The following is a 139,820-nucleotide window of genomic DNA, read 5'->3' as shown; positions in this document are numbered from 1 at the left end:
ACATCCAGGCTAAAGGGTAGAGACGGACAGAGATGCGGTCTCCTTTCTCCATAGACAGAGTCACACTGTTGGAGGAGCTGTACATACCAGATGGTTGTTCGGCATAGGTGGACATGATGTGATGATCATTTTTAAACAAACCCAATGTCAGAGAGCTTCCAGATTTTCCTTCTGCTTTGGAAGACACCCGGAAAACATAGACGCCCTTCAGAGGAGCCGTGAAAACCCCTGCAACAACAAACATCGGATAAATTTAGGGTAAATATTAAAGGGGACATATTCTACCTCTTTTTCAACAAGTTAGAATTGGTCTATGGCAGATACAAAACGTGTTTATGAAGTTCTTTGCACAAAATAACTCAGATATCACCAACTCTATTCTCACCAGTTTCAGTCCCTTTCCGAACAAGCCGTTTAAGGGCTGTCACGTTTATGCAAATAAGTTGTTGCTGGCCACACCCCACCCATGCATTTGTCTGATTCAGTAACAACTGCAGTCCTTAAGGTGGAATAGAACAAAAAGGAGCGAAGAGCTGTTTATTCTCCAGCTTTCAGCTTTGTGTCGCCTTAAATGATGCAGTAGTCTTGTCCAGGCACTGGTAACTGCTTCACGGTTTAAAGGTGTTTAACGAAAACATCAAATATGCGGGTTTTACTGCGATTGTGTGAAAATATTTAAGGTGGAACTGAAATTACCAAGAACTTAACACTTAGAAATAACTCATTTTTAAGGTGGAATGGAATAGTAAGGATCTAAGGCTGTACTGGTGAGTTTTGGGGAAGTTTAAGTGAGCTTCAAAGTTTGATTCATGACACTAAGGCTTTTAAGGTTGTGGAGAGCAGCTGCACACCACCTCATTCCCACAGCTTTGTATGTGGACTATTAACTAACCAACCTGGAGAAGAACAGTCACAGGTTTACCTCACTGCTGTTCTGCAGCTCAGTCTCGTGGAGTGTTTCTCCCCCTCTTTTCATTTCCTGAAGGACAGTTTCTCTTCATCTTCTGATGATACACAAACTCTCCCCAACCTGCCATCCCTGCTGCTCAGGTGTGAGTGAAATGCTCAAGGGCACCTCAGATGTGGATTGAGGGAGGAAGACCATGCTGTTCATTCACTCCCACCACCCCCAATTTTCTTGCCAAATGTGGGAATTGAACCAATGACATTTCAGGCCTAAACCCTCTTCTCTAACCATTAAACCAATGCTATCAGGTTATTACCTGTGCTATTATTGTAAGCCTCTCCGATGTTTGTAAACACATGTTTGTAGACAACTGTGGTTAATGTCTGAAAGGGTCCGAAGTTGGCGTGTCCTTGGGAGGAATCCAGCAGGAAGGTAGAGAACACCACCTTGTGGTCTGGAAGGGAAGAAACCAATTTGCTTTGGTCGGAACAAGTTAGTGTGTGAACAGAGAGAAGACTAACATGGGTGTGGGTTTACCCCCTTTACCCAGGAGGGGCAGAGGGCAAGGCAGTAGCTGAGTGAGCTGCAGCTTTGCCATGTGTATGGAGCTAAATCACTGTCAAGTATTTTAATATGTCAATTACATCATATATAAATTTTGTATATTTTATAGTTATCAGAAATTACATTTCATTAGTTAAAAATTGTGAGGTTTACCTTATCGCCATCATTTTCCCACTCAAATCTGCTAATATCTCTGCCTGCTCTAAAAAAACACAAACAGCATCTTCATAACAGTAATAATAATAATAATAATAATAATAATAAATCATTCCTTCACTGATTGTAAGTGCTTAATTATTTTTCAATGTCACAATAGGCCCAGGGCTAACAAAGGATACAGATGTTCAGTTTGTAACTGCAAAACTACAGAGTGACCTGTAATCTAGGTGTAGTGTTAAACAAGGGGGTGTTTTTAATGTTTGGGCTGATGGGTGTGTGTAATATGAGCTGGACATAAGGGAGAATTGTGTCATATCTCCAATCTCTGCACTACTTTAGATCAGAGCAATGGCTGCGACGAGAATTCTGGCTGGAAAAGCTGCTATTCTTTATTCCTAAGTAACCTAGTCTAAGGCTACGTTCACACAGTAGGCAAGTGGCCCAAATCTGGTCTGTTTCATCAGATGTGACATGTTTGTGTTAAAAAACAAAAGTGCTTTTTATGAAACAGATATTTGCTTTTCTCAGCGCCCGAATCCTCATCCTTTGCACATGCGGATCTGTTTAGGAGTGTGACCTGTTCAGACTGATGCCAGATATAGGTGACATTGTATAGAGAGCGTGAACCGCAGAACAAAAAACGGATTTGGGCCACTTTTACCTGCTGTGTGAATGTAGCCTAATTTCCTTCCAACTTTGATAGTATGGTAAAGGATAGGCATGGTAATACTTGCTGATGACAATACCAGCATGCAAAACAAAGATATGCTAATCTATACCCTTTTTGTTATATCTTTGAAGCCACTAAAACCCTCCTTTTAACCAAATACCTGTCTTGACTTTATTCATCTCCTTCATTTCCTTTTCCATGATTTCCATTTTCTTCTCCAGAGTTCTGATCTTGCTCAGTTCTTGGAGATTTTCCAAGCTTTCATGATCAGGATCCTGGACATTTGTGCCCAATACCAGCAGAAAAACAAGCAGCTTCAAATATGGAAAAAACAAACATCTTCACTTTTAAAACACCACTGAGGTGGTCTGGTTTATCTGCTCCACAGTGGTCATCTGTTTACAACCTAATAGATTTGAACTGTTTGGGTGACTGACAGAAGCTTTAAAGTCAGTGTTGTATTTTTGTAGGATCAATAAATTAACAATCATTAATGCAGAAACATTAAACATTGAATACTTGCTAAAGTATTCAAAGGGGGTTGCTAAATGACTGTTAAATTGTAACTAGGTTATTGCCATGGTACCCAGTGCTAAGATGTTGCTAAGTAGTTGATATTTTAATCATAAGTGGTTGCTAGGCTGTTGATATGGTATCCCAGGTAGTTGTTAAAGTGTGGCTAGGCAGTTGCTATTCCACTCCAGGTGGTTACTAAGGTGTTGCCATGTGGCTTTTAGGCTGTTACTATGGTGTTGATAATTGGTTTCAAGTTGGATGCTAGGCTGCAACTAAGCTGTTGCTATGGGATTTCAGATGGTTACTATTGTGCTGCTAGGCAGTTGCTATGGTATCCCATGTGGTTACTAAGCTGTGTTTATATCCCAGGTGGTTGCTAAGGTGTTTCTACATTGTTGCTATTGTGCAATTCTCTCTGGTTTGTTATCTTTCAGAAGATCCATGTCCTTTAAGGTGGAACAGTGTGTTTGAGAAGGGAAAAAAATGACTGTTGTTTGTACACGGCTAAAGTTTTTTATATGAATGTTTTATTCACTTTATTCCAGCACAAAATGCCAGGAATGCAGCAAATGGTGAGGAAACACGCTCAGAATTTTATAAAAGTGTTTTTTGAACGCTGCCTTTAAGGACTAAAGGAGAAAGAGAAAGGACAAAGAAGGCTGTGCTGTTTAGATTCAGGGGACGTTACCTGAGCCGAGGAGCTGGAGGGGTTCCTCCTGAAAATCCGCACTCCGCTCTGACAAAGAACATGGACGTGACTTACACATCATTTATAACTCAACACATCTGCATATTTACACTAACAGATAAAGAAAAGCATAGTGGATAAAGTCTTGACTTCAACTGGGCACATATCTATCACCATAGCAACCTTTACATGACAACACACGTCCTTTAATCACACAGTGTCACTGTTTACAACTACTCTGCTCTGAATCATCTGTCTCTTACTGAGTCACTGTCTGAGGGAAGCAGCAGGGGGCGCTGCACACTGTGAAAGCACTGTTATCTGCCCTAGCTTTGTTGAAGCTGTAGTGCTAGCACTGAATTGGATTGGAGATATTGTTTCTGATGAGAGGCTAATACCCTAATTGTTTCCCTCATCTTTCACCCTCGGTTTGCCCAGAATTCCTTTCCTTTCTGCTATAACCAGATCCACTTGACTGTTTTATGTTTTATCCTTGATGGAGTCTCCTCTCTGGCTGATGGTTCAGAGAGAACATGAGCATTTTCCTGCAGCAAAAACATGGCAAAGTTATAATAGTGTAATGCTTTATTAATCCCACAATGTGGAAATGTGCAGTATTGAACACATTCTCTGAAATTTATTTACTACTTTGTATAGAAGTCTTTGCTGGTGATGACAGCTGAAAGACACCTCCTGTTTGGAGAAATTAGTCACATGCATTGCTCAGGTGTGATTTTGGCCCATTCTTACACACGCTGAAGGTTCTGTGGGTTTCTTCTATGAACAGAGCTTTAGTTCCTTCCATCGATTTTCAGTTGGATTCAGGCCTGTGATTGGCTGGGAGATTCTAGAAGCTTTGCTTTCTTTCTCTGTAACCAGTTGAGCATCTCTGTGGCTGTGTTTGGGATCATCGTGGATCTGGCAACCCGTTTGGCTCTTCCTGTACCCGTTTAGAAGAAGCTGTTTTGATCACTCTGGTTTTCCTGTCACTCGTTTCTACTGTTATTTCTGTACTTATTTCTGTTTTTATAACCTACTAACCATCCATAGATCTATCTTATAGATTGTCTCCGCAGGAATATTTATTACAGAGGCACTAAAACTGCCACCGGACCCTGGAGTAATGTTTTTGGTGTAAGTTACTAAAATCAACTAAAAGCGGTAAGTACCTGCAATTCCATGGTTATTACTGGCTGTTTTGCCTGCTCAGAGTGTGGTATGTTTAGTTTAACCCCCTTTTCCACCTCTAGCAACAATGACAGTGGTTGTGTTTGTGCTAAGTGTCAGCTAGTTAGCTCTCTGGAGTGGACCAGCTAGAAGTGCGCATCCGGAGCTTATTATTGTCAAGGGATAAACAGCGAGATTCAGTGCTAGCAACTCCGGGTGCCTTAGGGAGAGTTAGCACCCCCTCGACTCCGGCGTTAGAGCCCTCACAGCGGGGTGAATGGGTGACGTCTCGGCGTCATAGCCGGAAAGCTAAGGCTGATGCTATCGCTGAGGCCAAAGCTAGCCCACCGGGACACCACGCTCCTCCGATTCGCGTGTCAAACAGGTTTGCCCCGCTCAGCGAAGCACCCGCCGAGGAGCCTGTTAAAAGTGCTCTGGTTATAGGAGACTATTGTTCGACACGTGAAATTAGCTACTCCTTTAGGGGCGCCGGCAGTAACAGTTAGCTGTTTATCGGGAGCCAGAGCGATATTCATTCATGTAGGGGCCAATGATATTCGTCTGCGGCAGTATGAGGTAACTAAGGGTAATATTGGAGAGGTGATTAAACTGGCCCAGACGATGTCTGATGCCGTAATCTGCCCTGGTCCCATACTAATTCGGCGTGGCGCTGAAGCCTACAGCAGACTTTCGGCGTTAAACTGCTGGATGTCCAAGTGGTGTTCCAAAAAATCAAGTGGGCTTTATAGACAATTGGTTACGAGGGCAAGCCTGGTCTTATAGGTAGGGATGGTATCCACCCCACGCGGGAGGGTGCTGCCTTACTTTCTTGCAGCATAGCACATAGTCTTTTAGTTAGTCAGCAGAGTAGTGTAGACAGCTGCTGACAATACAGAGCCGGGACCAGGCTGCAGACAGACAGGCTAAACCGACCATCTGTGAACTGTCTTGAGGCGTCACCTAGGTTCAATTGTATTGAGACTGTGTCTTTCCCCCGATCTAAATGTAAAACTAGAACTAAACTAACTAGAACTAACTAACTAGAACTAAAAGTAGAAAAACAAAATCAGCCTGTTTCAGCAACCTAATCAATATTAAATCATACACAACACCTAGCAGCAACACCTCAGAACTAAAATTTGGGTTACTCAACATTAGATCACTAAACTCAAAAGCACTCATAGTAAATGATATCATAAGTGATCATAAATTCAATGTTTTCTGTCTCACGGACATGTGGGTTAGACCAAATGAATATTCAGCACTAATGAAGCCACCCCCCTAGGCTATAATTATGCACATAGCCCAAGAATATCAGGCAAAGGAGGTGGAGTATGTGTAATTTACCAAAATACCCTAGAAATTAGTCTTAAACAATGTGACACCTTCTCTTCTTTCGAGGTTCTCTCCACTATTATTACAAATCCGGTCACAAAAAAGGACGCATTTTTATTATGCAACATTTACAGACCACCAGGGCCTTACTTAGAATTTCTGAAAGAATTCAGCGATTATGCTGCAAACCTAGCGGTTTGCAATCATAAAGTTGTAATTGTAGGAGATTTCAATATCCATTTTGAGAAGGAAAGTGACCCACTAAAAAAGGCATACACCTCAATCTTAGACTCTATTGGTATTACTCAAATTGTAACAGGGCCTACACACTACTGCAGTCACACTTTAGACTTAGTTCTGACACTAGGTCTTAACATTGACAAAATTAATATATTACTGCAATCCTCAGCAATCTCCGACCATTACCTAATTTCATATGAGCTATATCTTAGCCATAATATATGTAAGACCCCTCGCTATTCTACAAAGCGTATAATAAAACCATCTACCGCCCTACAATTTATAGAAAATCTCCCAGAAATACCAACACCAGTTCCCACTCTCAGACCCAATGGACCTAGATGTACTAACTGACTACTTAGAAAATACCTGTCGATCTACTTTAGAAAAGGTAGCACCACTTAAACATAAATGTATAAGACAGAAAAAGCTCGCACCTTGGTATAATGATAAAACCCGTACTTTAAAACAAACATCACGGAAACTAGGAAATGGCGATCAACCAAGCTGGAAGTGTTCCATTCTGCCTGGAAGGACAGCCTTAAAGAGTATAGAAATGCCCTCACTAAAGCTCGCTCAGCATATCTGGCCTCGCTGATCTCCAATAATAAAAATAATCCGAGAGCACTGTTTAGTGTGTTTTCCAGAACTACAAAAATCAAGCAGGTTCCGAACAACTAATTCCAGCAACTCTCACCAGTAAAGATTTTATGGACTTTTTAATAATAAAATTGAGAATATTAGACAACAAACTCAATGTATGTCTATCAGTGAGCCGCTGGCATCGTATGTCCTGCACTTTTCTTCTGTTGTCCTGCACTTGTCTTCTGTTTGTTCACTTTCATATATTTATATACTTTGCTTAGTTGAATTTAGTCTATTTTTTGTTAAATGTTACTGCATCTTGGAGAGGAGAGTAACGTAATTTCAATCCTTTGTATGTCCTGTACATATGCAGAATTGACAATAAAACTCTCTTGACTTGACTCTTGAAAATTATACTGTTTAATTTACAAATGTTGCAAAATTGTGAGAGCTATTAAAGGGTACCTTTCTCAGGTACTCAGAGTATAATATTCATTAATTTTTACTGTAAGATTTGGAGTAAAAGCATTGCAAACTTAAAATTAACAATTCCCTTCCTAAATCGGGGGCCCTGTCATGGCGGAAGGGCTTGTGTGGTCTAATGACTTTCAGGGCTATGTATTTGGGAGCTGCTAGCTCCCAGTAGGGTATTCAACAGGTCTGGATGAAGATCTAAAACACCTTCCGAAACACATACCTACGAGTACAACATTTAAAACTAAGTGTACCCTGCCTGGGAGAGGGTTACCGGGACCTAAAACTGGTGTCCTACAGCAGGTGCCTGGTGGCCGGGCAGCCCACGTGACCCGTTCGGGTTCAGCCTGAATAGGCAACATTGGAGGATCATGTGGGCTCACCACCCACAAGATCCAGAGTAGGTGTGTGGTGCAGTGCCCACTGGGCACAGAGCGGGGGCGAAGGGGCTTCTGGCATCATGGAGCTTGACAGCAGAAACTGATTTTTGGCACATGGAACATAACCTCATTGCTGGATAAGGAGCCAGAGCTGGGAGGTTGAGAGATACCAGCTAGATATAGTTGGGCTCACCTCTACACACAGTGTGGGCTCCAGAACCGAACTCCTCGATAGGGGTTGGTCTCTCTCCTACTCAGGAGTTACCTAGGATGAGAGGCACTGTGCACGTGTCGGAATACTCACAAGCCCCTGTTGCCTGTGCAGGGTATTCAGCCTTCTTGAAGCTAGTGAGTGGAGTTCTAGTTCCATCCACAGACTCTATTGTTATACGGGCGGCGACTAAAATGTTGTCATCATCTTTTCCGATTATCCATTTCAGGTTTGTGGTGACAACAGGACGAAAATTCCCTGCAACTTCCACCAGTTCCTCCTGGGGGATCCCCAGGTGTTCCCAGGCCAGCCGGGTGATATAATCAACCCATTGTGTCCTTGGTCTATCCTGGGGCCTCCTTCCAGTTTGACGTGCCTGGTATACCTCCAGAGGGAGGCGTCCAAGAGGCATCTTTATCTAATGAGACGCTGCACCTTACCCATGGTCAACCTCACGATCCCTCTTCCCATCACCCGTGAACAAGAACCCGAGATACTTAAACTCCTTCCCTTGTTGTAGGTTCTCACCTCCTACCTGAAAGGAGAATGATATCTGTTTCTGGGAGATAACATCGGCCTCAGACTTGGAGGAGCTGACCTGCACACCGACAGCTTCACACTTGGCTGCAAACTGCTCAAGTGAACACAGGAGGCCTATGTGCGATGAAGCCAGAAGAACGGCATCGTCCATAATCAGCAGAGATGCCACCTCCCGAACCCTTTCGACAGAAGCCTTCCTGTCCCAGGCTATGCCTCGCCACCCTGTCCATGAACATCAAGAACAGGAGTGGAGACCAGGCACAGCCCTGATGGAGTCCAATACCCACACTGAACAAGCTTGACCTTCTGCCAAGGATGCGAACACAACTCAAACTCAGAGTACTAGGACCGAAGGAGCGATCCTGACAACCCATACTCACAAAGCACCTCCCACAGGATCTCTCAGGGAGCACGGTCATATGCCTTCCCCAAATCCACAAAGCATGTATAGAGTAGCAAATTCCCACGCCCCCTCAATCAACTGTGAAAAAGTAGAGTTGGTTCATAGTTCCACAGCCAGGATGAAATCTGCATTCTTCCTCCAATATCCTAGGTTCGACTATCGGATGGATTCTCCTTTCAAGCAGCTTGGCATAGACGTTCCCAGGGAGGCTGAGAAGTGTGATGCCATGATAATTGGCATACTTTCTTTGGTCTCCTTTTTGAAAAATGGGAACCACCAGCCCTGTTTACCAATCTAAAGGCACAGTTCCCCTGGTCCATGCAATATTGTAGAGGCGAGTCATCCAAGACAGCCCCACAGTATAGAGGGCCTTAAGTAACTCTGGGTGAATCTCATCCGCTCTTGGGGCTTTGCCACTGCGAAGTTTTCACCACCTCAGTGATTTCAGCCTAGGAAATATAAATGACACCCCAGACACTTCTGGTCCTACCCCCTGTCTAGGAGGCATTTCTCTTGGGTTTAGGAGCTCCTTAAAGTGATACTTCCAATGCCCAACAATATGCTCAGTTGAGTTCAGAGTTTCACCATCCTTACTGAGCACAGCTTGTACAGTGTCCCCGCTCCCCCTCCTGAGCTGTCTGAGTGTTTTCCAGAACCTCTTTGAGGCTGCCTGGAAGTCATTCTCCATGGCCTCTCCAAACTCTTCCCATGCTCTGAATTTTGCTTCTGCCTTCAGCCTTTTTCGCCTGCCAGTACCCATCTGCGGCATCGGCAGTACCCTGAGCCAGCCAAGTTTGAAATGCCTCCTTCTTCTGCTTGACAGCTTCCCTCACTCCTGGTGTCCACCAACAGGTTCTTGGGTTGCCACCATAACAGGCACCGTCAAGTTTTTGACCACAGCTATATGCAACCGCTTTCATAATGGAAGTCCGGAACAGGGTCCATTCAGTCTCTATTCCGTCTACCTCCTCCGGAACATGTGAGAAGTTCTCTCTGAGGTGAGAGCTGAAATACATCTGAACAGAGACCTCTGCCAGCTTTTCCCAGCACACAATCACTATACATTTGGGCCTACCAGGTCTGTCCAGCTACTTTCCCTGCTATCAGATCCAACTCAACACCAAACGGTGATCAGTTGACAGCTCAGCCCCTCTCTTTACCCGGGTGTCGAAAACATATGGCCTCAGATCAAAGGACATGGCCTCAAGTTCGATCATTGACCTTTGGCCCAAGGTGCTCTATACACTTCTAGAGTGAGCCACCTTGTGTTCAAACATGATGTGTCATTTAATGTGGCCCACAAGAGCTTAAAAGATCTGACTGACTGCAATCTAGTGGCTTAATGCCGTCGCTTCACGGGTAACAATCAGCATGAATTGTGGGAAATGGAGTTTAAGGTCAATGCATGTTTTTAGACTTAATTATTAAGTATTCCGCCACTAATTCTAAACCTTAAACTACATTTCCCTCAATGCATGCCGATTATGTTGCCCACCAAGTGACGGCATTCCACCACTAGACTACTCTTCGTTGTGATTTTTTTCAACAAGTGGAATTAAGAAATAGCTACAAATATTGATCCCAAAATGTCCAGGAAAATAAAAATTGATGCCGATGGAAATTTCAAGAGAGATGGGAAGGCGATTACATGTTTGTGCTTCAAGGAGAAAAACCGGTATGTCTTTTGTGTTATGAGGCGGTGGCAGTTGTCAAGGAGTACAATTTACGTCAGCACTTTGATACCAAACATGGAGCTAAGTATGCCAAAGTTAGCCTTCAAGAAAACAAATTGTACAAGAATTAAAAGGCAAACTGTGATTGCAGCAGAATATGTTCACAAGAGCTACGGCCCAAAAAGAAGCAGCTGTGAAAGCTTTTTCGGAGGGTGCATTTTTTTTTTTTTGAAGCAGTGTATGCTGAACGCTAACTTGTGTTTGATATTTTTCTTTATTCACTTGGATAGTTTGATCGTTGATTGATGGGGTAATGAGTTTCTTAACCTCACAAATTATCAGGATTTAGATTTATTCTACATTACACTTGGTTACATTTAGTTAAATTTATACTGTCTTACAGTTACATCTGGCCCTTTAAGGGCAACCATTGTGCTGATGTGGCCCTCTGTGAAAATGAGTTTGACACCCCTGGTTTAGATCTTCGTCCAGACCTGTTCGCCATTAAAAACCTTATTGGGAGCTAACAGGGAGAACACACTAAACTCCTCACAGACAGTCACCCAGAGCGGGAACCGAACCCACAACCTCCAGGGGCCTGGAGCTGTGTGACTGCGACACTACCTGCTGCGCCACCGTGCCACCCTATTGTTAATATGAAGTTTGCAATGCTCTTACTCAAAATTCCTACAGTAAAAATGTATGAAAAGTATACCCTGAGTACCTGAGAACATGTTCTTCAAGGCTGCAGTGAAGTGGTCTTGTAACAGTTTGATTTAACCCTTTAATAGCTCTCACAAGTTTGCAATATTTTTTTAATTAAACAGCATATTTATGTATTTCATTCATTCATTCATTAGCCGCTTATCCAATTCAGGGTCGCGGTGGGTCCAGAGCCTACCTGGAATCATTGGGCGCAAGGCAGGAATACACCCTGGAGGGGGCACCAGTCCTTCACAGGGCAACACAGACACACAGATACACATTCACTCACACACACTGACACTTTTGGGTCACCAATCCACCTACCAACATGTGTTTTTGGACTGTGGGAGGAACACCCAGAGGAAACCCACACGGACACGGGGAGAACACACCAACTCCTCACAGACACCCGGAGCAGGAATCAAACCCACAACCTCCAGGCCCCTGGAGCTGTGTGACTGCGACACTACCAGCTGCGCCACTGTGCCGCCCAAACAGCATATTTATGAGTTTGAAATAATATTACTCCACATTCCTACAGTAAAAATGTATGCAAATTATACCCTGAATACCTGAGAACACAAGGCTGCAGTGGAATGGTTTGGTAACAGTTTGATTTAACCCTTTAATAGCTCTCAAAACTTTTGTAAATTACAATATTTGTAAATTAAACAGCATATTTATGAGTTTGAAATATTTCTCCAAACTCCTACAGAAAAAAATATATAAAAATTATTCTCTGGGTACCTGAGAAATGTTCTTCAAGGCTGAAGTGAGTATTTTGGTAACAGTATGATTTAACCCTTTAATAGCGCTCACAATTGTGTAATACATGTAAATTAAACAATTTTTATGAGTTTTGAAATAGCATTACTCCAAATTCCTAAAGTAAAAATGTATGCAAATTAGACCCTGGGTACCTGAGAACATGCTCTTCAAGGCTGCATTTAATATCTGAGTTTTTTCAAGCCTATTAATCCTAATTCTTACAGTAAATACACAAATATTATACCCTGTGCAGATGGCGTGACCGCGGTGGTATTTCACACCAAACCACTCAAGCCCTTGCTTTACATTTAAACCACATATGCACGGAGAATAATGTATCATTTTGCTAAATAATTAATAATAATCATAAGTAACTAACAGCCTTTGGATACTACTATGTTAAAACTCTAATAATTGCACACTATTAAAACAATTACCTGTTCAGATGAGCCCTCAGAGGGTTTTGGGGACGTTTTGGAAGCGCCACTCATTGTTTTCGGTGTAAAATGTAAAAAATCAAACAATTCGAAAAGGGAACATCTTAGGGACAAGTCCAGAAGTCATATATAAAGTCTAAGCCCCGCCTCCGGGTAAACTAATTTTTGCCTGAGAGGGTGAGCTACTAACACAATTATAATGTCAGCACATTACAGCACTGTACTACTGTTGCAATACTGTTGTAACACTGTTGCAACATATTTCCACCATCACATCTCTGTACGGTTAAGTATGTTTAAATTATTAGTCATGACATTGTTCTTTCTCCTTTTTTACAGGTTCTTCCGGCGGCAAACAGCCCCCCTTCTCGTTTGTCGTTGTGAATCCTCCCAATTGGGTAAGAGAAGCCACCCCCCCCTCCCCCCCTCCAACTGTTTGTAAGGTTAATGTCACACTGGGTCAGGAGGGAATTCACTATCATGTAGGACTCTACATACCCAAGTCATCACTTCTAATCAGTCTGGGATACCGCTCCAGCTGCTCACATGTCCAGCTACTTTCCCAGGTCAGTCATCCTCCTGAACACTGCATCATAAAACAGAGTGTCAATGTGAGTTTGCCATTCACCCTCTATGCCGTCGGCGGGATAAAATTGAAATTCCACATAAACACGTATATAACTCTGCGAGATTTTATCCTAAAAAAAAATACAACATACCTCGGAAACCTTGAAGGGTCTACTTTCCAACTATATATAGGATGAAACGATATATATATTTATATTCTTGTGAGAGAAGCGTAAACAACAACCGACATATTTTTGGGGCACAAGCTTTTTTGTTCCGCCCATAGACGCGTTCTGCCATTCATATGTTAACACTATGGTAATCCGGCAGCTGCTAGTGGAGGATCATTGGCTGATAATTTGCATGAAAACGCCCATTCGCTTGTTACAAATACAGAGCACATGTCGCGGAATTGTTTTTCGTGGAGCTTCGTCATGTCGCACTCACGGAAGCTGCGGAGGCACTGCTACACATCCAGTGTAGTGAAGAGGATTTCAGCTCGTCTGACGAAAGCGGGGAGGACAGTGACGAAGAAAAATTTATTTTGAGATGCGGATTGATCCGAAGAAGGATTTTTGTGATAGGTAAGTGAAATATTTCCTTTCAAATGAAACAAACCCACGCTTCGCGCTTACTGTGTACACTTCGCGAATTCCGGGTAAGTTAAAATAAAGAATAAATTAAATAAGTATTACTTTGTATATGAAAGCATAAATGAATGTAAAAAAAACATGTAAGATGTATAATTATGCAAGAACGAGTTCATTCATGCTTATGTAAATACACTGAATGCTGCTGTTGTGTAAACGGCACATTCAAGTGTAGCCTGTTGCTAATCTGAGTGTGCATGCTGAGAGTGCTAACATTAGCATGCTAGGCTCCAGTACCATAAGTGTGGCTTATGTGTAAATGGCTGTATATGTTTAGCCTAGTGTGGTAATTTAATGTGTAAATGGCCTGTGTGAATGTAATAGTGTCATCCTATGTAGCTTGTTATGCTATGTACTGCTATACATAGGTCATATGTAAGTACTGTATTTGAAATACAAGTAATTAGTTGTAGTGACTGTTGGCATGTATAGCTAATCTTTGTAACTGCTCAGAAGACAGTTGCTCACATTTCTTATTATTTTTCTTTCAGAAATGTGGAAAATACTCCACCTCCAAGCAAAAGACTTGCAAAAGACATGTAAACACATGGTCCTGCATCTGTATCTGCATCTGTGCAACATCACATTTGTTATTGCCCTAAGTATAAAATTACATACAATTTATGAAAAGTAGAATCAGCAGTGAGTTGCCAAGACCCGTGTTCACAAAGTTTTGACCTCAAAGGTCCCGGCGAGAAATGTTTAGAATGTGTTTTTTCACAATATATCAGCACTTCTGAAAATTTGGAAAGTTTTTGGAAAGTCTAAGTTTAGAGTAAATTTAATCAAAATATAGATGTTTGACACTCTTACTGATTCAACATTGTTGTTGCAGAGATAGTTCTGAAAAATGCATGTGTAACACTTTGAGAAAAAATCATTTCAGATGCGTACAATTTGTAAAACAATCAAGGCATGTCAGACTACACCAGAGTGTCTGAAAACCCCTCAGACTCCAGGGGGTTAAATGACTCCATGTCCAATTGCTGTATACAAGACATGCAGTTATTATCCTTTTAAGTGCTTTATGCTTAGACTTTTTGCATCTGTCATAATACACTGTAAAGCAGCATGTATTCATTTCACTTCACTTTAATTCACTTTCTTTTTCAGACTTTTAATTTGACTTAACTTTAATTCACTTCGCTTCACTTTACTTCATCTTAATTTCACTTCTTTTCAGTAACCACCCAGATCTGTACAGTGTGGTGGGGTCCCACCTGAGCCCCTCCCACTCTCTCCAGAGTGGGTATTTGTGGGTGGAGCTCCAGTGGAGTTGTTTGAGGACGGCAGGCGACTGGTGTGTGGAGACACAATTGGACAGATCAACTTCCTGTCCTGGACACAGTGATACACAAACACAAAGAAAACACACACACACACACACAAACACTATACATAAAAACACTACACAATACAATCGTTCTGACCTTTGTGTGTAATGTGGATTCAAGGCTTAACAAAGTATTTTTTTTGACGGAAGTGCACCTGTGCCTTAATTTGTCATTGTTATTCAGTATGAGCTTCCTCACACTTTGCTCTGCTCTGTTTGCACGTTGGAAAGTTCTGGAATTTGTACACAGTCCTGGTTCAGTAGTTGAGGAAACTAAGGGTCTCCGTCTGAATTGGCTCAATATTTCTCTCCATGCGTCGCAGTCTGAGTCACAGCCGAGATGATGTTGCTCTATTCCTGCTCCACAGGGGGGTAACACTGACTTATTTTTGCCATTTCAGTTACAACTGTAAGGAATTCACTTCAGTCACCAACAAGATACAGTACCATTCTTTATTGAAACATACCGCCTTAAAAAGTGAAAAACAAATGAACTGTTTTGATGAAGGGCGGCACGGTGGCGCAGCAGGTAGTGTCGCAGTCACACAGCTCCAGCGACCTGAAGGTTGTGGGTTTGATTCCCGCTCCGGGTGACTGTCTGTGAGGAGTTTGGTGTGTTCTCCCCGTGTCCGCGTGGGTTTCCTCCTGGTGCTCCGGGTTCCTCCCACAGTCCAAAAACACACATTGGTAGGTTGATTGGCGACTCAAAAGTGTCCGTAGGTGTGAGTGAATGTGTGTGTGTTTGTGTTGCCCTGTGAAGGACTGGCACCAGGGTGTATTCCTGCCTTGCGCCCAGTGGTTCCAGGTAGGCTCTGAACTGAACTGGATAAGCGGTTACAGATAATGAATGAATAAATATTTTGATAAAACATCTACCACAGGAAAATCACAGCTTGATAAAGACCAGTTTATGCTTGTGTCAAAGTGTGCAAGTGCCAAATCTCTGATAATTTTCTCCACCCTATGTAGTGCATAATGTAGGTCATAATATATGCCCTGTGTTGAATAGCTTCAGCTCTCTCTGGCTAATATTTAGTTCACTGTTTGTAGTTTTTATTTTATAATCTGAAGTGCACTATGTAGGGAGTAGGGCACTATTTGGGACAGCTTAAAATAACTGGGTTGGGGATGGTGTCATCAGTGCATTTGATTTACCAATAGCTAAAGAGAAGTAAAGAGTATTTCAAGAAATAAGTGTTTAAGACAGATCACCTTTTGCAGATTTAAATGAACTGTACATCAGTTTGAGCACCAGGTGTTGCTTTATTTACAAAGAGGTTATGTGTGAAACAAACCTATAGAAACTCTTATCTACTAATGTTAAACTGGACTACGAACATATATATAAGCTTATGTAAGAGCGTCTCTGAGACAGTGGCATCACCAACAACCCCACATCAGCCAGCGGTAGGCCTTGTCCTGCTGTTTTTTGGAGGATGTTTTCTACAGCGGGAAGAGCAGATGTCCACAGAAGGAGCTGTGGTGGTGGGCGCCGTTGTCAAAAATCCAGCAGAAAAGGTAGAGACGGACAGAGATGCGGTCTCCTTTCTCCAGAGTCAGAGTCACACTGTTGGAGGAGCTGTACATACCAGATGGTTGTTAGGCATAGGTGGACATGATGTGACGATCATTTTTAAACAAACCCAATGTCAGAGGGTTTTCCTTCCGCTTTGGAAGACACCCGGAAACCATAGACGCTCTTCAGAGGAGTTGTGAAAACCCCTGCAACAACAAACATCGAATAAATTTAGGGTAAATATTAAAGGGGACATATTCTACCTCTTTTTCATCATCATTTTTTTTTTTTTCATCATCATTTTCTTCTCCGCTTCTCCATTTCAGGGTTGCGGTGGCAACAGGGCGAGCAAAGAAGCCCAGACATCTCTGTCCCTTGCAACATCCACCAATTCCTCCTGGGGGATCCCAAGGCGTTCCCAGGACAGCCGGGAGATATAATCCCTCCAGCGTGTCCTGGGTCTACCCCGGGGCCTCTTTCCAGTTGGACGTGCCTGGTATACCTCCAGTGGGAGGCGTCCAGGAGGCATCCTGATCAAATGCCCAAACCACCTCAACTGACTTCTCTCAATGCGAAGGAGCAGCGACTCTACTCCGAGCTCCTCCATAGTCACTGAGCTCCTCACCCGATCACGGAGAGTACGCCCAGCGACCCGTCGGAGAAAGCTCATTTCGGCCGCTTGTATCCGCGATCTTGTTCTTTCGGTCATTACCCAGAGCTCATGACCATAGGTGAGAGTGGGAACGTAGACTGACCGGTAAATTGAGAGCTTTGCTTTATGGCTCAGCTCTCTCTTCACCACAACGGTGCGGTACAGTGACCGCATTACTGCAAACGCTGCACCTATCCTACGGTCAATCTCACCATCCCTCTTCCCATCACTCGTGAACAAGAACCCGAGATACTTGAACTCCTTCACTTGGGGCAGGTTCTCACCCCTTACCTGAAGGGAGCATGCCATCTGTTTCCGGGAGATAACCATGGCCTCAGACTTGGAGGTGCTGATCCGCATACCGACCGCTTCACACTCGGCTGCAAACTGCTCAAGTGAACGCTGGAGGCCTCCGTGCGAAGAAGCCAGAAGAACAACATCGTCCGCAAAAAGCAGAGATGCCACCTCCCGAGATCCTCGACGGAAGCCCTCCTGCCCCAGGCTACGCCGCGCCACCCTGTCCATGAATATCAGGAACAGGAGTGGAGATAAGGCACAGCCCTGACGGAGTCCAATGCCCACACTGAACAAGCCTGACTTACTACCAAGGATGCGGACACAACTCAAACTCTGAGAGTACAAGGACCGTACGGCTCGCCGGAGCGACCCTGGCACCCCATACTCCTGGAGCACCTCCCACAGAATCTCTCGGGGAACACGGTCATATGCCTTCTCCAAATCCACAAAGCATGTGTAAAGTGGAGTAGCAAATTCCCACGCCCCCTCAATCATCTGTGCAAAAGTAAAGAGTTGGTCCATAGTTCCACGGCCAGGACGAAATCCGCATTGTTCCTCCAATATCCTAGGTTTGACTATCGGACGGATTCTCCTTTCCAGCACCTTGGCATAGACTTTCCCCGGGAGGCTGAGAAGTGTAATGCCACGATAATTGGCACACTTTCTCCGGTCCCCTTTTTTGAAAATTGGAACCACCACCCCAGTTTGCCAATCCAAAGGCACCGTTCCTGAGGTCCATGCGATATTGTATAGGCGTGTCATCCAAGACAGCCCCACATTATCGAGTGCCTTCAGTAACTCTGGGCGAATCTCATCCACTCCTGGAGCTTTGCCACTGCAAAGCTTTTTCACCACCTCAGTGACTTCAGCCAAGGAAATGGAATCTGACCCCCCAGACACTTCTGGCCCTACCTCCTGTACAGGAGGCATGTCTCTCGGGTTAAGGAGTTCCTCAAAGTGCTCCTTCCAACGCCCAACAATACGCTCAGTCGAGTTCAGAGTTTCACCATCCTTGCTGAGCACAGCTTGGACAGTGTCCCCCCTCCACCTCCTGAGCTGTCGGAGTGTTTTCCAGAACCTCTTTGAGGCCGCCCGGAAGTCATTCTCCATGGCCTCTCCAAACTCCTCCCATGTTCTGGATTTTGCTTCAGCAACTGCCACAGCTGCAGCCTTTTTCGCCTGCCGGTACCCATCCGCAGAATCGGAAGTTCCCCGAGCTAGCCAATCTCGAAAAGCCTCCTTCTTCCGCTTGACAGCTTCCCTCACCCCTGGTGTCCACCAACGGGTTCTTGGGTTGCCGCCATAACAGGCACCGACAAGCTTTTGACCACAGCTCCATGCAGCCGCTTCCACGATGGAGGTCCGGAACAGTGTCCATTCAGACTCCATTCCCCCTACCTCCTCCGGAACATGTGAGAAGTTCTCTCGGAGGTGAGAGTTGAAATCCATCCGGACAGAGTCATCTGCCAGCTTTTCCCAGCACACCCTCACAATACGTTTGGGTTTACCAGGTCTGTCCGGCAGCTTTCCCCGCCATCGGATCCAACTCACCACCAGATGGTGATCAGTTGACAGCTCAGCCCCTCTCTTTACCCGAGTGTCCAAAACATACGGCCTCAGGTCAGAAGACACAACCACAAAGTCGATCATTGACCTTTGGCCCAGAGTGCTCTGGTACCAAGTACACTTATGAGCAATCTTATGTTCGAACATGGTGTTCATTATGGACAAACCATGGCTAGCACAGAAGTCCAACAACATCACACCACTCGGGTTTAGATCAGGCAGTCCGTTCCTCCCAATCACTCCTCTCCAGGTTTCCCAGTCATTGCCAACGTGAGCATTGAAGTCCCCCAGCAAAACAACAGAGTCAGTGCATGGAATCCCCTCTAGAACTCCAGTCACTGTCTCCAAGAAGGCCGAATACTCTGAGCTGCTGTTTGGTGCATACGCACACACAACAGTCAAAGTTTTCCTCTCTGCAAGCCGGAGCCGCATTGAGGCGACCCTCTCGTTTACTGGGACAAACTCCAGCTGTACAGGCGCCAGCCGGGGACTTGTGAGTATCCCCACACCCGCCCGGCGCCTCTCACCCTGTGCAACTCCTGAGTAAGAGAGAGACCAACCCCTATCGAGGAGTTTGGTTCCAGAGCCTACACTGTGTGTAGAGGTGAGCCCAACTATATCTAGCTGGTATCTCTCAACCTCACGCACCAGCTCTGGCTCTTTCCCCCCCAGTGAGGTTATGTTCCACGTACCAAGAACCAGTTTCCGCTGACAAGTTCCACGACGCCAGGGGCCCCCTTGCCCCCGCTCTGTGCCCGATGGGCATTGCACCGCACCCCTACTCTGGATCTTGCGGGTGGTGAGCCTACATGATCCTCCCACGTTGCCATTTCGGGCTGAACCCGGCCGGGTTACGTGGGCTGCCCAGCCACCAGGCGCTCGCCGTCGGACACTACCCCCAGGCCTGGCTCCAGGGGTAGGTCCCGGTAACCCTATCCCGGGCAGGGTACACTGAATTTTAATGTGTGTACTCATAGGAATGCTTTTGGATCATGTTTGTCTGGATCTTCACTCCAGACCTTTTCGCCATGGGAGACCCTACTGGGAGCTAACAGCTCCCGACGACATAGCCCTGGAGGTCATGAGACCACACAAGCCCTTCCGCCACGACAAGGCCCTGATCCAGGAAGGGACCTCTTTTTCAACAAGTTAGAATTGGTCTATGGCAGATACAAAACATGTTTATGAAGTTCTTTGCACAAAATAACTCAGATATCACCAACTCTATTCTCACCATTTAAGGGTTGTCACTTTTATGCAAATAAGTAGCTGCTGGCCACAGCTTGCAGCTTTGTGTCACCTTAAATGATGCAGTAGTTTTGTCCAGATGCTTGTAACTGCTTCACGGTTTAAAGGTGTTTAACGAAAACATCAAATATGCGAGTTTTACTGCGATTGTGTGAAAACATTTAAGGTGGAACTGAAATTACCAAGAACTCAACACTTAGAAATAACTAATTTTTAAGGTGGAATGGAATAGTAAGAATCTAAGGCTGTACTGGTGAGTTTTGGGGAAGTTTAAGTGAGCTTCAAAGTTTGATTCATGACACTGTGGCACTGTAAGGCTTTTAAGGTTGTGGAGAGCAGCTGCATACCACCTCATTCCCACAGCTTTGTATGTGGACTATTAACTAACCAACCTGGAGAAGAATAGTCACAGTCTCATGGAGTGTTTTTTGCCCTCTCTTTTCATTTCCTGAAGGACAGTTTCTCTTTATCTTCTGATGATACACAAACTCTCCCTAACCCAGGGGTCGGCAACCCGCGGCTCTTTGATCCCTCTGATGCGGCTCAGCTTTTGAAAATAATTAATGAGTATTTAATTAAAATGAATTTTATTTAGGTTCGTTCATTTTCAAAAATGTAATTCTATGAAGATTAGGGCGATCTTGTAACATGTAAAATATTTTAATATTTAAAATATGTTTGTCGCTCTTAATATACATCACAACTTCCAATGTGCGACACCTGCCAGTGTGCGGTTTCTTGAACTTTTTGACAGCTGACTGCACGGCACCAGTAAAATAATGACAGCACGCAGAGAGAGGACAGGATTTTTGTTTCCTGCCAGTGGATAATTTAAGTTCGGCGTTTTTTTTTCTTCCCATTACTACTAGGACTCAAATAGACATTGAGTATTTTACTTAACCGTCAACCCAACATCTTTTTTTCAAAGTTAATGTTTTGTTGCATGCAGAAATGTTATTTCATTTTCTCTGCAGTCGTTCATTGATTTCATAAATGTAACACAGTATAGTTTGTTTATACATAGCACAAAGGCAAAAAAAACCCTGTTATGCGCAGTGTTATTTCATTTAAAATTTCAAAAGGGTTTTGTGGCTCCCAGTGTTTTCTTTACTGTGTGAAACGGGTCCAAATGGCTCTTTGAGTGGTAAAGGTTGCCGACCACTGCCCTAACCTGCCATCCCTGCTGCTCAGGTGTGAGTGAATTGCTCAAGGGCACCTCAGATGTGGATTGAGGGAGGAAGACCATGCTGTTCATTCACTCCCACCTCCCCCAATTTTCTTGCCGAATGTGGGAATTGAACCAAAGACATTTCAGGCCTAAACCCTCTTCTCTAACCATTAAACCAATGCTATCAGGTTATTACCTGTGCTTTTATCGTAAGCCTTTCCGATGTTTGTAAACACAAGTTTATAGACAACTGTGGTTAATGTCTGAAAGGGTCCGAAGTTGGCGTGTCCTTGGGAGGAATCCAGCAGGAAGTTAGAGAACGCCACCTTGTGGTCTGGAAGGGAAGAAACCAATTTGCTTTGGTCAGAACAAGTTAGTGTGTGAACAGAGAGAAGACTAACATGGGTGTGGGTTTACCCCCTTTACCCAGGAGGGGCAGAGGGCAAGGCAGTAGCTGAGTGAGCTGCAGCTTTGCCATGTGTATGGAGCTAAATCACTGTCAAGTATTTTAATCTGAATTTTGATATACAAAATTTATATAGGATATAATTTACATTTTATAGTTATCAGAAATTACAATTCAATAGTTAGTAGATTACCTTTATTTATCTCTGTAATTTTCCCACTCAAATCTGCTAATATCTCTGCCTGCTCTGAAAAACACAAACAGCATCTTCATAACAGAAATAATAATAATAATAAATCATTCCTTCACTGATTGTAAGTGCTTAATTATTTTTCAGTGTCACAATAGGCCCAGGGCTAACAAAGGATACAGATGTTCAGTTTGTAACTGCAAAACTACAGAGTGACCTGTAATCTAGGTGTAGTGTTAAACAAGGGGGTGTTTTTAATGTTTGGGCCGATGGGTGTGCGCAATATAAGCTGGACATAAGGGAGAATCGTGTCATATCTCTAATCTCTGCACTACTTTAAATCAGAGCAACGGCTGCGACGAGAATTCTGGCTGGAAAAGCTGCTATTCTTTATTCCTAAGTAACCTAGTCTAAGGCTACGTTCACACAGCAGGCAAGTGGCCCAAATCTGGTCTGTTTCATCAGATGTGACACGCTTGTGTTAAAAAAATAAAATAAAAAAAATAAAATAAACAAAAGAGCTTTGTATGAAACAGATATTTCCTACTGCTCAGCACCTGAATCCTCAGCCTTTGCACATGCGGATCTGTTTAGGAGTGTGACCTGTTCAAATTGATGCCAGATATAGGTGACATTGTATAGAGAGTGAACAGCAGAACAAAACAGATTTGGGCCACTTTTACCTGCTGTGTGAATGTAGGCTAATTTCCTTCCGACTTTGATGATATGGTAATGGATAGGCATGGTAATACTTGCTGATGACAATACCAGCATCCAAAACAAAGAAATGCTAATCTATGCCCTTTTTGTTATATCTTCAAAGCCACTAAAACCCTCCTTTTAACTCAATACCTGTGTTGACTTTCTTCATCTCCATTTTCTCCTCCAGAGTTCTGATCTTGCTCAGTTCTTGGAAAATTTCCAAGCTTTCACAATCAGGATCCTGGGCATTTGTGCCCAATAACAACAGAAAATACAAACATCTTCATTTTAAAAAATACCACTGAGAGGGTCTGGTTTATCTGCTCCACAGTGGTCATCTGTTTACAAACTAATAGATTTGAACTGTTTGGGCAACTTACAAGTTTTAAAGTCAGTGTCCTATTTTTCTAGGATCAATAAATTAACAATCATTAATGCAGAAACATTTCAGGTATGTCTTGTAAATGGCATTGACTATAACTGGCTGTTTCTACACAATTTATATTTCTTTAAAGAAATACCAGTGCTTGCAATAAAACAAAACAACGATTGCTAGTGGTGGAAAACCGTTGCAAGCCAATTAGTGGTATCCCAAATGGTTGCTAAAATATTCAAAGGGGGTTGCTAAGTGGCTGTTAAGGTGTAACTAGGTTATTGCTACAATACCCAGTGCTAAGATGTTGCTAAGTAGTTGATAATTTAATCATAGGTGGTTGCTAGGCTGTTGATATAGTATCCCAGGTAGTTGTTAAAGTGTGGCTAGGCAGTTGCTATTCCACTCCAGGTGGTTGCTAAGGTGTTGCCATGTGGCTTTTAGGCCATTACAATTATGATGATAATTGGTTGCAAGTTGGATGCTAGGCTGCAACTAGGCTGTTGCTATGGTATCCCATGTGGTTACTATTGTGCTGCTAGGCAGTTGCTATGGTATCCTATGTGGTTGCTAAGCTGTGTTTGTATCCCAGGTAGTTGCTAAGGTGTTTCTACATTGTTGCTATTGTGCAGTTCTCTCTGGTTTGTTATCTTTCAGAAACTCCATGTCCTTTAAGGTGGAACAGTGTTTGAGAAGAGAAAAATGACTGTTGTTTGTACACAGCTTAAGTTTTTTTATATGATCATTTTATTTACTTTATTCCAGCACAAACTGCCAGGAAAGCAGCAAATGGTGAAGAAACGCCCTCAGAATTTTATAAAAGTGTTTTTTGATTAAAGTTGTGAACGCTGCCTTTAAGGACAAAAGGAGAAAGATAAAGGACAAAGGCTGTGCTGTTTAGACCCAGGGGGCGTTACCTGAGCCGAGGAGCTGAAGGGGTTCCTCCTGAATATCCACCCGAAGACTCCGCTCTGACAAAGAACATGGACGTGACTTACACATCATTTATAACTCAACACATCTGCATTTTTATACTAACAGATAAAGAAAAGCATAGTGGATAATGTCTTGGCTTCAACTGGGCACAAATCTAACATCATGGCAACCTTTACATGACAACACCTCCTGTCGCTGTTTACAACTACTCTGCTCTGAACCATCGGTCTCTTACTGAGTCACTGTCTGAGGGAAGCAGCAGGGGGCGCTGCACACTGTGAAAGCACTGTTATCTGCCCTAGCTTTGTTGAAGCTGTAGTGTTAGCACTGAATTGGATTGGAGATATTTTTTCTGATGAGAGGCTAATACCCATAGTTTCCCTCATCTTTCACCCTCGGTTTGCCCAGAATTCATTTCCTTTTTGCTATAACCAGATCCACTTGACTGTTTTATGTTTTATCCTTGATGGAGTCTCCTCTCTGGCTGATGGTTCAGAGAGAACATGAGCATTTTCCTGCAGCAAAAACATGGCAAAGTTATAATAGTGTAATATTGAACACATTCTCTGAAATTTATTTACTACTTTGTACAGAAGTCTTTGTTGGTGAAGACAGCTGAAAGACACCTCCTGTTCCGAGAAATTAGTCACATGCATTGCTCAGGTGTGATTTTGGCCCATTCTTACACACACTGAAGGTTCTGTGGGTTTCTTCTATGAACAGAGCTTTAGTTCCTTCCATCAATTTTCATTTGGATTCAGGCCTGTGATTGGCTGGGAGATTCTAGCAGCTTTGCTTTCTTTCTCTGAAACCAGTTGAGCATCTCTGTGGCTGGGATCATTGTCTTTCTGAAATGTCCAGCCTCACTTCATCCTGGTGGATGGCAGCAGATTTTTAAATCAAGAATGTCTCAGTAAATTTGTCCATTAATCCTTCCTTCAGTTATATGAAGTGTGCTAGTGCCGTACGCTTGTCTAAATGTTGAGCAAACTAATCGTGCTTCAGCATGCTTTTATTTCAGCAATGGAGTCTTGCTTATTAAGGCCATGGCTGAGTTCATTACTTATTGATTCCAGGTCTTTGTGTAGCCCTCTACAAGCAATCCTTGGCTCTTGGACAACTCTTCTGATCATTCTTTTCAGTCCTCTGTCTGAAATCTTGTGGGAAGCACCTGGTTGTGGCCGTTTTTGTGAAATGATGTTATGGCCCCAACAGTGCTCAATGGAACCTTCAGTAGTTTAGAAACTCTTGTATAACCAATGCCATCAGTGTGTTTTGCAACAATATTGCCTTGAGAGAGCTCACTGGTTTTACCATCATGAGCTGTTTGTGTGGCACCTTGGTAATGAGACCTTTTTAATAGGTCATCAGTTGAACCAGCTGATATTAATTTTCACTGAGTGGCAGGATTACTTTCTAATCACTGATGGATTTTAGCTGGTGTCATGACTTTCCATGACTTCTTGCACCTCCCTTTCGTCATGTGTTCAATATTATTTCCCTCTGTCATTTCCTATTATTATACAAAACAACGTACGGACTTGGTGGATTGTCACCAACCTCTAGTATAGCACCTTTAGAAATATATTTACTTACAAAATTGGTGATGTGTTCAACATTTATTTCACTACTATTATTTCACTATAAAGGCATAAAAAAAAACCCAACCATTACATTACTACCACCTTCAAGTTTCTATACACACTGTCCACTCCAGTCACTCTGTAACTCTACAGTTACACACTGTAGTCCATCTGTTGCTTTGCATACTTTCTTATCTCCCTTTCCCCCTGTTCTTCAGCACTCAGCAGGTGTGTTGTGGTGGTGGATCATTCTCAGCGCTGCAGTGACACTGACGTGGTGGTGGTGCGTTAGTGTGTGTTGTGCTGGTGCAAGTGGATCAGACACAGCAGTGCTGCTGGAGTTTTTAAACCCCTTAGCGTCACTGCTGGACTGAGAATAGCCCCCCGACCAAAAGAAATATCCAGCTGAAAGTGCACTTGTAAGTGTAATTTATTAAGTCTCAGCCCTCATCATTATGCACCTATCTGAGTAGCATTACTTGTGCTATATACAATGTATGCGATTGGTCTGAGTCTCCTGGACCACTAAACCTGCACCGTAATGGGTAGAAAATAAACACTCAGTTCAAAATTAAATAATTCTCAATAACATCAGGTAAAAGGTCCAGACCATGGTCAGCCAAACATTATTTTATGTTCCCTCTACAACCACCCATGTGCTCTACCGCTTAAATAAATGAAGATTAAGATGAAGAATAGTGGAAAATCTGAAGCAATTTAGTGCTAGTTTTAATACTGACTGAAGTGGACATATGGTTCCATTCACCACATTAACTTTCTCCAGCTGGGTGTTTCAACCGCGGTCACGCCATCTCCACTAGGATTGCCTGTGCGCGTCTACATCGCGGTTTACGGTAGAACATGAGAGCGAGAGGGGGGACTCGCAGTAAAGCGCAGATATGGAAAATCCATAATAAATGGAATTTAAAACATAATTCCACATGATTCACTACAGTTAATATTAAAAAAGGGCCTAATTGGCTAAAAGAACGGTTTGCAACCCTTAAAGACCAGAAAGGTCCACAAAATGTAGGGAATTCAGTTTCCCTGAAATTAAAAATCAAACTGTTACCAGAAAGTTCCACTGTTGTATTGAAAAACATGTCCTCAGGTACACGTATAATATTTATGTGCATTTACTGTAAGAATTAGGAGTAATAGGCTTGACAAAACTCATATTAAATTCCATAAAATGGTTAAATCAAACTTGTATTAATGACTGTAACTGGTTTGTATATATATTAACAATCACTTCAGGGGTCGGGTCAGGACAACAATTATATATGTTCAGGTGAGTTGAGATAAATGGAGATACTATTCAGGTCCAGGATTTATCTTGAAATTCTCTTTAATTTGACTTGTCCATTAATATTAATCAGGTACAGGTCTCCACATGTAAATAGAAGTGAGTGTGGTATTCTATACAGAGATAATAAACAAATACAATTAGAAATACTGATCTACAAATCTCCTTGTTACAAATACAACATAAAATGTCTATAATAAATAAACATCATTAAATGCTTGTCACGAGGCTAAGACCGAATTATAATGTACTGCGTCACATACAGGTTTACATATATCAATTAGGTAAAGCTAGTAGCTAGCAGCTACTTTCCCCAAATTACTTAAAACACTCGACAAAACCCAGTGAAAAAATATATATATATATCGGTCCTATACAACCTCGGTCTTTAACAACAAAAGATAAAGCGAAAATAATGTCACCCACGTTCAATGGACGCACACTACCAACGAGAACGACCAAATGAAGACCCTTTCATGCCTCTCTGAACCACGTTTTTAGCATACGTTTGTTAGTTATACATTGGTGCATTCGAGTAGCCACCTAGTGGCGGAAAAAATAACTACATACAAAACTTAACTACAGGCATACCAAACTTGAAACACGAGAACATGCAAACCAATAGTCTTTTGTACAAAACTGTTACTAGACCACTCCACTGCAGCCTTGAAGAGCATGTTCTCAGGTACTCAGAGAATCATTTTTATACATTTTTACTGTAGGAATTTGGAGAAATATCATTTCATATAATGGATGGATCTCATAAATAATTGTTTAATTTGCATATATGGCAAACACATAAATATGCTATTAAATTTACAAAGGTTGCAAAATTGTGAGCGCTATTAAAGGGTTAAATCAAACTGTTACCAAACCACTCTACTGTAGCCTTAAAGAACATGTTCTCAGGTACTCAGGGTATACTGTTCATACATTTTTAATGTAGGAATTTGGAGTAAGAGCATTGCAAATGTCAGTAAAAAATTTTTATTTGCACATATTGCAAAATTGTGAGTACTATTACAGGGTTGCCCTGTGAAGGACTGGTGCCCCCACCAGGGTGTATTCCCGCCTTGCGCCCAATGATTCCAGGTAGGCTCTGGACCCACCGCAACCCTGAATTGGATAAGCGGTTACAGATAATGATATTACAGAGTTACATCAAACTGTTACCAGACCACTCCACTGCAGTCTTGAAAAGCATGTTCTCAGGTACCCAGGGTAATATTCATACATTTTTGCTGTAGGAATGTGGAGTAATATTTCACATCTCAAAAATAATGTTTTATTTACATATATTACAAATTTGAGAGAGCTATTAAAGGTAATCAAACTGTTACCAAACTTTTCCACTGCAGCCTTGAAGAACATGTTCTCAGGTACTCAGGGTATACTTTTCATATATTTTTACTGTAGTAATTTTGAGTAAGAGCATTGCAAATTTCAGTAAAAATTATGTTTAATTTATATATATATATGGCAAATTTTGAGTGCTATTAAAGGGTTAAATCAAACTGTTAGCAAATCACTCCATGTTCTCAGAGTATAATATTCATTAATCTTTGCTGTAAGATTTGAAGTAAAAGCATTGCAAACTTCATAAAATTAACAATTCCCTTCCTAAATCGGGGCCATGTCATGGCGGAAGGGCTTGTGTTGTCTAATGACTTTCAGGGCTGTTAGCTCCCAGTAGGGTTTTCAACAGGTCTGGACGAAGATCTAAAACACCTTCCGAAACGCATACCTATGAGTACAACATTTAAAACTAAGTGTACCCTGCCTGGGAGAGGGTTACCGGGACCTAAACCTGGAGCCAGGCCTGGGAGTGGTGTCCGACAGCGGGCACCTTGTAGCCGGCCAGCCCACGTGACTAGTTCCATGCACGGACTCTATTGTTATGCGGGGGACTAAAAAGTTGTCATCATTTTTTCCGATTATCCATTTCAGGTTCGTGGTGGCAACAGGACATGCAAAGAAGCCCAGACATGTCTGTTCCCTGCAACTTCCACCAGCTCCTCCTGGGGGATCCCCAGGTGTACCCAGGCCAGTTGGATGATATAATCACTCCTGTGTGTCCTGGGTCTACCCTGGGGCTTCCTTCCAGTTTGACGTGCCTGGTATACCTCCAGTGGGAGGCGTCCAAGAGGCATCTTTATCTGATGCCCGAACCACCTCTATCGACTCCTCTCAACGTGAAGTGGCAGCAACTCTACTCTGAGCTCCTCCCTAATCACTGAGCTCCTCACATGGTCACGAAGTACGCCCAGCAATCCGCCTAAGAAAACTAATTTCGGCTGTGGCCACGATCTTATTCTTTCAGTGCTCATTACCATAGGTGAGGGTGGGTACGTAGACTGACCGGTAAATTGAGAGCTTTGTGCTTTGTGGCTCAACTCCCTCTTCACCACGATGGTCTGGTAAAGTGAACGCACTACTGCAGACACTGCACCTTACCCATCGTCAGCCTCACGATCCCTCTTCCCATCACCCGTGAACAAGAACCCTAGATACTTAAACTCCTTCCCTTGCGGTAGGTCCTCACCCCCTACCTGAAGGGAGAATGATATCTGTTTCTGGGAGATAACATTGGCCTCAGACTTGGAGGAGCTGACCTGCACACCGACAGCTTCACACTTGGCTGCAAACTGCTCAAGTGAACACAGGAGGCCTACGTGCGATGAAGCCAGAAGAACGGCATTGTCTATAAACAGCAGAGATACCACCTCCCGAACCCTTTCGACAGAAGCCTTCCTGTCCCAGGCTATGCCTCGCCACCCTGTCCATGAACATCAAGAACAAGGAGTGGAGACAAGGCACAGCCCTGATGGAGTCCAATACCCACACTGAACAAGCTTGACCTTCTGCCGAGAATGCGAACACAACTCAAACTCTGAGAGTACTAGGACCACAGGGGCGATCCTGACACCCCATACTCACAAAGCACCTCCCACAGGATCTCTCGGGGAACATGGTCATATGCCTTCCCCAAATCCACAAAGCATGTGTAGAGTAGAGTAGCAAATTCCCACGCCCCCTCAATCATCTGTGAAAAAGAGTTGGTTGATAGTTCCACGGCTAGGATGAAATCGCATTCTTTCTCCAAAATCCTAGGTTCGACTATCGGATGGATTCTCCTTTCCAGCAGCTTGGCATAGACGTTCCCAGGGAGGCTGAGAAGTGTGATGCCATGATAACTGGCACACTTTCTTTGGTCCCCTTTTTGAAAAATGGGAACCACCATCCCCGTTTGCCAATCCAAAGGCACATTTCCCCAGGTCCATGCAATATTGTAGAGGCGAGTCATCCAAGACAGCCCCACAGTATAGAGGGCCTTAAGTAACTCTGGGTGAATCTCATCCGCTCTTGGGGCTTTGCCACTGCGAAGTTTTCACCACCTCAGTGATTTCAGCCTAGGAAATATAAATGACACCCCAGACACTTCTGGCACCACCCCGTCTAGGAGGCATTTCTCTTGGGTTTAGGAGTTCCTCAAAGTGATACTTCCAATGCCCAACAATACGCTCAGTTGAGTTCAGAGTTTCACCATCCTTACTGAGCACAGCTTGTACAGTGTCCCAGCTCCCCCTCCTGAGCTGTCTGAGTGTTTTCCAGAACCTCTGAGGCCGTCTGCAAGTCATTCTCCATGGCCTCTCCAAACTCTTCCCATGCTCTGGATTTTGCTTCTGCAACTGCTACAGCTGCAGCCTTTTTCACCTGACAGTACCCATCTGCGGAATCGGCAGTACCCTGTCAACGACAACTTGTGTTTGATACTTTTCTTTATTCACTTGGATAGTTTGATTGTTGATTGATGGAGTAATGAGTTTCTTAACCTCACAAATGAACAGGATTTGTGTTATGTTAACAGAGCAACAAGCAAACATTTTTATATCTATGCAAATATTTATAAGTTGAAAAAGTAATAAATTCAGAGTTATTTAACATTAAGGAGTACTTAGATTTATTCTACATTACACCTGGTTACATTTAGTTACATTTATACTGTCTTCCAGTAACATCTGGCCCTTTAAGGGCAACCATTGTGCTGATGTGGCCCTCTGTGAAAATGAGTTTGACACCCCTGGTTTCGATCTTCGTCCAGACCTGTTCACCTAACAGCTCCCAAAGACATAGCCCTGAAAGTCATTAGACCACACAAGCCCTTCCGCCATGACAGGGCCCTGATTTAGGAAGGGAATTGTTAATTTTATGAAGTTTGCAATGCTTTTACTCCAAATCTTACAGCAAAGATTAATGAATATTATACTCTGAGTACCTGAGAACATGGAGTGGTTTGGTAACAGTTTGATTTAACCCTTTAATAGCACTCAAAATTTGCCATATATATATATATATATATATATAATTAAACATAGTTTTTACTGAAATTTGCAATGCTCTTACTCAACATTCCTACAGTAAAAATGTATGAAAAGTATACCCTGAGTACCTGAGAACATGTTCTTCAAGGCTGCAGTGAAGTGGTTTGGTAACCGTTTGAGTTAACTTGAATTGAATTATGTGAAATTATGTTTTAAACTCCATTTGTTATGGGTTTTCAATACCTGCGCTTCTCTGAGAGTCCCCCCCTCTCGCTCTCACACATTCTACCGTAAACCGTGATGTAGACGCGCACAAGAAATCCTAGTGTAGATGGCGTGACGGCGTTTTCGCGAAGTGCAGATGGCGTGACCGCGGTTTCACAAGTACCTGTTCAGATGAGCCCTTGGAGGATTTTGTGGATGTTTTGGTAGTGCCGCTCATTGTTTTCGGTGTAAAATGTAAAAAAGCAAACAATTCGAAAAGGGAACAGCTTAGGTACAAGTCCAGAAGTCATATATAAAGTCTAAGCCCCGCCTCCGGGTAAACTAATTTCTGGCAGAGCAGAGCTACTAACACAATTATAATGTCAACACATTACAGTACTGTACTACATACTGTTGCAACATATTTCCACCATCACATCACTGTACGGTTAAGTATGTTTAAATTATTAGTCATGACATTGTTCATTCTCCTTTTTTACAGGTTCTTCAGGCGGCAAACAGCCCCCCTTCTCGTCTGTCGTTGTTGAATCCTCCCAATTGGCTAAGAGAAGTCCCCCCCCCCCCAACTTAAGAACTGCTTGTGAGGTTAAGGGTGAATGGCAAACTCACATTGACATTCTGTTATATGGTGCAGTGTTCAGGAGGATGACCTGGGAAAGTAGCTGGACATGTGAGCAGCTGGAGCGGTATTCCAGACTGATTGGAAGTGACTACTGGGGTATGAGTCCTACATGATAGTGAATTCCCTCCTGACACAGTGTGAAATTAAATGACTCCATGTCCAATTGCTGTATACCACACATGCAGTTATTATCCTTTTAAGTGCTTTATGCTTAAGACTTTTTGCAACTGTTATAATAAACTGTAAAGCAGCATGTATTCGGTTCACTTCACTTTAATTCACTTCGCTTCGCTTTACTTCATCTTAATTTCACTTCATTTCAGTAACCACCCAGATCTGTACAGTGTGGTGGGGTCCCACCTGAGCCCCTCCCACTCTCTCCACAGGTGGGTGTGTTTGTGGGCGAAGCTCCAATAGAGGTGTTTGAGGACAGCAGGCGACTGGTGTGTGGAGACACAATTGGACAGATCTACTTCCTGTTCTGGACACAGTGATACACAAACACAAAGAAAACACACTATACATAAAAACACTACAAATACACTAACATTCACACACTACATATACATACACAATACATGAACACACACACTCCAGACTAATTGCACTATAATCTTGTCTCTTTTGTCCTGGTGGCACTTCACGAAGCACTTAATCAGATAACTCCTGATGCTGCATTAGCTCATTGACACACTTCAGGTTTGTGATGGTTTATGGTGTGAATTGTTCTGACTTTTGTGTGAAATGTAACAGGATTAAAGGCTTAACAAAAAGGTTTTTTTGACTGGAGTGCACCTGTGCCTTAATTTGTCATTGTTATTCAGTATGAGCTTCCTCACACTTTGCTCTGCTTGCACGTTGGAAAGTTCTGGAGTTTGTACACAGTCCTGGTTCAGTAATTGAGGAAATTAAGGGTCTCCATCTGAATTGGCACAATATTTCTCTCCATACATCGCAGTCTGAGCCACAGCCAAGAACCGAGATGTTGCTCTATTCCTGCTCCACAGGGGGGTAACACTGACATTTTTGCTGTTTCAGTTACAACGGTAAGGAATTTATTTCAGCCACCAGCAAGATACAGTACCATTCTTTATTGAAACATACCATTCCACCTTAAAAATGTGTGGTGATTCTGAATAAAAAAAAAAATTGACTATTTTGTTGAATCATCTCCCACAGGAAAATCACAGCTTGATAAAGACCAGTTTATGCTTCTGTGTCAAAGTGTGCAAGTGCCAAATCTGATATTTCTCCACCCTATGTAGTGCATAATGTAGGTCATAAAATACACAATATATGCCCTGTGTTGAATAGCTTCAGCTCTCTCTGGCTAATATTTAGTTCACTGTGAATAGTTTTCATTTTATAGTCTGAAGTGCACTACGTAGGGAGTAGGGCACTATTTGAGACAGCTTAGATTAACTGGGTTGGGGATGGTGTCATCAGTGCATATGATTTACCAATAGCTAAAGAGAAGTAAAGAGTATTTCAAGAAATAAGTGTTTAAGACAGATCACCTTTTGCAGATTTAAATGAACTGTACATCAGTTTGAGCACCAGGTGTTGCTTTATTTACAAAGTGGTTAAGTGTGAAATCTAGTATATAAACAAGAGTTTCTATGAAGTTAAACTCGACTAGTAACATATGAATAATAAGAGCTTCTGAGACAACAACCCCACATCAGCTGGCGGTAGGCCTTGTCCTGCTGTTTTTTGGAGGAGGTTTTCTACAGCGGGAAGAGCAGATGTCCACAGAAGGAGCTGTGGTGGTGTTCACCGTTGTCAAAAATCCAGCAGAAAGGGTAGAGACGGACAGACATGCGGTCTCCTTTCTCCAGAGACAGAGTCACACTGTTGGAGGAGCTGTACATACCAGTTGGTTGTTCGGCATAGGTGGACATGATGTGATGATCATTTTTAAACAAACCCAATGTCAGAGAGCTTCCAGATTTTCCTTCTGCTTTGGAAGACACCCAGAAAACATAGACGCCCTTCAGAGGAGCCGTGAAAACCCCTGCAACAACAAACATCGGATAAATTTAGGGTAAATATTAAAGGGGACATATTCTACCTCTTTTTCAACAAGTTAGAATTGGTCTTTGGCAGATACAAAACATGTTTATGAAGTTCTTTGCACAAAATAACTCAGATATCACCAACTCTATTCTCACCAGTTTCAGTCCCTTTCCGAACAAGCCGTTTAAGGGCTGTCACTTTAATGCAAATAAGTTGTTGCTGGCCACACCCCGCCCAACCCATGCATTTGTCTGATTCAGTAACAACTGCAGTCCTTAAGGTGGAATAGAACAAAAAGGAGCGAAGAGCTGTTTATTCTCCAGCTTTCAGCTTTGTGTCGCCTTAAATGATGCAGCAGAAAACATCAAATATGCGGGTTTTAGTGCGATTGTGTGAAAACATTTAAGGTGGTGAAATTACCAAGAACGCAACACTTAGAAATAACTCATTTTTAAGGTGGAATGGAATAGTAAGGATCTAAGGCTGTACTGGTGAGTTTTGGGGAAGTTTAAGTGAGCTTCAAAGTTTGATTCATGACACTAAGGCTTTTAAGGTTGTGGAGAGCAGTTGCACACCACCTCATTCCCACAGCTTTGTTATGTAGACTATTAACTAACCAACCTGGAGAAGAACAGTCACAGGTTTACCTCACTGCTGTTCTGCAGCTCAGTCTCGTGGAGTGTTTCCCCCCCTCTTTTCATTTCCTGAAGGACAGTTTCTCTTCATCTTCTGATGATACACAAACTCTCCCCAACCTGCCATCCCTGCTGCTCAGGTGTGAGTGAATTGCTCAAGGGCACCTCAGATGTGGATTGAGGGAGGAAGACCATGCTGTTCATTCACTCCCACCTCCCCCAATTTTCTTGCCGAATGTGGGAATTGAACCAATGACATTTCAGGCCTAAACCCTCTTCTCTAACCATTAAACCAATGCTATCAGGTTATTACCTGTGCTTTTATCGTAAGCCTCTCCGATGTTTGTAAACACATGTTTATAGACAACTGTGGTTAATGTCTGAAAGGGTCCAAAGTTGGCGTGTCCTTGGGAGGAATCCAGCAGGAAGGTAGAGAACGCCACCTTGTGGTCTGGAAGGGAAGAAACCAATTTGCTTTGGTCGGAACAAGTTAGAGTGTGAACAGAGAGAAGACTAACATGGGTGTGGGTTTACCCCCTTTACCCAGGAGGGGCAGAGGGCAAGGCAGTAGCTGAGTGAGCTGCAGCTTTGCCATGTGTATGGAGCTAAATCACTGTCAAGTATTTTAATCTGAATTTTGATATACAAAATTTATATATATAATTTACATTTTATAGTTATCAGAAATTACAATTCATTAGTTAGAAGTATACCTTTCTTTATCTCCATCATTTTCCCACTCAAATCTGTTAATATCTCTGCCTGCTCTGAAAAACACAAACAGCATCTTCATAACAGTAAACATAATTATAATAATAATAAATCATTCCTTCACTGATTGTAAGTGCTTAATTATTTTTCAGTGTCACAATAGGCCCAGGGCTAACAAAGGATACAGATGTTCAGTTTGTAACTGCAAAACTACAGAGTGACCTGTAATCTAGGTGTAGTGTTAAACAAGGGGGTGTTTTTAATGTTTGGGCCGATGGGTGTGCGCAATATAAGCTAGACATAAGGGAGAATCGTGTCATATCTCCAATCTCTGCACTACTTTAGATCAGAGCAATGGCTGCGACGAGAATTCTGGCTGGAAAAGCTGCTATTCTTTATTCCCAAGTAACCTAGTCTAAGGCTACGTTCACACAGCAGGCAAGTGGCCCAAATCTGGTCTGTTTCATCAGATGTGACAAGTTTGTGTTAAAAACAAAAGTGCTTTTTATGAAATAGATACTTCCTTCTGCTCAGCGCCTGAATCCTCATCCTTTGCACATGCGGATCTGTTTAGGAGTGTGACCTGTTCAGACTGATGCCAGATATAGGTGACATTGTATAGAGAGCGTGAACCGCAGAACAAAAAACAGATTTGGGCCACTTTTACCTGCTGTGTGAATGTAGCCTAATTTCCTTCCGACTTTGATAGTATGGTAAAGGATAGGCATGGTAATACTTGCTGATGACAATACCAGCATCCAAAACAAAGATATGCTAATCTATACCCTTTTTGTTATATCTCTGAAGCCTCTAAAACCCTCCTTTTTACTCAATACCTGTGTTGACTTTCTTCATCTCCTTCATTTCCTCCTCCATGGTTTTCATTTTCTCTTCCAGAGTTCTGATCTTGCTCAGTTCTTGGAGAATTTCTAAGCTTTCAGGATCAGGATCCTGGACATTTGTGCCCAATAACAGAAAAACAAGCAGCTTCAACATTTTAAAAAACAAACATCTTCACTTTAAAAACACCACTGAGAAGGTCTGTGGTTTGTTTATCTGCTCCACAGTGGTCATCTGTTTACAAACTAATAGATTTGAACTGATTGGGCAACTGAAAAGTTTTAAAGTCAGTGTTCTATTTTTCTAGGATCAATAAATTAACAATCATTAATGCAGACTCATTTCAGGTAGGTCTTTTAAAAGGCACTGACTAACTGGCTGTTTCTACATAATTTATATTTAAGAAATAAGAAATACCAGTGCTTGCAAAAAAAAAAAAAAAGATTGCTAGTGGTGGAAAACCATCGCTAGCCAATTTGTGGTATCCCAAATGGTTGCCAAAGTATTCAAAGTGGGTTGCTAAGTGGCTGTTAAGGTGTAACTAGGTTTTTGCTATGGCACCCGGTGCTAAGATGTTGCTAAGTAGTTGATATTTTAATCATAGGTGGTTGCTAGGCTGTTGATATGGTATCCCAGGTAGTTAAAGTGTGGCTAGGCAGTTGCTATTCCACTGCAGGTGGTTGCTAAGGTGTTGCCATGTGGCTTTTAGGTTGTTACTATGGTGTTGATAATTGGCTTCAAGTTGGATGCTAGGCTGCAACTAGACTGTTGCTATGGGATTTCAGATGGTTACTATTGTGCTGCTAGGCAGTTGCTATGGTATCCCATGAGGTTCCTAAGCTGTTTGTATCCCAGGTGGTTGCTAAGGTGTTTCTACATTGTTGCTATTGTGCAGTTTTCTCTGGTTTATCTTTCAGAAGCTCCATGTCCTTTAAGGTGGAAGGGTGTGCTTGACGAGAGGAAAAAGGACTGTTTGTACATGGCTTAAGTTTTTATATGAACGTTTTATTCAATTTATTCCAGCACAAACTGCCAAGAAGGCAGCAAATGGTGAGGAAACACCCTCAAATTTATATAAAGTGGTTTTTTTTTTTCATTAAAGTTGTGAACGCTACCTTTGCCAAAGAAGGCCGTGCTGTTTAGACGCTGGGGACGTTACCTGAGCCGAGGAGCTGAAGGGATTCCTCCTGAAAATCCACCCGAACACTCCGCTCTGAGAGAAAACATGGACATGACTTACACACAATGTATAACTCAACACATTTGCATTTTTACAGTGTTCAATATTATTTCCCTGTGTCATTTCCCATTATTATACAAAGCAATTTATGGACTTGGTGGATTGTCACCAACCTCTAGTATAGCACCTTTAGAAATATATTTACTTACAAAATTGGTGATGTGTTCAACACTTAATTCACTAAGTTTTAAAAAGGTAAAAAAAAACCCAACCATTATATTACTACCACCTTCATGTTTCTACACTCACTGTCCACTCCAGTCACTCTGTAGCTCTACAGTTACACACTGTAGTCCATCTGTTGCTTTGCATACTTTATCCCGCTTTCCCCCTGTTCTTCAGCACTCAGCAGGTGTGATGTGGTAATGGATCATTCTCAGCGCTGCAGTAACACTGACGTGGTGTTGGTGTGTTAGTGTGTGTTGTGCTGGTGTGGGTGGATCAGACAGCAGTGTTGCTGGAGTTATTAAACCCCTCAGTGTCACTGCTGGACTGAGAATAGTCCCCCAACCAAAAGAAATATCCAGCTGAAAGTGCACTTGCAGTCTGGAGCCCTGTCTTGTAAGTCTAATTTCTCAAGTCTCAGCCCTCATCACAATGCACCGATCTGATTGGCTGAGAGTATCACATGTGCTATATACAATGTATGAGATTGGTCTGAGAGTCTCCTGGACCACTAAATCAGCACCGTAATGGGTAGAAAATGTTACACCAGTGAAAACAAACACTCAGTTCAAAATTAAATAATTCTCAATAACATCAGGTAAAGCTCCAGACCATGGTCAGCTCAACACAAACATTTATGTTCCCTCTACAACCACCAGTGTACTCTACCGCTTAAAAAAATGAAGCTTAAGATGATGGTGATGAAGAATAGTGGAAAAGCTTAAGACATTTAGTGCTAGTTTTAATACTAACTGAAGTGGACATCTGGTTTCTGAACAACTTTCTCCAGCTGGGTTTATCACACCAAACCACTCGAGCCCTTTCTTTACATTTAAACCACATTTATGGAGAATAAAAATAATCATAAATAACTAACAGGCTTTGGATATTACCCATTGTTTCTGTACGACCAAAGTTATTCTTTTAATATTAGAGTTCTATGTTCATGTTCTATGTTAAAACTCTAATAATTGCACACCATTAAAACAATTACCTGTTCAGATGAGCCCTCGGAGGGTTTTGTGGATGTTTTGGAAGCGCCACTCATTATTTTCGATGTAAAAAAGCAAACAATTCAAAAACAGAAGAGCTTAGGGGACGAGTCCAGAAGTCATATATAAAGTCTAAGCCCCGCCTCCGGGTAAACTAATTTCTGCCTGAGAGGATGAGCTACTAACACAATTATAATGTCAACACATTACAGCACTGTACTACATACTGTTTCAGCATATTTCCACCATCACATCACTGTACGGTTAAGTTTGTTTACATAATTAGCCATGACATTGTTCTTTCTCCTTTTTTACAGGTTCTTCAGGCGGCAAACAGCCCCCCTTCTCGTCTGTCGTTGGTGAATCCTCCCAATTGGGTAAGAGAAGTTCCCAGTGCCACCACCGGAAGGATCTCTATGGAAGCAAATCTATCTCATCAGGCTTTGAAATATTACCACCCTTGAATTTGCAGCACTGATTTTTTTTCCACTGAAATTATGCATCTGAACTTTGTTACATTTGAATTTAAGTCTTCAGATTTCCACCTCTGAATATAATTGCTCCTGACGTTTTCACTGTTATTATTCACGGTTAATAAATTCAGATAAAAAAAATCAAGCTTAAAAAAATTTAAACAGTACATTTCGAAGTTGCTCAAATTCGACAGGCCAAACTGAGGTGCCAGTTAAAAAATTCACATCCAGGATACAAAGAATCCGCAATCGATTCATTTGGATTTTCTGTTTCACCTTAAATGGTGCAGTAGTTGCATTCTGTCGAACACAACTTCCAAACCGTGGAAAAACTACACGTTTAGCTTCTTTCCGCGGATATTATCTCTTTATTTTCAAATTGTCTCAAAGATCTGAAAAGCTCACTAAAGACACAATAAAACAGACTATTTATATCCTGAACATGAAGAAATTTTACTTCTTAGATTGTATCACTAATCTAACCAAATTTTAATATTTGAACTCTTGGGGTGAGATGGATCAAGCTGACCGTTAAATGTTCTTTAGAGCTGGTTTAGATTTAAAATTTAAATGAGCCCGCAAAATGAAGGACATACGACTTTGTGTAAGTAGGACTGTAATTTCAAGAATGAGACATCTCTCTCAATATACCTGTTTGGTAAAAGCTGGTTTAATGCATTGTTTATTAGAATATTGGTAAACATCCATGCTATATAATGTGTAGTGTAGGGGCTGTCAGATTCATAGCCATTCCACTTTTTTCTCAGTCCTAACTGCCCCACACGGTGATCCTGGACACAAAAATGGACCATCTGACCTTATGGAGGGGATCTCTACTTAAGAACTGCTTGTGAGGTTAAGGGTGAATGGCAAACTCACATTGACACTGTTTTATGGTGCAGTGTTCAGGAGGATGACTGGCCTGGGAAAGTAGCTGGACATGTGAGCAGCGAACGGTATTTCAGACTGATTGGAAGACACTGGAGAAGTGACTACTGGGGTATATAGAGTCCTACATGATAGTGAATTCCCTCCTGACACAGTGTGACATTAAATGACTCCATGTCCAATTGCTGTACACCAGACATGCAGTTATCCTTGTAATTGCTTTTTGCTTAGACTTTCTGTAACTGTCACAATACACTGTAAAGCAACATGTAATTAAATGACTAGCAACTGATGGGGTGTACAAACCGGATTCCAAAAAAGTTGGGACACTAAACAAATTGTGAATAAAAACTGAATGCAATGATGTGGAGGTGCCAACATCTAATATTATATTCAGAATAGAACACAAATCACAGATCAAAAGTTTAAACAGAGAATGTATCATTTTAAGGGAATAATGTTTCAAAATTTCATGGCGTCAACAAACCCCAAAAAAGTTGGGACAAGGCCATTTTTTACCACTGTGTGGCATCCCCCCTTCTTCTTACAACACTCAGACGTCTGGGGACAGAGGAGACCAGTTTCTCAAGATTAGAAATAGGAATGCTCTCCCATTCATGTCTAATACAGGCCTCTAACTGTTCAATCATCTTGGGCCTCACACCTTCCTCTTTATGATGCGCCAAATGTTCTCTATAGGTGAAAGATCTGGACTGCAGGCTGCCATTTCAGTACCCGGATCCTTCTCCTACGTAGCCATGATGTTGTGATTGCTACAGAATGTGGTCTGGCATTATCTTGTTGAAAAATGCAGAGTCTTCCCTGAAAGAGATGACGTCTAGATGGGAGCATTTGTTGTTCTAGAACCTGAACATAGTTCTCTGCATTAATGGTGCCTTTCCTGACATGCAAGCTGCCCATGCCACATGCACTCATGCAACCCCATACCATCAGTGATGCAGGCTTCTGAACGGAGCGTTGATAACATCTTGGGTTATCCTTGTCCTCTCTGGTCCAGACGACATGGCGTCCCAGTGTTTCATAAAGAACTTCAAATCGTGACTCATCTGACCACAGAACAGTCTTCCATTTTGCCACACTCCATTTTAAAAGATCCCTGGCCCAGTGCAAACATCTGAGCTTGTGGAGCTTGCTTAGAAATGGCTTCCTCTTTGCACTGTAGAGTTTCAGCTTACAACGGCGGATGGCACGGTGAATCATGTTCACTGACAATGCTTTCTGGAAGTATTGCTGAGCCCATTCTGTTATTTCCTTGAGAGTGGCATTCCTGTTTGAGGTTCAGTGACGTTTAAGGGCCCGGAGATCACGAGCATCCAGTAGAGTTTTACAGCCTTGACCCTTACGCACAGCAATTGTTCCAGATTCTCTGAATCTTTTGATGATGTTATGCACGTTTGATTATGATAACTTAAAAGTCTTTGCTATTTTACGCTGGGTAACACCATTCTGGTATTGCTGCACATCTTTCTGCGCAACAATGGTGGAATTGGTGATCCTCTTACCATCTTGGCTTCAGAGACACACACTCTGAGAAGCTCTTTTTTAAATCTATCATGTTGTCAATTGACCTAATTAGTGTTAATTGACACTGTGAAATTTTGAATCAACATATTTTTCCTTTAAAATGTTACATTTACTCAGATTAAACTTTTGATTTGTCATCTATGTTCTATTACAAATAAAATATTGACATTTTCCTCCTCCACATCATTTCATTCAGTTTTTATTCACAATTTGTTTAGTGTCCCAACTTTTTTGGAATCCGGTTTGTACTACTTTGTGTGTGTGTTTGTAGACTCATAGTGACCAGGTCAGTGTTCTTTGTCTCACCGATCAATTCATTACCTCTGCATCACACAATGGAGCCATTAAACTCTGGAACTGAATCACACTCAAACTGGTGACTTCAGTTTTGTTCACATCGCTTTTGTTTAATTCACTTCACTTTAATTACCTTCCTTCTAATTTCTTTCACTTCACTTAAAATTACTCTAATTTCTCTTCACTTTAATTAATTTTCACTTCAGTCCACATCACTTTAATTCAATTCAGTTAACTTTAATTCACTTCTCTTTCAGATGTTTAAATTGACTTAACTTTAATTAATTCATTTAAAATTCACATATTTAACTTTAATTCACTTCTCTTCACTTCATCTTAATTTCACTTCATTTCAGTAACACCCAGATCTGTACAGTGTGGTGGGGTCCCACTTGAGGCCCTCCCACTCTCTCCACAGGTGGGTGTGTTTGTGGGTGGAGCTCCAGTGGAGGTGTGAGGGGACAGCAGGCGACTGGTGTGTGGAGACACAATTGGACAGATCTACTTCCTGTCCTGGACACAGTGATACACAAACACAAAGAAAACACACTATACATAAAAACACTACACTAAACATTCACACACTACATATACATACATAATACAGGAACACATACTCCAGACTAATTTCACTATAATCTTGCTGTTGTCTCTTTTGTCCTGGTGGCACTTCATGAAGCACTTAATCAGATAACTCCTGATGCTGCATTAGCTCATCGCCATGCTTCAGGTTTGTGATGGTTTACAGTGTGAATTGTTCTGACTTTTGTGTGAAATGTAACAGGATTAAAGGCTTAATAAAGAGTTTTTTTGCTATTCAGTATGAGCTTCCTCACACTGCTCTGCTCTGTTTGCATGTTGGAAAGTTCTGGAGTTTGTACACAGTCCTGGTTCAGTAGTTGAGGAAACTAAGGGTCTCCATCTGACAGTCTACCATTCTTTATTGAAACATACCATTCCACCTTAAAGAGGTGTGGTGATTCTGAATAAAAAAACAACAACAAATGGACTGTTTTGATGAATCATCTACGGTGCCTTTAAAGCTGAGTGAGTGACTTTATAGAAACCAGTGATTTTTTTTAAACAAGTCCAACCACAAGTGCCTCCCCTTACTTCAACCGTCTATAACCCCTCCCCTAAAACACAGGAAAATCACAGCTTGATAAAGACCAGTTTATGCTTCTGTGTCGAAGTGTGCAAGTGCCAAATCTCTGATATTTTTCTCCACCCTATGTAGTGCATAATGTAGGTCATAAAATACACAATATATGCTCTGTGTTGAATAGCTTCAGCTCTCTCTGGCTAATATTTAGTTCACTGTGTGTAGTTTTTATTTTATAGTCTGAAGTGCACTATGTAGGGAGCAGGGCACTATTTGGGACAGCTTAGATTAACCAGGTTGGGGATGGTGTCATCAGTGCATATGATTTACCAATAGCTAAAGAGAAGTAAAGAGTATTTCAAGAAATAAGTGTTTAATACAGATCACCTTTTGAAGATTTAAATGAACTGTACATCAGTTAGAGCACCAGGTGTTGCTTTATTTACAAAAAGGTTATGTGTGAAACAAATCTATATAAACTCTTGTTTATCTACTAAAGTTAAACTGGACTAGGAACATATGAATAATAAGAGCTTCTCTGAGACAGTGGCATCACCAACAACCCCACATCAGCTGGCGGTAGGCCTTGTCCTGCTGTATTTTGGAGAACGTTTTCTACAGCGGGAAGAGCAGATGTCCATTGAAGGAGCTGTGGTGGTGGGCGCCGTTGTCGAACATCCAGGCTAAAGGGTAGAGACGGACAGAGATGCGGTCTCCTTTCTCCAGAGACAGAGTCACACTGTTGGAGGAGCTGTACATACCAGATGGTTGTTCGGCATAGGTGGACATGATGTGATGATCATTTTTAAACAAACCCAATGTCAGAGGGTTTCCAGACTTTCCTTCTGCTTTGGAAGACACCCGGAAAACATAGGCGCCCTTCAGAGGAGCCGTGAAAACCCCTGCAACAACAAAATTCGGATAAATTTAGGGTAAATATTAAAGGGGACATATTCTACCTCTTTTTCAACAAGTTAGAATTGGTCTATGGCAGATACAAAACATGTTTATGAAGTTCTTTGCACAAAATAACTCAGATATCACCAACTCTATTCTCACCAGTTGCAGTCCCTTTCCGAACAAGCCGTTTAAGGGCTGTCACGTTTATGCAAATAAGTTGTTGCTGGCCACACCCCACCCATGCATTTGTCTGATTCAGTAACAACTGCAGTCCTTAAGGTGGAATAGAACAAAAAGGAGCAAACAGCTGTTTATTCTCCAGCTTGTAGCTTTGTGTCACCTTAAATGATGCAGCAGTTTCGTCCAGGCACTGGTAACTGCTTCACGGTTTAAAGGTGTTTAACGAAAACATCAAATATGCGAGTTTTACTGCGATTGTGTGAAAACATTTAAGGTGGAACTGAAATTACCAAGAACGCAACACTTAGAAATAACTAATTTTTAAGGTGGAATGGAATAGTAAGGATCTAAGGCTGTACTGGTGAGTTTTGGGGAAGTTTAACTGAGCTTCAAAGTTTGATTCATGACACTGTGGCACTGCAAGGCTTTTAAGGCTGTGGAGAGCAGCTGCACACCACCTCATTCCCACAGCTTTGTTATGTAGACTATTAACTAACCAACCTGGAGAAGAACAGTCACAGGTTTACCTCACTGCTGTTCTGCAGCTCAGTCTCGTGGAGTGTTTCTCCCCCTCTTTTCATTTCCTGAAGGACAGTTTCTCTTCATCTTCTGATGATACACAAACTCTCCCCAACCTGCCATCCCTGCTGCTCAGGTGTGAGTGAATTGCTCAAGGGCACCTCAGATGTGGATTGAGGGAGGAGGACCGTGTTGTTCATTCACTCCCACCACCCCCAATTTTCTTGCCGAATGTGGGAATGGAACCAATAACCTGATAGCATTGGTTTAATGGTTAGAGAAGAAGCTTTAGGCCTAAAATTTCATTACCTGTGCTTTTATTGTAAGCCTCTCCGATGTTTGTAAACACATGTTTATAGACCACTGTGGTTAATGTCTGAAAGGGTCCGAAGTTGGCGTGTCCTTGGGAGGAATCCAGCAGGAAGGTAGAGAACGCCACCTTGTGGTCTGGAAGGGAAGAAACCAATTTGCTTTGGTCAGAACAAGTTAGAGTGTGAACAGAGAGAAGACTAACATGGGTGTGGGTTTACCCCCTTTACCCAGGAGGGGCAGAGGGCAAGGCAGTAGCTGAGTGAGCTGCAGCTTTGCCATGTGTATGGAGCTAAATCACTGTCAAGTATTTTAATCTGAATTTTGTTTTCCAACTTTATATATATAATTTACATGTTATAGTTATCAGAAATTACAATTCATTAGTTAGTAGTTTACCTTCCGTTATCTCCGTCATTTTCTCACTCAAATCTGCTAATATCTCTGCCTGCTCTGAAAAACGCAAACAGCATCTTCATAACAGAAATAATAATAATAATAAATCATTCCTTCACTGATTGTAAGTGCTTAATTATTTTTCAATGTCACAATAGGCCCAGGGCTAACAAAGGATACAGATGTTCAGTTTGTAACTGCAAAACTACAAAGTGACCTCTAATCTAGGTGTAGTGTTAAACAAGGGGGTGTTTTTAATGTTTGGGCTGATGGGTGTGTGTAATATGAGCTGGACATAAGGGAGAATCGTGTCATATCTCCAATCTCTGCACTACTTTAGATCAGAGCAATGGCTGCGACGAGAATTCTGGCTGGAAAAGCTGCTATTCTTTATTCCTAAGTAACCTAGTCTAAGGCTACGTTCACACAGCAGGCAAGTGGCCCAAATCTGGTCTGTTTCATCAGATGTGACATGTTTGTGTTAAAAAACAAAAGTGTTTTGTATGAAACATATTTCCTACTGCTCAACACCTGAATCCTCATCCTTTGCACATGCGGATCTCTTTAGGAGTGTGACCTGTTCAGACTGATGCCAGATATAGGTGACATTGTATAGAGAGCGTGAACAGCAGAACAAAAAACAGATTTGGGCCACTTTTACCTGCTGTGTGAATGTAGCCTAATTTCCTTCCGACTTTGATAGTATGGTAATGGATAGGCATGGTAATACTTGCTGATGACAATACCAGCATCCAAAACAAAGATATGCTAATCTATACCCTTTTTGTTATATCTCTGAAGCCACTAAAACCCTCCTTTTAACTCAATACCTGTGTTGACTTTCTTCATCTCCTTCATTTCCTTTTCCATGATTTTCATTTTCTCTTCCAGAGTTCTGATCTTGCTCAGTTCTTGGAGATTTTCCAAGCTTTCAGGATCAGGATCCTGGGCATTTGTGCCCAACACCAGCAGAAAAACAAGCAGCTTCACCTATGGAAAAAACAAACATCTTCACTTTAAACACACCACTGAGACGATCTGTGGTTTGTTTATCTGCTCCAGTGGTCATCTGTTTACAAACTAATAGATTTGAACTGTTTGGGCGACTGACAGAAATTTTAAAGTCAGTGTTCTATTTTTCTAGGATCAATAAATTAACAATCATTAATGCAGAAACATTTCGGGTAGGTCTTGTAAATGGCACAGTGACTATAACTGGCTGTTCCTACACAATTTATATTTCTTTAAAGAAATACTAGTGCTTGCAATAAAACAAAAAAAAACAACAACAATGATTGCTAGTGGTGGAAAACCGTTGCTAGCCAATTAGTGGTATCCCAAATGGTTACTAAAGTATTCAAAGTGGGTTGCTAAGTGGCTGTTAAGGTGTAACTAGGTTATTGCTATGGCACCCAGTGCTAAGATGTTGCTAAGTAGTTGATATTTTAATCATAGGGGGTTGCTAGGCTGTTGATACGGTATCCCAGGTAGTTGTTCAAGTGTGGCTAGGCAGTTGCTATTCCACTCCAGGTGGTTGCTAAGGTGTTGCCATGTGGCTTTTAGGTTGTTACTATGGTGTTGATAATTGGCTTCAAGTTGGATGCTAGGCTGCAGCTATGGGATTTCAGATGTTTACTATTGTGCTGCTAGGCAGTTGCTATGGTAACCAATGAGGTTGCTAAGCTGTTTTTGTATCCCAGGTGGTTGCTAAGGTGTTTCTACATTGTTGCTATTGTGCAGTTCTCTCTGGTTTATCTTTCAGAAACTCCATGTTCTTTAAGGTGGAACAGTGTGTGAGAAGAGAAAAAAGGACTGTTTGTACACGGCTTAAGTTTGTTTTATATGAACGTTTTATTCACTTTATTCCAGCACAAACTGCCAGGAAAGCAGCAAATGGTGAGGAAACACCCTCAATTTTATAAAAGTGTTTTTTGATTAAAGTTGTGAACGCTGCCTTTAAGAACTAAAGGAGAAAGAGAAAGGACAAAGAAGACTGTGCTGTTTAGACCCAGGGGACTTTACCTGAGCCGAGGAGCTGAAGGGGTTCCTCCTGAAAATCCACCCGAACACTCCGCTCTGAGAGAAAACATGGACGTGACTTACAATTCATAACTCAACACATCTGCATTTTTAAACTAACAAAGAAAAGCATAGTGGATAAAGTCTTGGCTTCAACTGGGCAGAGATTTATCACCATGGCAACCTTTACGTGACAAAACCGCCTTTAATCACACACTGTCGCTTTTTACAACTACTCTGAATCATCTGTCTCTTACTGAGTCACTGTGAGGGAAGCAGCAGGGGGCGCTGCACACTGTGAAAGCACTGTTATCGGCCCTAGCTTTGTTGAAGCTGTAGTGCTAGCACTGAATTGTATTGTAGATATTTTTTCTGATGAGAGCCTAATACCCATTGTTTCCCTCGTCTTTCACGCTGTTTGGAATTCCTCTCTGCTATAACCAGATCCACTTGACTGTTATGTTTTTTCCTTGTGATAAATATAATATGCATCTCATTACATAGGTGTTACACCTACACTGGGTTGATTTGATGGAGTCTCTCTGGCTGATGGTTCAAAAAACAGGAGCATTTTCCTGCAGCAAAAACATGGCAAAGTTATAATACTGTAATGCTTTATTAATCCCAAAATGTGGAAATGTGCAGTATTGAAAACATTCTCTGAAATGTACTTACTACTTTGTACAAAAGTCTTTGTTGGTGATGACAGCTAAAAGCATCCCTGTGGCTGTGTGTTTGGGATCACTGTCTTTCCAAAATGTCCAGCCTGACTTATCTTAATCATCTTGGTGGATAGCAGCAGATTTTAAAATCAAGAATCTCAGTAAATTTGTCCATTAATCCTTCCTTCAGTTATATGAAGTGTGCTAGTGCCGTACGCTGTCTAAATGTTGAGCAAACTAATCGTGCTTCAACATGCTTTTACTTCAACAATGGAGTCTTGCTTATTAAGGCCATGGCGGCTGAGTGCGTTACTTATTGATTCCAGGTCTTTTTGTAGCCTTGGCTCTTGGACAAGTCTTCTTCTGATCATTCTTTTCAGTCCTCTGTCTGAAATCTTGTGGGAAGCACCTGGTTGTGGCCGTTTTTGTGAAATGATGTTATGGCCCCAACAGTGCTCAATGAAACCTTCAGTAGTTTAGAAACTCTTGTGTAACCAATGCCATCAGTGTGTTTTGCAACAATATTGCCTTGAGAGAGCTCACTGGTTTTACCATCATGAGCTGTTTGTGTGGCACCTTGGTAATGAGACCTTTTTAATAGGTCATCAGTTGAACCAGCTGATATTAATTTTCACTGAGTGGCAGGATTGCTTTCTAATCACTGATGGATTTTAGCTGGTGTCATGACTTTCCATGACTTCTTGCACCTCCCTTTCGTCATGTGTTCAATATTATTTCCCTGTGTCATTTCCTATTATTATACAAAGCAATTTATGGACTTGGTGGATCGTCACCTACCTATATTTACTTACAAAATTGGTGATGTGTTCAACACTTAATTCACTACGTTTTAAAAAGGTAAAAAAAAAACAACAACCATTATATTACTACCACCTTCATGTTTCTACACTCACTGTCCACTCCAGTCACTCTGTAGCTCTACAGGTACACACTGTAGTCCATCTGTTGCTTTGCATACTTTCTTATCCCCCTGTTCTTCAGCACTTCAGCAGGTGTGATGTGGTGGTGGATTATTCTCAGTGCTGCAGTAACACTGACGTGGTGGTGGTGTGTTAGTGTGTGCCCTGTCTTGTAAGTCTAATTTCTCAAGTCTCAGCCCTCATCACAATGCACCGATCTGATTGGCTGAGTAGCATCACATGTGCGATATACAATGTATGAGATTGGTCTGAGAGTCTCCTGGACCACTAAACCAGCACCGTAATGGGTAGAAAATGTTACACCAGTGAAAACAAACACTCAGTTCAAAATTAAATAATTCTCAATAACATCAGGTAAAGCTCCAGACCATGGTCAGCTCAACACAAACATTTATGTTCCCTCTACAACCACCAGTGTACTCTACCGCTTAAAAAAATGAAGCTTAAGATGATGGTGATGAAGAATAGTGGAAAAGCTTAAGACATTTAGTGCTAGTTTTAATACTAACTGAAGTGGACATCTGGTTTCTGAACAACTTTCTCCAGCTGGGTTTATCACACCAAACCACTCGAGCCCTTTCTTTACATTTAAACCACATTTATGGAGAATAAAAATAATCATAAATAACTAACAGGCTTTGGATATTACCCATTGTTTCTGTACGACCAAAGTTATTCTTTTAATATTAGAGTTCTATGTTCATGTTCTATGTTAAAACTCTAATAATTGCACACCATTAAAACAATTACCTGTTCAGATGAGCCCTCGGAGGGTTTTGTGGATGTTTTGGAAGCGCCACTCATTATTTTCGATGTAAAAAAGCAAACAATTCGAAAAGAGAAGAGCTTAGGGGACGAGTCCAGAAGTCATATATAAAGTCTAAGCCCCGCCTCCGGGTAAACTAATTTCTGCCTGAGAGGGTGAGCTACTAACACAATTATAATGTCAACACATTACAGCACTGTACTACATACTGTTTCAGCATATTTCCACCATCACATCACTGTACGGTTAAGTTTGTTTACATAATTAGCCATGACATTGTTCTTTCTCCTTTTTTACAGGTTCTTCAGGCGGCAAACAGCCCCCCTTCTCGTCTGTCGTTGGTGAATCCTCCCAATTGGGTAAGAGAAGTTCCCAGTGCCACCACCGGAAGGATCTCTATGGAAGCAAATCTATCTCATCAGGCTTTGAAATATTACCACCCTTGAATTTGCAGCACTGATTTTTTTTCCACTGAAATTATGCATCTGAATTTTGTTACATTTGAATTTAAGTCTTCAGATTTCCACCTCTGAATATAATTGCTCCTGACGTTTTCACTGTTATTATTCACGGTTAATAAATTCAGATAAAAAAAATCAAGCTTAAAAAAATTTAAACAGTACATTTCGAAGTTGCTCAAATTCGACAGGCCAAACTGAGGTGCCAGTTAAAAAATTCACATCCAGGATACAAAGAATCCGCAATCGATTCATTTGGATTTTCTGTTTCACCTTAAATGGTGCAGTAGTTGCATTCTGTCGAACACAACTTCCAAACCGTGGAAAAACTACACGTTTAGCTTCATTCCGCGGATATTATCTCTTTATTTTCAAATTGTCTCAAAGATCTGAAAAGCTCACTAAAGACACAATAAAACAGACTATTTATATCCTGAACATGAAGAAATTTTACTTCTTAGATTGTATCACTAATCTAACCAAATTTTAATATTTGAACTCTTGGGGTGAGATGGATCAAGCTGACCGTTAAATGTTCTTTAGAGCTGGTTTAGATTTAAAATTTAAATGAGCCCGCAAAATGAAGGACATACGACTTTGTGTAAGTAGGACTGTAATTTCAAGAATGAGACATCTCTCTCAATATACCTGTTTGGTAAAAGCTGGTTTAATGCATTGTTTATTAGAATATTGGTAAACATCCATGCTATATAATGTGTAGTGTAGGGGCTGTCAGATTCATAGCCATTCCACTTTTTTCTCAGTCCTAACTGCCCCACATGGTGATTCTGGAGACAAAAATGGACCATCTGACCTCGTGGAGGGGATCTGTATTTAAGAACTGCTTGTGAGGTTAAGGGTGAATAGCAAACTCCCATTGACACTCTGTTTTATGGTGCAGTGTTCATGAGGATAACTGGCCTGGGAAAGTAGCTGGACATGTGAGCAGCGAACGGTATTTCAGACTGATTGGAAGACACTGGAGAAGTGACTACTGGGGTATGTAGAGTCCTACATGATAGTGAATTCCCTCCTGACACAGTGTGACATTAAATGACTCCATGTCCAATTGCTGTACACCAGACATGCAGTTATCCTTGTAATTGCTTTTTGCTTAGACTTTCTGTAACTGTCACAATACACTGTAAAGCAACATGTAATTAAATGACTAGCAACTGATGGGGTGTATAAACCAGATTCCAAAAAAGTTGGGACACTAAACAAATTGTGAATAAAAACTGAATGCAATGATGTGGAGGTGCCAACATCTATGTTTTTTATTCAGAATAGAACACAAATCACAGATCAAAAGTTTAAACAGAGAATGTATCATTTTAAGGGAAAAATGCTTCAAAATTTCATGGCGTCAACAAACCCCAAAAAAGTTGAGACAAGGCCATTTTTTTTACCACTGTGTGGCATCCCCCCTTCTTACAACACTCAGACGTCTGGGGACAGAGGAGACCAGTTTCTCAAGATTAGAAATAGGAATACTCTCCCATTCATGTCTAATACAGGCCTCTAACTGTTCAATCATCTTGGGCCTCACACCTTCCTCTTTATGATGCGCCAAATGTTCTCTATAGGTGAAAGATCTGGACTGCAGGCTGCCATTTCAGTACCCGGATCCTCCTCCTACCGAGCCATGATGTTGTGATTGCTGCAGAAATGTGGTCTGGCATTATCTTGTTGAAAAATGCAGGGTCTTCCCTGAAAGAGATGACGTCTAGATGGGAGCATATGTTGTTCTAGAACCTGAACATAGTTCTCTGCATTAATGGTGCCTTTCCTGACATGCAAGCTGCCCATGCCACAAGCACTCCCCATACCATCAGTGACCATCAGCACACAATGCAACCCCATACCATCAGTGATGCAGGCTTCTGAATGGAGCATGTTCCATAAAGAACTTCAAATCGTGACTCATCTGACCACAGAACAGTCTTCCATTTTGCCACACTCCATTTTAAAAGAACCCTGGCCCAGTGCAAACGTCTGAGCTTGTGGAGCTTGCTTAGAAATGGCTTCCTCTTTGCACTGTAGAGTTTCAGCTGGCAACGGCGGATGGCACAGTGGATTGTGTTCACTGACAATGCTTTCTGGAAGTATTCCTGAGCCCATTCTGTTATTTCCTTGACAGTGGCATTCCTGTTTGAGGTTCAGTGACGTTTAAGGGCTCAGAGATCACGAGCATCTAGTAGAGTTTTACGGCCTTGACCCTTACGCACAGCAATTGTTCCAGATTCTCTGAATCTTTCGATGATGTTATGCACGGTTGATGATGATAACTTAAAAGTCTTTGCTATTTTACGCTGGGTAACACCATTCTGGTATCGCTGCACTATCTTTCTGCGCAACAATGGTGGAATTGGTGATCCTCTCACCATCTTGGCTTCAGAGAGACAATGACACTCTGAGAAGCACTTGTTATACCCAGTCATGTTGTCAATTGACCTAATTAGTGTTAATTGATCTTCCAGCTGTTCGTTATATGCTCAATTTCCTTTTTCCAGCCACTTGTTGTTGTTGCTTGTCCCAACTTTTTTGGGATTTGTTGACACTGTGAAATTTTGAATCAACATATTTTTCCTTTAAAATGTTACATTTACTCAGATTAAACTTTTGATCTGTCGTCTATGTTCTATTACGAATAAAATATTGACATTTTCCTCCTCCACATCATTGCATTCAGTTTTTATTCACAATTTGTTTAGTGTCTCAGCTTTTTTGGAATCCGGTTTGTACTACTTTGCGTGTGTGTGAGTGTGTGTGTGTGTGTGTTTGTAGACTCATAGTGACCAGGTCAGTGTTCTTTGTCTCACCGATCAATTCATTATCTCTGCATCACACAATGGAGCCATTAAACTCTGGAACTGAATCACACTCAAACTGGTGACTTCAGTTTGGTTCACATCGCTTTTGTTTAATTCACTTCACTTTAATTACCTTTCCTCTAATTTCTTTCACTTCACTTAAAATTACTCTAATTAATTTCTCTTCACTTTAATTTTCACTTCAGTCCACATCACTTTAATTCAATTCAGTTAACTTTAATTCACTTCTCTTTCAGATGTTTAAATTGACTTAACTTTAATTAATTCATTTAACATTCACATATTTAACTTTAATTCACTTCGCTTCACTTTACTTCATCTTAATTTCACTTCATTTCAGTAACACCCAGATCTGTACAGTGTGGTGGGGTCCCACCTGAGCACCTCCCACTCTGTCCAAAGGTGTGTGTGTTTGTAGGTGGAGCTCCAGTGGAGGTGTGTGAGGACTGCGGGCAACTGGTGTGTGGAGACACGATTGGACAGATCTACTTCCTGTCCTGGACACAGTGATACACAAACACAAAGAAAACACACACACACAAACACACTATACATAAAAACACTACACATACACTAAACATTCACACACTACATATACACACAATACAGGAACACACACTCCAGACTAATTTCACTATAATCTCTTTTGTCCTGGTGGCACTTCATGAAGCACTTAATCAGATAACTCCTGATGCTGCATTAGCTCATCGCCATGCTTTGGGTTTGTGATCGTTTACGGTGTGAATTGTGCTGACTTTTGTGTGAAATGTAACAGGATTAAAGGCTTAATAAAGAATTTTGTTTGACCGCAGTGCACCTCTCTTAATTTGTCATTGTTATTCAGTATGAGCTTCCTCACACTTTGCTCTGCTCTGTTTGCACGTTGGAAAGTTCTGAAGTTTGTACACAGTCCTGGTTCAGTAGTTGAGGATACTAAGGGTCTCTGTCTGAATTGGCTCAAAATTTCTCACCATGTGTCGCAGTCTGAGCCACAGCCGAGAACCGAGATGATGTTGCTCTATTCCTGCTCCACAGGGGGGTAACACTGACTTATTTTTGCTGTTTCAGTTACAACTGTAAGGAATTCATTTCAGCCACCAACAAGATACAGTACCATTCTTTATTGAAACATACCATTCCACCTTAAAAAGGTGTGGTGATTCTGAATAAAAAACAAATGGACTGTTTTGATTAATCATCTACGGTGCCTTTAAAGCTGGAGTGAGTGGCTTTATAGAAACCAGTGATTTTTTTTAAACAAGTCCAACCACAAGTGCCTCCCCTTACTTCAACCGTCTATAACCCCTCCCCTAAAACACAGGAAAATCACAGCTTGATAAAGACCAGTTTATGCTTCTGTGTCGAAGTGCGCAAGTGCCAAATCTCTGATATTTTTCTCCACCCTATGTAGTGCATAATGTAGGTCATAAAATACACAATATATGCTCTGTGTTGAATAGCTTCAGCTCTCTCTGGCTAATATTTAGTTAACTGTGTGTAGTTTTTATTTTATAGTCTGAAGTGCACTATGTAGGGAGTAGGGCACTATTTGTGACAGCTTAGATTAACCGGGTTGGGGATGGTGTCATCAGTGCATATGATTTACCAATAGCTAAAGAGAAGTAAAGAGTATTTCAAGAAATAAGTGTTTAATACAGATCACCTTTTGAAGATTTAAATGAACTGTACATCAGTTAGAGCACCAGGTGTTGCTTTATTTACAAAGAGGTTATGTGTGAAACAAATCTATATAAACTCTTATTTGTTTATCTACTAAAGTTAAACTGGACTAGGAACATATGAATAATAAGAGCTTCTCTGAGACAGTGGCATCACCAACAACCCCACATCAGCCGGCGGTAGGCCTTGTCTTGCTGTTTTTTGGAGGAGGTTTTCTACAGCGGGAAGAGCAGATGTCCACTGAAGGAGCTGTGGTGGTGGGCGCCGTTGTCGAACATCCAGGCTAAAGGGTAGAGACGGACAGACATGCGGTCTCCTTTCTCCATAGACAGAGTCACACTGTTGGAGGAGCTGTACATACCAGATGGTTGTTCGGCATAGGTGGACATAATGTGATGATCATTTTTAAACAAACCTAATGTCAGAGGGTTTCCAGACTTTCCTTCTGCTTTGGAAGACACCCGGAAAACATAGACGCCCTTCAGAGGAGCCGTGAAAACCCCTGCAACAACAAAATTCGGATAAATTTAGGGTAAATATTAAAGGGGACATATTCTACCTCTTTTTCAACAAGTTAGAATTGGTCTATGGCAGATACAAAACATATTTATGAAGTTCTTCGCACAAAATAACTCAGATATCACCAACTCTATTCTCACCAGTTTCAGTCCCTTTCCAAACGAGCCGTTTAAGGGCTGTCACTTTTATGCAAATATGTTGTTGCTGGCCACACCCCACCCAGCCCATGCATTTGTCTGATTTAGTAACAACTGCAGTCCTTAATGTGGAATAGAACAAAAATGATGAAATGACTTAAATGATGCAGTAGTTTTGTCCAGGCACTGGTAACTGCTTCACGGTTTAACCCCATGAACCCTATGTATATAGCTATTAAAGATAAAAATACACAATAAAGAATTATTTACGCTTTTTAGTTTATATTTGTTGATCTACTGCATTATTATTTGATGTGAAACCTACAAAAACCTTGAAAACCTATAAATCAATAATAGGAATATGTTTTTGCTGATGACTCATAGTTTTCCCCCCAGAGACAGCGTGCGATGACGTCATTTGAGTCAAAACGAAACTGAAAGTAAACGCCGTCTTCTTGTTCCTTTGCAGCGTCTTCTTTTTTGATTATAGCGAGTATAATTACAACATTTCATGATGAACATGACACACAAATTTTGAAGGAGCACCTTGATTTTTAGGTGTTTTTTCACACTGGATTACTCCCAGAGGCTTCACAGCACCGCGATAAGAGCGCTATTTTTAGAAACGGTAGGATCTGCGCTTTCTAACGGTATACGGAGCTCACAGACGCATTCAGACATTCAAGACTTACAAAGCTGGTTATATAAGGTGTGTTTCTACCCCGCAAAATGCGGGGTTATGGTTGATTGTTAAAGGTGTTTAACGAAAACATCAAATATGCGGGTTTTACTGCGATTGTGTGAAAACATTTAAGGTGGAACTGAAATTACCAAGAACTCACCACTTAGAAATAACCAATTTTTAAGGTGGAATGGAATAGTAAGGATCTAAGGCTGTACTGGTGAGTTTTGGGGAAGTTTAAGTGAGCTTCAAAGTTTGATTCATGACACTGTGGCACTGCAAGGCTTTTAAGGTTGTGGGGAGCTGCTCACCACCTCATTCCCACAGCTTTGTATGTAGACTATTAACTAACCAACCTGGAGAAGAACAGTCACAGGTTTACCTCACTGCTGTTCTGCAGCTCGTGGAGTGTTTCCCCCCCTCTTTTCATTTCCTGAAGGACAGTTTCTCTTCATCTTCTGATTATACACAAACTCTCCCCAACCTGCCATCCCTGCTGCTCAGGTGTGAGTGAATTGCTCAAGGGCACCTCAGATGTGGATTGAGGGAGGAGGACCGTGCTGTTCATTCACTCCCACCACCCCCAATTTTCCTGCCGAATGTGGGAATGGAACCAATGACATTTTAGGCCTAAAGCCTCTTCTCTAACCATTAAACCAATGCTATCAGGTTATTACCTGTGCTTTTATCGTAAGCCTCTCCGATGTTTGTAAACACATGTTTATAGACAACTGTTGTTAATGTCTGAAAGGGTCCGAAGTTGGCGTCCTTGGGAGGAATCCAGCAGGAAGGTAGAGAACGCCACCTTGTGGTCTGGAAGAGAAGAAACCAATTTGCTTTGGTCGGAACAAGTTAGAGTGTGAACAGAGAGAAGACTAACATGGGTGTGGGTTTACCCCCTTTACCCAGGAGGGGCAGAGGGCAAGGCAGTAGCTGAGTGAGCTGCAGCTTTGCCATGTGTATGGAGCTAAATCACTGTCAAGTATTTTAATCTGAATTTTGATATACAAAATTTATATATATAATTTACATGTTATAGTTATCAGAAATTACAATTCATTAGTTAGTAGTTTACCTTCCGTTATCTCCATCATTTTCTCACTCAAATCTGCTAATATCTCTGCCTGCTCTGAAAAACACAAACAGCATCTTCATAACAGTAATAATAATAATAATAAATCATTGCTTCACTGATTGTAAGTGCTTAATTATTTTTCAGTGTCACAATAGGCCCAGGGCTAACAAAGTATTCGGATGTTCAGTTTGTAACTGCAAATCTACAGAGTGACCTCTAATCTAGGTGTAGTGTTAAACAAGGGGGTGTTTTTAATGTTTGGGCTGATGGGTGTGCGCAATATAAGCTGGACATAAGGGAGAATCATGTCATATCTGTAATCTCTGTAAAGCACCATTCTTACACACACTGAAGGTTCTGTGGGTTTCTTCTATGAACAGAGTTTTAGTTCCTTCCATCAATTTTCATTTGGATTCAGGCCTGTGATTGGCTGGGAGATTCTAGCAGCTTTGCCTTCTTTCTCTGAAAGCAGGTGAGAATCTCCATGGCTGTGTGTTTGGGATCACTGTCTTTCTGAAATGTCCATCCTGACTTATCTTAATCATCTTGGTGGATAGCAGCAGATTTTTAAATCAAGAATGTCTCAGTAAATTTGTCCATTAATCCTTCCTTCAGTTATATGAAGTGTGCTAGTGCCGTACGCTTGTCTAAATGTTGAGCAAACTAATCGTGCTTCAACATGCTTTTATTTCAGCAATGGAGTCTTGCTTATTAAGGCCATGGCTGAGTTCATTACTTATTGATTCCAGGTCTTTGTGTAGCCCTCTACAAGCAATCCTTGGCTCTTGGACAACTCTTCTGATCATTCTTTTCAGTCCTCTGTCTGAAATCTTGTGGGAAGCACCTGGTTGTGGCCGTTTTTGTGAAATGATGTTATGGCCCCAACAGTGCTCAATGAAACCTTCAGTAGTTTAGAAACTCTTGTGTAACCAATGCCATCAGTGTGTTTTGCAACAATATTGCCTTGAGAGAGCTCACTGGTTTTACCATCATGAGCTGTTTGTGTGGCACCTTGGTAATGAGACCTTTTTAATAGGTCATCAGTTGAACCAGCTGATATTAATTTTCACTGAGTGGCAGGATTACTTTCTAATCACTGATGGATTTTAGCTGGTGTCATGACTTTCCATGACTTCTTGCACCTCCCTTTCGTCATGTGTTCAATATTATTTCCCTGTGTCATTTCCCATTATTATACAAAACAATGTATGGACTTGGTGGATTGTCACCAACCTCTAGTATATCACCTTTAGAAATATATTTACTTACAAAATTGGTGATGTGTTCAACACTTAATTCACTACTTTTTAAAAAGGTTAAAAATAACCCCAACCATTACATTACTACCACCTTCATGTTTCTACACTCACTGTCCACTCCGGTCAGTTACACACTGTAGTCCATCTGTTGCTTTGCATACTTTCTTATTCCCCCTTCTCCCTGTTCTTCAGCACTCAGCAGGTGTGATGTGGTGGTGGATTATTCTCCGCGCTGCAGTAACACTGACGTGGTGGTGGTGTGTTAGTGTGTGTTGTGCTGGTGCGGGTGGATCAGACAGCTGTGCTGCTGAAGTTATTGAACCCCTCAGTGTCACTGCTGGACTGAGAATAGTCCCCCAACCAAAAGAAATATCCAGCTGAAAGTGCACTTGCAGTCTGGAGCCCTGTCTTGTAAGTCTAATTTCTCAAGTCTCAGCCCTCATCACAATGCACCGATCTGATTGGCTGAGAGTAACACATGTGCTATATACAATGTATGAGATTGGTCTGAGAGTCTCCTGGACCACTAAATCAGCACCGTAATGGGTAGAAAATGTTACACCAGTGAAAACAAACACTCAGTTCAAAATTAAATAATTCTCAATAACATCAGGTAAAGCTCCAGACCATGGTCAGCTCAACACAAACATTTATGTTCCCTCTACAACCACCAGTGTGCTCTACCGCTTAAAAAAAATGAAGCTTAAGATGAAGAAGAATAGTGGAAAATCTGAAGACATTTAGTGCTAGTTTTAATACTAACTGAAGTGGACATCTGGTTTCTGAACAACTTTCTCCAGCTGGGTTTATCACACCAAACCACTCGAGCCCTTTCTTTACATTTAAACCACATTTATGGAGAATAAAAATAATCATAAATAACTAACAGGCTTTGGATATTACCCATTGTTTCTGTATGACCAAAGTTATTGTTTTAATATTAGAGTTCTATGCTAATGTTCTATGTTAAAACTCTAATAATTCCACACTATTAAAACAATTACCTGTTCAGATGAGCCCTCGGAGGGTTTTGTGGATGTTTTGGAAGCACCACTCATTGTTTTCAGTGTAAAATATAAAACTCAAACAATTCAAAAAGAGAACATCCTGGGGACGAGTCCAGAAGTCATATATAAAGTCTAAGCCCCGCCTCCGGGTAAACTAATTTCTGCCTGAGAGGGTGAGCTACTAACACAATTATAATGTCAACACATTACAGCACTGTACTACATACTGTTTCAGCATATTTCCACCATCACATCACTGTACGGTTAAGTTTGTTTACATTATTAGCAATGTGTTAACATCCTCTCTCTATGCTTGTTTTTAATGACCAGGGGTAAGAGAGGACATAACATGAGCTGTGTGAGAAATCAGGTACTATTGATGACAGTTAAGATAACCCACACATCTGCTGCTCTTAATTAGATTTAATTTAACACAGGTAACAATACAAAGAAAAACAAACATGGAAAAAGAAAGAAAGAGCACAAGATAACTTGACAAGTGAAGCTACACTTAGAGTCCACAAAAAGGTACAAAGGTGAGTTAATTCACATAGCCAACACACTCAGGTGGACTATGGACAGCGCCAAAGAAAAGAAAAGAACAAAACAACTTGCCTGCGTAGCCTACTAACTTCCCTAAGAAGAAGAAAAAAATACATGAGTAGCACTTGCCCCTTATCTAGTGTATACAATAATTTACTATCAGTACTGTTGGGTGTTTTTCTAACCTGTCCACACTGAGGTAGTGAACAACTAAAGGTTAGCACATAATCACATTTGCTTACATAACTTTAACTCCACAAGGAAAAACAAGGAGCTTAGCCACAAGCAAGCAAGCAAGCAAGCAAGCAAGCAAGCAAGCCACAAACAAGCACACCATGGCCTCCTCTCCCCAGCTCTCTCTCTCCTTTCTTACATCATGGGCCACCTTTAAACCAGATTCCCCACCTTCACTCCAGAAACAGCTCCTTTCATTGGTCAGATACAGGGGTTGCTGTTGATCACCTGTAATAGGACAGGATTAAGAGAGCAAGGAAAAAGGGGTGTGGAGAGAAAAAACAAAACAGACAGCCTTTCTGGCATGTAACACCATGACAGTGTTCTTTCTCCTTTTTTACAGGTTCTTCTGGCAGCAAACAGCCCCCCCTTCTTGTCTGTCGTTGGTGAATCTTCCCAATTGGGTAAGAGAAGTTCCCATTAGTGATGGGAATTTCGGCTCTTTTTGGGGAGCCGGCTCGGCTCTTCATAAAGAGCCGGCTCTTATGGCTCCTAGATGGCTCTTTGTTTTACCACTTATTTCCACTACAGAACAAAATTACTAAATAAATATTAATTTAGTATTAAATAATCATCCATTTCTGGGTAATAAAATAAACAAATACTCTGCAAAGTGATGGAACAGATGTTGGCATGCTAGCCTGCCTTTCTTCCAGATGAACTGCTGGATGTATCGTTCTCAAATGTCTATGAAGATTGTTAGTGGAGCCTGCTCGAAAAGATATTTTGGTCTTGTAAATGAGACATTCTGCCGTTGCGTCATCATGATTTTTAAAATGCAGCCAAATACTGCTTCTTTTCCTTTCCGTCATTTTTCTCCCTCCGGCTCTCCATTTACACCTTCCTCCTGTTTGCCATGTGCGAGCACTGCACACACTAGTGATGTGTCGGTCGCGAACGAACCGGTTCAAAGAGCCGGTTCCCGTCTAAGACCGAGCCATTTTTTTCTAAGGCTTGTCATTCAACCAATCAGAACAACAAGCAAGCTCCAACCCTCCAAGCTGAGACACTTAGTTTTCCTGAATGCCAATCTGCCTTCCAAAAAATAGTTGAAGAAAATGTTAAATCAGTTAAATATTTGTTTACACTTGTGGTTGTTTTAATCACTACCGTTGAATGTTGCTGTTTTGCACTTTGCAGAGTATTTGTTTATTTTATTGCCCAGAAATGGATGATTATTTAATTTGATACGCTATTTTGTAATACCTACCATTTGGGCTCCATTGGCTATATTTCAGAGTTTACAAATGATTTTTTATTAAGGTGTTTAAATAAAAATCCAGTTATTAATACAATTGAATGTTGATTGAGTGCAATCAGTGAGTTATTACAAGACAGCCATAAAACAATTTGACATTTCAACACTATTTATTATTTTTAATATTGTACAATAATATTTCGTCCCTATAGTCATGCAAAATGTATGTAATTTTGCATGAGGGGTGGCAAAAGAGCTGGCTCCCCAAAAAGAGCCGAAATTCCCATCACTAGCACACACCACCAAGCAGATGCTACCCACCTCTCCCCTCCCCTCCCCTCCCTGCTTGGTGGTATAACCCTTCGCTGATTGGTACATTTGCTTGTTGTTCTCTGATTAGTTGAATGACAAGCCTTAGAAAAAATGGCTCGGCCTTAGACTGGAACCGGCTCTCATCGTTCACTTACAAGAGCCGGCTCTTTGAACCGGTTCGTTCGTTACTAGTTCCCATTGCCACCACCACCGGAAGAATCTCTATGGAAGCAAATCTCATCAGACTTTGAAATATTACCACCCTTGAATTTGCAGCACTGATATTTGTTTCGACAAAGTCGATAGGCCAAACTGAGATGCAAGTTAAAAAATTCAGAGTACACATCCAAGATACAAAGAATCCGTAATCGATTCATTTGGATTTTCTGTTTCACCCTAAATGGTGCAGTAGTTGCATTCTGTCGAAATACGAACACAACTTCCATACCGTGGAAAAACTAGACGTTTAGCTTCCTTCCGCGGATATTATCTCTTTATTTTCAAAGTCTCTCAAAGATCTGAAAAGCTCACTAAAGACAATATAACAGACTATTGATGTCCTGAAGATGAAGAATTCATCCATATTTTCTCTCTCTCTCTCTCTCTCTCTCTCTCTCTAAGGATTTAGATAAAACACAATGACTTGACGTGATATAAGACAGAGAGACTTTGACAGATAGAGAGGGAACAGGACAGAGAAACCTAGAGGGAGCTAAACAGACAGAGAAACAGACTCAACCTAGACATAGAACTAAATAGATAAACCTGGACACAGAGCTAAACAGAAACCTAAACAGAAAGAGCTAAACAGACTGAACGGTAATGACAAACAATGAGAGACACAAGGAAGAAAATAGACAGAGAACAAATCGAATCAAGGGACAGACAGACTGGACTCAGCAATGTGACAAAGGAAGCAAAACAACAAGACTGGGAACTGGAATGAAACAAGTACGAGAACGAATGACTGACAAGAGGAAGTGATACAAGGGGACTTAAATACTAAACACAGACGAGACGCACCTGAGACAGATAATGAGAGGGCAGGGTAACAAATGAGACACAGACGAGGAGGCGGAACAAAGGCGGGACTAGGGCGGAGACAATAACAGACAGAGCCATGTGCAGAGAGAGCACATGGCGGGGAAAACAGACCTGAGAGGACGAGGGCGTGACACCTAACTGCCCCACGCGGGACCATCTGACCTCGGGGAGATGATCTCTACTTAAGAACTGCTTGTGAGTTTAAGGGTGAATAGCAAACTCACATTGTTATTCTGTTATATGGTGCAGTGTTCAAGAGGATGACTGGCCTGGGAAAGTAGCTGGACATGTGAGCAGCTGGTGCGGTATTCCAGACTGATTAAAAGACACTGTAGAAGTGATGGCTGGGGTTCGCAGAGTCCTACATGATAGTGAATTCTCTCCTGACACAGTGTGACATTAAATGACTCCATGTCCAATTGCTGTATACCTGACATGCAGTTATTATCTTTTTAAGTGCTTTTTGCTTAGACATTTTGTAACTGTCATAATACACTGTAAAGCAGCATGTAATTAAATGACCAGCAACTGATGGGGTGTACTACACGGTCACTATAAGTCTACACACACACACACACACACACACAAAGTAGTACAACCCATCAGTTGCACTACTTTGTGTGTGTGTGTGTAGACTCATAGTGACCGGGTCAGTGTTCTGTGTCTCACTGATCAATTCATTATCTCTGCGTCACACAATGGAGCCGTTAAACTCTGGAACAGAATCACACTCAAACTGGTGATTTCAGTTCTATTCTCATCGCTTTTGTTCAATTCACTTCAATTATTCAGTCATTCATTCATTGTCTGTAACACCTTATCCAGTTCAGGGTCATGGTGGGTCCAGAGCCTACCTGGAATCATTGGGCACAAGGCAGGAATACACCCTGGAGGGGGCGCCAGTCCTTCACAGGGCAACACACACACTCATACATTCACTCACACCTACGGACACTTTTGAGTCGCCAATCCACCTACCAACGTGTGTTTTTTTGGACTGTGGGAGGAAACCGGAGCACCCGGAGGAAACCCACGCGGACACGGGGAGAACACACCACACTCCTCACAGACAGTCACCCGGAGTGGTAATCGAACCCACAACCTCCAGGTCCCTGGAGCTGTGTGACTGCAACACTACATGTCACGCCCTCGTCCTGTCATGTCTGTTTTCTCGGCCATGTGCTCTCTCAGCACATGGCTCTGTTTGTTGTTACTCTAGTCCCACCTTTGTTCCGCCTCATCGTCTGTGTCTCATTTGTTACCCTGCCCTCTCATTATCTGTTCCAGGTGCGTCTCGTCTGTGTTTTGTATTTAAGTCCCCTTCCTTCACTTCCTCTTGTCGGACATTTGTTCTCTTACTCGTTTCATTCCCCTAGTCAAGTTGTGTTGTTGTGTGTGTTTCCCTGTCCAAGTGTGCCTGTCTTTGTTTTGTTTTCCTGTCTTAAACATAACTTTACTGTGTGTTAGCGAGATCGTCCGCTTCCGTCAGTCCGCTCCGTGATCCCTGACACTACCTGCTGCGCCACCGTGCCACACTGTAGTGCATAATGTAGGTCATAATATACTCAGATGTGTCCTGTATTTTGAATAAAAAAAACATGTATATTCATCTCCCTGGCTAACATTTAGTACACCATCTGTGTGTAGTTTTAATTTTATCAACTGAAATGCACTATGCAGCTACACAGAGCTTAGTTTACCATGTGCTTGGTCCATGTGAAATGACTGAATGGTGTATTTTTTTACAGTCCTGTGGCTTCCATAGGGGTAATCTTTTTATTCATGTCATCAATAAATTAACTTTAGTAATTGCTAAAAACAGAGAGGTAAATATTATTTCAAGAAATAAATCAAAGTGTTTTTAAGACAAATCATATCCTCCAGATTTAATGAACTGTACATCAGTTTGGGCAGCAGGTGTTGCTTTATTTAGGAAGTGATTATGTTTGAAACCAATCTCGAGAAACTTAGTAGATAAACAAATATAAATAGAGAGTGGTGTCACTGCGGCAACACCAACATCCCCACAGCAGCCGGCGGTAGGCCTCATCCTGTTGTTTTTCGGAGGGGTTTTCTACAGTGGGAAGAGCAGGTGTCCGCTGAAGGAGCTGTGGTGGTGGGCGCCGTTGTCGAAAATCCAGGCGGAAGGGTAGAGACGGACAGAAATGCGGTCTCCTTTCTCCAGAGACAGAGTCACGCCGTTGGAGGAGCTGTACATACCAAACATTTGGTTGGCGTAAATGGATGTAACGTGAGCATCATTTTTAAACAAACCCGTTAATAGATATATTTCATTGTTTCCTTTCGCTTTGGAAGACACCTGGAAATCATAGACGCCCTTCAGAGGAGCCGTGAAATCCCCTGCAGCACAACAACAAAAAGAATATTAGGTAAATACATATAAGGAAATGTTAAGTAAACACATGGTAAATATCAGGCAAATAATAAGTATATTTTTGGAAAATATTGGATAAATATCAGAGTAATTTTAAGTAAACAAGGCGTAAATATTGTATTTTATCTGGTAATCATTAATTAATTATATTGTGATGATATTAATAAATAATAATTATGGTCAACGCTGGATAATAGTAAATGTTCAGCAAAAAAAACTAAATACATTGTAATTATCGGTTGATTATTGGGCAGTTATTGGATGAATATCATGTAATCTGTGTATTAATTACCTGTGCTTTTATTGTAAGCCTCTCCGATGTTTGTAAACACGTGTTTATAGATGACTGTGGTTAATGTCTCAAAGGGTCCAACATTGGTGTGTCCTTGAGAAGAATCCAGCAGGAAGGCAGAGAATGCCACCGTGTGGCCTGGAGGAGAAGAATTCCTTCGGTCAGAACATGTTACAAAGTGAAACTAAATAAGCAAAGCCCTGCTTGTTTATACTGGTTTGAGCTGGTTTAAACAGGTTTACAGCTTGTCTGTTCTGTTAAACCAGCTGGTCTGTTCTGGCTTACAATTTAAAAAAATGAATTAATATACTATACCCAGTAAACATTTAGCCGTTGGTTCAACGTTGAAATAACGTAATGACTGCCATCTAATCCACGTTCTCTTAAGGTTGAAAATGAAAGCTGAAAAGACGTCCAAACACAGACATTGAAAAGACGACTATTAGACGTATTTTGGACGTCCATTTACGTTATTAATTGGTCTCCACTTAACTAACTTATTAAGATGGATTTTGGACGTCCATTGACGTTTAAAATATGTCCTTGACGGACAGACTACATTTAGACCTATTTTGAACGTCCAGGGCCGTTCCTTGTTTACTGGGTAGGCTTTGTTTGTTTTGTCTGATATACGTCTGAGTTTACCCAGCATTACTGGTTGAGCACATCAGGTCCACAAGCACAATATATGTTAATCTGTGTCTTTTTCTTTAGTTTTTCTGAACCAGTTTTATGAAGGTTTAACTGGTTTATGCTGGCCTGGGGCTGGTTTAGCTTGCCCAGCATGATAATACTGGTTGATGAGAATTCTAACATGTCCAAACACAGATAACAAGAAGACAATGTTGGAGGTCCATTGAGATTTGCACAGCGTTTTCTTGGCAAACCACCAGTTGTTAAACAGATTTTTAACCCCAACCCAGCAAACACACAACTTCCACACAACGTTGTATTTTAGGTGTGGTTATGTTGGTGGCCACGTTACTTAACAGCTACTCTTTTACTATGTTGTTAATATGTTACACTAAGGTTGGTGGCAATAAAACCCTGCATCTACTTTCTATCAACCTATTGATAAAAGTTGCAGTTATGAATTATGTGAGTTGGTGCCGACATAACCAATGAAGTACGTTATGACAACTGCGAGAATTAGATTCTACTGGTCCCGCTGCAACCTTGCGTCCATCTCTCTGCAACCTGCTCCTAGAGGGCACGAGAGAAATGCAATTTTTTGTCAGTTGGCGAAGATCCGTTGTTGTGTTGAAGTCTCACAGGATTTCAGGTGAGTGATTTAAAAATTATGACCATAAAATATAATTTTTTAGTACATTTTTGAATGTATATGTTGTATACTGTATACCTACTACTATAGTCCCCATTTACAGACAATTCTGGATAGATATCTCAGTATTTTTGCTTAGTTTATCAGCATTATTTGTACAATGATGTTAGCTAATGTTACTGAACAGAACGTATAACTCCGGAATTTTAAAGGGCATTCGAGTCCCACACCTCTTCCAATACTCGCCAGCCCCTTTTGTTGGTCCTAAAGTTATTTTGACATTTTAAACGAGTATTAGTGTGGTAAAAGGATGATGGGAGTGACTCCAAAACTCCTATGACTACAATAGACAAAACACTTTTTTGTCACTGTGGATGACATGGAGGGTTTTAATAAGATTGAAATTAAGCTGAAAGATGAAGAAGAAGAAGAAAGAAAAATAGTGACAAGCTCAATTAATCCAATGACATAAAATTAATTCAGAATTACATATTCATATTAAATGCAGCATAGACAACTACACAGTTAAAACTGATGGTTCAATAAGGGTTCTTCATTAAGGGAAATGATTCTATATAGAACCCTAAACACTCAAAGAAATGCATGATTAAATGGTTCTTTGCATCATGAAGGGGTTCTTCAGATTGATGGAGAACGTGCAAATAGATGGTTCTTTTCAGAAAAGTAATATTCTATTGTTATGATGTCAAGTTTGTAACAAAAGAAGAATCATTTTTGGTGCCATACAGAACACTTCTCTTAAAGGTACTATACAGAAACCGTCTATAGAACCTTTACAATCAATCTGAAAAACCCCTTCATGATGCAAAGAACCCTTTAATCTTTAATCTGTAAAAGGTTTTTTGATTGATCAATGTTCTATATAAAACCATTTTCATTACTAAATAACCATTTCAAACTTACCTCTAACACACACCATCAAACCCTTTTATACACACCATCAAAACCTGTCACACTCACCATTAAACTCTCTCTCACTCACACCATCAAAACCTCTCATACGCACCATCAATCCTTTCACACACAACTTTCGATAATGTGTGTGAGGTAAGTCTGAAATTTGGACTAAACCTGTCATAAATAACCCTTGAAGAACCATTGTTTTTAAGTTGAAATATTTCCAATAAATAGGAAATATAAAACTGTAAACTATACAATTCTCTTCATAGGTCAAGTATCTTGCCACCTTAGGGGAACATTCCCTTGGAGATTCAGTAAGATGTGTAATGCGCACAATGGCATCCTCAAGAACATGGGCTCCATTTAGTCTGAAAGGAAAAACAGTGAAATTTTAACCATTTACAGAGTAATGATGAGTGAGTGTATTTCTCTGTCTCTGTACTTGTGAGCTTAGATGTTTATGAAAAAAACAGTGTTGATTGGGTTTAAAATTGTATGCTTCATCTATGCAGAGGCAGTGATGAGAAGTCAACCAGGGTCAAACGCAGCAGACATTGAGGCTCACATTGCTGACACTCTGAAGCATGCATCAGGGTTTGCGCAGCGAAAAGGGAATGTAAGTAAAAATCTAGTGAAACATGCAGTGTGTAAGATTTAGGGGATTTATTAGCAGAAATGCAATATAGAGTACAAAACCATATGCTTATTTGAGTATAATCACCTGTAACTACAAATCTGTGTGCAAGAAGCATTATGAAAAGCATCATTAGGTATTAGAAGTAGGTTTTTTATCTTTTGGGCCAATACGATAACCAATAATTAGAATCTTGGATATTTATGTTTTTGTAAAAAAGCAAATTCACCTTGGATTAAAGCAAAATAAATTCTTTTTATTGTGGGTTGTCATAGGATAATCTTTTTCTTCTGTATTTGTACATTTCTGTCATTTTTATTTGATCTTTTAAGTTTTAATAGCAGGTCCGTGTCCATTTTGGTCATTCTGTTTTCATTTTAAAAACAGACATTAAAAAATGTGTAATGGGTAGTTATTTGATTTTCAATTCATATTCTAAATCCATATAATGTAAAAATGAACATTATTTCATTTTTTTTCTTTGAAATCAAAACATAAATATTTGTAAAGAGTAAGAAACAGAAAAACAGTCCATCTTTATTTTTCTCAAACCCAAGTTTAACACCACCGTCAAGGCAACTCAAGGCGTGTAAATACAATGTGCTCACTTAAAAATTTTTTATGTTTGCTCTTGTACGTTTACTGTTTTCAGACCTGTTAGTAAGAAGTATGGCTTTAGACCCACACTCTGAAACAATTGTACACATGGCAAGAGGGGACTATTCGTCAGCCATCTCTGCGATATTTCACATTGTTATGGGACCGGAGTTTAATATAATATAATATGTGTTGTTATAAATAATGGTCCATAAATATATGAAATAAACCATACGTGTTTTGTCTCATTAAAGGTATTTGAATAGAAAACTAATCATAATGACTTGTTAATTTTAGTCAAATATATTATTGCATGCATAGTGATGTAATAGAGACATCGTTGCTCAAACATGGGTTTCTGATTCTCTATGTGTTCTGAAGCAGATGTTGTGTACTCTGTAATTAAAAAAAACGGAATGTTGTACTGGGCGGCACGGTGGCGCAGCAGGAAGTGTCGCAGTCACACAGCTCCAGGGACCTGGAGGTTGTGGATTCGATTCCCGCTCCGGGTGACTGTCTGTGAGGAGTTGGTGTGTTCTTCCCGTGTCTGCGTGGGTTTCCTCCGGGTCCTCCGTGGGTGCTCTGGTTTCCTCCCACAGTCCAAAAACACACGTTGGTAGGTGGATTGGCGACTCCAAAATGTCCGTAGGAGTGAGTATGTGAGTCAATGTGTGTGTGTCTGTGTTGCCCTGTGAAGGACTGGCGCCCCCTCCAGGGTGTATTCCCGCCTTGCGCCCAATGATTCCAGGTAGGCTCTGGACTCACCGCGACCCTAAATTGGATAAGCGGTTACATATAATGAATGAATGAATGAATGTTGTACCTATACGTGAAGCACGGATGGCTTCACCATCAGTTTCCAATCCCTTTCTTCTCAATAACAGTGTGAAATAGACAAGAGATGGCTGTAGAATAGTCCCTTCTTGCCATGTGTACAATTGTTTCACAGTGTGGATCTAAAGCCATCCTTCTAACTAACAGCTCTGAAAACAGTAAACGTATTGAAGCAAACGTAAAAAAAAATATTAAAGTGAGCGCCTTGTATTTACACGCTTTGAGTTGCCTTGATGACGGTGCTACACTTAGGTTTGAGAAAAATAAAAAGATGGGACTGTTTTTCTTTTTCTTACTCTTTTAAGTTTTGATTTCTAAGAAAAAAGACATTCTTGGTTTTTACATTACATGGATTTGTAGTATGAAATGAAAATCAAATAACCATCCGTTTTTATTTTTTTTATATTCGTTTATATAAAAAAAATAGAATGACCAAAAAGTTCATGGACCCTCCATGTATGTAACAGCTAAATGATTGATGTTTATAATTGGAAAACAAAAAGGAGAGATTGGGTTGTATTCATTTTATTTCTATTCAAGGCAAAAAGTTGACTGCAGACTGCGCATATACTAGTGACTGAGAGGTTAGACTTAGTAAAATTGTAATAGTTACTTCATAAATCCAACAGTTATCAATTCAGAGTTTACCATACTATGAAATATAAAGTGATATTACTGTATAGTTTTTGAGTAAATGGCATCCGAAATCTCACATTTTTTAAATGGTTTTTAATGATCAGTCAATTTTCATGCTTCATAAAATTGTCATTTCTAATATGTAGTCCATACAAGCATCAGATCTCAGCTCAATATTTATCACACTATGTTCTTATGAAATATACATTTATTTTAACTTTGTTGGTGGTTGGTCAGGAGGGATTTTAGCATGTTTAGACACTTGGTGCATCAGTACCTCCTTCCATTCAGAGTGATATTTCTAGTTAGGGCATATTTGTTAGGTATATTTCATTACATATATTTCAACAAAAAATACATATATCCTTTAATATGTATATTATTATTAGGTTATAGACATTACCACACATTACACACACACATACAATAATTAATTTCCAACTGTCTACATTTTCTGTTTTATGTGTGGGAAAGCTTACACCACATCAGAGAAATTCTGAAAAGCTAAATAGAAAAGATTGTATATGGTCTCTATTTAAAAGTGCCTAAATTATTTAGTGCTCTTAGATCTTCTGTAAATTTATTGTAATGTTTAGGGGAATAATAGAAAACACAGCTTCTCTGCATTCAAACTTGTGACCAAACTACTTGCTTTGTGCAAGAAGCGACATCTAGTCATTATAATGTGTCAATAACAGCTTCCCATTGCAAAGTCTCAACAGTCGTTTGACAGCTAAAACATACTTTTAGGAGGCAAAAACACTGCACAGCTTCCATGAGGTCCATGCACCAGTCAGATGTCAGTCAATTTTACTGTTAACTTTTCACACTTTCAGTCCCAGATACTCGAGTCCTCACCTAGGACCGGTTCTGGAACTGGATGGTCAAGAAGCTCATAGCTGCTTTACTTTTACATACAAGAACTCCATCTGAAACTTGGATTGAGTTTGTAATTTCATACATCACTTTTCTGTAGGTTTACAAAATGTCAGGAATAGGATAATGCATTTGCTGTTTTTCATTATTTTTGTTGGACATAAACGCTCAGGGGTTTTTGGGATGCATGGCATTTCACAGTGCATGACCACGCGCAAACAAGCAGCCGTTCTCCAAAGTAATAAAAAATTAGATAAAAGCTTTTCAGATGGTTTCATAGATGATGATGTTTGGCCATGCAGTTCCGGCAGTTTGAGACATGGGTTTTTGGCCTTGCTCTCAGTACATGCACCAAACTGGGAAGGGGAGTAACGCCTAGGCTGAAGCAGTCACATTACAAAAGGAACCAATCACACAATCCCACTAAGTAAGGACAGATATCTGTGTATTAAAAAAACAAGGAATGAGCCCCACTACAAACTTGGAGAGGTGCAGAGAAGATGGGGATTGTTCTGAGAGCCATGTACAGCACAAGGGTGGGATTTTCCATTTCACTGCTAGATGTCACTAAATCTTACACAGTGCTCTTTATATGGCAATTCTAGCATGATTATAGGGATAGAAGCAATGTTCATCACTTGAGAATTGTCTCTTTTATTTTCCCCACAGGCTTTGGCGAACCCAGGCCCAGTGGAATCTGAAATGCAGCCAATGATTTCATTAGTTCATATATATGATATCTATAGTAGTTGAACCTAGTTATTTATGTTACTTTTGTTACTCCAGAGTTTATAAGGCTCAAACTCTATCATTTCTTTACATCTACATGAAAATTTTCCAACCTCACTGTTCCTTAGAATTCAACAGACTGTTTTTGTTGAATAAATAAATGAACTTTGTTCTGACTGACTCCTGTTTATTGTGGTCTGTATTTAAAATGCAGCTTGTTCTTAACTTCATTGTGAGTGGATGGAGCTTAACTTTTGTAAAGAGTATGTGTTTGTGTGTGTGTGTGTGTGTGTGTGTGTGTGTGTGTGTATATGTTGTTGTGTGTAATGTGTATAAACGTACATCTGCTTTTTGTAAAATTATTTTTGATTAAACTGCATCTGAATTTTATTGTGATTGTCTGATATTTATTATGTTTGTGTAATGCTTGTAGTTATGTTTTGCTAATTTTGGAAACAAAACTATGCCATAAGTACATTATCATGTAATTATGCTGAAATATGAAAACTAAATGGATGACATAGATTAAATTATGATATCAGTAATCTCCATATTTTGTAACAGACTAGAATTATTGATGATGTGGATCAGGAAAAATGCACTGACACAATGTTACTATGAGAAATATAGAACAGTATTTGCGTAATGTAGTAATAACTTTATGTCTACTTTAGGTAATTAACTTTTAGGTTGTCAGAATGTTGCAGAATACATGAAAGGGGCCTTCTGGAATGTTGTAAGTCTGTTGCTGAATGGTAGTGTAATGTTACATAAAAACGTTGTGACAACCCTTTAAAGTGTTTCATTTTGACTTTCTGACAATATTTACACAACGTTCCAAATGACTATTGTAGTGGTTTTTACCACGTTGTGAATACGTAGTTGTGTTCCACACATTCACAACTGTGTTACTTATCCTAATACAAACACCATGACTATGTCAAAAAAGATCAATTAATAATATAACTGAAGAAGTAGCACAATATATGAATATCAATGAATATGTAAAAAAGTCTAAATTGCATAAATAAGTATAAATATCTAACAATTGTCCTAGAAAAGTGGCAAAAATAACACATGGCCATTTTATTAGAGCAGGAACCTGAGCAGGAACACCATGGTACACCAATAAGAGTCCTTGGTGGAGGTACCTGACCTTATTTGCCTACGTTTGTAACAGGAATAAACTGTAGATTCTCTGGATTCGAGCGGTCTACTGTCATGAATGTAAGTGTATGTTTATGAACAGAGTTAATAAACCCAGTGTCTGAGCCATTAGACACAATGCCACATTTGAGTACTTTTCTATTTACTGTTAGATTTACTTATTTTCCCTTCAACACTTCCTCTTATTCTTCTTTGTATATTAGTTTAGTTAATAAATTTAATCAAGGTCAGTGTCAACATTTTCAGCATAATTATTTTATAAGAGGTCTACTTATTACTGTATCACTCAGAGATTTTGGTTATAATTGTGTTAGCTTGTTTTCCGGAATTTAAAATCTGTTTGTGGAAATGAAAAACTGGTTATATCTTGTACACACAGGACACTAATCTGAGTCTGTTCTGACGTGTTGAAAACACTGGCTTTATAGAAGAAGGAAAAAACCTTAACGTTCAGTGGATATCAATGTAAAAAGATGTTATTCAGAGTAAGTTTGAAGCGTTTCTATTTGTCATTCACTATGAGATTTATAAACAGTGTGAAGGGCAGCTGCTGTGTTCAAATGATGTAGTCATTGAACATCCACACACAGGGAGAGCGTTTGAAGAGTGGTGATATGCTAATCTATGTCTATTTTTAACGTATCCCTGTAGCCACTGTAAGGCCCTGCTTTAACCCTGTTACCTGTGTTGAGTTCCTTCATCTTCTTCATTTCCTCCTCCATGTTTTTCAGTTTCTCCTCCAGAGTTCTGATCTTGCTCAGTTCTTTCAAAATGTCCAAGCTCGGAGTCAGAGGATCCTGGGCGTTTGTGCCCAATACAAATAGCAGGAAAAACAGCATCAGCTTCATCTTCGCTTTCAGAACACCATTGAGGTCTGTGGCTTTTTATTTGCTGGTCTTCTGTTTACAAAAGACTTTGAACTGGTGTAGGTGACTGGCAGGAGTCTGATAACAGCACTGTACTGTCCTCTATTCACAGAGATGATGTGACTAGACAGACAGATGAACGCCTTTCTTCAACTATGACTCTTTAGACCTTAGTTTGTTTATCCACAGGTTTAAGAAAGGGAGAAACTGTGAAAAAATACAGCCTAATATTACTCCTTTTGACAACAGATATGAGATTTCCTGGATTATAATATTAGTCCAAACGAGTTCCATATCTAAACACAGAGATTAGCTGACATTAAATGGAATTGCAATTTTACCAGGTAAACACCTTTTTAACTAATATTAATAACATCCCAAAACATAAAAATGCTGTACAATATAAATACAGACTCAATAAAGAGCACAAAATAATCTGTATACATACAGAGGATGCTATCAGAGCACAGGATGAAAGCAGATTTAAACAGATGAACAACTGGTACTGTCTGACCACTCTCATGTGTTAGAAGCATTTCCTGAATCAACTCATTTAACAAAGACAGAAAATAAAGCTACACTATTTTGATTCACCACAAGGGGTGAATGGCTACTACATTCAAAATTATATTGCAATAGTAACAGAACAAACACTTTTATATTTTAAGGTCGAACTCCAACGTGTTTAATTGATTATTTAATCTTTGCTTTGGCAAACAGTGTATTATTCTCCCTTTACTTTCCCCGCTTCTGTCACGCCTTCGTCCTGTCAGTCTGTTGTCCCCGCCATGTGCTTTATTCGCACATGTCTATGTTTTGTTTATATCCTTGTCTCCGCCCTCATCCCGCCTCCTCGTCCGTGTCATGTGTCAGCCCGTCCTCGTTATCTGTCCAGGTGTGTCTCGTTTGTGTCTGTATTTAAGCCCTCTTGTGTCACGTCCTGTTTGTCGTTCATTTCACATTCTCTTTTCTCCTTTGTCATGTCGGTCATGTTATCTGTCTGTCTCCGTAGTTTCCCTCGTCGTCGTCGTTTCGTTTCCCTAGTTGTTGTTTCGTGTCGTAGTTTCTTTTCCTCTCTCGTGCCTTTGTTTACTCTTTAGTCTGTCAGTCCCGTTTGCCCTGTTTAGCTCCCCTTGTTTAGTTTAGCCTGCTTGGCTCCCTGTTTGTTTTCGTTTTGTTAAAGTCTCTTTGTTTTGTTGTTTTCCTTTATTAAATATACCGTGTTTTAGCAAATGCGTCCGCCTCAGTCAGTCCGCTCCCTCACCCTGACAGAATGAACGACCGCAAGGACGCAGCTAGCGCGGATTATTTCCTCAACGGGTGTGCCGTTCGCCGGACTCCATTCCGCACAGGCCCCAAAGATCCTGTGGGGGAGGCTTTGAAAGCGGCCTCGGAATGGAGTCGCCGGCTCCAGCTCCTGCCTGGCGCTGTTCCGGATCCTATAGCGGAGGAGTCGACTCGGGAATCGAGTAGTTGCGCCAGCGGGAGTCGAAAGAGTCGGCGGAAGAACCGTGCTGTAGTTCCCCCCTCGCTGGAGGATTACCCCCTCAGGTCCGGGGAAATTTTTGGGGGGGCGTTAAGGGTAGGGGCTGTTAGCCTCACCTCCGTAGCTCAGAGGTCTGAGGCTAACAGGGGCGCACCTCGAGGCGATCTAATGGGTGCGCCTGTGAAACCCCCTAAATCCTTTACAGCTCCAGCGCGAGCCCGGCGAGCAGCACAAACCCCTGTCCTCGAGAACGCGGCGCGCGCCTCTCCTGTCTTCGTGAGCGCGACGCGCGCCTCTCCTGTCTTCATGGACCACGTCGCAGATTCATCTGCCTCCGTGGACGTCGTCGCACTGTCTCCTGTCTCCTTGGACGTCGTCGCAGGCCCCCCTGTCTCCTTGGACGTCGTCGCAGGCCCCCCTGTCTCCTTGGACGTCGTCGCAGGCCCCCCTGTCTCCTTGGACGTCGTCGCAGGCCCCCCTGTCTCCTTGGACGTCGTCGCAGGCCCCCCTGTCTCCTTGGACGTCGTCGCAGGCCCCCCTGTCTCCTTGGACGTCGTCGCAGGCCCCCCTGTCTCCTTGGACGTCGTCGCAGGCCCCCCTGTCTCCTTGGACGTCGTCGCAGGTTCCCCTGCCTCCGTGGACGTCGTCGCAGGTTCCCCTGCCTCCGTGGACGTCGTCGCAGGTTCCCCTGCCTCCGTGGACGTCGTCGCAGGTTCCCCTGCCTCCGTGGACGACGTCGCAGGTTCTCCTGCCTCCGTGGACGACGTCGCAGGTTCCCCTGCCTCCGTGGACGACGTCGCAGGTTCCCCTGCCTCCGTGGACGACGTCGCAGGTTCCCCTGCCTCCGTGGACGACGTCGCAGGTTCCCCTGCCTCCGTGGACGACGTCGCAGGTTCCCCTGCCTCGGTGATGGCGGCACCCGCAGGTTCCCCTGCCTCGGTGATGGCGGCACCCGCCGCCCCAGTCTCGGTGATGGCGGCACCCGCCGCCCCAGTCTCGGTGATGGCGGCACCCGCCGCCCCAGTCTCGGTGATGGCGGCACCCGCCGCCCCAGTCTCGGTGATGGCGGCACCCGCCGCTCCTGTCCCCGTGACTATGGCGGCACCCGCCGCTCCTGTCCCCGTGACTATGGCGGCACCCGCCGCTCCTGTCCCCGTGACTATGGCGGCACCCGCCGCTCCTGTCCCCGTGACTATGGCGGCACCCGCCGCTCCTGTCCCCGTGACTATGGCGGCACCCGCCGCTCCTGTCCCCGTGACTGTGGCTACGGCCTCTCCTGTCCCCGTGACTGTGGCTACGGCCTCTCCTGTCCATGTCCATAGTTCGGCCCGAAGGACTTCAGGGCCGATCCCCAGAACTGTGCCCAGGCTGGTTCCTCAGACTGCCCCACAGACATTAGCCAGTCCTGGGCACACCCCTGTTATATTGGTTCCCTTGTCTGTCCCAGTCTTGGTTCCTGTCTCTGTCCTTGTCCCTGTGCCCGTGTCAGCCTTTGTCTCTGTCCCTGTCCCGGTCACTGTTTGTGTCAGTCCCTGTGAATGTATTGGTCCCTGTTCCCCTGTCAAGTCCTGTCCAGTCTCCGTTTCAACCCCCTGTTCAGTCCCCTGCTAGTCATGTCCAGTCTCCGTATCCGTCCAATGTCCAGTCACCCGTCTTGTCTCCGGTCCAGTCTCTGTTTCAAATCCCTGTCCAGTCCCCGTTTCAACCCTCTGTCTTGTCTCACGTCCAGTTCCCGTATCCGTCCAATGTCCAGTCACCTGTCTTGTCTCCGGTCCAGTTTCCCTTTCAATCCCCTGTCCAGTCTCCAGTTCCGTCTCCGTTCCAGTCTAGTGTCATGTCACCTGCCCTGTCTTCTGTCCAGTCACGTACCCCTGTCCAGTCTAACGTTCCTATCCTGTCCAGTGTCTTGTCACCAGTCTCTGCTCCCGTCCAGTCCCAGCACCAAGTTCTGTCACCAGTCCCCGTTTCAACCCTCTGTCTTGTCTCATGTCCAGTCCCCTGTTAGTCCTGTCCAGTCCCCGTTTCAACCCTCTGTCTTGTCTCACGTCCAGTTCCCGTATCCGTCCAATGTCCAGTCACCTGTCTTGTCTCCGGTCCAGTTTCCCTTTCAATCCCCTGTCCAGTCTCCAGTTCCGTCTCTGTTCCAGTCTAGTGTCATGTCACCTGTCCTGTCTTCTGTCCAGTCACGTACCCCTGTCCAGTCTAACGTTCCTATCCTGTCCAGTGTCTTGTTACCAGTCTCTGCTCCCGTCCAGTCCCAGCACCAAGTTCTGTCACCTGTCCCGTCTTCTGTCCAGTCCCTGTTTCCATCCAGTGTCATGTCCAATGTCAAAAACCCTGTCAAGTCCCATGTGTCCACTCCTGTCCTGTCCAGTCCGTTCTCGTCTCTTGCTGCCCCCCTTTGTCAGTCTCCTGTCATGTCCCATGTCCCGTCTCGTATATTCGGTCCTGTCGTGTCCCCAGCTCCTGTGTCTGTTCCCGTCCTGTCACCCGTTGGTTTGTTGTCCTGTCTTGTTTTCCGTGCCCTCTCCTGTGCCAGCTCCTGGGGGGTTTAGGAGTACGCGCCCGGGAGTTGCGCGTTCTTGGGGGGGGCATCTGTCACGCCTTCGTCCTGTCAGTCTGTTGTCCCCGCCATGTGCTTTATTCGCACATGTCTATGTTTTGTTTATATCCTTGTCTCCGCCCTCGTCCCGCCTCCTCGTCCGTGTCATGTGTCAGCCCGTCCTCGTTATCTGTCCAGGTGTGTCTCGTTTGTGTCTGTATTTAAGCCCTCTTGTGTCACGTCCTGTTTGTCGTTCATTTCACATTCTCTTTTCTCCTTTGTCATGTCGGTCATGTTATCTGTCTGTCTCCGTAGTTTCCCTCGTCGTCGTCGTCGTTTCGTTTCCCTAGTTGTTGTTTCGTGTCGTAGTTTCTTTTCCTCTCTCGTGCCTTTGTTTACTCTTTAGTCTGTCAGTCCCGTTTGCCCTGTTTAGCTCCCCTTGTTTAGTTTAGCCTGCTTGGCTCCCTGTTTGTTTTCGTTTTGTTAAAGTCTCTTTGTTTTGTTGTTTTCCTTTATTAAATATACCGTGTTTTAGCAAATGCGTCCGCCTCAGTCAGTCCGCTCCCTCAAACCTGACAGCTTCTTATTTACTTTATTTTCTTTTTTTCTTAAATTGTGTTTTGTGTTTTGGCTTTAGCTGTTTTCACTGGACATCACTTTGGTCAATATTTGTTGTTTTTAAATGTGCTTTTTAAATAAAACTCTCTTTAAAGATAGGATATTAAAAAAATAGACCAATATACGATGTCTCTCTCTCTCTCTCTCACACACACACACACACACACACACACACACACAATCCACATTAATTGTCTCTGCAGTCAGAACCAAACTTGGTATCTCCAAAGCCCAGCGCTCTCTTCATGACCTGTCCCTCCTTCACCCTGGGGGCACTTCATGAAGCAGTTAGCCAGATAACTCAAGCCCACGGTTCAGGATTGTCCATTATCAGCCAGCTATCATCCTCCGGGCTTAAGTTATCACTGCATCATTTATCTAAATCTGATAAATCCTGCAGTGTGTTCTGATCATATTGAATTTTCCTCTGTTTATTATAATTCTGTGCTGCTGATCAGCATTCAGACTGGGGTTCGATTCTCAGCTCTGGCAGGATCACAATGCTACACCCTAGGCTCCGGACCCACCATCACCCTGAACTGGATAAGAGTTACAGACAATGAATGAATGAATGTTTAGGATCAGTTTATTTATTTATTTATTTATTTATTGGCCCTCGTCCCTTCGTCACTGCACCCCAAGTGTAACAGATACACTATGTGACATCTATTCCATATCCATCTTCCACACGTCTCATTCACATGTAAGAAAACACCCAGCAGCTACACAGATGTTCGTTTTGATTTGCCCTCTGGCTTTATCCAGCCTCTTTTTTTGTTGGAAGCCTTCTCCCTCCGTCCTCTTTTACTGTACCTGTCTCCCTCCAGCCCTAGACATGTGAGTGAGCCATAAATCAAAACTCAAAAAATAAAAAAAAAAAACATTTCCAAACCGCCCACAGAAATGTAAAAGCCGTGTCCAATCATCTCACTCGGACCGAACAAAATGATTAGACAGGGCTTTTACATTCCTGAGGACTATACAGAAAAGGAATGTCTTCATCTGTTTTGTTTCAGTGTTTGATTTACCTACTCCAGTTTTATAGAACCCTCTTAACAATCACTTAATTAAAGGAGCAGTATGTGAGTTTGACCATGAGGTGTTGCTTTATTTATGGAAGTATTGTCTGAAACAAATCTTCAGAAACTCTCTGTAGATAAACAGATATAGGAACATGTGAATAAAAGCTTCTCTGAGGTTTTCTGAGACAGGGGCATCACCATGGCAACACCAACAACCCCATAGCTGGCGGCAGGCCTCGTCCTGCTTTTTTCGGAGGTGTTTTCTACAGCGGGAAGAGCAGATGTCCGCTGAAGGAGCTGTGGTGGTGGGCGCCGTTGTCGAAAATCCAGGCGGAAGGGTAGAGACGGACAGAGATGCGGTCTCCTTTCTCCAGAGACAGAGTCACGCCGTTGGAGGCGCTGTACACACCAGTGTTTTGGTTGGCGAAAATAGATGTAACGTGAGCATCATTTTTAAACAAACCCATTAAAATTAAACATTCAGAGTTTCCTTGCGCTTTGGAAGACACCCGGAAATCATAGACGCCCTTCAGAGGAGCTGTGAAAACCCCTGCAGCACAACATTATTAAATAAATTTCATGAAATATATTGAAGAAATATCAGCTAAATGTTGAGCAAATACAGGGTAAACATTAAGAATATTATAAATAAATATAGGGTTTATGGAAGGGGATTATCTGCGGTTAATTGGCTGAATATCGGGTGATTATTTTGTGATTACCAGATGATTTCTGGGTGATTGTTGGTTGATTATCTGGTGATTATTATATTATTATTTAGTGATTAGCAGGGAATATTTGGTTATTACCTAAGTTTGGGTCGTAAGCCTGTCCGATGTTTGTAAACACGTGTTTATAGATGACTGTGGTTAATGTCTCAAAGGGTCCAATATTGGCATGTCCTTGAGAAGAATCCAGCACGAAGGCAGAGAATGCCACCTTGTGACCTGGAGGGGAAGCAGTTACAGTGTAAACAGAGAGAGAGAAGCTGAAAGGGGTGTGGGTTTGCCCCCTTTACCCAGGAGGGTCAGAGGGCACAGTTACAGGGCAGTAGCTGAGTGAGCTGAAGGTTGCCAGGTGCTTGAGATTCCTGCAAATTTGCACCAGATATAAAAGTGATCAGAGATTTAATTCTCTTTACCTGTGTTCTGCGTCACGTTCCTATGCAAATCTGCCAAGATTTCTGCCTGCTCTAAAACACAAAGAGCAATAATAATAATATTATTAATAATAGGAAAAATAAAAACAGATAAGAAAAATAATAATAATAATATAGCATGATGGAGTTCCTCTGGTGTGTGGAACAGTGGAACTGTGTTCTCTGGAGTGATGAGGTTTCTCTGGTGTGTGGAACAGTGGAACTGTGTTCTCTGGAGCTCCTCTGGTGTGTGGAACAGTGGAACTGTGTTTTCTGGAGCGATGGGGTTCCGCTATTGTGTGGAATAGTGGAACTGTGTTCTCTAGAGTGACGGAGTCCCTCTGGTGTGTGGAACAGTGTTATCTGGAGCGATGGAGTTCCTCTGGTATGTGGAACAGTGGAACTGTGTTCTCTGGAGTGATGGAGTTCTTCTGGTGTGTGGAACAGTGGAACTCCCATCCACACACAGGGAGAGTGTTTGAAGAGTGGTGATATGCTAATCTATGTCTATTTTTAACGTATCCCTGTAGCCACTGTAAGGCCCTGCTTTAAACCTGTTACCTGTGTTGAGTTCCTTCATCTTCTTCATTTCCTTCTCCATGTTTTTCAGTTTCTCCTCCAGAGTTCTGATCTTGCACAGTTCTCCCAGAAAGTCCAAGCTCGGAGTCAGAGGATCCTGGGCGTTTGTGCCCCATACAAATAGCAAGAAAAACAGCATCAACTTCATCTTCGCTTTCAGAACACTACTGAGGTCTGTGGCTTTTTATTTGCTGGTCTTCTGTTTACAAACTCAGACTTTGGACTGGTGTGGGCGACTGGCAGGAGTCTGATAACAGCACTGTACTGTCCTCTATTCACAGAGATGATGTGACTAGACAGTCAGATAAACAACTTTCTTCAACTATGACTCTTTAGACCTTAGTTTGTTTATCCACAGGTTTAAGAAAGGGAGAAACTGTGAAAAAATACAGCCTAATATTACTCCTTTTGACAACAGATATGAGATTTCATTCATTCATTCATTATCTGTAACCGCTTATCCAATTCAGGGTCGCGGTGGGTCCAGAGCCTACCTGGAATCATTGGGCGCAAGGCGGGAATACACCCTGGAGGGGGCGCCAGTCCTTCACAGGGCAACACAGAGACACACACATTCACTCACACACTCACACCTACGAACAATTTTGAGTCACCAATCCACCTACCAACGTGTGTTTTTGGACTGTGGGAGGAAACCGGAGCACCCAGAGGAAATCCACGCGGACACGGGGAGAACACACCAACTCCTCACAGTATGAGATTTCTTGGATTATAATATTAGTCCAAACGAGTTCCATATCTAAACACAGAGATTAGCTGACATTAAATGGAATTGCAATTTTACCAGGTAAACACCTTTTTAACTAATATTAATAACATCCCAAAACATAAAAATGCTGTACAATATAAATACAGACTCAATAAAGAGCACAAAATAATCTGTATACATACAGAGGATGCTATCAGAGCACAGGATGAAAGCAGATTTAAACAGATGAACAACTGGTACTGTCTGACCACTCTCATGTGTTAGAAGCATTTCCTGAATCAACTCATTTAACAAAAACAGAAAATAAAGCTACACTATTTTGATTCACCACAAGGGGTGAATGGCTACTACATTCAAAATTATATTGCAATAGTAACAGAACAAACACTTTTATATTTTAAGGTCGAACTCCAACGTGTTTAATTGATTATTTAATCTTTGCTTTGGCAAACAGTGTATTATTCTCCCTTTACTTTCCCCGCTTCTTATTTTCTTTAAATCATTAACTGAACTGGGTTGTGGAGGTTTGTAAATTGTGTAGTGATTCTAACTTTTCAGTTTTTTACATATTATAATATTTGTTGTTTTTAAATGTGCTTTTTAAATAAAACTGTCTTTAAAGATAGGATATTAAAAAAAATAAACCAATATATGATCTCTCTCTCTCTCTCTCTCTCACTCACTCTCACACACACAATCCACATTAATTGTCTCTGCAGTCAGAACCAAACTTGGTATCTCCAAACGCCCAGCGCTCTCTTCATGACCTGTCCCTCCTTCACCCTGGGGGCACTTCATGAAGCAGTTAGCCAGATAACTCAAGCCCACGGTTCAGGATTGTCCATTATCAGCCAGCTATCATCCTCCGGGCTTAAGTTATCACTGCATCATTTATCTAAATCTGATAAATCCTGCAGTGTGTTCTGATCATATTGAATTTTCCTCTGTTTATTATAATTCTGTGCTGCTGATCAGCATTCAGACTGGGGTTCGATTCTCAGCTCTGGCAGGATCACAATGCTACACCCTAGGCTCCGGACCCACCATCACCCCGAACTGGATAAGAGTTACAGACAATGAATGAATGAATGTTTAGGATCAGTTTATTTATTTATTTATTTATTTATTTATTGGCCCTCGTCCCTTCGTCACTGCACCCCAAGTGTAACAGATACACTATGTGACATCTATTCCATATCCATCTTCCACACGTCTCATTCACATGTAAGAAAACACCCAGCAGCTACACAGATGTTCGTTTTGATTTGCCCTCTGGCTTTATCCAGCCTCTTTTTTTGTTGGAAGCCTTCTCCCTCCGTCCTCTTTTACTGTACCTGTCTCCCTCCAGCCCTAGACATGTGAGTGAGCCATAAATCAAAACTCAAACTAAAAAAAATAAAAACATTCCTTTTCCAAACCGCCCACAGAAATGTAAAAGCCGTGTCCAATCATCTCACTCGGACCGAACAAAATGATTGGACAGGGCTTTTACATTCCTGAGGACTATACAGAAAAGGAATGTCTTCATCTGTTTTGTTTCAGTGTTTGATTTACCTACTCCAGTTTTATAGAACCCTCTTAACAATCACTTAATTAAAGGAGCAGTATGTGAGTTTGACCATGAGGTGTTGCTTTATTTATGGAAGTATTGTCTGAAACAAATCTTCAGAAACTCTCTGTAGATAAACAGATATAGGAACATGTGAATAAAAGCTTCTCTGAGGTTTTCTGAGACAGGGGCATCACCATGGCAACACCAACAACCCCATAGCTGGCGGCAGGCCTCGTCCTGCTGTTTTTCGGAGGTGTTTTCTACAGCGGGAAGAGCAGATGTCCGCTGAAGGAGCTGTGGTGGTGGGCGCCGTTGTCGAAAATCCAGGCGGAAGGGTAGAGACGGACAGAGATGCGGTCTCCTTTCTCCAGAGACAGAGTCACGCCGTTGGAGGCGCTGTACACACCAGTGTTTTGGTTGGCGAAAATAGATGTAACGTGAGCATCATTTTTAAACAAACCCATTAAAATTAAACGTTCAGAGTTTCCTTGCGCTTTGGAAGACACCCGGAAATCATAGACGCCCTTTAGAGGAGCTGTGAAAACCCCTGCAGCACAACATTATTAAATAAATTTCATGAAATATATTGAAGAAATATCAGCTAAATGTTGAGCAAATACAGGGTAAACATTAAGAATATTATAAATAAATATAGGGTTTATGGAAGGGGATTATCTGGGGTTAATTGGCTGAATATCGGGTGATTATTTTGTGATTACCAGATGATTTCTGGGTGATTGTTGGTTGATTATCTGGTGATTATTATATTATTATTTAGTGATTAGCAGGGAATATTTGGTTATTACCTAAGTTTGGGTCGTAAGCCTGTCCGATGTTTGTAAACACGTGTTTATAGATGACTGTGGTTAATGTCTCAAATGGGGTCCCTCTGGTGTGTGGAAAAGTGGAACTGTGTTCTCTAGAGCAATGGAGTTCCTCTGGTGTGTGGAACAGTGTTCTCTGGAGCGATGGAGTTCCTCTGGTATGTGGAACAGTGGAACTGTGTTCTCTGGAGTGATGGAGTTCTTCTGGTGTGTGGAACAGTAGAACTGTGTTCTCTGGAGCAATGGAGTTCCTCTGGTGGGTGGAACAGTGGAACTGTGTTCTCTGGAGTGATGGAGTTCCTCTGGTGTGTGGAACAGTGGAACTGTGTTCTCTAGAGCTATGGAGTTCCTCTGGTGTGTGGAACAGTGGAACTGTGTTCTCTGGACTGATGGAGTTCCTCTGGTGTGTAGAACAGTGGAACTGTGTTCTCTGGAGTGATGGAGTTCCTCTGGTGGGTGGAACAGTGGAACTGTGTTCTCTGGAGTGATGGAGTTCCTCTGGTGTGTGGAACAGTGGAACTGTGTTCTCTGGAGTGAAGGAGTTCCTCTGGTGTGTGGAACAGTGGAACTGTGTTCTCTGGAGCAATGGGGTTTCTCTGGTGTGTAGAACAGTGTTCTCTGGAGCGATGGAGTTCCTCTGGTATGTGGAACAGTGGAACTGTGTTCTCTGGAGTGATGGAGTTCTTCTGGTGTGTGGAACAGTAGAACTGTGTTTGGGTCGTAAGCCTGTCCGATGTTTGTAAACACGTGTTTATAGATGACTGTGGTTAATGTCTCAAATGGGGTCCCTCTGGTGTGTGGAAAAGTGGAACTGTGTTCTCTAGAGCAATGGAGTTCCTCTGGTGTGTGGAACAGTGTTCTCTGGAGCGATGGAGTTCCTCTGGTATGTGGAACAGTGGAACTGTGTTCTCTGGAGTGATGGAGTTCTTCTGGTGTGTGGAACAGTAGAACTGTGTTCTCTGGAGCAATGGAGTTCCTCTGGTGAGTGGAACAGTGGAACTGTGTTCTCTGGAGTGATGGAGTTCCTCTGGTGTGTGGAACAGTGGAACTGTGTTCTCTAGAGCTATGGAGTTCCTTTGGTGTGTGGAACAGTGGAACTGTGTTCTCTGGACTGATGGAGTTCCTCTGGTGTGTAGAACAGTGGAACTGTGTTCTCTGGAGTGATGGAGTTCCTCTGGTGGGTGGAACAGTGGAACTGTGTTCTCTGGAGTGATGGAGTTCCTCTGGTGTGTGGAACAGTGGAACTGTGTTCTCTGGAGTGAAGGAGTTCCTCTGGTGTGTGGAACAGTGGAACTGTGTTCTCTGGAGCAATGGGGTTTCTCTGGTGTGTAGAACAGTGGAACTGTGTTCTCTGGAGTGATGGAGTTCCTCTGGTGTGTAGAACAGTGGAACTGTGTTCTCTGGAGTGATGGGGTTCCTCTGGTGTGTGGAACAGTGGAACTGTGTTCTCTGGAGTGATGGAGTTCTCTGGGATGAGTTGGAGTGGTGAGTGGTGAGTGGTGATCCAGAACTAATCCCCAACACCAGCCCCTGACCCTCACTGATGATTATGAGGCTGAACTCAATCGGATCCTCACAGCTATGTCAAGAATTGCATCTAACAATGAGCAAAATCTACAAACAAAATGTGATTTAAGTGCAGCTCCACCCAAGTTCTCAGATTTCACATATTTGGCCCCAAGTCTGTACTGCAGTTTCAGAAAACAGTCTCTATGCTGGAACATTGCTGTAAGGATCTAATGGCATTCAGCGTTCACATAAACATTACTGAAGTCTCATACTGATGTAGGAGGATTAGATCTGTCACTACAACACGTCCCAAAGTATTGGAGACACAGCCAACTCTCCAGAGAACACAGTCCCGCTGTCCACCATAGGGCTGGATGATACGGGCAAAATATTTATCACGATATAATTCCTTTTCATTTCGGTCGATACGATAATTCTGATATTGATACGAACAATAGAAAAGTCACAAAAAAAACTGCAAAGAACTGAAAGAAACACAACATCACCATCAATAAACCTCTCAGCTTTGTCAGTATAATCATATCATTGTTTTTGACACATTTTATATTGTGATGTATATTGATATTGAATTATTGATCAGTCCTAGTCCACAGCCCAACACTAGGGGGCACTATACCCCTCAGGTGGACTGTGAGCATGGTCATCTTAGGCTAGTTTAAGAAAATCAGTTGTTATCCTCAGTGTCCATGTCTAAGACCTTGAATCTCCTTTCTGTCCTCAGGAAAATACCACCAAATTTTGAAATCTCACCTTTGTTCTCTGTCCGGAGTTCTCCGATCACCTCCTCCAGGGTTTTGAGCTTCTCCTCTAGATTGCCGAGTCGGCTCAGCTCCTTTGTGACATTAAGACTCTGTGACATCATACCCTGGTCCTCGGAGCGCCACCATAACGCCCAAACCGAGGCTAAACACAAGATGGACCTCATCATGAAGACCCTGCACCGGATTGAGCTGCTATCTGTCGCCACAGACTCTCCAGAAGACTTTGGACTGTAGCTCTGTCCCAATATTTATGTGAAGCACAGCAGGGGAGTGGAGTTTGTTGCAGGGAGTGGGGGGAGAGAGGTCAGCTGTTGGAAATATTGATTTGTGAATTCCTGTCCTCCCCACTTTCTTCCCAGTGATGACCATGGACTCCGGCTGTGCACACAGTGTGTTTATTCCGTAGTAAATCAAATACAAAAAAATTAAATGGGACACTTCTTCCAATCATCCAACACCAACCCTTGACCTCACTGAGGTTTGTGTAAATGGAATGCCATCAAACCCTTACGGCAATGTTCAAACATCTAGTGTAAAGGTTTCACACACTCACCTAGTCTCTGGAAATCTGGACTGGAAATCTGGCCGGAATATCTGTAATTCCGGAATTTCTCAATTTTTATCAGCTCCAACTCCCATCAGGCTTCGATGGCTTACCCTGTAAATAAAAACTCTGCTGTTGCTCAACTGCGTTAGTAACTCATTACACCACGAGTCTGAACGTTTGTGGGCACCTGCTTGTGTCCAGGGCCTTGGATCAGAAGTGTGTTCATCTGCGCTGCAGTAAGAGCTTCTCCTCGTCTGGTAAGGGCGTTTGATTTACACTATGTTGGAACATTGCTGTGTGAGGATTTGATGGAAGCCACACAAACATGAGTGAGGTCAGGTGCTGTGAGGTCAATATCACATTTCATACCTCGATTACGATTACTGAGGATTGTTCTGTTGTTTGTCTCATAATTCACTGACGAGCCTTGTGCTGTAAACACTCTCCAGTATTAAAGGTGGGGTGTGTGTTTCTGATATGTCTGAGCCATGCTCTGTTCATATTCATATTAATTAAAAAAACGTGAACAGAATTAAAAGAAAAATGAATATAATTGAAATGTGCAAGATTACATTGATTAGAAGTCTGAATGTCGATTATTTTGATTTAATTTTAGATTAATTGTCCAGCTCTAGCTGGTGTGCACCTGTGGCTTAGTTTCCCTGTTGTTCTTCTGCATATTTTAATGAAGCTGAATTCAAGAGCTATTCACTCATTATATATGTTGGTGTCCACTCAAATTCAGACAAATAGCATCCTCCCCACAGCTCCGGTCAGATGGTCCGAGGTCCAGTTTTGACCCATTGCTAATCTCTGGTCATCTGCTGATCCTCAGGGTTCTGTTCGGTTCTGGTGATCCATTGTGAAATGGCTTCGTTCAAACACTGCATTTGGTTGTTGTTGCTTATGGAAATCGTCCAGATACATTGTGCCGTGGCTCAGACACAGCAGCCCAAGCCTTTAACCTGTCCACTGTATGCAGGGGTCCCAGGGACCCCGGGACACAACGGCCACAATGGAAGAGATGGTAAAGACGGGCCTGTGGGACCCAAGGGACAGAAAGGAGAGACAGGTATGTGTCAGACCAAGTTCTAGATGAATTCTACTCTGTTAAAACTGACTTCCTATCAGTGTTTATCTTCCTTTAACAACACTCTGTAAGTGTTTGGGAACTGAGGAAACCTGTCACTGAGACTCATCCTCTAACTGTTTCATCCACATCAGGATTGTGGTTGGTCTCTGAATAGAAACAAGTCTATTTTTGCTATTTCAAGGATCCTCAGTGGTTGGACCACCCGGAAAGAAGGGGCCAAGCGGTGATGTGGGAGCCAGGGGACCAAGTGGAGAGAAAGGACAGAAAGGAGAGCAAGGTGTGTGTTTGACATGTTCAGGCTTGTGTTTGTTTGTATGTGTTTATTTTCTTAACTGGACATTTTACAGGACTTTCTTTATCTGTGATATACAGGAACAGGAGCCAAAGGACCACCCGGAGCAACAGGTCCTACAGGAGTTAAAGGACAAAAGGGAGATCCAGGACCAACAGGTACAGAGAAAGAAGGGGAAAGAAATACCAAAATAAACAAATGAACAAATAATTCCCTAAATTTTATTGAGTAGTAAACAATGGGCTGAAAGGAGTGGATCAGACACAGCAGTGTCACTTGGGTTTCCCTAAATTTGGACATTGTGCAGTTACTATAGAAACAGTGCTGTATTGTTTGAACTGTTTCCAAACATTTGACTTCTTGTAAGTATTTGCATTTTCAGGAAGTGACTGATTCTTTTGATAAAAAGTAAATATAGGCACAGTTTTCTTAAATCAAGTCTACATTTGTTATTTGAAGGGCCCTCAGTGACCGGAGCACCTGGAAATAAAGGTTCAAAGGGTGATGTGGGAGCCCGGGGACCAAGTGGAGAGAAAGGACAGAAAGGAGAGCAAGGTGTGTGTTTGACATGTTCAGGCATGTGTTTGTTTGTATGTGTTTATTTTCTTAACTGGACATTTACAGGACTTTATCTATCTGTGATATTCAGGAACAGGAGCGAGGGGACCCCCCGGAGTGACAGGTCCTCTGGGGTCTAAAGGACAAAAGGGAGATCCAGGAGCAACAGGTAAAGAGAAAGTTAGGAAAAGTGTTTCTGCACTCATTGTCCATTCTCTCTCATCTCCACTGAACACACATTGTGTTATGACCAGCACAACACACGCTAAAACACCACCACCACATCAGTGTCACTGCAGCGTTGAGAATGACCCACCACCTAAATCACACTATAGAAAGAATGATGAGTGTAGAAACAAGGAGGTGGCTTTAATGTTATGGCTGATGGGTGTACATATATAAACACGCTGTTTCTGTTGTAGCAAATGTGCAGGAGGCTACTGTGATCAAGACTTTGCTGTCGGATGTCCAGAAGCTTCAGGCCAGTGTTTCCATGTTGGAGACAGGTGACCGTTTGATAAATTTGTCTTTAATTCTGCATCCCACACCGTGTCCTGAATGAATCCATTACAGCTGATGAAAAACTGAAGAAGCCTGTCTGCAATGTATTCATTTTTAAAGCGATAACTCCACTTCTTGGTCTTGTTTTGCAACAGTTATGAGTTTTCGCATCTTCAGGAAGGTGGGGCAGAAGTACTTGGTCAGCAACGGCTTGGTCAACACGTTTGACATTGGACAAAGCCACTGCAGCGGCTTTAAAGGAGCTCTCGCTATACCCAGGAATGAGCAGGAGAACCAGGCAGTTTTCTACATGCTCAGATTCTTCTCTGAGACTCAGACAGTCTGGCTGGGGGCTAAGAAGGTCCAGCCAACCGGGAGTCAGTTAGTGGACACCAAGGGACAGAAAGTCACCTACAACAAGTGGCACCCGGGCCAGCCGAACAGCAGCGGCGAAGACTGTGTCTGTATGGGACCCAGTGACCAGTGGCATGATTATCACTGTAAAAGCCAAAACCTCATTATCTGTGAGTTTTAGAAGAGTGGGTTGGTGAGCACACTGGATAACACTGCAGTTCTACGTGAGATGTAGCTGTAATGGTTATAAAGGCTCGTTTATTAAAGTTTAACTACAATAAATAGCAGGGTACAAGTCTTCCATTTGCTGGAAAGAAAGAATGAAGAAAAAGGGTGAGAGCAATAGGAGGTCTGGATTTTATAACAAGACAAGATAATATTACACCTACGCAACACACAGAACTGTGGACAGCTTCTCACACACACCCTGTCACTCACACACACACATACGTGGACATTTGCACACTTCCACTCCACAGGCAGTGACCCAAGCCCCTGGGGCTGTGAGGAAGCGACACCAACTGCAGCTGCGCCCCGCTTGGGTCACATTTTATGTTAATATAGTGAATGTGTATCAAAATGTGCAAAATACTTTTTCTCCACTGAGATATTCAATAAAATAACATATCAGTGCTGCCCAAACATTATGCACAAGACTGTACAACAGTGTGGTTAAGGTGTAGTTACCTGTAATTGAGTTGTTATTGGTGTTTGAGCCGGCTCAAGTGCTCAAGTGAACATAGCCGGGAATATTCCAATGAACTTAAATCCAGGTGTTACACATTACGCCACTTTCCACTGATCTACTAACACAAACGAGAAAATATAGACGTGAAATGAAGCCAGTTTCATAAAACATAAGTATTTTATTTGTAGGGCATGGAAACATCCCTCCGGCCTGTGTTTATATTTGTTGGAAGTGGCTTTTTAGGGAAGTATTTTACAGAACTGGATTTAATAATATATTAGACCAGCAGTTTCCAACACATAGCATTCCTAATGTTTAGTGGACATTCTTAAATGCTCCACAGCTATGTGGAAATATTCGGAATCATTAAAACATTAGAAAAACATTTTTCATTTTCTTATACCTGTGAACTGTGTTTGGATATTCCTCTTCGTAGTTTAGATCTGCAAAGACAGCCAACAACCATTATATTAGCATTTCAGTTATCTACCATCTCTGCTGGTTTATAATGGTTTATCCTGCTGGATTATTGTAGTTTATATTGATTCACACATTTTTATACAAGTTTATTCTTGTTTACCCATGGTTTTATTGGTTCTTGCTGGTTTATAATGGTAGGGTGACCAGACGTCCTCTTTTCGCCGGACATTTCCTCTTTTCGGGACCTAAAAAATGCGCCGGCCGGGATTACAAAACTGTCCGGGATTTTGCCGTCCACAGTCTTCTCCCTGTCCCAATTCTTAAAGCCCTAATCCCTTTCTTGAGGTGTGCACTTAGATGACGTATGATGGCGTTGTTTTAGGTGAGCAAAAGGGGCGCGCCGGGATCAAGTGTTCAAGGGGTCGGAGCTCAGAGCAGAAATTGGACACGCTTCGCCGCGCGCACCTTTTTTTTTTTTTTTGCTTACATCACTTTTAAATTGTTAAGGTAATTTATCGTAGTCTCTTCTTCGTATTTGGAAGCGTTTCTGTGTAACACGAGCCTTTCACTTTCTGCTCTATATTTTACAAAACTGAAAGTCGTCGCTTCTGTCCCTATAACGACACAAATACACGGACACAGAACAGAACAAAAATGGCAAAAAATATGATTTTATTACTTTTCGTTAGGGACAAATATTTAATGGAAAGGAATCTGTCTAAAAAGCATTTGTTTTTTATCTTGTTAACCAGTATCTGTATTAAATTTCAGCAGCACATTTGCATGGTTATGGAAGCATTTATGCTGCCAACCTGCCCCATGTGTCCTCTTTTTTGAAAACAAATATGGTCACCCTATATAATGCTTCATGCTGGTTTTCCCTTTAAAGTCTGTAAACAGCAGAGGGCACTGATAAACACCACCACGCCTCAAACACACAGCTTTAACTGTAACTGTAACCCCGTTTAAGACCATTTATTCTCTTTTTCAACTGGAATAAACCTTAAATTCCAGGCAGAGGTGAAGTGAATTTGGGCTGAGGTGAGTTCACCGAGTTTATGTTCTAGATAACGTTACAGCTTCTAAAAGAAAAATGCGTTGGAATTTTGGAAGTTATAAATGTTTTAAAGTGAACTAACTGCATTCAAAAGGTTTACTTTTCGCATCTGGGTCTTTAGTTTATTATTTCTTAAGTCTAAAATCACCTAAAAATGCTCACATGAGAGAATTTGATTCTTTCTCGTACGCTTCTTTTTCGAACGGTCCGTTCCACCTTAAATAGTGCAGCAGTTACTTTCTGGCGGCTTCAGGCTGTCAGGCATCAGAATAGAACTGCTGCTCCATTTAAGGTGGAAACGTACAGTTCTTAAAAATAAGCCGAAATTAAGAGACTAAAGCTGTTAAACTACGGAACATGATATTATAAGACAAATATAATGTTATTTAAGCTGTTCCATCCCTATTCTTGTGTCTTTTAAAAAATGTTTAGACCCAAAACAAGAACAGGAATGCTAAGTGGAATTTTCAAACCATCAACTAAACCCACAGAGGGATCAGTAAGTTTACCTCAACAGGTAAATATTTAAATAAAGTGTGAGATAATTCAAGTTACTTAACACTAATTAATCTTCTGTTCGGGAACAAATGTTAGTAAATAAATCCTATAACAACGAGAGTGTCTTTGAAAACAGCAAAGCCAAGGTCAGTGAGTCAGGGATCTGTGTTATTAAAGATTAATTTCACTTATTTAGAAAATTATAATAAATTATTATTCATAATTAAAATTCTTTACATTTAAACCAAATAACTGTGAGTGTTTTGCTGTGAAATGCTTGGTTCTATGTAGTGAATGGAACCAGATCTCCACCTATGAATCTTACTATAAAAAATTTTGTATGTTAAGATTTCCCACTGTTTTAGTCATCATCATCATCATTCCTTAGACTGGTAGAAAACACGTGTTTGTGGAGAAAAAAATAACATGATGTATCCTTTATCCTTTAGAACACTACACATATGTTTGGTTCCATTCACCACCACTGAAAATAATCTGAGTCTTAACACAATTCACTTTAAACATAAACAAATTATATATTCTGAATGTGTTTAGTACATATCATTGTGTCTGTTCTGAACAGGACAGTCTCTCTGTTGGCGGAGAGCTGTGGGTCAGCACTAGGGACCCCATAAACCACTCAGTGACCAGCGTGAGTCTGTTTTCCACAAAGCTGATTATAGCACAGTTTGTCTTTGTTTCTTATTACTGTCCATTTGCTGTGATTTATCTCAGGAGAACTCAGGATTTCTGAGCAGCTTTTTCAGAAGATCTCCCAAATCCAGCCCAAAACTTCAACACAAGCAGGTATCAGCATAGACAGTCTCAGATCTGCCATTTCCACAGAGAACTGGCAATTTGAAGTTGAGCTACAAATAGATATGAGGTTTTCTCTACAATGTGGAACATTCCTTTCTGATGATGTCTAGGGCTAATCACAGAAATGCACTTATAACCCATCAATTAACATCATACAATGTTCCCAGCCACACCCACATGGGTTGAACATGGGCTAGACGGGCTCAGGATGTGCATGGGATTAGGAAATAGTTGGTCATTATTAGTTACATGGACTGTCAATGAGATCCTTGTAGAGTTTTATACTAAAATCATAAACTGTTTTAAGTGCTAGAGTCTAGCTCAGTTAACACTGAGGTCACACAGATCCACAGGAATTTAGATGATGCACGAATCCCAGTGAGAAGCTTGATCTGTGTTTGGTCTGGTCTGGGAGAGTCTGAGGAGCTGTGAGGCTTATGATAAGTCTTTGAGTTTGTTTATGAGCAGAGTGAGAGCCCTGGGGCTGTAAAGACACGCTTAAACACGTCCAATTTAAAGGCCAGAATGAACAGATCCTGCCTGGGCACAGTCATAAGGGCCTTGGAAATGTTTTTGAGAAGAAGGCTGTTTAATGTGTGTGCAATGGCTGAATTTTTCAGAAAGCAACTGTCCTTGTTTAGCTGTTAATATTAAGCATAATAGAAATAGATTTTTAGAAATTGATTCAATACACTTTAAATGGGACATATTAAGAACCAAATCCCTTGTTCAGTTCATGTTCCCATTAATGTGTTTATCTGGAGTCCACCCACCCACACACCTGAGACCTGAGTCAGTTTTCACTGCGCTGCCTGAGTCAGAAAACACAGGATAAAACGAGCAGTTCTGATTCTTCTCCTCTTCTGACGTCAAGTGCACAGACTTTAGAATGTACCCACCCCCTCATCTGAGTCTGTCCAATCACAGCTCTGGACCCGTGTTTATGTGAGAGTGCAGAGACGAGGTTAAATGCAGCAAAACTGACACAACGAGCGCGGAGAAATAAGAGTAAAAATGGAGAAGAAAGAGAACTGAGCGAAAACGGCTAAAAACCAGAGCTTCTGCTCCTCGCTTCTCACTGCTGTTCTGAGAATGATCCACCACCACACCACACCTGCTCTGTGGGGCTCCTGAGTGCTGAAGAACAGAGGGAAAGGGGGGTAATAAAGTATGTAGTGCAACAGATGGACTACAGTGTGTAATTGTAGAACTACAGAGTGAACAAAGTGAACAGTGGCGCTGAGAAATTGGACAGCGAGTGTAGAAACATGAAGTAGTAGTAATGTAATGACTGATATGTATTTTATCTTTTTAATCTATTATCTTTTAATCTGGTATTTTTGTTTTTAATTTATATTAAATATACATTTTCTTGGATAAACACAGTGTTTCTGCAGCTATTGTAACTCTCCTCTTTACTGCTGTATCACTGTACATTTCCACATTGTGGGATTAATAAAGCATTACACTATTATAACTTTGCCGTGTTTTGCTGCAGGAAAATGCACCTGTTCTCTCCGAACCATCAGCCAGAGAGGAGACTCCAACAAACCAGACCAGTGTAAGTGTAACTCTGATTATATAATGAAATAGTCTGATTTGCTCAGGATAGAGTGTGCTTCTAAAAATATAATCCATAAAACATTGTGAGCTCCCTAAGTAGGCAGTGACTCCGTAGGCAGCTGTTTAAGTCGACAGTGTTTTAACCGAGTCTGACTTCATGAGGCAGATTATTTAGACGCTAGAGAGCAACATCGTGTCAGTGCCATGGATTCTGCTCTCCTCGTTTTTAATCGTAGTTTGAATAATATTTCCTCTGGAAGAAAAGCTAAATAGATGGAAGTTGTGCTTGCGGTGCATCATGGGATTGCCTTTGCAGCTGAGAAAAGGTCTTAGCCTCTACTGACAAAATATCTACAATAAAATTAACAGTGCTAGCACTACAGCTTCAACAAAGCTAGGGCAGATAACGGTGCTTTCATAGTGTGCAGCGCCACCTGCTGCTTTCCTCAGGCAGTGACTCAGTAAGAGATAGAACATGGTTCAGAGCAGAGTAGTTGGAAACAGCGACAGTGTGTGATTAAAGGCAGTGTGTTGTCATGTAAAGTTTGCCATGGTGATCGAAATTTCTGCCCAGTTGTAGACAAGACGTTATCCACTATGCTTTTCTTTATCTGTTAGTGTAAAAATGCAGATGTGTCGAGTTATAAATGGTCTGTAAATCATGTCCATGTTTTCTCTGTCAGAGTGGAGTTTTCGGGTGGATTTTCAGGAATCCCTTCAGCTCCTCGGCTCAGGTAACGTCCCCTGCGTTTAAACAGCACAGCCTTCTTTGTCCTTTCTCTTCTCCTTTATTTTCCCTGAAGCCTGAAGGACGGGCTCCGTTTGTTTCCATCTCAGTGATTTTTCCGCTGCGGTGTGTGTTCTCTGCAGGAGACGGAAAAATCAGACTCACCTGGAGACACACACTCAGAACACACACAGGTCTGTAAAGAAATCAGGATTATACTTTTTGCTGTGTAACCAAAACGTATGTGTTATTAATATCTGCATTTTTTTCTTTACCATCCTCATAATAACGGTTTAAAGACTGTAAAAGTGCCAAAAATATAAAAGGATGCTTGTTCTTGCCCCAAAACACAACAGTAATTTTTACTAAATTCATATCCTACAGTGTATCTCCTCTTTTACTCATCATCACAAATATGGCGTGGAGTGAATGTTTATAATCTATAGACTTTACAGACAATTCTTTCAACAACTAGTCAGAAATAATTCCTCCTGAGCATGTATTAGCTTAATTCTTCTCATTAATATAATTAAAATAATCATATTTTGTCTAAAATACCACAAATCATATAAATCAGTGTTAAATATCTGTGCTGCTGCTGTTAATCGTGTTTGTGCTCATATTTGGAGGACGTGTAGGTCCTCTGTGTAAGTCGAGATGGCCTGAAATTGCAGTGGTCATGTGGGAGTCATGCAGAAGAACCCATAATTTGTGTGTGTGTGTGTGTGTGTGTGTGTGTTTTCTTTAGATGTCTGTGAGCTCTGATGCTAAAAACAGTGAAGGTACAGCAGATGAAAAGCCCACGGTTCCCCCCAGACCCACAGAAGAGGTAAAGAATACAGTGGAGAACAGGGAACTGATGGCTCTGTCTGAATAACAACACACTGTTATTAGCACAGTGACGTTATGCCATGTGACTGTGTCTTCAAATACATAGATCTCTTACTGTAAACAAGGCAAAGCAACACAGTGGAACTGCACTAAATCTGAATTACTGACGCACTGTGTTTCGTTCTCTCCAGGAGCTCAGCGCTACCATCACGTACAGACTGAATCAGCTCCAGCCAACAGACTATAGTCAGGTCAGGAAAGACTTTACAGCCTCGCCTGTGTTGGTGTCACTGGAATTCAGCTGTGGTTCATTTGTTGTGTTGTTACAGTAAACAGTGTCCTTTTCCTGTTAATGTTTTCAGTAATGTAAGGTTTTTTTTTTAGGTTTTTTTAATCCCAGCCCAGATGAATATAAAACGGTTGCATTATCACAACAGTCCATCGTTCCTCTTAAAGAGAGACATCAAAACACCATGACGCATGAGAGAAACAGAGGTTTAATCCTAAATCCCTCCATCCTCCCTCTGTAGTGCACTACACATGTCCTGAAACGACTGTATCTAGATCTTAACAGTGCAGTATATATTTCTAACACACTTCATTTCTACAGGGTGGGCCATTTATATGGATACACCTTAATAAAAAGGGAATGGTTGGTGATATTAACTTCCTGTATGTGGCACATTAGTATATGGGAGGGGGAAAACTAAGGGGTCAGCTAGGGAGACCTTGGGAGCCATTCAACTGGCCCAAGACGACCAATACACTTTCCAGGTGTTGCAAACTTGTCTTCTGGTGGTTTCAAAGTGAAGAGAGGAGACCAGTCTGGATATAATGCTGTTTATTTAGTGCTCTAGTTGATCCTCAGACTGATCTCAGAATGATCTGGTCACAGGCTGAATCTCAGACTAATCTAATGGTTTGTAAGAGGCACACATCTTTATACCTATTTTACAACTTCACACATGGATTGATCTTTACCTAAAACAGGGTCTGGAAGCACCAGGAACTGTCGTAAACATCATCTGAGTTCCTGGTGCACTGTCGTAAAGTTAACAGCTGTTCTTATCAGAGGTGTTTAAGACAGGGAATGTGTGATCTCTAAAACAGGCCAAAATGTTATAGGAGAAATGGTACAATTCAGATCCAAAGGAAAAAAACAATACAACAAAGGAAACTGTTAATCTAGGAATGCTCGGACCTGACATCCATAATGTGGTGGTGCACCATCTTGCTGGAAAAACTCAGGGAATGTGTCAGCTTCAGTGCATAAAGTGGGAAACACATCATCATGTAGCAATTTCACATATCCAGTGGCCTTGAGGTTTTGAAGAAGAATGGCCCCACTATCTTTGTACCCCATATACCACACCATACCATCAAGATGTGCAGCACCTGAAACTACGGATACTGGAAGCCTGTGCTAGCATTTCTCCTGCGGTGTTGCTATCAGTGTGTGAAGAGTGGGAGAAGAGGTTTGCATTGATAATCCAACCCAATGGGCAGCACTTTGAACACATTTTATAAGTGGTCAGAAACTTGTAAATAACTCATGAAAGAATAAAGTTACATTAAAACTAAGCACACTGTATTTCTCTTATGAAATTCCCAATAAGTTTGATTTATTTTAAATGACCCTCTTCTCATTGAAAAAACAGAAGTTGGATCCAAAATGGCCGACTTCAAAATGATCACCACCCATCTTCAAAAGTTTTCCCCCTCCCATATACTAATGTGCCACAAACAGGAAGTTAATATCACCAACCGTTCCCATTTTATTAAGGTGTAACCATATAAATGGCCCACCCTGTATTTATTCATCTGTGTGAATCTGAACTCTAGTGCTGTCTGTGTGTGTACAGTGTAGTTTGTGACTGATGTAGTTCACTGTAGATGGAGTGAGGAGCTGTGTGTGTACAGTGTAGTTTGTGACTGATGTAGTTCACTGTAGAGGGAGCGAGGAGCTGTGTGTGTACAGTGTAGTTAGTGACTGATGTAGTTCACTGTAGAGGGAGTGAGGAGCTGTGTGTGTACAGTGTAGTTTATGACTGATGTAGTTCACTGTAGAGGGAGTCAGGAGCTGTGTGTGTATAGTGTAGTTTATGACTGATGTATTTCACTGTAGAGGTAGTCAGGAGCTGTGTGTGTATAGTGTAGTTTATGACTGATGTAGTTCACTGGAGAGGTAGTCAGGAGCTGTGTGTGTATAGTGTAGTTTATGACTGATGTAGTTCACTGTAGAGGGAGTGAGGCGTCTTCACAGACCTCCGCCTTGGAGAGAGTTAAGAAAAAGCTAAATTTTCAGTGTAAAAGTGAGGCCAAAACACAAACATAAACCTTAATTTTTAAAAATTGTGGACAGGGTGTGGATGGAGTCTAAGACACAAGGTTTAAGCTCGTTTACAGTAAAACCGCACTGAAATTAATTAGGAAAATCTGGAGCAGCAATACATGAGCTCAATGTCATAATATCAATGCAGACAAGTCCATTATCACTTGTTTTAGACCATGGAGCAGTGTAATGTGCTAATGTTTACATGGTTGAATGCCATCAGATCCTCACAGTGATGTTCTAAGGTCTAGTCTAGAAGAGTAGAGAGTAAATAGAAAGAATCCCCCCTTCTTTTCTAAGGAAATATAAATGAGCAGGTGTCCACATACTTTTGTTCTTTTGGACAGACTGACGTCCCTCAGGAGGACAGGGAGGAGGCTGTGGAGACAGCAGGAGGTGCTTACATTGAGGGACTACAGCAGAAAGACAGGAACGAGGAGAGTGCTGATAAAAACGAGCTGGTAGGTCACTAGAGAGCTTTTTTTTTCTCTCATGCTGATCCTCATCCTGTTTACAACACGTTTATGTCTGTTTTCCGTCTCAAGCCCAAGAAGAAGGTGAAGAAGAAGAAGAACCCGTTTATGCCTCATGTGACGGTAAAACACAGCTTCTTTTTTTATTCCGGGTTAAATCAACGCACTCTACACCCTGTTCATTCTCAGCGCAAAGGGGTAAAGGTGTGTTTTGGATGGTGGATTACATTCAGTCCAGCAGTAACTCTTTGTTTGTGCTTTGTTTCAGGGGAAGGTTGTTCGGAAGAAGGGAGGAGCCGGAGCGGAGTGTGAGCAGGTGTGTGCTCTGGTCATTCACTGCTCAATGCTGCAGTGATGATTGTTTACAGTGCAGTGGAGACAGAGACGTTCCTCTTCTGACTGAAACAAAAACTGGGAACTGAAACGGTTCTCCTTGTGTCTGTGTGGGCTTCCTCCCACAGTCCAAACACACACACACACATGCACTTTTAGAATGTGAGTGTATGAGTGACTGTATGAGGGTGAGAGAATCTCGTGACAGCTTCTGTCAGTGTTTGGGAAGTTCTTTCCCACCGCTCATTTTTCGGTTTCTGTTTCTCTTTCATTTTGCAGAAGTCAGATGGTATGTTGTTTGTCTCTCTCTCTCTCTCTCTCTCTCTCTCTCTCTCTCTCTCTCTCAGAGTGATGGGCAGAAAAAGTCTCTGATGGAGCAGCTGAATGAGCTTCGTTTGGAGAGAGCGCAGAAGGAGGAAGAAGAGGTTTGTTGTGATGAATGCAATCAGGACGCCATGCAGTTGTTCAACGGGAGAGTTTGTAGATGTCGGAGATAAAGAATAGTGCATCTGACAAACTAAAAGGATGAATATGGCACAAGTATAAATAAATAAAGGCACAAATATATCATCTAAAATTTCCTGTTCATGACGGCGGTGGGTCTGGAGCCTACCCGGAATCACTCGGCACAAGGCAGGAACACACCCTAGAGGGGGCGTCAGTCCTTCACAGGGCAACACACACACACACTCACACATTCACTGACACACTCACACCTACGGACACATTTGAGTCTCCAATCCACCTATCAACGTGTGTTTTTGGAGCGTGGGAGGAAACCAGAGCACCTGGAGGAAACCCATGCGGACACAGGGAGAACACACCACACTCCTCACAGTCACCTGGAGTGGGACTCAAACCCACAACCTCCAGGTCCCTGGAGCTGTGACAGAGACACAGATATGTAGAAATACAAAAATATAGAAATGTAGAAATACAGAAACAGCCTAAATAAAAGTTGACATATGGGAATGTATTAAATTATACATTTATGACAAAATAATATATTCATTCATATATTTATTTTTGTATACTTCTTTACTCTTTTTTAAATACTCCTTTGATTTTTAACACACATTGGTTTGGTGTTGCTGTCTGCGGCAGGATCTTGAAGACCTCATGGAGTGGTGGAGTACAGTCCAGCGTGAGTGACCCTCCTGTACTTAACACTGCCTTAAAAAAGTAAACAATAATAGTAACATTGAAGATATTGGTGAATGTTGTGTGTGTTCTGTTTTCTTGTTGTGTGTTTCTCAGAGTGGGAGCCAATGCCTAAAGAGGACGACATGACAGAAAAGGAGGAGGCCAGGTACGCTCGCGCTGATCCAGGGCTGTCAGCCTTTAATATAAATACATTCACAGTATTATTCAGTCCAATCCTGCTTTCAGGGCGTTTGTCTGCATTTAATCTAGGTTTTCGGGGCGTTCTGGTGGGAGTATAGCCGCTGCTCTGCAGGTTGAGTTGGGGTAGTTGAGGTGGGACAGGTGTCTAATTAGAGTGCCCCCTGGATGCTCACTGGAGGGATTAAAATTGCCAGCTGGCCTGGGGATCCACCAGGTGGCTCTAGAGGGAGCTGCAGAGGACACCTGGGATTCTTTGCTCTCTCTGGTCTCTCCGCAACCCTGAAATGGACGGAGCAGAAAAGAACATGATGGTGTCTGAATGTGTTTAAGGTGGCGAATAATCTGTGTTGTTCCTTGCAGGTGATTGAGTGCGTTTAAGGTGGCATATAGTCTGGGTTGCTTTTTTGGGGAGTTATCATGGGTTTAATGTGCCATAAAATCTTTGTCATGTTTTCAGGGCCTTTGAATGTGTTTAAGGTGGTTCTAACCTGTGTTATGTTTTCAGGGTGTTTGTGTTTAAGGTGGTTCTCTGTGTTTTCAGGGCATTTGCTGTGACAGCGGAGAAGATCCAGAGAGGGATCAGAGTGTTTCACAAGCTGTTTTCCGAGCGAGCCGAGGGGCTGTGGCAGCACATTGTGGATCTGCGCGCCATTGCGGATGGTCTGGACCAGTTTAACTGGAGAACCAAGGTCGCCCAGATTACTGGGGGCTCCACCAGCGCTATAGGGGGCGTGACGACCATCACCGGCCTTGCCCTGGCGCCTGTTACAATGGGAACATCCCTGGTGGTCACGGCAGTGGGGCTGGGCGTGGCGGCAGCGGGAGGACTGACCTCAGCGTCAGCGGGGATCTCCAACGCCGTCAACACCTCCATGGACCGGAAGAAAGTGGAGCGCATCGTGGAGGACTACCAGAGCAAGATGGCTGACATCAACAAGTGCACTAAATTCATTAGGCAGGGGGTGGAGAACCTGCGGCAGTTCAACCTGCTGAGGGTGAAGAAACAGGCGTACAACTGTGATTTTCCTGGCCTCGGTGCCATCTACGAGGATGGGGCGATGGCTGGGAAAGCCGTCCTCTCCAATGCCAATGAGATCATGCGTGTGGTGCAGGTCGCTAATGTAGCGGGCAGCACGGCGGGGCGAGCCGTCCAGATTGCCAGCACTGCTACCGGCGTCCTCTCCGGACTCTTCCTCGCCATGGATGTCTACTTCATCGCCAAGGACTCGCAGGAGCTCCACAAAGGAGCCAAGTCAGAGTTTGCCACCAAGATCCGGGAGGTGGCGGAGAAGCTGCACCAAGGCCTCGTGGAGCTCAACTCCATCAGGGACGAGCTGCAGAGTTCTGGAACTAACCCCGGCGAACCTACCAGACCTGCACCGAGCACCACAGAGGAAAACCCGGAGAAAATCAATCTCTGTCTCAACTAATGACGCACAAAATATAAAAATTCTCAGCCAAAATAATCAACAAATTCCTGAAAAAGTGTAGCATGATCTGTGCCGTCTTATGCCTGCAATGGTCCATGCGGCAAAAATAGCATCCCACGCATCCCTAGACACCTCCATGACTTTTGAAGAAAGGGTATCAAGAACATCATCACGCCTCTAAACGTGCCACCAGTAAGCATAAACATATCTTCATCTTGAGGAACACACGCTCCTTCTGTCATCATTTGCACAAAACTGAAAGTTACAGGAAGTATATTCCAGGCTGTAGCCATTACCGGGTGGTTGCCTGGGCGCTAGGTGGTTACTAAGTCTTCTACATGGTGGCTAACTTGTTGCTTATTTGTTATAATGTTATCCCAGGTGGCTGCTAGGTTTCGCTTGGCCGAGTTGTTGCTGTGGTTAAAAATGGGACTTCTATCTACAGGGGAGACAGGAGTCCCTCTGTGATAGGGGTCCTGGTAGCATTTACTAATAGGAAAGACTCAAGTGCAGATATGAATGCTTTGCACATAGTGGGAATCGATGGAGCTGTTTGGGTGTCAGTGCAGTGTGAGTACCACTGAACTGTGCTGGAGGTGGTTGTGCTTGTGACCGTAAGAGTTTTAATCCCAGGAGAGGAGACAGACTCTCAATAAATAAATAAATAAATAAATAAATAAATAAAAATCCTTGGGACATAATCAAAGGAAGCTCAAAAGGGGACAGAAACTGACAAAAATGGGAAAACACAGGATGAAGAAAAAACAAAAACACAACAGAAAATAGTGCTTAGAGCAGGATACGATCACCAAAGGGAAAGTAAAAGTAAAGGAGAAAGCAAATCATTGCAGCAAAAGTCCCAACAGGAAAAAACTCTCCAGACTCCTGGAGGAACAAAAGAAAAGGGCTTGTGAGTTGATTTAACTCAAAGGGTTGAAAATAAAAAAAAAAAGACTCCATTTGGAGAGAAATACCAAATTACCAGCATGGTCTAGTTCAGGATAAACTCAAGACTCCACACTAAGAAAGCATTGTGGTGAGCTTATGAAGTGCCAGCACCAGCTGTTCTCACTTGGGCTGATTACTAGGTGGCCTGGAGCATGGTCTTCCTCTGGAGGTGGGATGACAATGCTGCAGGCAGTCCCTTAGAGTGGTATTCCAGGGTGTTGACTTGCTGTTGCTAGATGGCTCCTATAGTGTTCCAGGTGGTTGCTAAGTTATTACCAGATGGTTACTATGGTATTCCAGGTGGTGTTGAACACAGTCAAGTGATGATGTGAAATAAATAGAAAGACACAGTTAAAAAAATCATGAACAAATTGCAGACAAATTCAGTTTATAACTGAATTTCCATCAACGTTAACACAGTGATCAGTAAGTGATCAATACAGCATCATGTTTAGCATTGATTTAGTAAAAATCACATTACATCCAAAGAAACAGAAGCATTTCTGTTTACCATCTTGTTTTAAAGTTGTGATGTGAACACATGCTTTTGTGGTCGTTTCCTCTGTTTTAAGATGCACACTCAGGCGCCCCCTGTTGGTAAAACATTCAGACCACCATTTTAACCTGCCTCTATTTATCTCTGTATTTTATATTTATCTTTAATATAATGTTGGATGTGCCTTCCAACATTTCTGTTTTCTGTAGCTTCTTGTAAAATCTCCTCAAAACTGAATGTAGTATTTAATTTTATCTTTTAATGATCTTTTTCTATAAAAGCTTTGTTCTCTTTTGATCTTTAAAACCTAATGGAACAAAGGTAACATATTTTAAGTAGAGTTGATTCTATGAGTAATGCACTTCCAGGTCGCTGTGTGTTTGGTCTCGAGATGTTCTTAACTTTTAAATTATTTTCCTGTAACTCTCAGTTCAGCTCAAGAGGAGATTCACAATTAACTGATGAAGACTGATGAAGGGTTAAGAGCGGAAACAACATGGAACATGTGGAATACATGTGAAAATCACTGTTAAAAACACTTGGTAATAGTCTTGGTAATATGTGGGAAAATAAATGGGAGAAAAACAATAATTTTGGGAATATATGAGAAAATAGGCTACTTCAGGAAAACTCTTTGGGAAACATGGGAAAATAAATGTGGAATATACTGAATATGGGGAATGTGGGAATAGTAAAACTGAATTAAGGAATGTTTTGCCTGAAACTCTCAGTGGATGATTTATGTGTTTTAAGTAGAGGAGGAGGACTGATGTTATATTTAACCCGTCCTGGGGGCTATTCCACAAAACAGGATTTCTCCGTTAGCCAGCTAACTCAAGCCCAAAGTCAAGCCTGTCCAATAGGAACAGAGCTGAAGTTGATACCTGTTCGACGGTCCTCAACTTTGGGCTTAAGTTAGCTAATGGAGAAATCCTGCTTTGTGAAATACACCCTGGGTCCCATCAGCATCTCTGACTCTGGGCTAGTGGTCACCGCAGGCTGGACTCACCATACCGGCCCCACATGAGTGTGAAGTCTGCTTTTATTTTCTGTTGTTGTGCTTGAGTGCACCTGTAAATCTGACCTGACCTGAAATGTGTAAATGAGTGTGAGATCAACACACACACACACACACACCAATGATAATCCCTTACTGGAGCTCTCATGCAAGTCCATATTAGTCATATTAGTGCTTCTATATCTTAAAGCAACATTGTGTCAAATAAGATACACCTGTATTCAAAAATAACATTTAGCCACAGTTACAAACTACTTCCTCAAAAATCTTATCCACACAATTTACACAAAGTATTCTCCTGAGGTCTTAACCAATGAGAATGCTTGTTAGGCTAAATCTGCCCAGGTACCATGCAGAACAAAACCTGATTGGATGAGTTTCTGCTGGGTGTAAGGCTTTTTTTCTAAGCAGCGCTTAACAATGACAGAGTTTAAATATTAACACGATTCTGTTCAACACCGCCATGTGTTTATTTATTTCCCAGAAATCACTGGGCCACTTCTGGGGAAGAATACAGAGAACCAGTATGAGGAGGTTCAATTAAATTAAGAAAAAAAAAAAGATTAGCCTTGATCATTTGTGTTACAATAGCGCCACCTCCTGGAGTAAATGAAGGTTACTTGAGGTAATTAATATTTATTCAATTTGGTTTCAGCTCTTGGTGTTCTACAGATGATCTGAACAAGGGGCAGGACATGGCTCAAAATGTGTTTGGACATATTTTACAGCTTTTTTACAACACACCCAGAGTCCCAGCGTCCCAGTTCTCGAGTGTCATAGCCTAGTGTCTCAGAGTCCCAGCCTAGTGTCTCAGAGTCCCAGCCCAGTGCCTGAGCATTGCAGCACAATACCCCAGTGTCCAACAGTGTCCCAGCATCTCAACAAACCAGTGGCCCAGAGTCCCTGTTCTCCAGTGTCTAAGTCCACTGTCCCAGGGTCCCAGCTGGTGTGCTCACAGAGCTGGTCTCTAGACAGCATGAATGGGAGGGCTGCGTCAGGAATACCATACAGTGTTAAACCTATGCCAGATTGCAGTCATCCCCTGTGGCGCCCCCTAGCGGGAGTAACCAAGAACCCATAAAGAAGGGGAGAGACATATAACCTTCTAACACTAAATAAAAACACAGAAGCCTGTTCAGCATATAAAAGTTATAAAATGTTTAATATTCAACAGTCAACAATCCCATCAAGAAATGGGCAGAAAAAAAGCAGTTCCAGAGAATACGTTCTTGAAGAAACCTTTAAAACCTGTCAAACCCGTTCACCAGAATTGACACAAACTATTTCAAAACAGTTTGAAGGTTGTTGCCTGCGGTTTTGATGCTGCTGTTTAAAGTCTAGACCAAAACTAAAACAAGCTAATAGAAGAAATGTAAAATTTAAAAATAAAACGGACACCAATAACTCTCACCTCAGAAGAAATGATGTAACAGCTGGTGGGTTTTTCTACTTTCGCAGGGAAAGAAATCAACAACTGTGTAAAGGCACCTGAAATGTCTGTCTTCACTGATTTATTTTCATTCCACCTTAAATGGTTGCTAGGCACCAGAACGTACCTGTTGTACTATTTAAAATTTTTAGATGTGAAATTCTTAAAGGTGCACCTTAATGTAACCGCAGCACTGTTTAAAGGTCGACCTCCAGTGGCCAAGCAGGTGAACTACAACAACACACCACCAGAGTGCACTTTCCAATCCGGTTTCCTCAGACCCAGAATGCACTTGTGCTGATACTGTTGCAAGAAATTATATTTAGTCATTCTTATTTGATTTAATTAGAAAATCAAATAAAATCCCCCATTGCACTTTTAAGGTGAAATGAAAAATTCTAATAATATTGCCTTGTATATTGTAATCATTTTTGTGTTTTAAAATGGCTCACTTATGAATCCCCAACCATCTCCCAAATAAACCCCTACTTTCTCATGAGTAGATGACCAGCGAGACTAGGCCGCAGCAAGACTCCAGCTGTCAGACAGATGTGTGCAGTATTTTTTTCAGACCGTTTTGACTGTGTATTTCCTCTCAAACTGAGTCACGTCAAACTTGCGTTTGCAGCCGGCGTAGTTCATGTAGCGCACTTTCCCAAAGACAGGCCTCTCTGCCCAGCCCTGGTCATGGATCCCACAAACAGACCACATACAGCCTGCGGAATAAAACAGCACAGGAGAACAAACAGTAAATAACAACAAATATCGACGATGGAGTAAAGATGAATCACCCCCCCGCTGCTGTGTGTGCTCTGTACTCCATTAACACAGAAGGGTTTGTGTGGTTCAATCTGTATTGGTTATAGTTGGACGTTGTGGAAGTCAGGGGGCAGTTCCTAAATCAGGAGCTTGTGTCTGATGTATTCAAACTGCACTGTGTACCCTGGTTTAGAAATTATACCCATATTTAGTTTATCGCTGGTTGTACGAGGCTAATGTAGCAATACACCTCACCATTAACCGTCCTGTCTCTCACCTACGTAACCGTTGGGGTCACAGCCATCTAGGGAATAGTGGTCGTTCAGGTAAATTACGATGGACAGAGCCTCCTCAGGGGACGAGGTCCACTCCAGAATCTTTTTGGCCCAATACATTCGCATAAAACCGTGTATCTTCCCCTCAAGCAGCAGCTGCCTCTGTAGGACATCAATCACACAACAAAATGCCAACCAACAAATACACAACAGTCAGCAACAATAAACAATCAACAGCTCCGTCTCCTCCGTCCATACTCCGCCTCTATTTCAGGTCTCTGTGTGTATTGTGATGGTGTTTAGTGTCTGTGCTGCTTCATGACTGGTTCGACCCACTGACTGTGGAGATTCAGCCTTTTATTTTACAGCGGAATATTCCAGAAAGAGGTTGATATTTATGAAACTAGCAGTCAGAAACGGAGCCGTGATGAATCAGAGCCCAGTTTTCCTATGATCTTTTGCTGTGGGTTCTGTACCTGAGCCGCATTCCAGAGTGGATCATGAGTCTTGCCGTTCTCCAGCTCGTCTCTGCTGTACAGGTATGACCGCTTGTCTTTAGCATGGTCCTTCAGCGTCTTCCTCGCCCAGTCATAGGCACCTGAGGAAACAAAACCACCGTTGTGGTTGTTTTTGAGATTTGTTGAAATGTTTGATATTTTATACAGCTTAAGGCATCGGTGGAGATTCTGTTAAACCAAGTCATGAATGAAGCACCAGATTCCTCCCACAAGACCTGAAGCTCCTCCTCCTACACATTCCATACCCTATAAGAGACCTGTCCCTGTCTCCCTTCCCTGTCTGGAGCTCACCGTCGATGCTGTCGTAGTTCTTGTTGTAGAAGCAGAAGTTATCGGCCAGTTCCCTGCGCACCACCAGCTCCTCAGTGAACGAGGCCACGGATTCTCTGGCACTTTTGCCCCAGCGCTGGACCTCCTTCACCACTCTCTGAGCAGAGACATGACCTATGGTCAGAGAGAGAGAGAGAGAGAGAAAACCGACAGCTTTAATAGGGGTTAGAACTACTGATATCAGATCAGAGGAATGTTTCTGCAGTTCTTTAGTGGGTAACCAAAAATTAAACTAATGTCTGAGACTGAACTTGGAGTTGTGGCAGCAGGTGAGACTCCTGGAGAGACTGGAGGCAAAAGGTGGATACAATAATAATACTGAAGTCTTTATATTATTTAGGTGTAATTTTGGTTCAATACATGTTCTGCTGCTAACAATCAATAGCACTGGAGCTCAACATGCTTGGAGGAGAACACTACAAGCCTGCTTCTGTGTCATATCAATGCGAACTCTGGAGCCTGTGCAAGTGTCCTACACCATTGTGACATTGTGAGAGTTTAAATGTGTGCTTTGTTGTGTCTGAATCGATCTGCAACTACGCCGCAAAATTGGAGCTGAATCTCAAACATCTTCCCCCACCCTATGTAGTGCACAATGTATGTCATATAATATCATAATGGTTTCTGCATTTAAAAAGTGTGTTTATATAGAATAATAAAAACATTTATAATGAGCTTAAGCTTCAGCTCCCCCTGTCTAACAGTTAGTGCCCTGTCAGTGTGTTAGTTTTATAGTGTGTGAAGTGCACTATGTAGGGAGCAGGGTGCTGTTTGGAACAGAGTGAAGTTTACATGTGGTGCCAGGATAAGAAAGGAAGGATCATCTGACCGTCTAAGAGAGAGAACCCTCACTGACGGAGGGCTGCGGCATCACCAGGATCAATCTTACAATCTCCTGATGAGAAGCCTAAACTAAGACTGCTGCACCACTGTGATGTCTGGTTATAGTGAATTTCAGAAGAGTCTGAGTTGTGGATGAAGACTGACCGCAGTGAAGCCAGGGCGAGAGGTGGCTGAGAGCGTCCGAGTTCGGGTTGTTTCTCTCTGTGGCGAAGAGATGAAGACGTTGATGAATGAAGGACTCCAACATCTCCATCCCTGCTGCAGTGCCGGGCCGAGCCCAGTCCACCTCCCCCACGCCTCGGTCAACGTCCAGAGACGCAAACACATCCTCCCAGTCCACAGCCTGCTCAACACACACCACAATCACACACTCTTACACAACTGACCATTTCCTGAACCGTTTTCCACTGCATGGTCCCTACTCAACTCTACTTGACTCGTCTTTCAGGTAAATCTGGTCCTCGTTCTGGAAGCGGATTCTTGTTTATTGCTAGCCGAGTAGGGACTAAACCGTGGTGTGTAAACCTTGCAGAGCGCTGCGTCCAGAGAGAGTCATCACTCTACGCAACGCAGACGTCCAGCACCAACTCTCCATCTGTAAAATCTCCAGCTGCAGCAGAGATGACATATGTTTTTATCCGACTCACGACGGCAGCTGAGTTGAAGAGGTTCAACTGCTCCTTCGGTGGCCGACGAAAAAATCTAGTGAGAGCTGGACACTGCAAAAAAGAACAACGCTGTTGTTGTGGTTTCTGCTGTTCCCCTTAGAGATGGGTTTAGAGATGACACCCGATACATTTTGGGGGGTAGGGAGCTGTTGGAGTGGAAAACAAACCAAGGACCAGAGCCCAACTAGAGAGTTCAGTCCTGGAGAGTCGGGACCTTGCAGTGGAAAAGCGATGTTAGTGTGGTCAGATGCTGATGTAGATGATCAACTCAGCCTCTCAAACTACTAACTGGAAACTGCTGCAGAGCTCAATCCTGGACAATTTACACCCATCTAGCTGACTCTCAGCATTGAGCATGGTGAACTCTTAGTATAGTGTCGACCTACTTGCACCGTGCTCTTTGAGGGGTGAGGGTGTGTGTCCACAGGTGGGAATTCTGTGAGGAATACTGGGAGGAGTTTGTTGATTTTTCCTCGAATGGTACGCGCTCCATACTCCAGCTTTGGAGACGCCTCCCAACACGGCACAATGTTATGGGCATCAACCTTTTATGATGAGGAGAGAGAGAGAGAGAGAGAGTTGGGACGGGACCAGAGCCAACCCACACTCACCCAGTCACTCCTGTGGGGTTTCACAAACTCAACCAATCACTCCTGTGGGGTTTCACACACTCACCCAGTCACTCACACTCAGAAATAACCTGTCACACTATTTAAAGTGGACTGAAAGATTCCAGCAGGATGCTGGTGAATATGAGCAGAATTGGGCCTTGTGTTAAAAATCTCTGGCTAAAAATGACATAGATATTATCTATCCTTGCGCAAAAGAGGTGCACCTGCATGAAGGGGACGTCAGCAGGAAGCTCCTTTTGGACATTTTCCATCCACTGCAGAGGAAGACGGAGAGGATTGAAGTCTGTAACCACGGCGCCCATGTTCCATTTTTTCACAAACCCAGGAATAATCAGCACTGGATCACCCCGGAGGAAGTGGAACTGGATTTTGAGATTCTTACATTCCTGAGGAGAAGTAAATGGTTCAAGAACTCCAGCAGCACTGCTTTGCCTGATTCAATAGCAAAATATATTTAAAAAGATCCATGTGGGGCTGTTAGATTACGTTACCTTGGCGACCTCCTGCAGTCCCCTGATCATGAAGGCATACTGGCGATAAGCTGCGTCCAGAAACTTCGGCACCAAACAGAAACAGATGTGGAGCGGCAGCTTCTCTGCAACAGCCAACTGCTGAGCGTAGATCAGAGCCCAGTTATCTGAGAAAGGAGGAGAAAAAGACTGGTCTCACGGAATACACACAAACCTTCCCGTATCTTAGCAACCACCTAAAATATAAAAGCCTTAACCTAGCAAGCACCAGGTCAATCAGAAAGTTAACTTGGCAACAAAATGGAGTAGTAAAATACTAACCTAGCAACCACTTGGTATATTAATGCATTAACCTGAACAATCAAAGCATTACCCTAGCAACCACCTGGAATATCAAAGCACCGTATTTTTACCCTGAACTCTTTGATCCCTCGCCATCCAATACAGCACTCCCCCGGAGCCCTGTGTGATCTTCTGGTTCTCGGAGAGAACCCGCACGCGCTTCGAGTTGAAACTTTGACCGCAGTTGTGCGCGCGGAGGCCGGTCACTTCGAGCTGGAGCCATCCGCTCGGTCTCTCTCCTCTTCCGTTCACGGTCTTCTGCTTCTTCTCTCCGTCCGCAGCAGGGCTGCTCTCACCGCCTCTCCGCTTCAGCCTCGGCTTCGGCTCGGCTCTGCGCTTGGACATCCTTGGGAGACTCGGGCTTAATCCTCGGCTCAAATTAGAGTTTAGTCTCGGTGAGTTAGTAACGATCAGACTCAGCACGCTCCAGCACGCGCTGCACAGTTGCATCAAGCGCGACCCTCACGCGCCGCCAGAACACAAACAGCAGTTCTCACGTGCACAGCAGCTGTCTGTAACTACACCAGAGACCGTGATTGGCCAGCAGCCGCCAAGGGGGCGGGGCTTACACGAGCTATATAACTACATTTTATAACACGTAATTTTAATAACAAAAATAACAACAATAATAATAATAACTGTATTTTTTTTAGTAAATAAAAAAACAGTGAACCGATTACGTGACTAGATTTATTTTAATTGATTTTTTGCTTCAAATTTAAATAAGACTTTTAAACAGTATTGATAAAGGACATCGGTTTTATATACGAAACTACATATATATATAAATATAAATAAATACAGAAAGAAAAATATAGAAGAAGAATAAATATAATTTTCTTGAAAACTACTGAATAAAATCTGAAAGAAAACAAATACTTTTCATTGGTGTATGAATGTATAAAATGAAATATATATTATATATAAATATGAAAATGTACGTATAAATCTTGATCAATGTATGTATTTATTCGTGCAAATAAAAACATACAGAATAATAAAGGAAATAAAAAGAGAAAAATAACATACATAATTTGCAAATGAGTGCGTTGCGTCATGCCCTACGCACATAAGCTCCAGGCCGCGCTTGCCCAGTAGTCCTAGTCGGAGCTCCGTTAGCGGTCTGTAGTAAATTGATTTCGGTTTTTAAGTTTTCTTCGGTTCTGACCCACAGCCCGCGGAGACGCGCCATGAACAACCCCTCCGCCGAGTCCCAGGGGCCGGACAAACTGGACATGTCTCTGGGTGAGTCTTAGCTGCAGACACCGAGCAACGGGGAACAGATAGAGCTAAAGCTACCAGCAACGGCCCAATAACCCACTGCTCCATATTACATTACATCCTCTATAACACCAACACAACGCCCCCACTGCTCCACGTTACACTACACCCTCTATAACACCAACACAGCACCATATTACACTACACCCTCTATAACACCTAATCACAACGTCCCCACTGCTCCAAATTATACAACACCCTATATAACACCAATACAACACCCCCACTGCTCTACATTACACTACTCTCTCAGCTACACCCCCACTGCTCCACATTACACTACTCGCTCTATAACGCCAACAATACACCCCCACTGCTTCACATTATCCTACACCCTCAGCTATGCCCCCACAGCTCCACATTACACTACTCCCTCTATAACGCCAACACAATTCCCCCACTGCTCCACATTACACCCTCACTGCTCCACATTACACTACACCCTCTAACACCACAACACCCCCACTGCTCCACATTACACTACACCCTCAGCTACACCCCACTGCTCTACATTACACTACGCCCTCTATAACGCCAACACAACGCCCCACTGCTCTACATTACACTACGCCCTATATAACGCCACCCCCACTGCTCCACGTTACACTACGCCCTATATAACGCCACCCCCACTGCTCCTCGTTACACTACGCCCTATATAACGCCACCCCCACTGCTCCACGTTACACTATGCCCTATATAACGCTACCCCCACTGCTCCATGTTACACTACGCCCTCTATAACGCCAACACAACGCCCCACTGCTCTACATTACACTACGCCCTATATAACGCCACCCCCACTGCTCCTCGTTACACTACGCCCTATATAACGCCACCCCCACTGCTCCACGTTACATTATGCCCTCTATAACGCCACCCTCACTGCTCCATGTTACACTACGCCCTATATAACGCCACCCCCACTGCTCCACGTTACACTACGCCCTATACAACGCCACCCCCACTGCTCCACGTTACATTATGCCCTCTATAACGCCACCCCCACTGCTCCACGTTACACTACGCCCTATATAACCCCACCCCCACTGCTCTACGTTACATTATGCCCTCTATAATGCCACCCCCACTGCTCCACATTACACTACGCCCTCCAAAACGCCACTGCTCCACATTACACTACGCCCTCTATAACGCCAACACAACACTTGGTTTTTCATGGAGAGTGTATTCCTTCAGTCCCGTTTACCTGTCTGGTTATTTTTATCTTTCTCCTCAGATGAGATCATTCGTCTGAACAAGAAAGAAAAGCAGTCCCAGAGCCACAAGGCAGCAGCGCTGAGGAAGCACAGACTGGCCGTGAGAGGACGACTCAACCAGGGGAGACGCCCCGGACCACCGCTACAGAGGGGTCCATAAATAATCTGTCTCTTACCCATCACACAGCCATGTTCAGCAGCTGGAAAGACCTCTTTCTTGGCTTGCGCTCTTTGCAGAACTAGAGTCTGACCACACACTGTTTAAGAATGTGAATAATTTTCATTAGAGAGGTTTTTGAATATACAACGCAATAGCTTTTTTGTTGTTATAAGCCCTGAGTGGGCGACTGTTTTTAATTTGTGTTGTTTAGCTATATCAAGAAGTTCTAAAATGCATTTAACTCTAAATTAACCCTAATTTGAAATGATTACTTTGCAATTAATTTTGGCTTTTTCAGATTTTAGTGTTTTTATTTTCTGCTAGTTATTGGAAGCACTGGGTTTGTCACGCCCGCTAGTGGTCAGGAAGTAAAATCCTATTTGGCAAAAGAAGGCAGGTATTTTGTGCCTGGCCCAAAAACAGATTCAGCTACATCTCAATCCCGACCATACGACGACAATGACACATGCTCAACTCGCAAGATTAATTTTCAGATTGGGTTCCTGTTTGTTTGTTTACACTGCTGTTGAACTTCAGTAACCAGCTAACTAAGCTTGTGTTGTTTATTTACCTCCAGGAGGAGGAGCTGGTAAACTGTTTGTCCGAAAGCGTCGAGGTCAGGGAGTGGTCACAGGCCTTGCTGCGAGGAAAACGTCTCTCCTTAAAGGAGTCAGTCCTTTAAACCGTCCGGCAATCAGTCGACCGCCTCGAAACAGACAGCCACTCACCCGACAGAACCAGGGGCGGGGGAACCTCAACCGCCCGGTGTTCACTCAGGTACATACTCGCTCTCAAAACCCAAAGCCCTCTTTGAATTGTACACTTTCTATTTACAAAGACGTGTAGTTCAACATGCTTGGAGGAGAACATTAAGCCCGTTTCACTTCTTGCCATACTTCTAAGTTCTTAGTTGCACAATTTAGTGACATAAGTGTGCATTACAGGAACTGGTAGGTTGTGATCTCCTTCGAGCATGTAGAGCTGCTGTGACTGAAACAGGGGAATGAAAAATTACTAATTTAAAAAACTAATTTTGTTGTGTTGTTTACAGAGAACGAGGCCATTCATTGGTCAGCACAGACAAACGCACACACCCAATCCCATGCACACACAGCGCTGGTCCAACACACAAAAAGCCCCACCCCACACCAGCGGCAGGCCCTTCCAGCTCCGGCGGAAATGGTAAGAACATCTTTATTGCGTAGCGAAAGGGTAGAGTTACATTTACTCAGTACAGTGAAATACTGAGTGTATTTCTGTTAAGATTTTGGAAGAGTCATTATAAATAAATACTATTCTTTATAATATGACGTGTCCCTTGTAGGAACGCAGTTCAGAGTCCTGAGGCTCAGAGGGAGGCCAGGCAGGCCACGTTCCTTTCTAGACGAGGCCTGAAGGTACATAGCCACTTCTCTCTTGCCTCCCGTCTGTTTGAGTGGTCCTAATACCCTTCAATATTTCAGGTGGACTTAAGTGTTAGTGTCACAGCGGGGCCATGGCCTGGACTCGACCAGGGAAGTAGCCAATCAGGACAATAGAGTGCACACATGTTTAAGACCCCTTTTTAGAGAGGATTTAACTCCAGAGATGTACTTTGTGTTTCTACAGGTTCAGACCCACATCCAGAAGAATGCGGTAGCTCCGTCCACACAGAGAGCACAGAGGACCCGACCGTAAGAGAAACACGCGCTACTGTCTTGCTAGCACTTCATTCCCCTGCTCATTTAAAGGGAATATACTATGCTTTTTTTCACAATAAACACAATTAATAAAGCACCCTGCTTTAGTAAAAAAAAAAAGAGGGTGGGGGGACTCCTGAACTGAAACTAAAGGTCCCTTCTGGTCTCAAATAATTATTCAAGCAGCTGACCTCGCTTATGCTGTCTTCCTGTATTAATGTATTTCTGCGCTGTGATCACCAGGTGGCGTACTCCTCAGACCAACAGCGGCATACTGACTGTGTCCATAGACAACCCCACTGCCAGAACACAGCCGGAGTGAGTTATTAGATCCGCTACGTTTTACTGATGTGCAGATCTTTCAGGTGAAGGGATTTGGTCAGTTTGGACAAGTCAGAAATGACCAGGGTTCCTTAAACTTACCCACTATGTGATACGTTCTTTTTTGGGGGGTGACCAACATTCATTTCACAAACCCCATGCTAGTAAGCCACTCTGAGGGGAACTGTGTATCTCTGCTATTGTAGCTCTACAGCAGCAGTATAGATCATAAACTGTCCGCATCACACTGAGTTTTTATTGGAGGCTGGGGACAGAAAACCCCCCGGCCCCAAGTGTTCAGACGACATGAACAGTGCAGAAGAATCTGAGGAGACGATCGACCAGTCAGACACAAGCTCCTGATTTAAAGAACCACCCACTGACCCCTCCCATAACGTCCAGCGGTTTCTAAAATGCAGCCGATACAGCTTGATCCACACAAACCCTTCTGAGTTAATGGAGTACAGATCGAGTACCATGACGAGACCCCCAGGTTAAGAGCCCCTGCAGTGAAGGATGTCCCTCTGAGATTTAAAGATACACATGCAGAATGTTTTAGTGATTGTTGATTCTGTTACCCCTTCCAGGCCAGCCCACTCCTGGTCACTGCACCCCCCCACCCCGAGCCAGACCTCTGACCCCCCCACAGCCCCAGAGCCTGAGAGGAAAGCACCCAAAGGAGTCGCTCTGCAGTTCGACATCAACAGCGTCGGGAAACAGGTACAAACTCTCTACGTTCACACAGATGCATTCTGACCTTGTGCCTGGACGGTGGGGGTTGTGACATCACAGCTTGTCAGTGTTTAAAGGTTTCTGATTGGTCCAATAGGTTGCAAACTCTTTAAAGGAACACTAGGTAAGATTTGGTGGTTTTTGTATGTTTTAATGAAGGTCTGTCCTCGTATTGCCTTGTCCTCCCAGACGGCGATGACTCTGAATGAGCGGTTCCGTATCCTGAAGGATAAACGTGTGGCGGCAGCAAAGCAGAGCATTAAAGGAGGACGGTTCGTCACCGTGGGCTAACGGACTAACAGAGGACCAACCAGAGACGCTCACTCAGGTCACCTGTTCCTTTTGATTACCCCTCGCCCAGAACCAACCCAAACTGACCTACCAGACCAGAAGCTGCTCTGGATGCTGGTGTTTTTTTTTTATTTTTATTTTTTTATTATTTTAAAAGAGACATTTCCAGGAACTAGGACAAATGGATGCGGTAAACTCCCGATTTCTGACGTTCCTCCCGGTCACCTTCCTCCTATCGCAGAACCTGTGTCCTCTATCTCTACTCCGCCACCGTCCCCTCAGCGTTTGTGTTAGCTGCTATAGCATCTGTTCTGTTTGTTTGCAGAGGTTGGAGCCACTGCGGCGCACTGCAGAGACCAGTTTTGGTTGAGAAGCAAGGTTTTGTTTGTTTTGAAACACAAGTGTTTTAAGGAATTTGTTTTATAAAGTTTCATTAAAGAAATGGCACTGCCTTTTACTGAGTCCTTATTGTCTACACCAGGGGTGACGAAGAGGCGGTCCGAGTCTGGTCCCAGACTCTGTCTGATCCAGACCTGTAACTGATAAACTATTCAGAGCCCTTTAATTTTAAACAGTGTTTGTTTGAGGTGGTGCGACTCTTCTAGTCATTATGGTTCAGGTCTAGCGTTCCAGGAAACTCAGACTAATCACATGTTTCTGCATATCGCACCTGAGGCTACTCAGCCAATCAGATCTGTGCATTACAATGAGCGCTGTAACTCCAATGAGTGACACACACACACAGGGCAGGGCTCCAGACGCTGTTGTCCTGGGGCCAATAATAACAGCCCAAGGGACGAGATAAAAACTCTTTTGGGACACTTTCGGGACGACAGCGTTGTGTGATTTAAAACCAGAAATTTGAAGAAGGGCATGATTATGGGTTGAAATTCTCCCAATGCTGAACACAGATTCTGTTTATGGGTAAAGTCCTGTCCTTCAGCAGTAAGAGGAAATCAGATTGCTGGTTATGGAAAAGCAGCTGCAACTACAAAAGTTTATTAGGGACTTTACAGCTGACTTTTTGTTTTTGTTTTCAAAATCAGTTTTGTACATTTTACTGGAAATGAGAAAAGGACATTTAAAGAGTATAATCCCCATGTGAGCCTGAAACACAATGCTGGGCAGTGGTTGGTTATAGAGACACATTTATCTCCAGTGTTCGTGAATGGAACCAGACACCAATTTCTGACACACATCCTGCATTTTTTTCTCTTTCCACCAGCGCCTCCAAAAGTCTGTACAGAGTGATAATGATGGAGAATCTGTGTACTGCAGTGGTACGAGTGGATCAGACACAGCAGTGCTGCTGGAATTTTTAAACCCTGTGTCCACTCACTGTCCACACTATGAGACACCCCTCTGTCGTTGGTCTACCTTGTAGATGTAAAGTCAGAGACAGTAGCACAGTCTCTGTCGCTGCACAGTGTGTGTCGGTCATCCTCTAGTCCTTCATCAGTGACACAGGACACTGTCGGCTGGATGTTGTTGGTCGGTGGACTATTCTCAGTCCAGATTCTGAGGGCTTTACAAATTTTAGCAGTCACTGCTGTGTCTGATCCACTCACACCAGCACTGCGTCAGTGTCACTGCAGCGCTGAGAATGATCCACCACCACCATATCACACCTGCTCTGTGGGGAGCCCTGTGGGGATCCTGAGCCCTGAAGAGGGGGAAGTGCAGATAAAGTTTTGAATGAATGAATAAATAAAGGAATCCTGTTGGAATTTGAATATTGCATTTATTTAAATACATTAAATTTTTTTTGCAATGTAACAAAACTATTGGCATATGAAATTCCAACACCATTTAAATGAATAAAACATGGCTCACTTCATTTATATTTTTTCTGCGGCTAGTGCAGAAACACTAGGTTTTCTTTCTCTCCTCCTCTGCTTTTTATCCTTTCTTTCATTTTATCTTTACATTGTTCACAGCCTGCTATCTTACAATAAGAGTGCCGAATACAAATGAGGTAAGAAAGTGGTTCGACAAAAAAAATAATAATAATAAAATAAAATTAAAAAAAGAGAGAGAGAGATCATGCAGAACATGCCGAAAAGCAGCAGAAAAATGCCAAAGAAACAAAACAAGTGGAGAAACTAACAAAATAAACAAACAAACAAACAAAAAAAATACCCCAAAAACACTGTGCAGGAAACAAAAACAAAAAATAATAATAATAATTACACTGCTTTGCGTCTTTGGTTACAAAGTGGGTTGAAAAGATTTTCACAGCTTTGTAATCCCCTCCCAACCTGAAAAAAACAGAAAAGAAACACGCGTAAACGCAGGAACACTGCGTCCCGCCGCCTGCCCTCCGACAGCAAACTAAACCAAACTTACATGCGCTCTTCATGCTTCAGAAACAAAAATGAACGTACATTCAATCCCAGGTTTAACCCTTTCACGCTCGGAGCTCCGACTCCGCCGTTAGTGTTTAATAGAAGTCGCCAATTATTCATTTTTATCAGATTGAGTGATTGATTGGGGATATTAAAAAATAAAAAGATAAACAACAAAACAAGAACAACCCAAAGGCCTCTCCTCCTCGTTCCCTTCAGGATCTGAACACAGCAGCTCCTCCAATAAATAACAGTTCAATGCAAATCCACTGGAGACTCTGAGACCAAAATAAAAAATATACAGATTTATATCCATTCATTCGCTTATTTATTTATTAGATATTTACCGCCATATCGTCACTTTGCGCACTGTGGCTCTGAAAAATAGACTCTTGCTGGAAAACAGCATTGTGAAAAAATAAACCCTCCTCATTGGCTGGATTCTTTCTTTTAAAGACTGAAAACAAAACACTTCTCTGTTAATTAGGCTCCGCCCCCTAATGTCCGATTACTTCTGCCCGCGGCCGTCCTGAAGCTTGATTTTTGTCTTTATTTTGGTGGGGTTTTTTTAAGCTGGTGGTGAACGAGACGTTTTCATTAATATATTTTATACAGAATGATAAACACTAAAAGGGGAACGTCAACAGCCTGACCTCCGTCTCACATCTCACAAAAAATAACCCAGCCGCAGTGGCCCGGTTTTCCCTGGTGTTAGAAAGGGAATAAACGATCTGCAGTGAGCTACACTCACCATGCGGTAAACAGAAGCCAAAATTATTTGTGAAAAGCCATGTTTACGCCCCCCACATCATTTACTCTGCTCTGATCTCATCTTAAAGTCCTCATTATGAGATTAATACAATCCACCTAATGGGTTTATTTTTGGGGATAAACACTGATATAAAGCATCCAAAATCTCTCTCTCTCATTTATTGATGATTTCCTCAGATACAGAAACGTTTTCAGGAGATCTCGGTAAACATGAGGGTTGTAGGTTTACTATGATAAATGTTTTTATTACTGATATTGTTTCCTCATTTACACACAAAAAATAAATTAGTAATTTTAGACAGTCACTGAGTCACAATCATTCAGTCACACACTCATTCAGACATTCGGTCTGTCACTTAAACACAGTCAGTCAAGAAATCAGCCACTCACTCACTCAGATTCTTAATTACACAGATACATTTATCACTCATTCATTTAGTCAATCACTCACTCATACTAAAGGAACATGAGGGTTAGGTTTAAGACAAAAAAGAGGAAACTTTCCTAAAAGACCATGTGATGGTTTATATTTTAATGTTTGTCTAAAAATACCCAATACATAATGCGCCCGATGACGTAGAGCGGGTGTGATTTAGCGAGACTTGTGCTGTAAACTGAAGCTGGAGAAAGCGATTCCCCGAGATCTCAGGAGATACTGGACATCAATGACAGACTGACCATGACCCAAAGATCTGAGAAACCGCAGCGAACAGAGTAAACACGATGAGCACGGGGCCTTTTGTAGCGTCCGGGAACGCCGGGAGACGTCGGAGAAGCCGTTTGAGAAGTTTGTGGACGCTGCTTACCCCCCACAATGAGGGACAGGAAGTGGGCAGGGCTTCAGGCGGAGGTGACGCTTGGCGTCTGACTGATGACGTCCGGCTGGTGCGGCGGCGGCGGATGTGAGGGAGTGCTGCTGGGGTTGGAGCTGAGGTTCGTGCTGGGGTTGTTGTTTGGGTGGTTGTTGTTCCCAGCTGGGGCTGAAAGCTGCGAGAGCTGCTCGGTGTTCGCCAGACTCTTCAGAACGGCGTTCTCACGTTCCAGAACAGAGTTTCTCTCATAAAGCTCCTTAATCTGCTCCTTCAGCACCTCCACCTCCTCTCGCACCGCGTACATCAGATGGCTTTTCACCAGATCCTGCGCAGAGAGACGGAAGGAGAGTTAGGGTCAGGTTTCATCCAGGGATTTTTTTTTTTTAACTAATTAATGAAGTTAACACAAATTAACTGGATTTATTTATTCAGTAATGATGCGGCACTGGCCAATACTTCCCATTTACATTGTTCTAGTAAGACACTGCCCCCTAGTGGCTCTCTAACACTCCATTTACATTGTTCTAGTAACTTTTTTGTTAATATTCCATTAAAGCTTTGGTTCTAATAGAAAAAGGTTCTAATATTTTTTTTAACTCAGAGACAAACATAGAAACTCACCATTGCTTGCTCTATTTTATTATCGATGGCAACAACACTCGCTCCAGAAGCACTGAGAGAGAGAGAGGGAGAGAGATATTGATTCATTAGGCATAACTCCAGATTGAAGTATATATCTCGGAGAGAATCCGAAGACCAGTGTGCGTTCAGACTCATGATTCAGAACATGATTTCTCATCCAAATTTACATTTTGCTTTACATTTGCTGAGGAAACCTGTTTTTATTTAAAATAAGCCAAAAACAACAAAATTTCTCTGCCGGTATTTACAACACATTTGACTCTGCTGTATTAAATAAAAACAGTCATCATTCTATAAAATGATGACAATATGCAGAAGCACATATTGCAGACCCTAGACAACTGAAACCAGGCAGAAAACAACAATATTAACATCGGCAGTAAATATTTACCCACAACGCGATTGACAGGACCCAAAGCGTCCGGTGGAGCATCGCTGTAATCCAGGAGAGAGCGGAACCACGAACCACACTTTACAGCGCATTTTAATTCGGAACGGATCAAAACAAACAGGCGAGAGGACTGAGGTCTCTGCAGCGAGCCACACTTAAAGAAGCCTATAAGAAACGGAGGGGTGTGTGTGTTGCGTAACGTCAGATGCTTTGAATAGGAGAGAAAAATGTGACCCTCGTTAAACCTGCTCCCTGCCATAAAGCAACACTCTCTCACTCTGAAAGAGCAACTCCACCTAATTCTCCCCTGAAAATTTCTGCATAAACACCAACGTGCCATTCACTTCCAGCAGCGGCGACTCTGCGAGGTTTCAAGCTTCACCTCAATTGAGTTGGTAGGATCTGTCACATCCATTAAAAACTGGCAAAACATTAAGTACGCTGTAACGTAAAACACACACACTACCATCTTTACCCAATGTACAATGTAAAAATTCTACCTCGGCACTTAACCCATCTGTGGCCGTGAAAACTGAACTCCACACAAAACCCTTTTCAGGTTTAGTTCCCATTCATGGATCTAGTTTGGAATTGTTCTGCACATTTCTGCCAAAATAAAACTGGTTCAGGGACCAGTGAGAGCATCCATGGGCGAGTGGAGACAAAGAAGCTCCAGGAAGAGCTCAGAGCCTCAAATAAAGCATTACAGTGCAATGGAGCTGAACAGGTTGTTTACAGAGTGTTATAATAAATGAAAGAAAAGAAAACAGGAATGTGCTCCATCTGTGTGCTTTCTGGCCACTCCAGGGGCATCGCATACTTTCCTTCACTGTTCACAAACTCAGCAGACCGTTCATACCCCTGTGATTTGGCGAAGTGTGGAATGTGGGACACCTACAGCCCTGAGTTTGTCGTTTAGGACCGGTTGGTTTGTTCTTGTCACTTCTCCTCGCTCTGTGACTGTCACCTCTGTCGCTAGCTGTGTGCACACTGCTGGTGTGGGTATGTAAGTGTATCTATAAAGAGCTGTGGTAGTGGTGGAGGGTGCTTCACAGGGGCCCTATGTAGCGCAACAAATTTCTTCACCCAAAGATCATTAAGGGATTGCAAAAAAAAAAAAAAAAAAAAAACACACACAAAAGGAAAAGAAAACGGCAGCGTGCTTTGTCGTTACTGTCCTACATTAATGCCTCTGTTAGATCCACATTTTAAAAAAAGAGGCTAAAAAGCCTAAAGTTGGGGGTGAGAACAACCTACCGAAAAGAAAAACACGAAATCCTTTGCGGAAAAGTAAGGGTACGCGTGGTTTCATGGTCACGCTTTGCGAAGCATCCAGTCTAAACAGAGGAGGACAGCTTATCTTTCTCACTCAATCCTCCATAATCTTCTCTTCTCGCTCACAATAATAACAAGGGAAGCAGGAGGCCAGAAACAGAGCGATCAGGACCAGGATCACAGTAAAGTGAAAAGAGAGTGAAAATACCAGCGGAAAACAACAAGAACATTCTCTGAACCCCTCAGCTACCAGCCAGGTTTGGGTGGAATCACTAGCTCCATTTTGACACAGCACCTTCCGGTGTGATACAAATCGGTTTTTGACAAATCGGTCTTGTCGTTTCTAATAAATCATGTTCCAATGTGATGAGGATGTGAACGCCCCCTGCAGGATTTGAGATAGATATGAAATGAAACTGTGTCAGCGTATGGCGTAACTGTGTCTAACATTTAAAAAACAGTTGAAGTAGACGTGAAAGTATCTGAATGTATCCGATAAAATGCAACAGCGCCACGCTGTGGTTTTATGGTTTGCAACTTTGACCTGGAACTCTTTATATAGGATGACCACCCATGCACACACACACAACCAATGACCACAAGACGTCACTGCTATATACACATACGCTGATTTGAGCTTCACAGAACACAACACAAAACTAAAGTGCATGCCATTCACCATCACTCCTGCAGCAATGCACATTGAGTCATGACACTATCCACTGCATGGTCCCAATCTAGGCACCACATTTACCTAATGGAAAACCAGAAGAGCTGGGTTGAGTCGAGCAGAGTAGGGACCATGCAGTGGAGAAGCACCATTAGCCTGTTCACACAAAACCTGATGCAAGAAGAAGGTGCTGTATGATCAACTGGGAAAGAAGGACACTGCCCTGTGGTGGTAATGAAAGAGTTATTAAAAAAAAAATAATAATAAAAAAAACCCATGGGGAAACCCAGGCACAGGATTCAAATTAATCTGGATTTAAAAACGCAACTTGCAAAGGTTCCCCCAGGACTTTTAATATATCATTGCAGTCCGATTAAAAACCATCTCCATTTTTAGTGGGTCCCCCCCCTTGTGTTAAACGTGGGCATTAATCTCTGTCCGTTCACAGCGGCTAATATCACACTGACCAATGAAATGCTGAAAAATCAGTTTCTTTAACTAGTATCTCATTGGCTGTCCGTCAAAACCATGCATCTAACCCCCCCCCCCATTCCCCGGGTGCCCGCGCCAAAGTTAGCAACTGATTTCACATTTCCTCACGTGAAATATTAGAGCAGCATGACTAATTAATCACAGTAAGGATTAAATAAGCTGACGTGGATCTAGTTTAGTGATGATACACTCTGCTTTTGCTGAAACATGGATTCACTGTGGTCACACGGAGGTGGACGTGGCTTGGTTGAATCCACTAAAAGAAACAGTGTCAGTGTTTGCTGTGTGCAATAAGTCCATTTTCCAAATGAACCTTTGGGACCTGCTCCCAATAAAGATGTGTTTACATGTCTGAGCTGTACTGGGTATAAATGGCGTTATCTATGGTTTATTTTTACTGTTTCCCTCAGAGAAGTTTTCCTTCTCTTGAAAAGTTTTAAATCGGACAGTGAATATATTAATATATATTTGGCAATTCCAATGTACAACACACAAAAAAAGAAAAGAAAAAGCAAATAGCAGCTTATGCTAAATAAACACGTTAGTGAACTCAAGCAGTGTGCCTGAAACATGCTTAAATAAATCCACCCATGCTAAATGCTAACAACAGTTTCACCAAGCCTCACAAATAAATAAAGAAATACATTAGTAAAGAAATATAAACTCTATAATGAATGAAATAACTGCACACTCATATGTGTCAACACTTGGGTTATCTGGATAATATAGGTTACCACATCTTGGGATTCAACACGCTTGGAGGAGAACATCAACTGCCCATTTCTGTTATGGTTTAGCAACATGCCGAGTGACAGGGAGGAGGGGCTTTTGCTCAGAGATTGATTTTGTATAACTGAGTTATAATGCTCTTACAAACGATTTACAATTTGTTGTTGCGTGTGTATATACACTGCCTGACCAAAACTAACAAAAGCTGTACACTGATAATTCTCCCCTCACTGTCCACTCCGCTCACTCTGTAGCTGTACAATTACAGACTGAAGTCCATCTGTTGCTCTACATACTTTGTTACTCCTCCCTTTCCCCTTGTTCTTCAGCACTTCAGATGAGCTACTGTCTCTGACTTTACATCTACAAGGTGAACCAACAGGGGAGTAGTGTCTCACAGAGTGGACAGTGAGTGGACACAGGGTTTAAAAACTCCAGCAGCACTGCTGTGTCTGATCCACTCGCACCAGCACAACACACACTAACACGTCAGTGTCACTGCAGCACAGAGGATGATCCACCACCACAGTGAGGGAGTGAGTGTGGGAGTGTGCTGTGAGCGCTGAAGAACTGCAGGAAAGGGGGCTAACCAATATGCAGAGCAACAGATGAACTACAGTCTACCTGTATGGTCTACCGTCTGCAAAAGTTGACACTTATGCAAACTCCACTGTTTACAGCCACGATGCCATGCTGTGGGTCCATGCAGCACACGCTACAGCTAAATGCTTCACACCACGGCCCTGTCCACATACTGTACCTATCACCCAGAGGCTTCGAGTCACACAGCCTAGAACCGTGCTGGAACGCTCGGAAGAAAACCGTGGATGGATTCCTGCTCTCCATCAGAGAGAGAGAGTGAGAGAGAGAGAGAGAGAGAGAGAGAGAGAGGTTAGGGACATGGTGGAGGACAGAAACAGGGAGGACACCAGGGCATCTTCAGCTGGACAGAGCAGAGGTGACACCAGGTATGTACTTATAGAGTGTTATGTTTACTGTATGGTGTGTGTATATGATTTGGACTTGCTCTGTGTGTGTATATAAGGTATTGCTGTTGTGTGTTGGATCTGAAAAACCAAGAACTTTTTTTCTATAATTATATATATATATATATATATATATATATATATATAGTGAGGGATGATGACCACATGGTGGGTTTAGTGAGAGAACCGAACTACAAGTCTGAACACACGCTTCAAGTATGACAGGATACGCCTCATTTCTGCAACCTCCAAGCACGAGATAAAGTTAGAGATAAGAAATTGTTTAAAGTTGATTCATTTTATCAAAATATTCTTTACATCTTCGTTTATTCACAAAAGCACTAAGAAAACTGTGAGGACTGTAAACAGGGTGTTCTGTGCTGTAAAAAGAGAATATTTTGGGAATGTTACAGTGGCTGGAGTCTCAAACCTGTTAAAATTACCTTCCACACAGGCAACCTTATGGAGTTTGTAAGTACAGAATGTACCATATAGAGAAGAGGAAGGGTTTCTCCCTGTGTCAGAGGGGAATATCAGGACTTGGATCTTTTCCTGCTTTTCCTAGAATCCCTGGAACACATACTGCCTTGGTACGTACACACACACCTCCTCAACAGCCGAGCAGCTTCTTAGAAAGCCACGTTATTTTTAAACATACTAAATCCACACAGAATCTCCAATTACACATCTGTAACATCATTATATAACCATACTGCATCCAAATATTTATGGATACCCCTCATAATACTGAGAGAATTCAGCAGGCCCCATAAATGACAAACAAACTCAAACTGGCTCAGGTCTCAGAATGTTGAAAAGCACAAACCGAAATGAGGCTGTTTCTCTATTTCCTGCTCCATAGGGGGGTAAAACTGACTTATTTTACTGATACAGTTACATTACTTAAGGAGGAACTGACTCTAAATTCAGGAGAGCGCTAACTGCATGAAAGCAAACACGGAACGAAAGTGTTACAAAACTAAACAGCTCGAGTTACATGAGTTTCTGTAGGAATTCAAACAGTGAATAAACACTTACAGACACCAACAAGATACAGTCGCTTCTTACTCACACACCCCACTGCACATTAAAAGAAACAGTTACTTCTTACTCACACACACACACACATTGCTTCACCTTAAAGGATGTGGGGCTTCTGAATGAGAAACACAGGGAGCTTGTTTCACTGTGAGAATCATCTACTCTGCCTTTAAAGCATTGATACAGATCAAGGTCACCATATTCCAGGCCAAATGCCCCACCAGAGTGGTGTAAATTCCCCAGCACTGGAGACTCCATCCAATACCTGTGGGACAAGCTGGAGCAGCAGAGCTCTGGCATCTGATCTCACTGGGGTCTGTGCTGCCATCAGATGCTCACAGCTATGTTCTTGACTCTTCCCAGAACAGTAGAGTAGAGGCTGACACTACAGAAGAGGAACACTTTTGTACTGAGCTGGATCCTTCTCATGCTGCTGTGCTGCAGTTGGCAAACCTTTGCCATGGACAAATGCGAAAACAGCACAAGATCTGCAACTCCCTTTGTGTCAGATAAGGGAAGTAGCACTCGCACACACTTCTGTTACAAACAGTGTTCCTGCAGATCCAGCATCCAAATCAGTTAAGAAAAGTGGGAAAACACATGCAGAGCAAAAGATGGACTACAGTGACTAACAGAGAATGTACGGCGAGTGTATGAGCTCCTCTCCCACACACATTTCCTTAGACAAGGGGTGGACGTCAGGGACGAATAAAAATGTTGAATACAGGAAAAAATACAGATGTCTCCAGGAAAAATAAATTACTCGCCAAGACACAGGACCTCACGGGAAAAATGTGTTGCTTTGTATTTGTTTCTTTCCTGGCACCTCATGTAAACTTCGCTCCATCCCAAAGTGTGCGCCCACAGCACTTTGCCTCCTCTGCCTCCTTTAATGATTTTGCCGCTAGTCCTAGTGACTTTTCAGACCTACTAGAGAGTTATTTAAAAAATAAGAACCCGACTAGCACCAGCGACTTTCTGTACAAACATTAGCTACTTTTTATAGAAGAGAATCGCCTGTAGCATGACTTGTTAAAACAACGGGACTGACCATGAGAGGGAGGCACAGCTCTCTCTCCGTGGCGTCTCAGCTCCCAGAGAGGGAGCACCACAGTCGGCACGGCAGCTCACAACAATCAGAATGAGCTGCAAATGTACAAAAAGTGCTTCCAAGACATGTTTGCTGCCTTTTATGGTGAGTTTATTCCTTTTCCTGACCAGAGATCACATGATTGAGGCAATCTGATTTATTCAAACAGTAAACACGTCTTGTGGCATCACACTTAACAAGCAGATACCAGCCATTTTACCGACTGCCCTCAGTTTGTAGAGAAAGTACATTACTGCTCCTGATGTTTTCGGTGTATGCGATAGTATCATTTCAGTATCGGTATAGAGATATTTAGGCAGGTATCAGATTGAAAGTCATAATTTTGGTATCGTGACAGCACTACTTTAGAGGTTTATAAAAATAACTTTACTACAACGCTGCATTGTGTACTACAGAGGGTAGAGGCAGGTGTTGTAGAGATGCAGCTCCTAGTGGTGTGGGAGTGTAAATGCAGAGTGATGCAGACACCAATGCAGAAGTATAAGCCAGCCTTAAGGGTTAAAATCTCAGAGTATACTTTTCTCTTAGAGACAGAGGTGTTCTCAAACCACCACATACTGCTGTGCGCACTCCTCTTAGACCCGGGTTAAAAAAAGACAGCGCAAATAGACGAGAAGCCAAGGACAAACAGCCACGGGAGAAGGCCTTCTTTCACTGAGGAGTACACCATTTACTTGGGTCTCATGTTCTCCTTGTGTAAACACACACACCCCTGAGGAACTGTGGAGCATTCAGAGGAACACAGCTGTATGCAAAAGTTTGTACACTCCTAGAGGGCACTCCACAATCAGTACTGCACAGTGAGCTGGTTAAGTTAAAGCAACTCTCAGTAAGATTTGGTATTTGTCGTTCCTGCTGCAGAGTGTAATTCACTTTTACAGCACTGTACTGAAATCAAGAGGGAAGGACAGGTAGGGACTGGTTTCCTACCCTCCTGCAAAAGTTACATAGTGCAGTTTCTGCATTGCAGAGCCCTAAGTAACAATGACAGAGGCTCTATTCTCCCTGTTATAATTCAGTGGCGCATCATAGTGATTTTGAAGCTGTGATTTTAAGGTAATAATATACCCTATTTTTGCTTTAATATCAAATTTCAGCCTCCAGAGAACACTCCAGTTCCACATACCAATGGATCTCCATCACTCCAGAGAACACGGTTCCACTTTTCCACGCACCAGAGGAACCTCGTCACTCCAGTGAACACAGTTCCACTGGGTAAAGGTGGGCAGGTGTGGAAACCTGTCTCCAACTGAATATAGGTCAAAGCTCCAGAGACCTCACCTTCCCCCCAGGTCAAGGAGCGGAGGAAAGTGTGGAGGAATGTGTGGAATCTTTAACTGTGCCTCACCCTTAAAGAAGCCCCCCTTAAATCCCCCTCAAATCAGGCTCAACTGCCTCAGCATGATTAAAATTACCTCTTCCTTTCTACACTTTCAGCTCCACTGTCCACTCTGGTCACCCCTTAGTCCAGCTGTTGCTCTGCATTCTTTTTAAAACCCATTTCCCCCTGTTCTTCAGCACTCAGGACCCCCACAGAGCAGGTGTGATGTGGTGGTGGGTCATTCTCAGCGCTGCAGTGACACGAAAGTGGTGGTGTGTTAGTGTGTGTTGTGCTGGTGCGAGTGGATCAGACACAGCAGTGCTGCTGGAGTTTTTAAACCCTGTGTCCACTCACTGTCCACTCTGTGAGACACTCCTACCTCATTGGTCCACTTTGTCGATGTAAAGTCAGAGACAGTAGCTCATCTGTCGCTGCACAGTGTGTGTTGGTCGTCCTCTACTCCATCAGTGACACAGGACGCTGTCGGCTGGATATTGTTGGTCGGTGGACTATTCTCAGTCCAGCAGTGACACTGAGGGCTTTAAAAACTCCAGCAGCACTGCTGTGTCTGATCCACTCGCGCCAGCACAACACACACTAACACACCACCACCACGTCAATTTCACTGCAGCGCTGAGAATGATCCACCACCACATCACACCTGCTCTGTGGGGATCCTGACTGCCGAGGAACAGGGGGAAATGGGGTAACATAGCAACAGCTGGACTAAGGGGTGACCGGAGTGGGCAGTGTAGCTGAGAGTGTAGAAAGGAGGTGGTAATTTTAATCATGCTGAGGCAGTTGGGCCTGATGAGAGCAACAGATGGGCTCCAGCCTGCATCTCCAAGAGCCACTTCATCTGAAAAGTAGATGAAAGAAAGTGTGGCCCATAGTTAAGACAGATAAACTTGTGATAATCAACGCTGACCCCCTTTGTATTCAGTTTTATGTAATCTGTGCGTTCCAGAAAGAAAAAAGACTTGGAGTTTCACTCCACAAACCAGTTCTTTAGACAGGTTTTAGAAGCTTAGAAACAAGTACATTACTTAAAAGCCGTGACTAGGAGCCTATACAGCGACGAGTTAAACACGCAGTCTGATGGGTTACAACATGACACAAGCGCTGGGGTAATTGCACGCGTTTCTGTCGTGCTTTAGCTCAGAGGATGTGTGTCCTAGAGGTGAAATATCTGAGTTATTACTGAACCGGAATGTCGTCCCGAGGAATTCAGCTCACTCAACACTTTTATCTCAGGAACAACTGCCTGTCAGAGAGAGAGAAAGAGAGCTGCAGTGCTTCACACAGAGAGGACGCCTTTGAAGGCAAAGCAATGGATGGCATCTCTTTCAAGTGAGAGTCTGGCAACAAACCAAATGCTTTCACAATTTCCTTAAAAACACAGTTGATCAGAGTCTGACGTTTGCTTCTTTAGCCATGCCCCGAAGCTACGAAGCCACGACGGCTAAAGCCTTAAAGGCACGGCACGACTGCCAGCATCCCACACTGCTGCACACCTCCTGCAGACTGAAAAAGTGGGCATCATGCGTTACATTATTATTCAGTAGGCATGTTAGTTTGTGGTTGATATATTGTCCCAGAAATAATTGCAATAAACAATATTATTGCCATTTTATGTACTTTTGATTTAATGATAATAACACAATAATGCAATTACAGTCCTTTAAATAAAACAAAACCACAGTTGTCAAACAAAGCAACATAACAGCCCCAGAACAGAGAGACAAGAGAAATCCTGAGCACTGGCTGACTGGATACAATGGTGGTGACATTCATTATGAAATATTATGTGGGAAGCTGTGGCCTAATGGTTAGAGAAGAGTGCTTGAAAGATCGTTGGTTCGATTCCCATGAGTGGCAGGAAAAATGGGGACGGTGGGAGTGAAGGAACAGCACTGTCCTCCTCCTCAATCCATGGCTGAACAGCCCTTGAGCAAGGCACCAACCCCACAACTGCTCCACGCTCTGCGAGTGTGTTCACAGCCCCTAGTGCACTAGTGTGTGTGTGTGTCCACCGCCACAGACAGGTTAAATGCTTATATATGTAAAGAAAAAAAAGAAAATTATGTATGTAAATACATATACAAGTAAAAATTACTGAGAAAATGTCTATAACAGCACTGTGCCATATCAAATAATTTCATTCACCATAATACTGTTATATATATATATATATATATATATATATATATATATATATATATAAACATCATGATAATAGAAGGGAAACAACTAATTTGTTTCACCGCCTCAAGCAGAAGAGTCAGGTTGAGAATGAGGAAAGAAAGAAATTCACGAGGAGAACTGTGTTTAGTGTTAGCTCTAACCCATTAAGACATACTCTAGCCTAGCATCTGTTTTGCTTTTGTTTATTTACTGTAAACTACTGTAACTTAAGGGTGCTTTTCCCATATTTGTTTACATTTTCTGTTTTTAGTTTGGTACATTGTTTTATACAAAATCAGAATCTTGACTGTTTATAAAACAACCAAATTTTACATTTTTTATCATATGCTTCTACTTAATGTTCAAAACCCTTACATATATATTAGCATACAATTTAAGTATTTATTTTTTTACCATAGTTTGTTCTTGAAATTAATAAATATCATATCGCCAAGAATATTGTTATCGCAAAAATACCCTGAAATATTCATTCATTCATTCATTATCTGTAACTGCTTATCCAGTTCAGTGTGGCGGTGGGTCCACAACCTGTGATATGAATTTAGGGCCATATCGCCCACCCCTAGTCCATACATTGCATTCTTTGATGTAATTACTGTGACAGATATATTATCAAGTTTTTGCTAAATATAGAAATGCTCATTTAAAAAAAAAAACTGAATGGAAAAACACCAAAATAATCCTAAAAGATTCAAATGTCAAAATGCGGGAATGCGAACAACAGCGATGAAGTAAACATTTCTGGTTCAGACCTACAGAAAATGGTATGAATTATTTTCTCTTCTTTAGCCCTCACTATTTGTTACTGGCTGCTCATTGTAACATACAGTCAATAATCAGCATCATAAACGACTGAGTTGATAGTTGTAACCTAGAAACCCAGCATTATTTAGCCTCTTATTTCGCTCATTGGTCACTGGCACCTAAAAAAATCTCTCATTGTTATATCCGTCAGTATATGTCCAGTACTACAGGTCCAAAGTCGACAGTCAATGTACCAAATTAAAGCTTAAAGTCACTGATTTTCATTGATTTAATCATTTTTGCTGTTACTGGAAATTGTTATGAAAAACAATTAGTGACAGTACAGATTTTCAGATTTCTCACGGCCCCATATTTGAGTAATGTGTACATATCATATACCAAATCGAACGGACAGACTCTCGGGATCACGAAGATATACACTAAAATGTAGGACTAAGGAATTAAAGTAAAAAAAATAAGATATTCCAAACTTCCTCATCGATGACAAAACGACTGCTTCTCGAAGCCTGAAGAGCCCACAAGCGGCTCACACATAAAGTTAGCACAGCAGCGCTTACCTTAGATAGTCCCCTTCAATACGAGACTAAATCTGAGTCAAACTTCTCCATCAAACCGTTCGTGAGTAATCCTCATGTTTGTGTCAAGAGTACTGGCCGGAAAAAAAAAAAGTCTAGAAAAAAAAGTAGTACACATTTTCAAAAAAATAATTAAATTATGATCCCCATGGATCCATTTACAATGACATGTCAATCAAATCTGTAGACCAATCAGGGGCAGAGTTATGACGATGTGCAACCAAGGAGGCGGGACAAACACGCAGCAGAGTGCATATGATTTCAGTGCCTAACAGACCCAGACACCGCGAGAGAGACTAAACGGTTCTGTTTGACAGCAACAAGCTCCACAAACAATAATCAAGTCAATAAACATGTTTTTAAAGCTTAGATGTCTTTTACTAGTTACATTTTCCCTACTGAGGGCATTTAAATGCAGCAGGGGATGTGGGGGAGGTTGCCTTGCTCTACAGCCAATCAGAGTGCTTTTAACACGTCAGTCATTTAAAGGAACACTGTCCTCGTGAGAAACAAGTGTAAACATCAGAAATAAAATCAGTACATCAGAATAAAACACACCATACCTAAGGGTTTTTACTGTTTGGCGAGGGGTAAATGGACAGGAGATGAGTTTCTTATAGAAAGTAAAGAAAAACTCTAAGATATTGACATTAGGTCTAGACAAGATATATACGCTGTATTTTTGCAGTAAAAGTAATCATTTTCCTTATGGAGAGCTTGGGGTCTAAAGAGACACTTGGAGAGGCCATTTTTCCACTGTCTGCTCTAGCTTGAATAACTTCAAATCAGTAGGAGGTATCAACCCCAAATTTTACCTGATGAAAGTAGACCCCTGGAGAGACAATTTTAAAAAGGAAAAAAGTAATGGGACTCATGAGCTCTTCAGTTTACAGTAACGTTTTTTTCAAAAATAAGACAAGTGCCTACATATTTTTGTGGTTTTCATAAGCTTTTGACCACTTCATACATATTTCAGGACCTCTAAATGGTTTCTTTTACAAATTTGAAGGTTTTCTGTAAAAATAAATCATGAAAATGCCTCTAGTTTATTCACTGCCTGAGGAATGGGAATATTGGCTTTACATAATCGGCCACTACTGCTCTCTAAAATCACCATCGGCCATCAAAAAACCCATATCGGTCGATCACTAACTATAATATAACATAATATTAGAGAAGCAGGCTTAGGAACTGAGTGTTGCCTGGTTTATTCCCTTCACTATCAGGAAAAAACGAGAGCAGGGGAGTGAAGAAAGTGTGCCGTCTCCTCCCTCAACTTCCACAGGTGAAGTGTCTACTGCCCCTTTCACACATGCATGGTAATCCAGAAATGTTCTGGAGTTTTCCTGGAGGAGCTGCGTGTGTGTGTGTGAACGCAACCCGCAACTTTCATCCTGGACACTTCCAGCTCCCATCTTTACCAGGGTGCAAGGAGGATAAAGTCCAGGTAATGTTCAGGAGTTTCTTCTGCATGCGTCGTACAAGCGCTGCCCCCACGCCTAAAGCATGTTTCATTTCCGACCACGATAACGTCTCACATAGAAAATCTTCCACTGTGTGCTGCATGTGTGAACGACTGCTCCAGGACATCTCCAGACCCGACGCTCCAGAGTTTCTCTAGAAATTCCCTGGGGTTCAGGTAACACTGGTTGTGTGCGTGTGTTGCAATGACTTTAAAAGCACATGCACCCTTCAACAATTTTCTCCTTGAGCCTTTGAATGAACCAGATTACAAACAAAAACCCACAATCCCATTCACACAGCGATCTGAGATCTGGGCTAAAACTGAGCTAAAACCCACATTACCGTAGCCCTGAACCGATCATATTCTCCCCCAAAAAGCAGCTGGAAATATTCATGAAAGTGGTTCTTAATTATTGGTAGATTATAAAACCCAACTCACATGAGATGGATCAACTTGCTTAGCCCTGACTGAACCAGTTCCTGCTGCACTTTATGAAACTAAGGTCACCAATGCAAAGTGTTGACTAGAGGGGTATAACCCCCCCCAGCATTTCTGGCACTATCCTCTACCTTTGGAACGAGTTGGAGTGGTGTTTCTCATCCAACATCACTCTGCATTTAAACCTAATCCCACTAAGGCTTGAGTGCCATCAGATATTCACAGCAATGGTCAAACCTAGGTTCAGCAAGTGGGTGCCCGTTAAAGCATGGAAATGACAGGTTTCTAAACTTTACACAATGTGTTTTTAGCAGGGTTGATTTGTTGTCCTGTTCCTATAAGTGGGGATGGTTTTACAAACAAACAAACAAACAAACATTTACACTGCAGCATGTGGCCTTATCTATGATGGGGGGCTTTAGGGGATGGTCCCCTCTCCTGCTTGTGATAGGCTGAGCACTGTCTATCAAAGCCGCCCCCCTGGCTCCATATCAGTGGGAAAAAGAGGAGTTGCCCGTTAGCAACCAGAGAAAGGGCTTCGAGCGAAAAACGCAAATCCCTGTCATGTAGGACGCCTCTGCACGTACAGGCAAAGCAGGAGAGAGAGAGAGAGAGAGAGAGAGAGAGAGAGAGAGAGAACAAGAGAACATGGGGCACAAAGCCACAGAGGCACTTGTACTGTTTCCTTTCAAACCCTGCCAACAAGAGCTGAAGAATTACACTCAAGAACAACAACAAAAAAAATGAAAAAAAAAAACATGCAGGAACCGAAAGTCGAGCGTTTCTCGAGAGGAAGCAAAGCAGCGACACTTCTCAAGTGAAACCCAAGCGTGCCAGAAACGGCTGCTGAACTCTTCAGCTTCTGCATCAAACCCTATCAAACTAATAAAAAAGCCCTGGTGATATTTCTGGACACACTTCTCTGCGACATGTTCCTCCTCGTCCTTATCGCCGTTATCAGTTCTGACATCAAGAGCAAGGCACGCTGCCGCAGAAAAGCCTCCAGGGTCCACAACACATGGGCCTTTCAGCTGCTCTGCTGCAACAACACTTTCCTGTGCGAGCTCAGAGATAAACAACTTGGAAAAGGAAAAAGCCTGTGGCTCTCCTGCCTCTTGAACGACTTAAAGTCTCAAAACTTCCTCACCTCGAGAGCCCGAGGCAGAAAGAAGAGCAGAGGTCAAAGCCAAGGCGAAGATTTACAGGAAAACGGAAACTCTTCACAGTAAAAGGAACTTCAGACCTAGATTTAGATTTAACACCCCCCACCACCCCCACTTCATACAACACCCCCCTCAAAACAAACCATGAAGTCAAAGTAAATCTTTCTTGATCATTTCGAAACTAATTCACTCAGCAGCTGAGGTCTGCACACGGTCGTCCTCTGCTTTTACTTCTCCTCAGATTAACTGAGAGAAGCCCATCAGTAGGCTTCCTTCCTGTTGCCCACAATGTTCATATCTCACTCACCCCACTCACTCTCTCACACACACACAGAGTTGCATGACTGACTGGTTTGCTTAGGAAGGGAATGAACATATGACTTAAAAAAATGAAAAAATGAAAAAAATATTAAATCCCAGTTAGAACTTACATTCCTACAACCAGCACATGACGGCTGAGTTACATTGTGATGCTGTGTTTAGTGTGACATGTGTAGTGTGACTGTGTGAGTGTTGCTGTGTGTGTTGCCATGCGTAGTGTGACAGTGTGAGTGTTGCTGTGCTTAGTGTGACTGTTGCCATTCGTAGTGTGACGGTGTGATAGTGTGTAGTGTGACGGCGTGAGTGTGGCCATTCGTGGTGTGACCGTGTGAGTGTGGCCATTCGTGGTGTGACCGTGTGAGTGTGGCGGTGCAAGTGTGTGATTGTTGTTATGTGTGTTGCCATTGATAGTGTGATGGTGTGAGTGTGTGTAGTGTGACGGTGTGAGTGTTGACCACATCACTCTCTCTCACAACCGGAGGATGTTTTTTGAGCTGCTGTTTTTGAAGTGAAACTTGCCTTGTGGTTTTTGAGATTGTATTTTACTGTGGTCACTATTCGAATCAATCAACAACATTTTCCTGGAGAACGTTTTGACCGAACTACAAAAACGCTCTTATATTATTAGCTACTCTTACTGTTCTGTTAATAACACACACAGGATGGAGCTACAGTCAAAGCACTGAGGTGAGAGCCCAGAAACCTCCTGCTGTCAAAAGTAAAAAATAAAATGTGACCCAGCAATTAACAGAATAAATCCCTCTGTAAAAAAAATGTCAGTTCGAATGAGAGCGAATCCTCACCTGTCATCATCCCCGTCAATAGGGATGGCTATTCCAAACAGGGTGTTGACTCCAGAGCTTGCTAAAGGCAGATCCTCTGAGATCAGGGGCTTCCCGAGGTCTTTCGTTGATGTCAGAGGGGCCTGGGCCTGAGCGTCCGATTTCCTTCGGCCCTCCTCCGGCTGGACAAAGCCACTCATGGCCACCATAGGTCCAGCAACACCGTTCCTGGCGACTGGGGCTTGGGATAAGCTGGCACTGGGCACGGGAACACCTCCAGTGGCTGGCATCGAAGCAGGCGCTCCGGTGGATGCTGGCAAGGTCTGGGCATTCCCCAAGCTCGCCGGAGAAAACTGTCCCAGCTGAACTGAGGATCCAGGAGGAATCATTCCGGTCCCGATTTGGGCCATCAGGTTCGGGATCGTCGCTCCAGGCTGGCTCCCTGGTAAAGTCACAGCAACCCCAGCAGGGAGGCCTGCCATTTCCCCTGGAACAGCCATCACCGCTGGAGTCGGGACAGGAGACGGCCCTTGACTAACTGGATGAACCACAGGCAAGCTGGCACCCGGATGAGTCTGGGAGACATTCAGAGACAAATGTCCGTATTCCACCAGGTGATGTCCTAGAGGTAACTGTTGAGGCGTCTGCTGTGGAGCCGGATAAATCAAAGATTGGGCTTGAGCTGGGGCAACTCCAGGAGATTTCTGGATGACCCCCTGGTGCAGCCCGTTATTGCCTGGTGGGAGAAGGCCGTGAGGAATGATGACGTTCTTGCCCCCCAGGTCCGGTGTACCCGAGCCGGGAGGAACCTGCTGCTGCGGCAGGTTACCATAACCATGCAGATCAAAATGGTGAAACACCACTGGGTCAAGGCCGCTCGATTCAGCAACTACGGATCCTCCCGTGGCACCTAGTCCACTGTCTCTATCTCGGTCACGATCTCTATCCCGGTCTTTATCAGTCCCCTGCTCGCTCAGGCTCACACTCGTGTGCCTGATGCTGTCCACAGTCCTGCCCCCATCGGGGTCTTTCTCATAATACTCAGTGCAGGTCCACCTGCCTCTCCTGAAGGGCTCTCCGGTACCATGATCCAGTTTGATGAGCCTAAAACGTGAGCTGCAGGACACACTGCCGACCCCAGACGAGGACGACTGGGGCAACTGGGATGTTTGAGATGCCTGGGAAGGCCCCTGTGTCCCCTGTTGCCCCGATCCATGCGCATCCCGTGCCACAAACCCTTGCTGGCCACCATTGGAATGTGGCTTGTTCTGAGGCTCTGACTCACCAACATTGTTCAGAGCTTCTTCAGACGAGCTCCTCTCGCCGCCAGGCTCCAGCTCGGCCCGGGACACATTGTCGAAGATCTCAGAGGAAGAGATGTCTTCGGTGCGGGACTCATCTGGATCATCCAGGCTTTCAGTATCATCTGGCTGACCGCTGCCGGCCACCTGAGCCTGGGTCACACTGGTGATCTGGAAACAGCTCTTTTTCTTGGCTGGCATTTTAGACATGCCTGAAAAGGGGCTGAAGACACCAACAAGGACTCCTAAAAACAAATAAAGGACTAGAGCAATAATAGCGTCTCAGAAAAGAACCCACACCAGGGGGAGTCTCACTCTCACGCTGGGAAGCTAGAGGCCGCTGGCCTGCGCGTCCGCATCGCCTCTTCCCCTTCTCTCCTGCTGCATTTTTAGATGACGTCTATCCCCCCTAAGCACAGTTAAACCTGTTTGATGCAAACTCACAAAAACAGACCCCGCTCCTAACACAGAGACCCTCTCTTTCTCCTCGGAATCAGGGTTCAAGAAGGCCGCTGGCCCGTGCGTCATTAGCGCTTCTTCCTCTTCTCTCCTGTTGCATTTTCCACTACTTTTTTTACAAAATTAAATTTGTCCAAATACATCAGAAGTGACAAAACACTCGCCCACAACAGCCTAAAGAGGTCAAAAGACGTCCCAAGCAAAGAATCCCGTAGGGAGAGGCCTAAAACTCCGCTCCTTTAGCTCCAAAGCAACGCCGGAGTCTCCGCCGATCTCTCCCCGGGCTGAGGCGCCTCTCTCCGGTGTCAGGCGGGACGGCGGCCCGCGGCCTTGCCAACAAGCGCCAGGAAACCGCTGCGGAACAGAGGATTAAATACGGCGTTTTTAAAAACTGTTGCGGGTTGTTTTCCTCTCCTTTTCCTCCTGCTGGTTCTCCGTCAGCGCTGGAGAGTCGTAGCGGAGAGACTCGGCGCTGAGACCCGCTCCACTGCGGTGTAGTACAAGATGGCCAAGCTACGCACACACGTAAACCAGCTTGGAGAATACGGAGCATGCCTAGCGTAGGGCTTTTAATTTATAATTTGAAAGCGAACGTTTTAAAACGTACAATCAATCATTCAGTAATAAATAAATAATAAAAAAAAGAAGTTACATTTTTCCTCTATAATTATTATAAATCGTGTCAGATGTTATTTTATATTATATAATATATTAGATATTATACATTTAGTTACATCATATTAATACATTTTATACATTAATACATTTTATATTTTAAGTTATTTTATCTAAAGTTTTACTACATAAATATTAAT

General features: G+C 42.5%; 9 protein-coding genes across 16 annotated transcripts; 3 read left to right on the top strand and 6 right to left on the bottom strand.

Moving 5' to 3' along the window:
- Positions 1-33,251: 33,251 nt before the first annotated feature.
- LOC136707688 (cerebellin-2-like) lies at positions 33,252-38,790 on the bottom strand. The gene is made up of 6 exons (XM_066681905.1): positions 38,686-38,790; positions 37,446-37,499; positions 36,283-36,397; positions 35,449-35,502; positions 35,049-35,186; positions 33,252-34,098 (listed from the first exon to the last, which is right to left on the bottom strand). Exons 1-6 carry the CDS (start codon positions 38,737-38,739, stop codon positions 33,812-33,814), a joined length of 702 nt encoding a protein of 233 aa, XP_066538002.1. The 5' UTR covers positions 38,740-38,790; the 3' UTR covers positions 33,252-33,811.
- Positions 38,791-43,056: 4,266 nt separating this feature from the next.
- On the bottom strand, positions 43,057-49,749 carry LOC136707601 (complement C1q tumor necrosis factor-related protein 6-like). Its single transcript, XM_066681771.1, has 6 exons — positions 49,665-49,749; positions 47,315-47,368; positions 46,123-46,282; positions 45,296-45,349; positions 44,897-45,034; positions 43,057-43,890 (listed from the first exon to the last, which is right to left on the bottom strand). The coding sequence occupies exons 1-6, from the start codon at positions 49,716-49,718 to the stop codon at positions 43,604-43,606; spliced, it is 747 nt and encodes a 248-aa protein (XP_066537868.1). The 5' UTR covers positions 49,719-49,749; the 3' UTR covers positions 43,057-43,603.
- A 14,987-nt stretch (positions 49,750-64,736) lies between these two features.
- On the bottom strand, positions 64,737-73,873 carry LOC136706657 (complement C1q tumor necrosis factor-related protein 6-like). The gene is made up of 3 exons (XM_066680251.1): positions 73,708-73,873; positions 65,350-65,487; positions 64,737-65,023 (listed from the first exon to the last, which is right to left on the bottom strand). The coding sequence occupies exons 1-3, from the start codon at positions 73,871-73,873 to the stop codon at positions 64,737-64,739; spliced, it is 591 nt and encodes a 196-aa protein (XP_066536348.1).
- A 5,238-nt stretch (positions 73,874-79,111) lies between these two features.
- Positions 79,112-87,129, bottom strand: LOC136706967 (cerebellin-1-like). 2 transcript variants are annotated; one of them, XM_066680755.1, is made up of 6 exons: positions 86,663-87,129; positions 81,903-82,036; positions 81,259-81,373; positions 80,701-80,751; positions 80,369-80,506; positions 79,112-80,109 (listed from the first exon to the last, which is right to left on the bottom strand). In XM_066680755.1, exons 1-6 carry the CDS (start codon positions 86,838-86,840, stop codon positions 79,823-79,825), a joined length of 903 nt encoding a protein of 300 aa, XP_066536852.1. In that variant the 5' UTR covers positions 86,841-87,129; the 3' UTR covers positions 79,112-79,822. The 2 variants fall into 2 exon arrangements, with proteins under 2 accessions (XP_066536852.1, XP_066536853.1); XM_066680756.1 differs by lacking the exons at positions 81,259-81,373; positions 81,903-82,036 and having other exon boundaries at positions 79,117-80,109; positions 86,663-87,105.
- Positions 87,130-87,326: 197 nt separating this feature from the next.
- Positions 87,327-90,597, top strand: LOC136706966 (pulmonary surfactant-associated protein D-like). Its single transcript, XM_066680754.1, has 8 exons — positions 87,327-87,477; positions 88,056-88,292; positions 88,495-88,590; positions 88,686-88,763; positions 89,065-89,160; positions 89,255-89,332; positions 89,586-89,669; positions 89,820-90,597. The coding sequence occupies exons 2-8, from the start codon at positions 88,088-88,090 to the stop codon at positions 90,197-90,199; spliced, it is 1,017 nt and encodes a 338-aa protein (XP_066536851.1). The 5' UTR covers positions 87,327-87,477; positions 88,056-88,087; the 3' UTR covers positions 90,200-90,597.
- Positions 90,598-90,992: 395 nt separating this feature from the next.
- On the top strand, positions 90,993-104,995 carry apol1 (apolipoprotein L, 1). 4 transcript variants are annotated; one of them, XR_010804183.1, is made up of 17 exons: positions 92,050-92,167; positions 92,616-92,700; positions 93,265-93,333; positions 93,417-93,488; positions 94,999-95,061; positions 95,747-95,797; positions 95,934-95,984; positions 96,539-96,619; positions 96,813-96,872; positions 99,301-99,414; positions 99,499-99,549; positions 99,695-99,742; positions 100,107-100,184; positions 100,864-100,903; positions 101,017-101,068; positions 101,645-102,725; positions 104,408-104,995. XR_010804183.1 is itself a non-coding variant. In XM_066680752.1 (16 exons), exons 2-16 carry the CDS (start codon positions 92,635-92,637, stop codon positions 102,531-102,533), a joined length of 1,785 nt encoding a protein of 594 aa, XP_066536849.1. In that variant the 5' UTR covers positions 90,993-91,633; positions 92,616-92,634; the 3' UTR covers positions 102,534-104,995. The 4 variants fall into 4 exon arrangements, 3 of the variants coding, with proteins under 3 accessions (XP_066536849.1, XP_066536848.1, XP_066536850.1); XM_066680752.1 differs by lacking the exon at positions 92,050-92,167 and adding an exon at positions 90,993-91,633 and having other exon boundaries at positions 101,645-104,995; XM_066680751.1 differs by having other exon boundaries at positions 101,645-104,995.
- A 1,157-nt stretch (positions 104,996-106,152) lies between these two features.
- On the bottom strand, positions 106,153-111,748 carry cpdp (CPD photolyase). The gene is made up of 9 exons (XM_066682172.1): positions 111,333-111,748; positions 110,941-111,086; positions 110,653-110,835; positions 110,204-110,362; positions 109,294-109,492; positions 108,268-108,420; positions 107,935-108,056; positions 107,461-107,620; positions 106,153-107,140 (listed from the first exon to the last, which is right to left on the bottom strand). Exons 1-9 carry the CDS (start codon positions 111,709-111,711, stop codon positions 106,992-106,994), a joined length of 1,650 nt encoding a protein of 549 aa, XP_066538269.1. The 5' UTR covers positions 111,712-111,748; the 3' UTR covers positions 106,153-106,991.
- A 574-nt stretch (positions 111,749-112,322) lies between these two features.
- LOC136707522 (UAP56-interacting factor-like) lies at positions 112,323-117,391 on the top strand. 2 transcript variants are annotated; one of them, XM_066681650.1, is made up of 10 exons: positions 112,323-112,506; positions 113,783-113,914; positions 114,500-114,699; positions 114,974-115,104; positions 115,247-115,319; positions 115,386-115,437; positions 115,532-115,595; positions 115,845-115,919; positions 116,510-116,642; positions 116,844-117,391. In XM_066681650.1, exons 1-10 carry the CDS (start codon positions 112,452-112,454, stop codon positions 116,943-116,945), a joined length of 1,017 nt encoding a protein of 338 aa, XP_066537747.1. In that variant the 5' UTR covers positions 112,323-112,451; the 3' UTR covers positions 116,946-117,391. The 2 variants fall into 2 exon arrangements, with proteins under 2 accessions (XP_066537747.1, XP_066537748.1); XM_066681651.1 differs by lacking the exon at positions 115,386-115,437 and having other exon boundaries at positions 115,531-115,595.
- A 1,296-nt stretch (positions 117,392-118,687) lies between these two features.
- On the bottom strand, positions 118,688-139,535 carry tsc22d2 (TSC22 domain family 2). 3 transcript variants are annotated; one of them, XM_066681188.1, is made up of 4 exons: positions 137,267-139,535; positions 121,495-121,546; positions 120,868-121,198; positions 118,688-119,203 (listed from the first exon to the last, which is right to left on the bottom strand). In XM_066681188.1, exons 1-3 carry the CDS (start codon positions 138,754-138,756, stop codon positions 120,902-120,904), a joined length of 1,839 nt encoding a protein of 612 aa, XP_066537285.1. In that variant the 5' UTR covers positions 138,757-139,535; the 3' UTR covers positions 118,688-119,203; positions 120,868-120,901. The 3 variants fall into 3 exon arrangements, with proteins under 3 accessions (XP_066537285.1, XP_066537284.1, XP_066537286.1); XM_066681187.1 differs by lacking the exon at positions 118,688-119,203 and having other exon boundaries at positions 119,210-121,198; XM_066681189.1 differs by lacking the exons at positions 118,688-119,203; positions 120,868-121,198; positions 121,495-121,546 and adding an exon at positions 131,563-131,584.
- Between the last annotated feature and the right edge of the window lie 285 nt (positions 139,536-139,820).

The sequence above is a fragment of the Hoplias malabaricus genome, chromosome 9, assembly GCF_029633855.1.
Source record: "Hoplias malabaricus isolate fHopMal1 chromosome 9, fHopMal1.hap1, whole genome shotgun sequence".
Taxonomy (NCBI): domain Eukaryota; kingdom Metazoa; phylum Chordata; class Actinopteri; order Characiformes; family Erythrinidae; genus Hoplias; species Hoplias malabaricus.
This window is presented reverse-complemented; position numbering and strand designations above follow the sequence as displayed.

Excerpts from the sequence above, each read along its gene's own strand:
- LOC136706967 (XM_066680755.1), bottom strand. The coding sequence starts at position 86,840 with ATGATGAGGTCCATCTTGTGTTTAGCCTCGGTTTGGGCGTTATGGTGG. Across the intron at positions 80,752-81,258 it reads GATGAAGGAACTCAACACAG|AGCAGGCAGAAATCTTGGCA; the intron begins GTAACAGGTTTA and ends TTTGTGTTTTAG. Across the intron at positions 80,507-80,700 it reads GAACGTGACGCAGAACACAG|GTCACAAGGTGGCATTCTCT; the intron begins GTAAAGAGAATT and ends CTTCCCCTCCAG.
- LOC136707601 (XM_066681771.1), bottom strand. The coding sequence starts at position 49,718 with ATGAGTGGCGCTTCCAAAACATCCACAAAACCCTCCGAGGGCTCATCT. Across the intron at positions 47,369-49,664 it reads CCGAGGGCTCATCTGAACAG|AGCGGAGTGTTCGGGTGGAT; the intron begins GTAATTGTTTTA and ends GTTTTCTCTCAG. Across the intron at positions 45,035-45,295 it reads AATGACGGAGATAACGGAAG|ACCACAAGGTGGCGTTCTCT; the intron begins GTAAACTACTAA and ends CTTCCCTTCCAG.
- LOC136707522 (XM_066681650.1), top strand. The coding sequence starts at position 112,452 with ATGAACAACCCCTCCGCCGAGTCCCAGGGGCCGGACAAACTGGACATG. Across the intron at positions 115,596-115,844 it reads AGAGCACAGAGGACCCGACC|GTGGCGTACTCCTCAGACCA; the intron begins GTAAGAGAAACA and ends TGTGATCACCAG. Across the intron at positions 115,920-116,509 it reads ACTGCCAGAACACAGCCGGA|GCCAGCCCACTCCTGGTCAC; the intron begins GTGAGTTATTAG and ends TACCCCTTCCAG.
- cpdp (XM_066682172.1), bottom strand. The coding sequence starts at position 111,711 with ATGCAACTGTGCAGCGCGTGCTGGAGCGTGCTGAGTCTGATCGTTACT. Across the intron at positions 110,836-110,940 it reads GACTGCAGGAGGTCGCCAAG|GAATGTAAGAATCTCAAAAT; the intron begins GTAACGTAATCT and ends ACTTCTCCTCAG. Across the intron at positions 107,141-107,460 it reads TGACCCCAACGGTTACGTAG|GCTGTATGTGGTCTGTTTGT; the intron begins GTGAGAGACAGG and ends TTTATTCCGCAG.
- tsc22d2 (XM_066681188.1), bottom strand. The coding sequence starts at position 138,756 with ATGTCTAAAATGCCAGCCAAGAAAAAGAGCTGTTTCCAGATCACCAGT. Across the intron at positions 121,547-137,266 it reads ATTGACGGGGATGATGACAG|TGCTTCTGGAGCGAGTGTTG; the intron begins GTGAGGATTCGC and ends TCTCTCTCTCAG. Across the intron at positions 121,199-121,494 it reads ATAAAATAGAGCAAGCAATG|GATCTGGTGAAAAGCCATCT; the intron begins GTGAGTTTCTAT and ends CTCTCTGCGCAG.
- apol1 (XM_066680752.1), top strand. The coding sequence starts at position 92,635 with ATGCTAAGTGGAATTTTCAAACCATCAACTAAACCCACAGAGGGATCA. Across the intron at positions 99,743-100,106 it reads CCGGAGCGGAGTGTGAGCAG|AGTGATGGGCAGAAAAAGTC; the intron begins GTGTGTGCTCTG and ends TCTCTCTCTCAG. Across the intron at positions 101,069-101,644 it reads ACAGAAAAGGAGGAGGCCAG|GGCATTTGCTGTGACAGCGG; the intron begins GTACGCTCGCGC and ends CTGTGTTTTCAG.
- LOC136706657 (XM_066680251.1), bottom strand. The coding sequence starts at position 73,873 with ATGAAGCTGATGCTGTTTTTCCTGCTATTTGTATTGGGCACAAACGCC. Across the intron at positions 65,488-73,707 it reads GATGAAGGAACTCAACACAG|GCCACACGGTGGCATTCTCT; the intron begins GTAACAGGGTTA and ends CTTCTCCTCCAG. Across the intron at positions 65,024-65,349 it reads GGCTTACAATAAAAGCACAG|GGGATTTCACGGCTCCTCTG; the intron begins GTAATTAATACA and ends GTTGTGCTGCAG.
- LOC136706966 (XM_066680754.1), top strand. The coding sequence starts at position 88,088 with ATGGCTTCGTTCAAACACTGCATTTGGTTGTTGTTGCTTATGGAAATC. Across the intron at positions 88,293-88,494 it reads GGGACAGAAAGGAGAGACAG|GATCCTCAGTGGTTGGACCA; the intron begins GTATGTGTCAGA and ends TGCTATTTCAAG. Across the intron at positions 89,161-89,254 it reads AGGACAGAAAGGAGAGCAAG|GAACAGGAGCGAGGGGACCC; the intron begins GTGTGTGTTTGA and ends TGTGATATTCAG.
- LOC136707688 (XM_066681905.1), bottom strand. The coding sequence starts at position 38,739 with ATGAGTGGCGCTTCCAAAACATCCACAAAACCCTCCGAGGGCTCATCT. Across the intron at positions 36,398-37,445 it reads CCTTCAGCTCCTCGGCTCAG|GATCCTGATCCTGAAAGCTT; the intron begins GTAACGTCCCCA and ends ACAAATGTCCAG. Across the intron at positions 35,503-36,282 it reads GATGAAGAAAGTCAACACAG|AGCAGGCAGAGATATTAACA; the intron begins GTATTGAGTAAA and ends TGTGTTTTTCAG.